We start from the raw sequence: 144,179 nt of genomic DNA on the forward strand, positions 1-144,179 counted from the left end.
TCATGATAAGCCCTAGAATCAAGTTTCAAACTATTTGGAGTAACATGTAATTTTTGGTTTTTTTAATAGTAATTAGATAAAAATTTTGGTTTTTTTAATAGTAAATTTTGGTTTTTTTAATAGTAATTAGATAAAATTTTAAAAAAAGTTGAAATAGTTAATTTTGGAGCTGTGAATGTGAGTTTCTCCTCATTTCTCATCTTGCCAAAGAGAGTGCTAAGAATCTAGATCCATGAAGATCTTTTTAGCAGATTTGGCCCCAAACCTCTCAAGATCAAGCAAGTCATAAAAAATTAAAGCCCCACATTTAAAAAATAGAGAGATGTCATATGTGCCTTCTGGTTCTCACAACAAATCACATGGAAGTTTGAATTATGAATTTCATTTCATATTCATTTTCTAATGGTCAAATTTTCATTTTTCTCCCTTTTGCATTTCTCGCCTTTCCCCTCATTCTCTTGGTTGGAATTTAATTTTGCCATATCTCCTGCTTCTTTACTTCTTTCTGCACCAAAATGTATAGGTGGCTTCATCTCTCTACCATAGCTATCTTATAATAAAGTTTCATCCATTTGGACAAACCTATGTGAGTTTTGACCATTTGCATTTCATCTATGTGGGTAGTCTTTCTATTAGGCTTTCTAAGGGAATATTTTAGAGATAGCTTTCTCTCTACTAGCTTAATCTTCTTGTAGATTTTCATCTCATTTAGATAAAACCCTAATGAGTTCTTGTTGATTAGTCATGGCATCTATGAGTTTTAATGCTTAGTTTAATGATCTTCTATATTCAAAAAAATTTTGTTGCATATTGTGAGGTCTAATGCATTTTTGTTAATTATATTGTAGGTTGTGTTGAATCAAAGCATTCCATTAGTTTAGGGTTGGTAATAGGTACTAATTTTTTAATTTTGTTGTTATGTTGAAATTTATTGTTTGTAGATGCTTTTATTATTATGTTGGTTTTTAATGCATTGTTGTTGATTATGTTATAGGATGTGTTCTCAAAAATATTATTTCATTAGTTTAGGATTAGTAACATGTAATAAATTTTTTGTTGTTATGTTAGAATAGGATTGTACTAGTGTAGGGTTGACAGTTAGGATTGTACTAGTCTAGGATTGACAATTAGGATTATTATTTTGGTTTGAAGTTGTTAGGATTTTTATTTATTAGTCTGATCATATGCTAGTTAGAATAGGATTGTACTAGTGTAGGGTTGACAGTTAGGATTGTACTAGTCTAGGATTGACAATTAGGATTATTATTTTGGTCTGAAGTTGTTAGGACTTTTATTTATTAGTCTGATCATATGCTAGTTTGCTATATGGAGATTAATCTTTGCTTTATGTTTTGTACTTGTAGATGGTTAACGAAAAATAGTAAGTAGTATACATTCCATGGACTTTATCAATATAAGATGGATGATGAAGGGTAGTAAGTAGTATACATTCCATGGAGTCTATCTCTATAACCTTTACGCCCACTGCTATTGGCCAAAATGGTTGTGAGCAAATTATCTACCAAAGTTGTCCGTGCTCCTATAAGTGTCTAACATTATATAAATATACCGTGGATTAGCATCATGTCATCCATCAAATCCATGAAATTGGCTTCAATCAATTGCAATCAAATGGCTCTAATGGGTGGTTGTTGTTTGCAAGATCAGGGTGCCCAATTTTGTCCACTCAGGCACCCTGTAAACAGTAGAAAAAATAGGCATTTGTTTACCTTTAGTGGCTAATCTCTCCTAGTAAATGAAGGAATTTTGTTTCAAGTTCAACATCATATTCAAAGTTAGAAATATAGTTGCATAATTTGATTAAGCATTAGATAGTCAAAAGTTGGAAATATAGTTGCATAATTTGATTAAGCATTAGATAGTCAAAAGTCCTCATTTTCTTAGGTACAAAGTCAATGTATACACCCTATCCCAAATTTGAACTGATTCCATAAAATGCTAATATCTTTTACATATAAACTCATATGAGATTCCCACTTTGCACCTTAGATCCTCACATAATATGGAGCTAAACTTGAATTTTTGAGAAAATTTTAAGATATTTGTCTATTTTCTTTAAATATTTCAAGGTCTTTAAAGTGTTATAATATACACCACTTTTGTACCCACAATAGCTACCACTTCAAATCCTCAATCTTGTAGATCAAAAGAGTGGGTAGATACTGAGACATTAGTAGAATGTGGTGGTTAGTAAAAATTACAAATCCAATGGTTGGATTTTTAATGATCTCTTTTTCCCAGACTATCAGAAGGCCTGCAAATATTAATAATCTAACTAGTAAAATTACATTTTTGATGTGAATCATTTAAAACCTATAGGGACTATTGTACTTGTAATGGTGCATCTATGGAAAAATAAATTGGATCACTCTAAGTATGGAAAGATCATTTGTTTATCATTTCATCATATTTTTGATTAATTTTGATTAATTAGACTAATTTATATTAATTTAAGTTATATTGGGTTAATTTAAGGGCAAGCATATTTTCTATTATTTGCTTGATCTCATTTTAAGTACCTTACCTCCCAAAATTTGCTCTCCAAGCATTGTCCCAGTCCAGCATAAACTGGATAAAACTTGACACCCTAATCTTGCAACAACCCTAATACCTCAATATAGTCACTAGTCAAGAGGTTTATATATGGAAAGCTATAAACAATGCAAAAAATAGCGGGTTTGGGTGGGACATCACACTTGTATGGCGTCCAATGCAGGTGAAACTTTGTGAGTGGGTCCATGGAGCTGCTACCCCTCCAGTGGCAAAGTTTTACCATCGAATGGGCGGGATAGTGTGTTGGCACCTGCTATTTTTTCCATAGTGCCCAAGGAGTCCCCTATGCAAAAAATACTAGGTTTGGGTGTGGGACATCATGCTCGTATGGCATTAGATGCCGGGTGAAACTTTGCGAGCGAGTGGGACCATGGGGCTGCTACTCCTCCACTCACAAAGTTTCACCACCATCAAACGCCAAATGGGCGGGACTATGTGTTGTCATTCGCTATTTTTTGCATAGTGCCCAAGGGGTCCCCTATGCAAAAAATAGTGAGTTTGGGTAAGACATCTTGCTCATATGGCGTCCGATGGGTAAGACATCTTGCTCATATGGCGTCCGATGGGGATGAAACTTTGCAAGTGGATCCATGGGGTTGCCCCCCCCTCCACTCACAAAGTTTCTTCACCATCGAACGTCGAAAGGGTGAAACGATGTGTTGTCACTTGTCCTTCTTCACATATAGAGTACTTTTCATAGGACTATTTTGAAATCCCTATCTAGTCCAATGGGTGTGAATCCCTGATTTCAAGTTCATGTTCACTCAAATAGGCATGAATCTTGTGGTACCAAGCTTTGGGAACTTATTTCAATCCATATAAAGCTTTGGTACCAAGCTCTGGGAGCTTATTTCAATCCATATAAAGCTTTATTAAGCTTGCATAGATTCTGTTCTAGACTAGATTATGCAAATCTAGCTGGTTGACTCACATAAACTTCTTCTTGTTGTGCAAGTCACCATTCAAGAACATTGTTGTGCAAGTCACCATTCAAGAACATTGTTTTAATTTCAAATTGGTGCAATTTCCATCTATGATGGGCTACCAAAGTAATAACAAATCGGATAGTGGTCATATGGGAAGTGGGAGCAAGAGTTTTATCATAATCAATCTCCCTTTTCCACTGGGCATAACCTTTTGCACAAGTTTAGCCTTGAATCAACAAATCCATCTGCCTTTTGAAAACTCAAAAAATTAAAAGTGCTTCTTACCTGTTCTTTGCACACCTTCTAAAGCCCACTTCTCATAGAAATGCACCACCAATGAAATACCCTCTTTTTAGTCCAATGTTGTGGGTAAAAGCCAACAAAGTATTATTCTGAGAGCTTTGCTCTTGGTTTTAGGAAGGAGAAAAGGAAATAAATTGTATAAGAAAATGCCCAAAATTGCACACATACACTCTAAGCTATGCCATGATCTTGATCTTATTCACTCACACTATCATTAAAAGGAGACATTACTACACAAGATTCAAGATAGAGGAGATGCAAAAATAAGAAAGTGGAAGAGAGAGAGAAAAGAAGAAGCACTTCCCTTTTTCATGAGTCGTGCAACTCCTCCAACCACCCAAACCACCTTTTCTTGATTTTTTATTCATATGAAAAAAACTCAAATACATGTATATCGTAAGGTTTCAATTGAGACCTTTATTGTGCCTACAAACTAAAGTTCTTATGCACTACCAAAGTTGGAAGCAAATGTGCTCGACATTTACAAATTATGGATCTGGTGTATATGTCGTTATAAAGTGATAAAAATATATAGCAATAAAATTATTAAAGGCATAAATGCCAACAAAGTTGATAAAAAGATAAATCTTGTCGATGGTGTCATTAACTAGTTCCTTAGAACCACCCATGCCTCTACGACAATAGTCCTATACTACATCACAAAATTAATGACACTTGTGTTGATGATGCATAGAGTATTTGCATTCCTCCTACATCACAAAATTAATGACGACGTACAAAGTATATGCATTTCTCCTCCTCCTCCTCCTCCTCTATGCTACATCACAAAATTAATGGCACTAGTGTTGATGATGCAATAGAATATAGTTATAGTTTTGCTCGAGGAGAGATGCCTTCATAGTGTCCCACTTAGAGTGGATCTAGATAGGTTAGTATCACACTTAAAATGGATCTGGATAGGTTAGTATCACACTTATAAAGTGGATTTAGATAGGTTAGTATCACACGCAAAGTGGATCTAGACAAAGCTTATGTCACAAGATGAACTGGGCCTTTATTAGGGACATGCTTGTGTTTTTTGGTTTTGGCACATATCTCATTATTTGGGTTGGTTATGGTTAGAAACTCTCACTCCTGCATGTTAATGACTGTTGAGTTAAAAGCTACATCTCTCACTCCTGCATGTTAATGACTGTTGAGTTAAAAGCTACATCTCTCCAAAGAAGTGGCAAGGATGCCATCTTTCCACCTTACTATTTGAATAGCCATGAATGCCTTACCTTTAAAAGAAAAGGAACAATGGTTAATTAAATAATCTATGCTCCTGAGTGGTACCCAACAACTTCTTGAATAATTTGCAAATTATATGACCCTAACTCTAGGGCCATTTTGCAAATAATACGACCCTTACACTAGGGTTAGATCAAAACAAATTTCAAGAAGCTTAGAGGTTGGTGGAGGACTTATGTGTTGGTGGAGGACTTATGTGTTGTCTTAGGGTCATTGGTCAAGAAGTAAAAGACAATCATTTGGCCCACAAACATGTAGCTTGGAGGATGGTGAAGGACTTTTGTGTTGTCTCTGGCTCAGTGGGTTAAGAAGTTAAAGACAATCGTTTGGCCCACCAACTTATAGATGGAAGAGATGGGGCTTCAAACAAGTTCATAATAACGAAAACTTTGGAATTATGGATATTCCAAGTAGTTTAGATGTATTTGTGAATGATAGATGGGAATGGATATTCAGATGTGTCCATGAATGATAGATGGGAATGGATTATTTAGAAGGTGATTTAAAAGTGTTCCAAATTGCACATCTCTTTTTTAAGTCTAGTAGCAAAGTGATTGTTCTGAATCAAATCCTCATCTTTAGTGTGGTATATTTTTTCTACTATTGGAGGCCAAGATAAAAATAAATTAGATAGCTTGAGAAGGTTGCTTAGAGATGTTTAATGTCTTATGAGGCAAAGATAACACCACGAGAAAGGCTAGCAAAGTAAATTGGAAAACTTATTATTTACCAAAAAAGGATGGAGTCCTAGGGCTCATCTTTGGCTGACTGGTTAAGTGCCAAATGGATTGTTATAGCCTTGCAAAATCTGGAAGAAGCTCGGGCAAACCTCCTTCTTGACAACATCCAGCTTGTGAGTCATGGACAATGCAAGGCCTGGAAAGGCATGCCTCCTGATTCACAATTTTGTCTAAATTTGGTTCCCATAGCTTAGGCTCTAATCTTTGAAAATCTATCTAGAGGGCTTGGGAAAGACACACACATCTTATTAATTCCTCTTAAGTGGCAAAGCAAAAAAGGGTAGATTTGGAGGTGCTATAGTTGACTCAATCAGGTTCTTTGCCTATAAAATGGGCATGTAGGATAACACAAGAAGGGTGTGCATGTTTGGGGTGTTTTGTGGGAACCTTGGAGGATAATCAAAGAGAGCAATCATAGTTTGGTTTAATAAACCGTCAGACATCTAATGCTCTGGTTGAGTAATGAGGAAATGGCCATCCACTTAGTCCATCGGATTGGTGTAAATAGGTGGAGGCATGGCTATGCCACATCCCTAAAGCCTACTTTTAAAAAAATCCCATGGAAGTGCTTGATAATTCATGGGGAATCCAAAGTCACTAGAAACTATGACAAGCTAGATCTTATGATGTGTGGATCATGATGTTCAACCCCAAGATTAAAGCCTTCACCATAGCAAATCCCAGGATAGACACTTGGCAAATCCCAGGATAGACACTTGGCAAAGGACCACCTATGTTATGTTCCTTATCTCATCTCCCTAGAGACTATGATTGATCTCTTTTGGTCTCATAGAGCTACTAGAAAGTGGTGGAAGTTGAAGTCTATGGGGATGGATTTCCCCCCAAAAGGATGTCCATATGCCTTTTTGGGGAAGGGGGTTCCCAATTTGGCAAACTCTATGAACAAATTGCATGCATTGGCTTCTATGCTTGGTGACTATTTCAAAAATTTATCATGTTTTAATTGTATGCTATGCAAGTATGTGTCTGTTTTATTCAATTGCAAGGAAAATGAAATTGATTATACGGAGGGGCCCAATGTAAAAGTAGAACTAGGATGTTTTATTAATAGAATTAAAGCACACCCAATTATGTTCTAATGGGTTGGTTGGAGTGTGTAGATGTTGATTTTCCTTCATGTGAGGTTCTAGACCAATGGCTCCTATAGAGTTCTTGAGAGGTTTCTTGATTGTGAAGAACTCAATGAAGATCTCACATGCCATACGGGAGGTGACTAGGCAACCCAGGATATACTTTGAAATGTGGGTTATATCATAGACACTCTTACCCATCATTTTTGCCTAGGTAATTGACATTGGCTCACTAGGATGGAGGATCACTATGATAGTCACTTCCACCACCAACATTTGGTCTTCTTAGAATGGGAGTAAGCATGGAGATTCCTCACAAGATGACTCGAAAAGATTGTCATCAAACTATATATCAATCCACTTTATCTCTCTCGTTGCTTCATGATTAGTTTCTTTTACTTTTCTATAATCATAGGCTAAACATTAGAATGCTAAAATGAATATGGTATGCAAAAGCTTTCATGTGAGTCCCCACAAGCAAGTGCTAGATGCAAAGTACAAGCCACTAACATGCCATTGTTATAGTGCATTGGAAAGTTAATATTCCTCCATTTCTTCTTTTCTTTTAGACACACATATTCATTCAACAAAGGCATTAATTAAAAGAAAGTTTCTTTCGTTTTTAGTCTCCTTATGAACTACAACCAACTTAATAACATGTGTGGCTCAAGTTTGAAAGTTGACCTTTGAACAATATATGATAGTAGGTAAAACCAATGATCTACTAGTAAGAGTTGCTAGCAAGAACTTTTGAAAAAGTGCTCATTCATAGGACAATAGCAATATGTGATGTGCATAACATCATTTGTAGAATCTATCCTTCCTTGAAAAAAAAAATGTTTCTCTTGCATCAATCTCATGAGTGGATAGAAACAATTGGTAGAAGCTTTTACCATGCAGCTTTTACAAAAATCCCACTCTTAAAAAGAAAAAGGCAACATTTAAATGAAAACCCTTTTATTTCCCTTTCCAACCATGTGTTTCGCTTGCATCGGTGGTTGCAATTGTACATGGAAGGTTTGGAAGCAAAATTCAAGCAAGAAGATGAGCTTTGAAAGATAAGGTTGAGTTTGAAACACAAACTAATAAAGTGCTACTAGCCACTACCAATACTTTGATTGTGAGACTAGTTAAGAATGGTGACCTTTCTTTTTACCTTCTAGAAGCATCACAATTAATCATATTCTTTTTCTTTTAATGATGTTATAGGTATAGGATAGTAACAAAGATTTAATAAGCAATCTTGCAAGAAGGAAAGCCCACATTAGCAACATGCTAATGAAACAAGCTAACTTTCAAGCTTCTTTTGTGAGTGCTTATCTCACTGCCTAGCCATAAGACAAAGATATTTCTTCACCCAATGATAATAACCCCCTTGCTTTACGTTGAATTTTAAAAACAAACTAATAAAGACAAAGATAAATTTTCACCTAATCATAACAATCCCATGTCGAGTGACATGTCACCTTTTGCAACCATCACCCAACTATTTTCTATTTCTATGTGATGAATTCATAGAATACAAAATGTATTTTTAGAATTCAATGGAGAATTATGGAAAAAAGGATTCATTATCAACTATAAAACACTAGTCTGCTATCATCTTTTCTTCTTCGATCACACTTGGGCCCTACATTTGTTGTTTCTTCCTTCTTGACCTTCTAAAACCTTTTTGTTTTGGCAAAATTGTTGACTACAATATGCTCACAAAGAGTGCCAAAAAGCTTATATAAAGATTATGCCAAAGAAATTGTTAACCATCAACTTACATCATTGAAGGACCAACGAGGTATACCCTTTGCTTCTTCTTCACTAGCCTTCAACTCCTTCCAAGAAGACACACATGTGTAGACTTATTCAATAAGGGTGCTTTTCCTTTTTTATACCATATTATTGTAATGGGGATGTACAATCCATAATCATTGACGAACAATGTTTCCCATTGTTTGGTTCCAATTGTGCAAAGGCCCTTTAAACAAATTGTGGGTAAAGTAGATGGGGACATGGACTTGCTCACTTAGAGAGAGCAACTTATCTAACCAAGGGTAATCTCATGCATAGAGAGTGGAGGCAACCTCCACCTTAGTGAAAGAGGGTGTAGTGAATGTCTTTGTATTTCCTCATGGGAAGCAGGCTGCTTAACCTCCAACCTCATCTGTGTGTGTGTGTGTGTGTGTGTGTGTGTGTGAACTGAGGGAGGTCCCAATTCAAGTTCAATGCCTTGCACTTTGCTAATGTTAGATGGATCATAAATGCCCGTCACCCGATGAGTTGGTTATTATGTAAGAATGGTTGGTTTATCTTTGACAATGTCAAAGATAAACTTTTATTCTAACCAGTGAAAAAAGGATGACCTTCAAGCCCAACCGGTTTTCATTGAAAAAATGCATTGATTAATTGGTTTTATAACTAAGACTTCAAAAATTTGAATCTTTAAATTCAAAGCTAGGCAAAATTATAACCGGTTTTTCTCAATTTGAGTAGTGAAAATTAGAATAAAGGATGGTTTTTAGTAACAAGTGGTTGTGTGGTGAGTGGTCCAAAAGGTCCACACTCAAGACCTAATGAGTGAGATCACTTTGCAAGGGCCCATTTGCACATGTGAAAAAGGGCACGATGAGTGTGCTCTTTGGCCCCCAACTACCACGACGACCAGTTTTCTGTGGTCACCGATGCAACACTAATTCGATACCGACTTCACAAAAAAAAAAAGGCCCGCTATTCGTTAATTTCTCATTTTTGTTATATCGCTTAAAAAGATCTCAACCTTGGGTCCACTGGTTCTGCCAGTCGACCGCATTTCTGCTTGTTTTGCAAACCGGTTCACCTGCTCCTCCTGTGTAGGTTTGTGCTGGTTTGTAATCTGGTTTTACCGGTTGTGCCTGTTAAAGCCCACAAAGAGACGCTTTTTACTGCTTCCGGGCCCTGCAGAAAACTCAGCAGTCGCAGTCAGAGGTTGAAAAAGTTGCCTCGTCTTCTTCGTTGTTCAAGCTTTTTGATAGAAATTGATGCATTATTATGACATTTAAAGTCTGCTGGCTATGAAAGGCTTGATGTTGCTCCCAGAAAGAGAGAGATAGAGACTCACATCAGAGCTCTTTGAAACGCTTAAGCTTTGTATCAGAAGAAGATCAGATCTAGGGTTTCTGAGAACAGCATAATAACACTGCTTGTTTGAGCGTCTGCACAAGAGGCTTCTTCAGGTCTGATCCCGTCAATACAACACATCCAGAGCAAAACTCTTCAACAGGCAAAGCTCAATACAGCAGGTATGTGCAAAGCTTGACTTCAAACTGCAAGCATGTTTTCCGTTTGTTTAACTTTTTGTTCCCTGTTGCCATTGTTTTGGTAGATTACACGTTGCAGCTTAAATTTAGGTTCATGTTATTTTCGGCCTCCATAACCCTGTCGTCATAGAAAATGCATCTTCCATTTTCTATTGGCGCCGAAATAACAATTGAATCTGTATTTCTGGACAGACATATTTCCTCGCAAGAGGCTTGTGTTTAGCTGTAATTAGAAAATGCTTGCAAATTGTATTCACAAAAGCCTTTGGGAAACTCGGGGAAAGATTGCACAGATCTCGAGGGAATCTACCTTCTAGTGTTAGCAACATTTTCACACAATGATACATGCATTTAACAAAGAGGAGGATCTGGAGGTACCCCTGAGGAAAATTCAAAGAGCAAACTTAGTAGCAGAATAGCAGCTAAAAGGCAACCCTAGTGTCTCAGGCAAATTAGTCAGCGGCTTTTATCTCTTTCGTCCATGTTAAGCAGTTTAGGGGTAAAGGTGCAACCAGCTCACCAGGAAGGTGGGAGAAGAGCAATCAGGTGGCATTTTTGACTACGCCATAGGAAGAAAGTGCCATTGAGGCTGGTGGCTGCCCAGGTGGATGCTAACAGGTAGAAGCTAACTAGGACGTGAACTTTCCAGCCTATAAAAGGGGGACCTTGACTTTGTATAGTACTTCTAGAGACTATGAAAAGGGACCTTGACTTTGGATAGTACTTCTAGAGCCTTCAGCATATCTTTATTTAGCCTTTCTTAACCTCTGCTGAGCAGGCAATGCATCAGTTCATATACTATTTCAGCGGTATAGAGTGTGAGCTCTCCAATCTGATGTTGCTTCTTGGCTTATCATCATCTTATTCTCTCTCTCTCTCTCTCTCTCTGCACTTCCTGTTTCTCTTACATCTCAGATATTAGAGCTTTTGCTACAGTATTCAGCTCTGAGCCTCGTTAAGTGTCTGCAGAATGCAGAGGTTTGTGGAAGCTCGTGCTGAGCATATTTTAATTCAGCCTTCCCAGCCTCTACAGGGCATATCTAGCAGGCAAGATGCAGAGGCCATTGATGGCACATCCCCTCCCCCTCCCCGGCAGAGGTGATCTGCTCCATTTGGCTAGACATCTTCCACACTTTGCGAGGACACTGAGAGTGCCTCCCAAGCGACTCAGAGTGGATGCAACGGCGCCAGACCAGCTTCCTTCACATTTGCAGTCTCGGCCCTTTCCTCGCTAGAAAGGGCGAACAGATGTTAATCATGGTATTAAGCTTGAACCAAATGCAAGGTGGTTCAACAAGCCTCCATATAGGCTCTTTAAGGTGTCTTGGCATTACAGCCTCAAGTGTAGCTTTTCCCTCCCCCTGCCCTGATGTAGTCTCCCTCGAAGAGCAGCCAGCCTAAGACGAAGCCCCCTCTTGTTTTTTTCCTTTTTACCTCTTTGGAGGAGGCTCCCCCCTAGCCCTACTAGTTCTGTTCACTTTTCTGTGGACATTTTCTTTTATGATTAATGAAGGAACTTCTTTTGGGAAAAAAAAGAGAGCATGAAATGATGATAAGCCAGTAAGCAACATCAGATTGGAGAGCTCACACACTCCACTCCATACATTTGAAATAGTATATGTACTGATGCACCGCGTGAAGTGATGGTTTACTGCTAATGATCTCCCATCTCTGACTAACTCCAGTCCCTGGGGCCCTCTTTGTAACCTGAACCGCTGAAGCTGGGATGGCCGAAATCTGAGTGGGATTCCCTATCTGGGTGTTCTGACTGGCACAAACTCTGCCCGGCACTGCTCAAGTGTGCGGCGTCGGTGTTTGCACAAACAAATCCAGACGTAGTGAGATCAAATCGAAAGCATAACAGGGAAGCGCAAGGCCAGTGCTTTATGTTTCCTCTTTGGGAAGGCCAAAGGCCACAGGTTTTGTACTATCTTTGTGTACTATAATATACTGAAAGCACAGCTATATCTCTCTCTTCTCTCTGTCGTTGTGTTTTGCATTAGGATGTTCCTATCTGAGTGTTTAGGGCTGAAAGAAGACACAGAGCTTCTGCGTATGTAAACACAAAGTAGCTTCACAGGCATCCCAAAGTCTTCTTCAGCATTCATCAGCCTTCATTCTTGCATCTTCATCAGGAGATCTGGGTGTGTAAAGGCTTCCAAAGTATCTTCTAAGTTGACGTTTCATCTACTTTGTCCTTGCGTTTTTCAATCCTTAGTCGAGAGTCATCAGTAAAATTTTTTGCATTGTAAAGAAGTGTCACGTGCACTCATGTGCCATGGCTAATCTCCAGCATGAACAGCCTAATCCCTGATTAATCCATCAGTTAGACAGCATGTAGGACAACAGTATCATCATCCTTAGCATCAGTAGCATCATCAACAGTAGCAGCATCAACTCATTTACAGCATTGGAGGCTTGGGACCCCTGTCGGCTGCCTGTAGACAACCTGTCGGTAGCCAGCAGGAGCCGTAGCAGCAGGTGGGGCAGCACCCGGTGTGAAGGCCAGTCAAAGTGGGCAGGCAGTACAGTAAGTGCAGCATCTTATGCAATAAAACCAGAATTTACATGTCCAAAACCTGGCTGACAGCACTTCTGCTGGCCGACCAGCATCCTCCACACACATCTAAGCAAAAGGCATCATTTTTCAGAAGTGAATTTTCAATTCAGTCATTCACTCATTCATCATCATAGTAATCAGCGGTTAACCCATTCGGAGCTGACCAAGGACTCAAGCATGTATAGACAATTATGTCACCTTTTTGTACCATATTAAATACAGAAAAATTGTGACACCTATCTCTCTCTTCTTCTCTCTTCTATGTCTTAATCATGATTGAATTAGCATCTTGTTCTTAATCAAGCTTAGGGCTGTGGATCAGTATAGCAAGGCTTCCACTCATGCAACAAGAAGTTTGCCAAAGCAATAAAGCAACTGCTCTCGTGGGCCCTTAAGTGGGTAGATTGGGATCCAATTTGGTGTTGACTCTACATTCTCGGTCACCAGCTTGGACATTTCTAAGTATGAAAGGGGTCTGGTGGACTCCAGGATGTCTAAATATTTGGAAAGTACAAGCTTTGGGAATGGGGGATTATCTTGGGACCACACTCCTAAAATTTAGGAGAGTTGCTATTTTTGGCCCGACTCCGATGGAAATTCTGTTCGCATCATTACATCTGGAATTGAGCAGATACCAGGAGTTGGCAAAGTGCCTATGACAGAATGTCTACTAGTTGGGATATTTTTAGAGAAAGTTTATGGAAGGACCCATCTCTTAGATTGGGACATGTGGCAAGAAAGTGGACCAAAGTGAGACAAGTGGCCTGACACTTGTTAGAAAGTGGATCAAAGTGAGACAAGTGGCCTCACACTTGTCACTTCAGCTATTGTGTGGTTCTCCACTTGTCATTGTAGCCTTCTCTTGCCATTTTAGCTCATGGGAGGCCCAAATCTATAAATTGGAGTCCTCTCTCTTCATTAATAGAGGCTCTTTTGTTGCACACTAGCCTCTACCACCGTTACAGGCTGCCCTAATGATGGATACTCTCTTTCTCTCTCTCTTGATGGCTGCCCATGAAGAATACCGGCTGTTGGGGACTGTTTTGGAAGCTTCCATCGTGAAGAAATAGTGAAGGCAAGGGTATTTAATCATTTATTATGATTTCTAGCCATTGTACTTGTTGTACCAGCCTTTGTACCTGCTGTACCAGCCATTGTATTGGTTGTACCAGTCCTTGTACTTGTTGTACTTATTGTACTATCCATTGTATCAGCTTTTGTACTTGCTGTACCAGCCACTGTACATGCTGTACTAGTCGCTGTACATGCTGTATCAGCATTTGTACTTGCTGTACCAGCCATCGTACCGACTATGCTAGCCACCGTATCGGCTGTGCTAGCCATCGTACTTGTTGTACCAGTCATTGTACTTGTTGTATCGACTGAATGGAGAGTTGTACTTGCTGTACCAGCTCTATTGCATGAAGACCCGTGGTTTTTGGGAAAGAATCAGTACCCACATGGAGGTATATGGATTATACTGTTGGCTCGGCATTTTTACAGCCTATGTTCCGGCTTGGTTGCCTCGTGTTGGGCTGTGTTATGGCATTTGTATATGGATAATCCGGCATCTCCCGTGGGGAGAGTAAGGCCCTCAAAGCTTGTACATGATATTATTCTCCTTGGGTAATAAAATACTCCAAGGGGGGGTCGGCCCATTCCGGCCTCTATGCGGTGTCACACGTGCGAGCTCTATTTTCAGCATTTGTGGATGCTTTGTCCAGCTTTATGTTTTATGCAAAGTGATGATGGATATGTGTTAAGGCTGTGGCCATGTTTAAATGTTTTATTATGCATTGATAGTATCAACAAGTGTGTCAAAGGCTCTAGACCCCCGGGCACCCGCCGCGAGTCACATTGGTATCAGAGCATAGGCTTTCTTGGAAGCGGAGGCTTTCTTTTATCAATAAGGAAGAGAAAAGATCTCAAGTGGGGACCACACTTACCATCATTGTTGTTAAGCATGGCCAGCCACTTCATAGCTTATGAAGCAAGAGCATGAGTAGTAGACAGCTTGTTGATCTAAGGATTTATAAATTCACAAAATTTATCTAGGAAGTATGGAGTAGATTGGAGAGTTCACCCGTATCAAGCTGTAGCTTGAGGAGTACGGGAGCACCATCGACAATCCCATCCATAAACTTCTTGGTAAATTGCCTGCTGCCTTTGATTCTTTTAGGGATAATATTTATTTCCGTGATCCTCTCCTCCCTTTTGAGGAAGTCGTGAGTTATCTCCACGATAAGTGCATGCTTCGTGGAAAGGGCAAGTCGGAGTCTGCTTTTGTTGCCTCTGACAAGGGCAAAGGCAAAGGCGGAAAAGGGAACTCCAACAACAACAACAACAACAACAAAGGCTCGCGACGGAAATTAACGTACAAACTGAAAGGAGATGAAAAATAGAGAGAGAAGGGGGAGATGGAGAGGACACAGTATTGGGTCCCAATTACCCTCTGTAGGGTCCCCACCTCGGATGGTGTATTTGCTTTATTAGAATGATGTAAATCTGAAAACAAATACGGAAAACTTGACCTTTCTTGGCTGGGAAATCCTTGCCCTTTTACATTATCTTCTTGGGTTGGAGGTTTGGCAGAAAAATGACTGTATCTTCATTTCTTAGCAAAAGTATGTGAAGAAGCTGCTCTCACTTTATGGGTTGCCAGATTGTACACCTCTCTTGTCCCATTGATCCTAATGCCAAGTTATCCAAGGAGGATGATACACCCTTGGTGGATTCCACACAGAGTATCGACAGATTCTTGGCTCATTGCTTTACCTGGCCAACGACCGTCCAGACATCTCCTATGCTATGAGTGTCCTCAGCTAGTTCTCTTCGGCCGCTCGAAGGTCTCATTGGCAGGCAGCTTTGAGAGTTCTTCGCTATCTTCGAGGTTCTTCAGATTATGGCATCACCTACTCTTGTGGTGCTGATTTGGTTGGCGTCACAGATTCTGAATGGGCAGGTGCATTGATACTCGGAGGTCTACTTCTGGATATTGCTTCATACTTGGTTTCTTGGAAGTCTCAAAAGCAGAGGACTGTTTCTGCTTCTTCCACTGAGACTGAGTAATAAACCCTACCTTCTCTCCTCCACTGAGGCACTTTGGATTCATCGGATTCTGAAGCATTTGTGCTGTGCTGACACTTCCCCGGTTACTATCTTCTCAGATTCTTGATAGAGTGCTATTGCTCTAGCTTAGAATCCTGTGATACGGGGACGAACCAAGCATATTGAAGTGCATTATCATTTTGTACGCGACTGGATCGAGTTGGGACTTCTTCGGCTGGCCTACTGTTCTACCAAGGACAATGTGGCTGATCTCGTCACCAAAACCACTTCTGAGAGCTACTATGGAGTGTTACTTCAGCGTGTTGGTATTGGACCGCCCCTCTGGCGTTGAATGGGTTATATAACATGCATGTTCCTAAAAGGTGAACTTGGGCATGTTCCTGGATTCATCTAGGTATAAAATTCAGCCGTATTAGCGAACATGCAGATTTCACATTGTGAAGTTTTCGTCCGAGTTGCAGCCAGTTGATATTGTGCTAATTCTTTCTATCTTTAGCGGTGCATTCGCCCTATCAACTACTTATTTATTGTACTAATTCTTTCTATTTGCTACTTCCCTTAGTGCTAGCCTTCATTATGGATGAGTCTGCCCTGCATCTCCAGAGGTTTGACAGAAACTTAGTACGAAGGGCTATGTGTGAATATACTCTTATGTGTGTGTGTGTGTGTGTGTGGAGTGCGTGTGTGAGAGCATATCTTGATACAGTGTTCTACACCCACTATTGGGCACTGATGACGTTAGTGGGGATGTCGTAGTATCTAGTCCACACTATGCATAATGGAGTTGATAGTTATATAGTCATGTGGGTTGACTACCATAGGTATATAACATGCACGTTCCTAAAAGGTGAATTTGGGCATGTTCTTGGATTCAAGGTATATATATATATATATCTCCAAAGGGTCTACTGCATCATTTTCATGCTTGTACTGGCCATTTATGAGGCCTTGCATGTGCATATTTATTTAGGTAATTTTTCCTATTTTTTAATGCCTTTATAGCATTTTTATGCTATTCTGATGCTGTCGGCTTGCTACAGCTGGCCGACCAGCTATCATGGGGAGTATATAAGGGCTGTCCCCCATTTCATCTCATTCTTTTGCATCCCCTTGAGGTCATAAGTAGCTACTTCTGCTTCTTATCATTGTATAGCACCTACGGGCTTCCCTCGTGCTCAGTTTTCAGTGATAAACATCAGTTTCTAGCATTTACAAGTCTTGTGCCAAGGCCTACACCTGTATTTTCTATTTGCTTCACTTCTTACAAGCTGCTAGTTGGCCCAGAGAAGGGTTGTCGGCCAGCAGCACAAGACCAAAAAATCCAATAAAATACCCTTTTAGGGCTGGTTGTCACACATCGTCAGCCTTTGGTATGGAACTCCTTGATTACCCTTCCTTGCGGGCACATGCTTGGCTCCTACCCGCACGTCTCTTGGGTGGGCTTTGAGCAAGGGACTGGCATAGTCTCTTGGAGAGTAGCTCACCTTCACACGGTTCTGACCCGAGGCCCATCGATGCTAGGATTCGAGGCAGAGACATGCTTACCTTCAACATCGACTCTTCCATTCCTCCGGAGTGGCTCATCGCGATCCTCGATCCGCCTCCTCCTAAGTGGGTTGGGGTTTCTACCAGACATGATGTCCGGATTGAGGTCCATAGTGCAGATGGAGGCACCCTCATGACCTGCTCTATTGGACCACAGGGCAGATTGAGCCGCGCCCCCCCCTCTCTCTCGATAGAGGACCTGAGCAGGTGCACTCTAGAGAGAGAGAGAGAGTGATCGGGTTTCATTTCCATGGGTGGCACATTGACCCTCCCCCGGCCAAAGTGGTCAAAGAGAGGTTATGGAGATTATGGTTATGGGAGGGCCCACCATTGATGAGACTACAGTGGGATCTAGGTGATTGATAGTGGCACGATCCCTTCGCCCCAAAGGATTCCCCATGACATCCCCTTTTTTGAGTATACATGTCACGTGCATGCTCGTGCCATGGCTAATGTTTAGCATGAACTGGCTTAATCCCTGATTAGAGCAGTAGCAGCAGAGTCAACATCAACATCTTCATCAGCATTACCATCAGCATCATTAGTAGAACCATCAGTATCAATATCTGAAGCATCTTTATCAGTATCATCATCATTATCATCATCAACAGCATCACATCAGCATGAACATCAACTTTACCATCATGGGAAGGCAAGAGCACCTTGTCGGCAGCTTCCATAGTGCTGTTGGCAGCCTTATGGTGCTGTAGCAGGCGACTGAAACCCTAAAGGTGGCCAGGACAAGGTGGGAACACATCATGTAAAGCGCAAAATTTATGTATTATTTTTGCCCAACAAACTGGCCGATAGTAGGGCAGATGGCCGACGAGCAACTTTCTCACATATATAAGCATCTCAACATTTTCAGCAAATCATAAGTCATTTAGTTCATCATTCATTCATTCATCTCAAGTAGAATCATGTAGAAGGGGCCTAGGTCACCCCTACGGAGCTGACCATAGCCCTACGTCATGTACAAGCATTAAGCAACCTTTTTGTACCATATGAATACAAGAAAAACCCTGACACTAAATACTCTCTCTTCTTCTCTCTCCTCTGTCTTAACCATGATAATTAGCATCAATGTTCTTAATCAGGCTTAGGGCTGTGGATCAGTACAGCAAGGCTTTTGCCCATGCAACATTGGTATCAAAGCATTCAGGCTCGGCCCACCAAGCTATGTCCCAAGGAAGGTGCACAATTCTAGTAGAAAGGATGTAGTAGGGTAGTAGATGGAGTGGTCTGCCAAAACAAGTGAAGTTGGAGGAAGCATCCCCTGAGGGCAGGTACGCATACCTAGTACCTCATTAAGCTCTGAGATCATTTCCAAAGGCCTAGCAACAGGCATGATCAATTCTGGTAGGTGACCCGACGCTGTGTCAAGGGTAAGGGAAAGCAGGCATGGGGACAACAGTGAACAAATGCTCAGTTCTTCATCAAGACTTGGAAGAGGAGATTAGGAGTGCAGGTGTTCAGACAAAAATATCAGTCAAGGTTAGTAAGTAGAAGTCAAAGTGAGTAGCAGTTCAAGGTAAGTAGAAGTCCAGGAAGGAAGGATGACGGAGTGTCCACCCCATCATCAAGTTTAGTAGAAGGGAATGTTAGGTGCACGTCCATGCCATGGCTAATCTTTAGCATGAATTGGCTTAATACCTGATTAGAGTAGTTGCATCAGAGTCAACATCATTATCTTCAACGGCATTACCATGAGCATCATTAGTAGAACCATCAGTATCAGCATTAGAAGCATCATCATTATCATCATCAACAGCACCACATCAGCATGAACATCAACTTTACCATCATGGGAAGGCACGAGTACCCTGTTGGTAGCTTCCACAGTGCTGTTGGCAGCCTTCTAAGTTTTGGTGCTCCTGTAGTAGCAGGCGGCTGAAACCCTAAAGGTGGCAAGGACAAGGTGGGAACACATCATGTAAAGTGCAGTATTTGTGTATTATTTTTGTCCAGCAAACTAGCCGATAGCAGGGTAGATGGCTGACTAGAAGCTTTCTCACATATATAAGCATCTCAGCATTTTCAGCAAATCATAAGTCATTTAGTTCATCATTCATTCATTCATCTCAAGTAGAATCATGTAGAAGGGGCCTAGGTCACCCCTATGGGGCTGACCATAGCCCTACATCATGTACAAGCATTAAACAACCTTTTTGTACCATATTAATACAAGAAAAACCCCGACACTAAATACTCTCTCTGCTTCTCTTTGCTTCTCTCTTTTTCTCTCTCCTCTGTCTTAACCATGATAATTAGAATCAATGTTATTAATCAAGCTTAGGGCTGTCGATGAGTATAGCAAGGCTTCTGCCCATGCGACATTGGTATCAGAGCATTTAGGCTCAGCCCACTAAGCTATGTCCCAAGGAAGGTGCACAATTCCAGTAGAAAGGATGCAGCAGGGTAGTAGATGGAGTGGTCTCCAAATGTGATATGCGGAAGCTTCGGAGAAGGATCGGTACTTCAAAACTCAGAAAACAGCACTCTTTTCGCGACGGAATTAACGCACAAAACTGAAAGACGATGTGCAGAAAATAGAGAGAGAAAGGGGAGATGGAGAAGGACACAGTATTGGGTCCCAATTACCCTCTGTAGGGCCCCCACCACGGATGGTGTATTTGCTTTATTAGAATGATGTGAATCTGAAACAAATACAAGAGTACTTGACCTTTTCTTGGCTGGAAAACCTGCCCTTGACCTTCAGTCCTTCACCCCTTAGCTTTAGCACTGTTCTTGGCTGTCCTGGCCCTTGGTTGCTTGGAGCTCTTGGTGAATTATGAGATGCTATGAATGAAATATGACTTGGGCTTTTATACTTCCCAAATCATGCAGTCGGCTGGCTCTCATGAAGCTCCACGACTGAATTTAATAATAAATTGGGTTCACACTTTTATAAAAGTGTTTTCACACTTGACAAGTACTGTCCAGCCTGCGCATATGATCTGGGACAGCAGCCTGCTGCTGGGCACCATGCGTAGAGGTGTAGGGCTGCCCCCCCACACCTGGCCGCCTACTGTTAGGGGTTCTACCCTCTGTCGGCTGCCTGTCCAGAGGGTCTGGAGCTGGCCGACTGCCCCTCCAGCCCTTGCCTTGGCTGGTGGGCAAAGTCTTGGGCCCTCCTGGCCCCTTGGGGGTGGTTCTATGCCTCCCCCATGCCCATACTAATTATGCCAATGCAAACACCTACACTGGGGTAGCCCTATGGGCTGGCCCCATCTCTTCATGCAACCTACATGCCTACAGAGGCCTGGCATCCAGTTGCAAACCAGATACTCAGCACATCTGACATCATTCCAGAGGGAGACTCACAGCGCGGACTGGCACTGCTTCTTGTGCAGGACATTGCACACCTGACCTTGGACTCATGTGCAGGACAATGCACACCTGACCTCGGACGACTGAGATGGATCCCTGGCTGACTCGTCCCGGACTGGGCTCACATGGGACCAGTTCACCATCCCAGGTCCTGCACCTACTGTACAGAATGTCCACGTGGCATCCAAGTGCGGGATGCACGTGACATCCCCTTCTGCTTAACTTGACGGAAGCTGCATAGCCTCCAAATAATCCGTCAATAAAGCCGGATAATCTTCGAAAAATTCTTTGTCGAGCCATACCGCTTCATGAGTTCCTCGGTCCTGAAACTTCGTGAGGAACTGTCGTAGTCTTCGGCCTGAGCCATGCTTGAAACGGTGCAGAAGGATCTGTTCTGGAACCATTACTTCTGCTTCATCAATGATGTCTGGTTCCGCTTCGTCTTTGACATCTGAAGGGGGTGGACCTGCATATGGTTTTAACCAACTGACATGAAATACATCATGCATAGTCCAACTCGGAGGTAGCTTTAACTGCATAGACACCTCATTAATCTTTTTCCGGATGGGGAATGGTCCGAAGCTCCTGAAAGACAACTTTGGGCATCGCTTGCCCACCTGCTTTAATCTTTGCTTCATAATCCGAAGATATACCCAATCTCCTTCCGAAAACTTCATGTCCCTTCGGTCTTTATTGGCCTGTCGAGTGTAGGTCTCTTGCGCTTTAGCCAACCTGTCTTTGACGGACTCTAGGATCTCCTGGTAAGACTCCGTCACTCTGTTCGCCTCCGGTACTGAAGACGAGGTCCTGGTTAACAACGACTGGAAAGGCCTTCCAAACGCTGCCTCATATGGAGTCCTGCCAATAGCTGAAGAAAAAGAGTCATTCAGAACAGCTTGAACTAACGGCAAAAACGATTCCCACTTACCTTGCTGATCGTGGACCTAACACTTCAGCACATCGAAGGCCAACTGGTTGTATATCTCTGTCTGGCCATCTGTCTGTGGGTGGAATGCACTGGAAAAATTCAACTTAGTACCAAAATTATCAAACAATGCCCTCCAAAAATGACTGGTAAACTTGGCATCTCGGTCTGACACTATGGTTCTAGGAATCCCACCAATCGGGTACCAATGCCGAATGAAAAGCTGGGCAACATCCTCGGCGGTCACATTGGCCCTGCAAGGAATAAGCATCACAAATTTGCTGAACCTGTCAACAATAGTCAAACACTGTGTATTACGCTTACTCGGACTGGGAGGCAGATTTGTGACAAAGTCCATCGAAATGTCTTGGAAAGGACCCTCAGGAATTGGCAAAGGCTGTAACAACCCTATCTTCTTTCCACGAGGAGCTTTCACCTTTTGACAAATGTCACAGCGTTGTACATATGTAAACACATCACGCCTCATCTTTGGCCAAAAGTATTGCCGTTCTAATTTCTCCAGAGTCGAATTCATGCCCCTATGACCACCTGTAATGGCGTCATGGGCATCATGGAGAAGAGCTGCCCGGAATGATTTCATGACACACAGTCGGCCTTTGTAGTAAAGCCAACCCTCGCGTATCAGAAAATGGCATGGTCCTGTGGCATCCAATGCCTGTTCCCACTGTGTACCGAATTCCTCGGAATCCGCGTACGTGTGCTTCATGTCTTCTAGTCCTGTACCAACAAGGTCTAGTCTAGTGGTCTGAATCGCAGCTACTTGTCCCTTCCTGCTCAAAGCATCGGCCACTGGATTGGCCTTTCCTGGAAGGTACTCAATCATACCACCGAACTGCTGGAATATCTGACTCCAGCGGTGCTGTCGATCACTCCACTGTGCACTGGGCATCGTCTGAATCCAGCGCAATGCCTGATGGTCAGTGCGAACCTCGAAGTCACGGCCATACAAGAAATGTTTCCAATGTTTCAAGGCCTGAATGACTGCTAGGAGTTCACGATCGTAGACTGAGTAATTCTTTTCGGCGGGCAGTAACTTACGAGACATGTAAGCTACTGGATGACCATTCTGTTGCAATACACCTCCAATTGCGATGTTACTCGCATCGGTGATCACCTGAAATGGTTCGTCCCATGAGGCAAGGGCTAGACAAGGCGCTTCTGACAAAGCCACCTTGAGGTTCTGGAATGCCTCCAACGCTCGTGGAGTCATTCGAATCTTTTGCCTCCTTGTTTTCACTCCCTTTAGCAGATCGGTGAGGTCTGCCGAGAGATCAGAAAACTTGTCAATGTGGGTGGAATATGCCTGGCATATACCCACAAATGATCTAATGTCATAAGCAGTCTGAGGTACTTCCCAGTTAACAATCTCGGCCACTTTAGCCGGATCAAGTCGAATGCCTTCGGCACTGATTATATATCCCAAGTAATGTACCTGGAACAGATAAAATTCTGACTTCTTTTCATTGATATAGAGCTCGTTGCTTTCCAGCAACCTAAGGACTTTCTCCACATCAATGTCATGCTGCTCAACTGTAGCTGAAAATATGAGTATGTCGTCCAAAAATATGAACACACACACTCCAATCAACTCCCGGAAAATACGCATCATCATGCGGTTAAATGTAGCTGGGGCGTTCGTCAAACCAAATGGCATGACCACAAATTCATAGTGGGCCCGTTCTGTACGGAAAGCTGTCTTGGGGATGTCCCCCTCAACAATCCGAACCTGGTGGTACCCACTCTTTAAATCCAATTTAGAGAACACCTTAGCTCCATTCAGCCTCTCCAGAATATAGTCAATTCGAGGCATCGGGAATCTGCTCTTGATAGTCAGCTTGTTGAGTGCACGATAATCGACACACAACCGAGAAGACCCATCTTTCTTCTTGACAAATAAGATCGGTGCTGCAAACGGCGACACGCTGGGGCGGATGAAGCCAGCTTGCAACAATTCTTGGAGTTGGCGGTCCAACTCCGATTCCATTGCCTTAGAAAGGCGATACGGAAACTTGCTCGGGGGTTCCGAGCCTGGGAGGAGGTCAATCTTGTGATCCTCCGGTCTGGACGGGGGAAGCTGGGGAGGGAGACTGTCCCGAAGAAAAATCTTCTGGAACTTTTCATGGAGAACCGAGTACTTCTCGGAAGCACTGGCCACCGTCTGGGCTGTCTGGATGTAAATCATCGCACACTGTGCGCCTTTCCTGACTGCTCGCTTAGCCTGCAAGTGGCTTATGAGCGGAAAGTTTGGAATACCTGGCTCACACTTAATGGTCACAGGGGTGTTTGACACATTCCGATCAATCTGGAACGTGTGCTTGTCCCACTTGACATCAGGAAGGAACTTGTGAAACCACTGGATACCCAAAATTATGTCTGCTCCTACAAGAGGGGCAACCATAAAATCACGCACAAACTCTATGCCCTGAATGACTAATTTAGCACCTAGAGCTTCATACTTGACGCTCGTAGTCATACCTGTGCTAAATCCCTCAACTTGTTTGTCCACCGGAGTGAGCTCGAAGCGGGCACGCCTAGCGGCCTCTTCCGTGATCACATCCTCCGTGCTGCCGCTGTCAAACAAGACAACGACTCTCTGGCCACCTATGTAGCCAAAGGACTTGAGCAATTCGTTGCGCTCATACTCCTGGTCATGGGCGCCCTTCTGCTTATCTTCGAGCTCCCGGCTAATAATTGCTCCAACTGAAGCACCGGGGGTTGAAGAACTAGGGGTAGCCGCTGGGATCTGTGGCGGAGCTGTGCTCACCACGGAAGCTGTGGAGGCGGCGGCGGCCTTTGGAGGCTTCTTCGGACAATCCCGAGAAGTATGTCCTTTTGTGTGACAAAAGTAACATCTACCCTCCTTCCTGTACTGAGAAAGCTCCTCAGCACTCAACTTGCCACCTGTCTTGCCTGCCTCCGCTTTCTGGTCTGGAGTAAGCTTAGACGCATTGTTCGAGTTCTTGGAGCCAGAGGCTCCTGGGCTCTGTCCTGGGGAAGACCCCGTCTGGTTCTGGCTTTTGCCCCCCGAGGCGTTAGCCTTAGGAGAAGCCGTCTGGGAAGTCTTGGGCTTGCCACCATTGTGTTTCATTTCTGCACTCTGCGCAAGCGAGAGTGCGTCCTCAAAGGTGGCTGGTCTAAACATACGCACCTCCCATTGGATGTGCGTGTCCAGGCCATACAAAAACTGCCCTTTCTTGTCCGCATCAGATAAGCCTAATTGTAGACACAAGGTCGAAATTCTATTGGCAAACTGAAGGACTGGTTGCGCATTCTGACGCGCACCCCTGAACTCGTCTTCGAGTCGCTCAAGGTAGTGGGGCGGTAAAAACCGCTGCTTAAGGTCACGGACGAACTCGTCCCACCCATAAGCTGCCATACCTGATCTGGTGTGGGCATGAGCCCACTGAGTCCACCAAGGAATGGCCTCACCTTCCAAATACCAACTGGCTAAGATCACTTTGTCAATATCTGTTTTCCTAACTGCGGCAAAGTAAGCTTCAAATTGATGTAACCATGAATACAGAGTAGTGGGATCGAGTTTACCATTATACTTACTGAAGTTCATTTTCTCGGGAAAATGATTCGAGGGCGCCGTCGGTGTCAATCTGGCGTCCAAAGCTTGGAGGTAACGCTCGTGTTCCACTCGTCGCATGGCTTCGTCTTCTCGTTGTCGAATCTCCAATGCCCGTATCTGCCTCTCAAGCAAGGAGCTTGACTGCGGCTGTGACCCCTCGAGAGGGTCCCTGTGACGAGGATCTGGTATCTGGGGTACGGAAGGCGAGGGAGGAGGAGATGGAAAACGCGACGCTGGAGAGCGAGAACGCTCCTCCAGAGCCAAAATCCGCGCCTTCTGCTCGTCCAACTTGGTTGTCTGGTCTGCGATTGCTCGCATCATCTGCTGGAACATGTCTTGTACACTCAAGCCGGGTGCCCTAGCTGGGCTGCCTGGCGCACTCTGGTCCCATGGTTCTGGTTCTCTCTCGTCGCCAAAGCTCGCCATAGCGGGAATCTGCAATTCCTTTCCGGAACGCAATCTGACCATCCACTGTCTGTGTGGGAGACTTCCGGAGGCTTCCGGAGGCTAAAAACCAACCGTCCTTCGAGGGACAGGAGTCACTCCGAAAGGGGTAGTCCACCGGCGTCTAAAAACCAACCACACGAGCGAAAAATTTTCTGGTTTTCTTTGCTGAATCTTTGTCCTTGAAGTAGGCTCTGATACCACTGTGATATGCGGAAGCTTCGGAGAAGGATCGGTACTTCAAAACTCAGAAAACAGCACTCTTTTCGCGACGGAATTAACGCACAAAACTGAAAGACGATGTGCAGAAAATAGAGAGAGAAAGGGGAGATGGAGAAGGACACAGTATTGGGTCCCAATTACCCTCTGTAGGGCCCCCACCACGGATGGTGTATTTGCTTTATTAGAATGATGTGAATCTGAAACAAATACAAGAGTACTTGACCTTTTCTTGGCTGGAAAACCTGCCCTTGACCTTCAGTCCTTCACCCCTTAGCTTTAGCACTGTTCTTGGCTGTCCTGGCCCTTGGTTGCTTGGAGCTCTTGGTGAATTATGAGATGCTATGAATGAAATATGACTTGGGCTTTTATACTTCCCAAATCATGCAGTCGGCTGGCTCTCATGAAGCTCCACGACTGAATTTAATAATAAATTGGGTTCACACTTTTATAAAAGTGTTTTCACACTTGACAAGTACTGTCCAGCCTGCGCATATGATCTGGGACAGCAGCCTGCTGCTGGGCACCATGCGTAGAGGTGTAGGGCTGCCCCCCCACACCTGGCCGCCTACTGTTAGGGGTTCTACCCTCTGTCGGCTGCCTGTCCAGAGGGTCTGGAGCTGGCCGACTGCCCCTCCAGCCCTTGCCTTGGCTGGTGGGCAAAGTCTTGGGCCCTCCTGGCCCCTTGGGGGTGGTTCTATGCCTCCCCCATGCCCATACTAATTATGCCAATGCAAACACCTACACTGGGGTAGCCCTATGGGCTGGCCCCATCTCTTCATGCAACCTACATGCCTACAGAGGCCTGGCATCCAGTTGCAAACCAGATACTCAGCACATCTGACATCATTCCAGAGGGAGACTCACAGCGCGGACTGGCACTGCTTCTTGTGCAGGACATTGCACACCTGACCTTGGACTCATGTGCAGGACAATGCACACCTGACCTCGGACGACTGAGATGGATCCCTGGCTGACTCGTCCCGGACTGGGCTCACATGGGACCAGTTCACCATCCCAGGTCCTGCACCTACTGTACAGAATGTCCACGTGGCATCCAAGTGCGGGATGCACGTGACACCAAAAACAAGCGAAGCTAGAGGAAGCATCCTCTAAGGGTAGGTACGCATACCCAATATCTCATTAAGCTCTCAGATCATTTCCAAAGGCCTAGCAATAGGCATGATCAGTTCTAGTAGGTGACCCGACGTTGTGTCAAGGTTAAGGAAAAGCAGACATGGGGACAATAGTGAACAGATCAAGGTAGTTTCAAACGTACGAAACGATATGAGTTTAGTACGTGGTATAGAACGTTGTCGATCTATAAAGTACATAAAAACGTTACGTACTTTTTAATGTTACAATCATATGTGTGTGTGTGTGATTGGTCAAGAAAGCTCAAAGTCTATATTTAATATCCTGTTCTAGACAAGGAGTGATGTATCAACACATATCATATTCTGCATTTTAGCCTATCTAAAAATTTCACGTAACATGTGCAAGTCCAAAAAAATAATTAAAAACGGGTTTGAAATGTTCTGAAATGTTTGCAAGTACAAAACGTCCTAAATAATAAAAAACGGGTTTTAAATGCAACTTTGGAACGAATGCTCAATTCTTCATCAAGACTTGGAAGTGAAGATCAGGAGTGCAGGTGTTCAGATAAAAATATCAGTCAAGGTCAGTAATTAGAAGTCAAAGTAAGTAGCAGTTCAAGGTCAGTAGAAGTCCAGGGAGGAAGGATGACGGAGTGTCCACCTTGTCATCAAGTTTAGCAGAAGGGAATGTCACGTGCACGCCCATGCCATGGCTAATCTTCAGCATGACCTGGCTTAATCCTTGATTAGAGCAGTAGCATTAGTGTCAACAGCAACATCTTCTTCAGCATTACCATTTCACGCGGTTATACACACAGATTGAACCATGATTTATCCACATCTATAACCGCATGTATAACCATGATTTATCCACATGTATGTGAAATTGGATGTCATCGCACACCACCTGCGTCATCGTCTACAACCACTCCCTTAAGTCCTCCCTTAACTCTAGGTACAACCACTCATTTTAATGATGAAGTCCCACCTTATTCCTTTCACCCGTGAAATTGGATGTCATCACACATCGCACCCGTTGTCGTCTACAACCACTCCCTTAACTCTAGGTATAATCACTCCCTTAACTCCACATATAATCACTCCCTTTCTTGATAAATTCATGCCTTATCCCTTTCATGCAATGACTCATCTCTAATCGATCATTAGTTTGATCTTTCCCTCTTGTCTATCACTCTCATTCCACTCTTCCCTCTTTCCCTCCTATATATTCACTTTCATTCCCCTCTTCCCTCTTCTAATCACTCTTATTCACCTCTTTCCCTCATATCTAAATATTATCATTCCCCTCTTCCTTCCACAAGTAAGCAGGCAATCTTCCCTCTTCCTTCCCCTTTTCAATCTTTCTCTCCCCTATCTAAGATATTTTCTTCCTTCCCCTTTTCAATCTTTCTCTCCCCTATCTAAGATATTTTCTTCCTTCCCCTCTTTAATCTTTATCTCTTCTATATAGCCTCCAGCCACTCCTCTCTTCCCTCTTCCTCTCTCCTATCTAATCTCCCTCCACTCTATTATAAGTAAGAAATCAAGATAATCTCCCCTCACTCAAGAAAGTGTAATGTCCTTTTTAGGGCACTCTGCAATATGTTGTGGGCGTTTTCATCATTAGAAACATGCTACAATATGGTACAGCCTTTTCATCATTGGAGATTGCATACTATATTGTTAACATCTCTTTCTCTTTGTTGCACCACGGCCTTAAAAAAATAGGTGTAGTCTATGGTGAACCCTAAGCAAAATACCAATAGGGATTGTATTATTGTTGCTCATATGGGTCTTTGTTATAAGACTCATAGTTGTCGTATTCTTGGGTCTCTCTTTCTATAGGTAGGGTCATCGGGTATTGTTGTATTCGTGTGGTTCTTGGAGGAACCAACTAGGGTGGTACGTACTAGAGGTGGATATGGCAATTGGGGTAGTCTACTAAGGTATAACTGGTGCTTGAGGGGTTCACTAAAAAATATGTAAGTGTATCATGTGAGTTCATATCATTAGTAGAACCATCAGTATTAGCATCAGATGCATCTTCAACAACATCATCATCAGCATCATCACATCAGCATGAACATCAACTTTACCATCATGGGAAGGCAGGAGTACCCTGTCGGCAGCTTCCATAGTGTTGTCGGCAGCCTTCTGGTGCTCTTAGATAGCAGGCGGCTGAAACCCTAAAGGTGGCCAAGACAAGGTGGGAACACATCATATAAAGCGCAGCATTTATACATTATTTTTGTCCAACAAACTGGCCGACAACAGGGTAGATGGCTGATCAACAACCTTTTCACATATATAAGCATCTCAACATTTTCAGCAAATCATAAGTCATTTAGTTCATCATTCATTCATGCATCTCAAGTAGAATCATGTAGAAGGGACCTAGGTCACCCCTATGGGGCTGAACATAGCCCTACATCATGTACAAGCATTAAGCAACCTTTTTGTACCATATTAATACAAGAAAAACCCTAACACTAAATACTCTTTTCTCTCCTCTGTCTTAACCATGATAATTAGCATCAATGTTCTTAATCAAGCTTAAGGCTGTGGCTGTGGATCAGTACAGCAAGGCTTCTGCGCATGCAACAATACAGCCCGTTTGGGCCGCAGGATTCAGATGCCAGAGGTTGATAGCACGCCAGCGGCAACAGATCATTGGTAGATTGAGGTCATGCGTTTCCTCTGGGACTTTTGGAAACGGCTGTGGGATAGCTTCCAACCATGGGGGATTACTCTTTTCTTTTGACATACAGCTCACAGTAGCTTGGGTGGCAGATGGAGGTTGGCTGATGCTTTGCTTTTAGGTGTGGTCATCCGCAGGAGTCTCATCGTCATTGCAGTTGGGATTGTCCCAAGGCGCAGTAGGTATGGTAGAGGATTCTCCGCGTCTTTGCCATGGACCAGGCATCCGCTTGGACCATTACCTAGGGGGCGGTTGCTTGGGCCTCAGAGCTAGCTCCAACCCTTGCATATGAGGAGATGGGACAGTGTCACACCCTTCTCCTCTCTCACGGTAGGATCATGGCAGCCCCGTTTTTAGCAACCCCATAGGGGAGGAGTGTGAGAATCCCGCAACAGTAGCACACTCACCACCCCAGGGTATTGAGCAATGTTGGAAAACCCGGTCGGAGGAGATATCTATGACAAGGTGCCACCACACCCACACCCTATATATGGCTCTTCGACTTCGACTTCCTATGCTCTCGCATATGGGATAATCCACCACAACTTCCAGTCATGTGGCAACCCGAGAGTAGCTACGCGAATTGCCACCTCCAACACCCTCCTTCAACTCGAGCATCTCGATCAATAGAGGTTAGAACCGTCTAGGACCACATGGGCTTGAGCTCTGATACCATGTCAGAGACACTCAGTAATAGCAGCACGCACACCACCCTAGGGCATTGAGTGTTGGGGTAAAGGCATTATGCCCACCCTTATAGTGTGTACAAGCCCATAAGTTATAGTACATAGTACACTTAGTACTTTTAATGTACTAAGTGCACACTGTGTACTAGTGCAATATACATGTGTGATAGGGGAGTCACACACTCATGCCTCATGAGTTGACTTATCCCCACAACTCTCTCTCTCTCTCTCCCTTGCTTCTCTGTGTATGTCTCCCATGAATGAACTCTAACCCTAACTGTTTCTCCCCTTCAACTGGTATCAGAGCCCTGGTTTAGGGTTTGTTCTCGAGTGCTGAATCACTGGCTTGTAGGGGATTCTTCTTCTCCCATTCAATTCAGTGTGCAAGGCAACCAGCAGCTCGACTCTCCAGCAGCTGCTTTGCCACAGTAGCACACAGTCGAGCCAGCAATCTTGAAGGGCGAATCCAAGGGGGCAGGCGTGTCAGGCGCCTACTGCAACCAAGGCGTGTGAGGCGTGTCAGATACGTAAGCCAAGGCGTACAGCCGAATAGAGGCAAGGCGACGTCAAACGTGTAGAAGGCGCACGGCGAAGCAAAGCGAAAGCAGCAAGCACGTCGACTTCAGGCGTGTAGAAGGCGCACGGCGAAGCAAAGCGCGAAGGCAACAACGTGTTGGGCAAGCAGGCGTGTGCTGTCTGTGTGAGCGTTGAACGCTGGGCGTCCATACTCAGGCGAACACACGAGGCGTGGGTCGCAGTGAGTGTTATCGCTGGACGAGCACTACCCGCCACCACCAGGCGGAGGCCATTTTGCGACGACGAGCTGTCTTACTACGACGATGAGGATACTGCCATCGCCATCACCAACGCCATATGTGCGGTCCTTCATGCTGCTGAATTAGTACTACCCGCTCGCCCGCTCTAAAAGCGTAGCTGCTCGTGCTGTTTCCTGCAGAAGGCGTACGAAGCCTGTCATCTTGTCTCAATGCATTGCTGCCCGTCGCCTGTCATTTTGTCTCCACGCCTTCTGCAGCACGCCTGAGGAGAGCTACGCACTTACGCTTTTGTGTATAGAAGCTCCAACCAGCTGCAGTTCATCTGCACACATTTTCAGTAGCATCAGCATCAAGCATCAGCACCAAATTCGCCTGCAAATCAGAGAAAAATCAGAAACTTACAAGGTATTTTCCTCAATTTTTTTTTGGGATTTGCAATTGAGCAAGTACAATCAACAATTGAGCAGGTACAGGTGCCCGATTGCTCAATTTTTGAGCAAAATTGGCAAAATTGGGTGACATTGGTCACAATCAGGATAAATTTGCAGGAAATTGGTCAAATCAGGATCAATTTGCAGGAAATTGGATGTCGAAATTTGGGGCTTTTGATGTAATTGTGCAATTAAGCACTCATACATGCTGGATGATGTGAAAAATCGCACATTTGGGCAAAATTGCAGCAAATTGCAGTGCAAATCAAGGGGCTTTTGTGCCGATTTGGTTGATTTGCATGCAGGCAATCGCGTTTGATGCTATGGATAATGTGCTGATGCCTTACAAGCACTCAATGTGCCTGTAAATCAAGGGGCTTTCATGTATTTGATGTATATGTGGCCAGGGGGAAGCATCGTGAACACTCTGGATGCCTTCATGTGTCTCAATGTACCATGTATGATCAGCAATTGATCTTAAATCAAGGGGCTTTTCAAGTTTGTATGCTTGTTGAGCTTGGCAAAGCAGTAGGCAAGACATTTATGCCTTGAATCCTCAAAAATCAGCTTGCAGTCAAGGGGCTTTTGCCCAATTTCTGTTCGGGACTGTTTTATGCAGTGTACGGGACTGTAAAAGTCTGATTTTTACTCGTTTGGACAGCCAGGAGAGCATTTATTGCTATTGTACCTGCTGGTACAGATTTGGCACAGCTTTGTGCAAGTTTTGGCATGGCTGTACACTGTTTTGAGTGACCAAAAGGTTCAAATTCAGCTGCTGTACTTGCCGGGACAGGTTTGGTACATCATTGGTGAGCACTTGGTACTGCTGTACAGTACTTTGGAAGGGCAAAAGAGCACATTTGAGGTGCTGTCCAAAATCTGCAGCAACCAGATTTTGGTGTTTTCATCACATAAAGTGGGAGAAAAGTTGCATTCTTGCTTCCGCAGTGGGAGATAAAGCTTGGGAGAAAAACTGTGAGCACTTTGTGTGCTTTTGGTGCAGTGTTTGCACATTTGCAGGGAGTCAGGCATTAAAGGTTGCATATTGCTATGGCAACCACAGGTGAGAGCTCTTCATTGCTTCACATCAAGAAGCTTGAAGGCTCGCATAATTATGATATTTGGCAAACCCAGTGCTACAATGTGTTGCTCCAGAAAAAGCAGCACAAGCCTATCAAAGAAAGGGGTGTGATGCCCGCTTCTCTTACTGCTGAAGAGTGGGAAGATATGGATGAGCTGGCAAGATCTACTATCATGTTGTCTGTGTCAGACTCATTACTTTTCAGCATTCGTGAAGAGAAGACAGCTTGGGGAATGTGGCAGAGATTGCAGGACTTGTATGCCCAACAAAGTGCCTCAAGCAAAGTGTATTGGTTGAAGAAACTCATAGGTCTTCAGATGAAGGAAGGGGCGTCTATGACAGCCCATCTAAATGAGTTTAATGGTATTGTCAGCCAGGTCATCAATCAAAAGTTGGCAATGGACGATGAGTTCAAAGCCACTTTTCTGTTATGCACTTTGCCAGAGAGTTGGGACACATTCAGGACAGCCACTAGCAATTCGCATGCTATGCTGTCATATGCAGATGTTGAGGGTGCTCTTCTTCAAGAAGAGATGAACAGGAAAAACAACTCTGTTGGAAAGTCCAATGCAATGAATGCACGTGGGAGATCCCAGCAAAGGGGGAAAAGCCAAGAAAGGGGAAGGAGCAAGTCTCGCTCCAAAAAGAATTTGGAATGCCATTATTGTGGCAAAAAGGGACACATCAAAAAGCAATGCTACAAATGGAAAAATGATCAAAAAGAAAAGGGAAAAGGCAAAGACAAAGAGAAAGATGAAGCCAAAGATGTAAAGCCAAAGGGCAAAAGTGGAGTCAAGATTGAAGAAATCAATGTGTCACATGCAGGTGGCAGTGAGGATGAGGTCCTCTTTACGTCTTCACTTGATGCCCATTCACTTCTTACAGGTGGTCATGGTATGCACTCATGGATCATTGATTCAGGTGCCTCCTTTCATGTCACAGGTTGCAGAGACTTGTTTGTCAGGTACACTGCTGGCAATGAAGGAGTGGTTTATTTGGGTGATAACCATGCATGCAAGATTCTTGGCAGAGGTGATGTGAGGCTTGTATTTTCAGATGGCTCACAGCTTATGCTCCATGATGTCAGGCATGTGCCTGAGATCAAGAAGAATTTGCTTTCTACTGGACAGCTTGATGATGCTGATTATGTTACCACATTTGGTAGTGGAAAGTGGAAAATTAGTAAGGGCTCACTGGTTGTTGCCAGAGGCTCTAAGGTGGACACTCTTTACTTCATGCATGCAGGTGTTTGTCACCATGCTAATGTAAATGCAACCGAGCTGCCGGAAATTTCTATGTGGCATAGCCGGTTGGGACACATGAGTGTCAAGGGAATGGAGCAATTGTCTCGTTTGGGTTACTTGCCTTCTCTAAAGTTTTCAAGTTTTCAGTTTTGTGAGCATTGTATATATGGTAGGCAACTACAGTGCCCCCACAAGAAAGCTCTTGGACAGAAAGATGCTCAGTTAGAGCTTGTGCATACAGATGTATGTGAGATGCCTCAGCTTTCTTTGGGAGGGGCAAAATACTTTGTGTCTTTTATAGATGATGCCACACGCAAGGTGTGGGTTTATTCTCTTCGTTTGAAGAGTGATACATTCTCAGTGTTTCAGAAGTTTGTTGCTCTTGTTGAGAATCAAACTGGCAAAACACTGAAGGCTTTGCGTTCCGACAATGGTGGAGAGTACATGTCCAAACAGTTTCAGGACTTTTGTGATGCTAAAGGCATCAAGAGGGAGCTCTCTACTCCTTATGATCCTCCACAAAACGGGACAGCAGAGAGGATGAACAGGACCATACAGGAGAAGGTCCGTTCTATGTTGTCACATGCTGCATTACCTCATGGTTTTTGGGCTGAAGCTGTTATGACAGCCGTTCACCTTATAAACAGGTCACCTAACACGAGGCTTGGTGGGAAAGTGCCAGAAGAAGTATGGACAGGGAAGCCTCCGTCATACAAGCACTTGAGAGTGTTTGGTTGCGTTGCGTACGTGCACATACGCAGGGAAATGCGCACCAAACTTGATCCTAAGTCTCACAAATGCATATTCCTAGGATATGGTGACAGAGGTGAAATGGGGTATAGACTTTGGGATCCCATGAATAGAAAGATCATACGCAGCAATGATGTCATTTTTGATGAAACATGCATGTATAAGGAGCCTGCAAGGCAACAGGAGCCTGGCAGAGTCATCTTTGATGATGATGGACATCATGGACAACAACAAAGGGCTGTAAATCAGCCATTACACCAGGAAAACCAGCCCTTAAATGGTGCTGAAAATGGGCCAAATGGACAGCCAGACATGGCAGAAGATATCCCTATGGATATACCACAGTTGGAGGAGATACCGGGCATGATTTTTCAGCCTTATGGCATGGAACAGGAGCCACCAATGGGTGATATGCAGGCTGGACAGCAACCTGCAAATGATGGTCATTGGGTACGGAGGTCCACTAGACCCTCCAGAGCCCCTGACAGGTTTGTTCCAAGGGTTGACTACTTGATGCTCACTGACTGTGGGGAGCCCTCATGTTATAAAGAGGCTTTACAGAGGGCAGACAAGGCTCTATGGGAGCGTGCCATGAAGTCAGAGATGGATTCTCTGCATAAAAATGGAACTTGGAAGGTGGTGCATTTGCCTGCAGGCAAGAAGGTTTTGCCATGCAAGTGGGTTTACAGGCTCAAAGTTGCACCAGATGCAAAGCCAAGATACAAAGCCAGGTTAGTGGCTAAGGGCTTCAAGCAAGAATATGGTGTGGACTTTGAGGAGATCTTCTCTCCAGTGGTCAAAATGACCACACTTAGAGCTGTGTTAGCTTTGGTTGCACATGATGATCTGGACTTGATTCAGATGGATGTGAAGACTGCTTTTCTTCACGGTGATCTCCATGAGGAGATATATATGCAGCAGCCCGAGGGTTATGCAGTAAGTGGAAAGGAGAAGCTTGTATGCAAGCTGAAAAAGAGTCTTTATGGGCTCAAACAGGCACCAAGAGAATGGTATCATAAATTTGATACATTCATGAAATCTCAAAAATTCAGGAGAAGTGACATAGATCACTGCTTGTACACCAAGAAAGCTTTGGATGGCAGTCTATTGATCCTCATCTTGTATGTTGATGATATGTTGATTGCCGGGAAATCTCGTAAAGAGATGGATGCCTTGAAGCAGAGGCTGCATCAAACCTTTGATATGAAGGATTTGGGTGATGCAAATCACATCTTGGGTATGCGGATACTTCGGGACAGAAATCAGCATGTGTTGTATTTGTCTCAGAAGGAATACATTGGCAAAGTTTTGCAGAGGTTCAATATGGACGGGGGGAAGAAAGCTAGTACTCCTTTGCCTCCATATGTGAAACTCAGTGCTATGGACAGCCCACAGTCAGATAGAGACAGGGCTGATATGGCCAAGATTCCGTATGCTTCAGCTTGTGGCAGTCTCATGTATGCCATGGTTGCTACTAGGCCGGACATTGCATTTGCAGTGGGAGTGGTTTCTAGATACATGGCCAACCCTGGCAAGAAGCATTGGGAAGCAGTGAAAGGTGTCATGAGATACCTGAAGGGCACACAGGATTTGTGCATTTGCTTTGGCAAACAGGATGCATTAGTGCATGGTTACACGGATTCGGATTATGCCGGTCATCCAGATAACCGGAAGTCTACTACCGGTTATGTATTTACATTCACAGGAGGTGCTGTGTCATGGATATCCAGGATGCAGAAGTGCACTGCCTTATCTACTACAGAGGCCGAGTATATTGCAGCCACAGAGGCTTGCAAGGAGGCATTATGGCTATCTCGGTTAGTGGTTGATTTGGGCTATACAGGGGATATTCCATTGTTGCATTGTGACAGTCAGAGTGCCATCCAGTTGGCAAAGAACCCTGTTTTTCATGCAAAGACGAAGCATGTGGATGTGAAGTATCACTTCATCAGAGAGGTGATAGAGAACAAACAAATTCAGCTTGTTAAGATTCACACGGATGACAACCCGGCTGATCTGTTGACAAAGAGTTTGCCTCCGGAGCGGTTTGCTCATTGCAGACACTTGATGGGCATTGGATGAGGCCAGTTTCAGCCTTGATATGGCCTTGTATATTATCATGTACATGCTGATTTTTTCTTTTCCTTTACTTAAGGGCACTTTGCCTTTAAGTGGGAGGTTGTTGGGGTAAAGGCATTATGCCCACCCTTATAGTGTGTACAAGCCCATAAGTTATAGTACATAGTACACTTAGTACTTTTAATGTACTAAGTGCACTATGTGTACTAGTGCAATATACATGTGTGATAGGGGAGTCACACACTCATGCCTCATGAGTTGACTTATCCCCACAACTCTCTCTCTCTCTCTCCCTTGCTTCTCTGTGTATGTCTCCCATGAATGAACTCTAACCCTAACTGTTTCTCCCCTTCATTGAGCAACGTCAGTGGCTGGGCTCCCATCTCCCAAGCCATCGCTCCTCCCAAAAAACCGGCTGGAGGAGATATCTATAACAAGGTGCCTCTTCAACTTCCCATGCTCTTGCATATGGGATAATCCACCACAACTTCTAGGGATGCCTCTACCCAAGAGTAGCTACGCGAATTGCCAAGGAGTACCACATGCACTTGTCAGAGGTGGGAGATCACTAGTAGCATTGCAGCATGGCACATTTGGCGTGCTTGCTTACGGCGAGGCCATAGAGGGCACCACCATGCCGCCCATTGAGTACATCCAAAGCATATGGATGGATACGCCAATGGGAGAAGCTGCGAGATGGCTCCGAGGGTATGCGGAAACACCGAGAGGCTTTTTTGCAAATTTGGAGCAACGGTCCTTTCCTCAGGGTTAGAGACAATGAGGTCACTTGGCACTACAGGCCACTTGTTTGGTTGTTTCCTCCCACTGTATGAAACAGCCTCCTTTGAGAGGGGTCAACGCGCGAGGAAGAGCCTCTTTGTTCCCATCTGTTCTTCTTGTCTCCTATGATGGAGATTGGGTCATGTACTTAAGCCATTTCAATTGCATTTTGGTAACTAATGGAAGAACCTTTTCTTGGGAAAAAAAACAAGAGAAAGATTACTGGACTCAAATGATGCTCAATGTTATTAGAATGACCCAAGTGCATGCTTTGATAGGCATCAAGCCTGTTCTTTTGACCAAAACTAAATAAGGGGTGTTCAGACCAACTGACTTTGAAATATCCAAATGTTTGCACAACCTTGGTGAATTGCCATGCTTAGAACACCTTACAAGATCCAATATCTTATTGAAGCACCGAGAGACCTTACATGTAATAGGTCCCGACGTCTCATACCACCGGGACATACCCCATGTAAAACCTCCATTAAGGACACAAGTCTAAGGTGGAACAGCTAGTTTCTCCCTAAGACTAGACCTTGATGCAACCAAACCTCCATGTGGATGCCGTGGTCAAACCTCCAGATCAACCGAGCACCAGGCAAGTCCAATCCGTATAATTAGAGACGGGAGATACCACTATGTCCACAACCTCAGTTTCCCATCCAAGCCATAATCTAGCCACCGGTAAACTGTCTAGGTGTAAGGTCACTCAGATATTGCTCGTACGGATGACATATTTAGTGGTGGTTTTCCCCTTTCATACACTGAAAATTAGGGTCATCCTATTCATTTTCAACAATGCCTCATGATGTACCTTTGGATTAGTCCAAAAAGCCTCAAGATTTTGAGGAAGTTGAAAGGGAAGCTATCCAAGGGCCAAATTTGTCCCGATATGGCTGTTGAAAACACCCAAGGATAGCAAGTTGCAAGCTTCTTTAGAAGGGAGAACGAGAGCTGCAACTAGAGCAAGGTGGTGTGCAGGCTTTGCCTTCGTGAGTAGTATCATGGATGTGGAAGAACCATGTATATATGAGCACACCAAATGCAATTTGCATAGGGAAAATGGTATGAAAGGAGCATGCCTCTATCTTGAAAAATAATACATGAGATCTTGTGGATTTTCTATGTAATTGGTTCAAATTGGGTTTACAAAGTTAAACGCAAACCCGATGGTTCGATAGACAAGTACAAAGCTAGACTTGTTGCCAAAGGATATTCCCAAGAGTAAGGGACTGATTTTGATAAGACGTTTGCTTCCACTTCTAAGATGACAACTGTCAGGGCAGTAATTGCTTTAGCAGCCCATCATGGATGGAATATGCATTAGTTGGACATAAAGTTTGCATTTTTGAATGGTGAACTTCAAGGAGAAGTTTATGTGCGGCAACCATGTGGTTTTGAGGTTGTAGGACATGAAAAGCAATGAGTGTGTCTGTTGAGAAAAGCTCTTTATGGGTTGATGCAAGCTCCCAGAGCCTGGTATAAGAATATCATGCATATTTGAGTAGCATGCATTTCTGGAATAGTCCAACTGTGAGCACTCTTTGTATGACATGATTTTGAAAGGGAATATTGAAGAGAGAATTGCAGCGGTTGAGGTTGATTTGGGGGTAGCTATTGAGATGACAGATCTCAGCATGTTGCATTATTATTTGGGCATAGAGTTTGTGCAAAAAGAGCATAGTATTGTTATGTCTCAAATTAAGTATGTCTATGTTACATGCGGAAGCTCTGAGATTCTTCTTTCAGCCCTAAACACCATCTAGAACATGCTGATGCAAAAACACAGACAGAAGGGAGAGTAGAGAGAGAGAGAGAGAGCTGGAAACTCAGTATTTCATATGGTACAAAAAGGTACATAATTCCCTGCAGCCATAGGCTGCCTTCTTGAAAAGATAAACAAACCCTCACCCTAGTCTATGTCTAGACCCAACTCAACAATGGGTCGAATGAGAAAAACGATGAGCAATTGGGCCTTAAATAGGCTGGAAAATCATTGATGGACTGGCCGACTGCTGGTCGGCCAGGTCCAAGTCCCAAAATTCATGTGATGAGCAGCCGACAGGTTCCTTAGTCTTTTCTTATGCTGGCTGACAGCAACACCACCTCTTCCATTAAATAATCTCGTGCCTAAACAGCACCACATGCTCCTAAAATCTGTGTTTCTAGTGAGTCTTTATCATGTTGCCTCAAGGATTAGCTCTGAGATTAGCATGTACATGTGTGTGCACATGACATCCCCCTCTGCTAAACTTGATGACGGGATTCGAGTCTGATTCTTGGATGATTGTCATCATCCCATTCTATTCCCGGAGTCTCTCTGTCATCCTTCCTACTCTGGCAACCTTTTCACTGAATGCCCGGCCCGGTCTCCAAATCCACTCTAACTTTGAATAAGATCTATGCATCTGTTCCATCCAGTCCCCAATCCGTTCCTACCCTGTCTTTGAACACCGTCTTGGTCTTCATTCCTGAGAAATGAGTCTAGCACTCTCACTCCACCCCTTGGAGGATCATCTTCCCTTGGAACTCTTCCCCAAAAGCTTTTCCTGGCCCACAGGACTGCCATCCCCTTTGGGCTTTGTGGAACACCACCAACCAACCTCTTGGGAGTTCTTCCCGATCTTGTGTTCCTTGCCTTGGGCCCCGTACCTGTGCACTTTCCTGTACCTTGGACCTATACACCTTCATATGGGACTGAATCAGGGTTTAGCCTTGCTAAGCCTGATGCTTTGATACCAATGTCACATGTGGAAGCTCTAGGATTCTTCAGCCCTAAACACCATCTAGAACATGCTGATGCAAAAATGCAGACAGAAGGGAGTGTAGAGAGAGAGAGAGAGAGAGAGCTGGAAATTCAGTATTGGACTGGCCGACTGCTGGTCGGCCAGGTCCAAGTCCCAAAATTCATGTGATGAGCAGTCGTCGATAGGTTCCTTAGTCTTTTCTTATGCTGGTCGACAGCAACACCACCTCTTCCATCAAATAATCTCCTGCCTAAACAGCACCACATGCTCCTAAAATCTGTGTTTCTAGTGAGTCTTTATCATGTTGCCTCTAGGATTAGCTCTGAGATTAGCATGTACATGTTTTTGCACATGACAGTCTATGTGATTTTGAAGCAGTTTGATATAGAAAAATGCAAGCCAATTACAACTCATGTTGAGATAGGTGTCAAGGTTAGCAGCTTTCATGCAAGGGATTCTGTGGGTGCCACTCTTTATAGTCAGGCTGTTGGATGCTTGATCCATCTGTGTTAGAATCTGTGCATCTCAGTGCATTTATTGGTTTTTACATATTTTGGGTATTTTACCTTTTTCTCCTATTTTTAGGAAGTCGTGAGCAGTCGGCCAGCTCACTCCCTTCACTATAAAAGGGGTCTCACATATTCACTTGATGTCATCCAATCCCTTGCACATTGTTCAACACTTCTTTTGGCTATTGCCATTGTACAGCTGTTTGCTATTATAAAAGGTGATCTTGTCCACAAGCTCTCTCCACTCTCTTTCTTGTTCAGTTTATGCTGCCACCTATGCATTCTCCAACATGGTATCACTGACTTAGGTTCAGGCTGCTCCATCATACTGCATTCTACTCGCCGTCTTCTTCTGTGCTGGGCATTTTGCTTCCATAGATTCTCCTGGCTGCAGATCAGCATCAACAGTTGCTGCATTTTCTGTGTACCCTGCTGTGTTTTTCTGGTCCAGCCATTTTCTTGCTGTCGGCCAGCCCTCAAGGCTGCGTTTTGTTCTACAGAAGCAAGTTGTGGAGTGGTGGCTGCAAATTCTGCTCCGGCATCGGTTGGTGGTGAGTTTTCTTGCATTTGGTGTTGCCAGACAAGTGGCTCTACATCTTCTTCTTCCTCCACGAGTCCTTGCTCTCTCTCTTGTTCAGTTTATGCTTCCGCCTATGCATTCTCCAACACTATGCAACACCAGATCAGATATATCTTATGGTCTTTAAATTTTTTGTTGTCTCAAACTTCATCTTGCAAGTAACCAATCGTAAGCGTATCCACACACACAACAGCCAAATCACAGCTTTTTATTCTCACAGATAGATAGCAGGTACACACGTACTACAGTTAAGACTGTTCTCTGCAAAGCAGTACAGAACCACCAGCGTCCAGTAACAGGTCTGTGCCTTCTATTGCTGTCCAGCCAATACTTTGTCCATGCTGTCCATATTAGTTTGCTTAGCCCTGCTCATGACACTAGCTTAATGCTGAAACTGAGTAAAAACTATTAGTAACCTTTTTTAATTAGTCTCTCTGTTTCTCCCTTAATATTGAATTGAAAAACAGTTGTTGATAACAGGCCTTGTGAAGATTGTTGTATCTTACCATAAATGAATAAAATTTTTCCGTGTGCCATATGGGGTTAAGGCATAACGTCGGTTTTTCAACAAAAAATTTGATTTAAGTTTACACCCTTACTTCTGCCTGTAACCTGTTGGAGTACGGTTTGTCTAGGCATCCCAACCTCTTGGGTATTTAATAGTTAGAAATAGTGAGCACACAACATTATTTGTTGTTCTCTGTTAAATTTATTGTTCATGAAGAGTTTTCAAGTGTTATTAATATAAAGATGCTATCTTTGAACAGGTCCTGAAAGTGTCTTGAGAAAGAGGTTCTTATAGGACGATGGGATGGGGCTACAATGTGAGACGCCAGATGAAAATTTTCACATTGACAATGACAATTTACTTGGATTACAAAGTAAGACTTGTGTTTTTGCATCGTATTCAATAAATGTTTGTGTGTGCATTATGTTGTTGGCACATGCTACCGAATGAGAAAGAAGGATGTGTAAAAAATGTACTCTCCCGTTCCCTATGAGCTATGGTTTGTCTTTCAACTATCTCTGTATGGTGTTGCTGGCTTTGTTAACTGAATAATTCTGGTAAGGCTAGGTTGTCAAAATGCTCTAAAAGAATATGAGATGTCAAAGAAAACCAAAATTTCTAGGATGACTGGGGATACGTGGTATGGGACGTGCATGCTTTGTGGGCATGTGCGTTTCCCTTGTTTGTTCGTGGATACATTGGTTCGTATGCGGTGGTGCAGTTCTTTGGGTGTGCTTCTCAAGCTACACACCACTTATGCTTTTACAAATAATACCTTCAAACGCTTCAATCTCTCTACAAAGGCTTATACCTTTGTAAAGCCTATATGCCAAGCAACCATAAACCTTTGTTTAAAATCAAAGGTGACCATTATACATAAGCTTTTCAAGCTTTGTTATAAAATCAAGAGCTCAAGTTTTTGCTAAAGAACATCATTGGTGCCTCCGCGCATGAAACCAGAGTGTGTGCATGCAACAAACCTCTTGCCAACCTATAAACCTTGAGATTAAGCTTTCAAAAATCCAAGTAAGTTAAAATATTCATTGAATTTTGCTTCTTTAATTTTTCAAAACCTAAATCCAATACGTTCATTGATAAACCAAATATTTTCTCGCCCATATGTTTTGTAAAACTACATAAATCACTCTTGTGATAGGGGTGAAAGTATGCATTTTTCCTGCATTGTTGGTAGTTTAATCAGTGAACTTTTTGATGGGTTGAGTGATTCAACACGGTCCCTTATTAATATACTTAAATTAAAGTTTTTTGTTATTTTGTGGGATGGTTTGTTGGAATGATCACCTCTAGTCCTGTTTGATCCCTTCTATGCCCCCTTTTATTCAATATATTTATCTGATATTTTCGGGTATTTTTCCCACCTTTTAGTAGACGCTTTTCCTAGTCGTGGACTTTGTCCTCAGTCATGGGTTTTTAGGCTGGTTGGCTGACCAGCCCCTTCACGATGTATATAAGAACATGCTTTTTGCCATTAATTCATTCATCATTTTTGCTCAAGTGTTGGATCATGGCTGGCTACTCCAAGTCTCTCCTCTACTTCCGCTTGTTGCCTTCAACCATTCTCTTATGGTATCAAAGCACCGAGGTTCTTAGGCTCTTGCTTCTATACTCTACAGGAAGACTATCAGCCATTGTTTTTTTTTTCTTTTTTTCCAGCCCTCCCTCCCTCCTTGTTGTTTAACGCAATTTTTCGCAGCATCCCTCAATTTTTGTATTCTCTCCCTACCCTGGACTAGTGGTAGCACCGTGCACTTGCTCCATTAGCCTCTCCCTCCCTTACTTCATCATGCATTGGGTCGGCTCCCGTCTTCCCCCGTGTGCCTTGATCTTCGGAAGGAGTGAAGTTCTACATCTTTCTTTCACCTAACCTATCATCTAGGGAGGAGTGGGCAGCCCCCGGGTACCTACTTGCAGCCTTTCCACTGTAAATTCAAGAGGAGGATTCCATGGCTTCTATATTGACTGTCATCTCTTCATCTATTTCCCAATCCCGAGGAATCCATCCTAGATGGGACCAACTACCTTGATTGTTCTTTGCAGATGAAGACTTTACTCCGGTATCATCGGCTATGGGGTATTGTTATCGGGGCCGAGGCCCAACCAATTGCAACTTCTCCTTGGGTTGAGATTGATGCCTGGCTTGATAAGGATGCTTGATTTATCATCTTCAACATTAAACCATATGTTGCTCGTCAATTTGATGACAATGATGGAGACCACAGAAGAATTGTGGGATACCATTCAAAGGAGGTTATCATAGAGAGAACTCTACTCAGAAGATTGCCTTGGAGAATCAGCTTGCCAACTTGAAGATTTTCTATACTGCCAACATCATGGATTCCATCACGGAGTTTGTTACCATCCAGAAGTAGTTGGTCTCTTTGGGGAGCAAGGCTAATGATGAAGACTTTGTTCATCGGCTCCTTGCCAAATTGCCCGAAACTTTCTCATCTTTCTGTGATACTATTTCACTTCTTCCCTCTACTCCCAATCTGCATACTGTTGTTAGCATGCTTCAGGATAGAGCTACGAGGAAGAAAACAAGTCAATGTGCTTCCGAGACCCTTCTTTAGGTCAAGGGCAAAGGCAAATGGCAGTCTAAAAGTTCCACTAGTAACAAAGTTGACTCTAAACCTGCTAACAATCTTGCTCATAAGAATCTTACTTGCCATTATTGTGGTCACAAAGGTCACATTCAGCTTGATTGTCGCAAGAAGAAGAGAGAAGGTGGTTCTGCAAAGAAGCCCAACAATCAAACCTCTCCGTCTACCAACCAATCCAAGAGTTCCTCTTCTACCAAGGATCTTGATATTGAGAGTGGATTAGCAAATCTAAGGAGGATCAAACATGGTTATAGTCATGGTTAGGTCATGATTAGAAACATGATTAAGAATGGATTAGGAGATACTAATGAGACATGGCTTAGGCATAATCATGGAAACACACGAGTTACTTTCTTCATTAGCAAGAGCCTCTTATATAGGCAAGTAGTACATGACCTCATGACATCACCTATGATGTCTTACAAGCATAAGGTGCCATCTCCCCCATGTGGGTATGCCATCTCCCCCATGTGGGTATGCCATAAATGAGCAAGATTCCCTCTAGGCTATATTTGAAGTAGGCGCCCTTTTGAGGATGTGTCTTGAGTATAGTAATCAAGGTTATATAGCCCCTTTCAACCTTTGAATGGATTTGGGTGATATATCCAACAAACCCTCCTTCAACCAAATCCATGACAATGCTACCTTTATGATGGCAATTCTAGGTTCTAGTTACAACATACAAAAACTAGTTATGATGACCATGCTGGTGCCCGTAGGTCTTATTCCAGTTAGGTTTACAATGCTAGCAATGATGGATGATGCTAGAATACCATAGTAAAGCTTACAATGAGATAGTTATGTTTAGGATGGAGAGGTTTTTAAACATGGTATGGGCTATCCCTTGATTTTACTCAAAAGGCCCATTCTTCTTCGATAAAATTGGCCTCTTCGGAGGCCTCTTCTTGCAGCTCTTCTTTGTCTTGACTTGCGAGAAATGCCTTTTGTGCCTTTTGTTTGAAGAAACAATTTTCTTGAATATGATTGTCCTTGCCGCAGAATCCACAAGTCTTCTTCTTTCCTTTTGTGTCGGTGAAGTTCTTCTTCTTGAAGTGTGACTTGTTGTTGGAGAAGTATGCCCCTTCCATTATCCCTATATTCTCTTGCTTCTTCTTGTACTCCTCAAGGAGTGCAGCTTCAATGGCTTCTAAAGTAGGATCCGGAAGATTCATGAGAGTTGACACTAAGTGCCCATATTCATCATAAGGCATGCTTTTCAATAGAACTGCAATGGCATCTTCCTCATCTATTGGTGCTCCTATTGTTGCAAGTTGTGACATTAGGCTTTTCATATAATTAAGATGAGAAGGTAAAGACTCAGAAGCTTTCTTTTCAAGTTTAAAGAATTGGATTTTCAGCCCTATCTTGGAATGCTTCCCTTTTGCCCCAAATAATTTCTCTAGGATTTCCCATGCTTCAGCTGAGTTGTTTGCATTAGAGATATGATGTATGTAGTTGTCACTTAGACCTAATGCAATTATGGCAAAAGCTTTCTCATCCCTAGGTAACCATCCTTGTTCACCATCTCTAGTGGTAGGTTTTTTCTCCTTTCCACTAGCAACTCCCCACAGACCTTTCTTCATGAGAATAAATCTTACTCTAACTTGCCAGGTATGAAAGCCTATCCCATTAAACTTATCAACATGAAATGAGGATGTAGACATGATGATAAAGCAAGGTCTTACCACTTGAGTATCCCTCAAGGGCAGTGTCTAATGTTTTTACAAGATTAGATACCTTCACCAAATAGATGAAGGTTATTTATGAAAAATTCAGACCAGTCATGCCCTCCTAAAACATTGTTTGCTCTTGAGTTGTAGACATTGTTTCTTACCCGTCTCCTCGGCTTTTTGCTTTTCTTCTTAGGCCTCAAATGTTGAATGTTCGATGATTCAGCATCAGATGGTTCAGCCATTGTGATTCAAAAAATGATGTAAACAATATCATCATCACAATATAGTAATTTCATCAAGTATATGGTGACCAATGTGATAAATGCTTTCAAAACAACTTCCAAAAATTGGGTCACTTGGAGTACTTGAAGGAAGTAGAGGCCTAGGTCAAAGCATCTAATGCTTTAAGTACTTTAAATATCAGTGATTTGAGACTATTTTAAGCACAAAACATTGGTGATTAAGTTGAATAATCACCCATTCATTTACTGTTAAGAACTGAAGCTTCAGAAGCTCTGTCAGTCCTACAGCCACCAAACCACGCAGCCATTTGCAATTCTGACCACATCAGCGTGTTCGCAGCCTACGAGAACCCTTAAGGCTCTGAGGAATTAGAGTATGGTGACGCGATGGCGATGGGGCAGCGTTTTCCCCCAAATAAAAAGGCGCCGGTTTATACTGCAATGCCGTTGGCTCCAGGCGCTTTCTGGCTAATTCCGCCCGTCAGCAGCTTCATGTTTGAGTTGAGAATGGCTGGCTGAGAGCTTGTGGTGAATCTTGAAGTGGGTAATGAGATATTGAAGCTCCATGGACTGCCTATCTTTCAGCCTAGATAATAGGAGAGGATAAGATATGATTAAGTTAATAAAGTGCTAATTAATCCCTAATAAATGAGCTTTGGATGATGTAAAACCTGCTCTGATACCAATTCTTGATATTGAGAGTGGATTAGCAAATCTAAGGAGGATCAAACATGGTTATAGTCATGGTTAGGTCATGATTAGAAACATGATTAAGAATGGATTAGGAGATACTAATGAGACATGGCTTAGGCATAATCATGGAAACACACCAGCTACTTTCTTCATTAGCAAGAGCCTCTTATATAGGCAAGTAGTACATGACCTCATGACATCACCTATGATGTCTTACAAGCATAAGGTGCCATCTCCCCCATGTGGGTATGCCATCTCCCCCATGTGGGTATGCCATAAATGAGCAAGATTCCCTCTAGGCTATATTTGAAGTAGGTGCCCTTTTGAGGATGTGTCTTGAGTAAAGTAATCAAGGTTATATAGCCCCTTTCAACCTTTGAATGGATTTGGGTGATATATCCAACAAAGGAGACTGTCTTTGTCGGCATTGAGGAGCTCCCCGCAGATTCACCTGTTCGTGCCACCTCACGTCTTACGGATTGGGTGGTTGATAGTGGGTGCACTACTCACATGACTCATGATAGGTCCATTCTGCATGATATTCGGCCTAGCTCTTTGAAGGTGTCCATTGGCGATGCTTCCAACCTTGAGGCCTCGTGTGGTTACGTGCGGCTTAACTCTTCTCTTGGCTAGCCTTCTACTATCCCTGGGATGCGCTTTATGTTCCCAAGCTCTCTAGCAATCTGCTCTCAATGTTTTGGATTGTAGAGAAAGGCTTAAGTGTCTACTTTGACAGTTCAGTTCTGGAGATCATTGACACTAGCACCTTGCATGTTGTTGCCAAAGCTGTACACAGGAAGGCGGTATTTACAGGTTGGACTTTGGTGGCTCTTTGAATGAAGCACAATCTCATTTGCTACAACTTCTTCAAAGCTATCATGCCTTGGTAGCTCAAGAGGGTACAACATTATGGCATGCTTGCTTTACGGGCACTTGTACTGTGCTTCTCTTCAGCAGCTGTCTGCTTAGCAGATGGTCGAGGGTCTTTTGCAGCTGAAACCCTCTCATTCCACTTGTTTGGCTTGTTTGCATGGCAAGCAACACAGAGCCTTTTCCTCACGACTCATCGAGCTTCGCACATCCTGGAGCTTATTTGTATGGGCTTGTGCGGTCCCATGTGGAATATTACCCAAGGTGGTGTCAGGTACTCCATGTTTATTATTGATGATTTCTCATGTAAAGTTTGGGTGTATCTCTTGGTAGAAAAATTTCAGGCTTGTGGGTGGCTTTGGTCGAGAATGCGATCACACATAAGGTTCGATAAGTCCGTTCAGACAATGGAGGAGAATTCATCTCCAAAGCCTTCCACAACTTTTGTTCACAGAAAGGTATTGGCTGTCAGTTCTCCACACCTTGCACTCCACAACAGAATGGTGTGGTTGAACGCAAAAACAGGATTGTTGAGGAGATGGCCTACACCATGCTTTCTTCTTCCGATCTTTCTTCCTCTTTTTGGGGAGAAGCTGTGACCATTGCTGTCTGCATCATCAACTGTTCTCTCACAAAGGCAGTTGCTAATATGACACGGGAGGAGGCTTTTACATGACACAAACCTTCAGTTTCACATCTTAGGGTTTTCGGTTGTGATGCCTATGCTCATATCCCTAATTATGCCAGGTCCAAATTTGGTCCCAAATCTAGGAAGTGCAAATTCCTTGATTATAGCTCTCAATCTAAAGCTTATAGATTATGGGATCCTCAAACAAAGTCCTTAGTGATTTCCCGCAATGTTCCCTTGTCCGATGATTCGCGGTCTCACCACGAGCTTACCATAGAGGTTCCTCATCCTCCTGCTTCTTTCCCTTCTTCCCTGGCACCCCAACCCCCTCAGCTTCTCCACCCCCAGCTTCTCCATCCCAAGTTTCTCTGTAGATACACGACATGCCTTTTGTGAGCAGCGGGATTTGACAGTTAACCTTGGGAAAACCAAGGTCATGGTGTTTAACACTTCACGTGTGGGGATCAAAGGCATGAGTTTCCTATATGCTGGGGCCTAGGTGGAGATTGTGAGTTCCTATGTGTATCTTGGGGTCACCTTCACAGGGCCACTTTACAGGATGAGGCGAGCTGTAGATGCTAGACTAACCAGAGGGTATGCAACACTGGCTAGGTTGGAGAGAGTGTGTTTCCAAGCTCATTTCCAGGAACCCACTACGAAGAGCTGGCTCTTTGACACTTTGGTGACTCCAGCAGCGATATATGGTGCAGCCTTTTGGGGACCCGATCTAGGAGGGGATGACTGGAGGAGAGTAGAAAGGCTTCAGGTGATGATGCACTCACGAATGATTAGATGCAAACCATTGGAATTTGGCTCCCCATTACATTGTCCTGGCAGACCCCTAATGGTGGATGCTCTTTTTCAGAGAGTTACCTACATTCAGCGAGTGTACACATTGGTCAGAGATAGGCTCCCAAGGCTAGCACTTGAGTCCTCCCGACGGTTAGCGGGAGACCAGGAATGGAAAATAGATTGATCCCCCCCTCTCCCCTCCGATTATAGTCTTGACTTCCCGTTCCTCCCACTCACCCATCAAGATATTAACCGCCTCATTTGCGCTAATCTCACGAGATTGAAGGTACACAATACATGGGTGGCTCCTTAGCAACTGGGCACCAAAATGCAGTTTAACCGAGATCATTTTCTCCACCTCACAAAGGATGCCTTCATCTAGAAACCCTAGTATGTGCTTAGACATGTTACATGCAATGAGGATATCTATAGGCTAGATTAGGGTTTCCTCACATCGCTTGCGGGTGGAGACAGGGAGAGCTGTTAGGATTGATAGAGAGGAGAGGATCTGTGAATTGTGCTCACTAGAGGTGGAGACAGAGGAGCATTATATTTGCAGAAGCCCCGTATATTATGAGCTTAGAGGGAGATTTCATTACCTTTTCAGAGATGGATGTGGGCCACTCGCGTGGGCCATGGATTACTGTGATCAAAGATGTCTTGGACTGTCAAATTCCCATAGGATCTCCTCGTAGAACGCTCGTGGTACAAGTCTCGAAACCTGCAAACAAACCAAACAAACATGACGGGGGTGCATGCCGAACCTTGACAATTGTGGGCAAGCCCACAAGTCTTGGCTGTCCCCATCGAGCCACGAGCTGAGCTAACTAGATGGACGTACCGACCAATCTCTACCTCATGACGTCCCATACCACCACGAAGCTACCCTTGCGGGCCTTGAGACTGCTGTCGGCCTCGGTTGCATAAAGCAGGTGCATTTTTGCACTAGATCCAAGCTCTTGACCATAGAGCTCTCACAAAGACACGCGAGACTCTATATCACTAATGACTAACCTTGGCCACCCTTTTATAGGCTCTTGGCCGGTCATCGAGCGTCCACACTTGGGCGCCCACTCGTCCAAACTTGGGTGCCCGCCCGTTAGTCTATCCCTAACTTAGCTCGTCAATCAGCCTGCCTAGCTCCAAGCTTGCCCTAACCTCGAAGCTAGTCTCGTGTGTGTGTAGCACACGGTAGATACACACTGTGCACATGACACACTCCCCTTCCTCTAAGAGCTCACTAAAAAGCCAGGGTAATCTCTCTGAAGAGTAGTCAATGTCTCCCATGTAGCGTCCTCCTCAACACGATCCTTCCACTTGATCTTGTATTTCGTGATAAGCGTATTATGCAATCTTCTTTCACGAAATCCAAGAATCTTTTCAGGTTCCTGTGGAACAAATGTCATGTCCTCGACATCTATGATTTCTTGAGGAGTAAATAACTGGTCTGTTCCATCCAGTACTTCCTTAAGTCTACTGACATGAAATACAGGATGAAATTTCACATGAGAAGGCAAATCCAATTCATATGCAATTGAACCAATCCGTCGTGTAATACGAAATGGTCCACAGTATCTAGGGGATAATTTCGGAGATCGACCTGTCCATTAAGTCCCGGAATCTTTCGGAACTCGCAAATACACCATCGTTCCTTCAGAGAAGTCTCTGGGTGAACGATGTCTATTAGAATAAAATCTGTCTCGGTCTTGAGCACTTCTAATAGATTCCTTCGCAACTTGTAACATGTGTGGGAGAAGGAAGAATTAGGGTTAGGTTAATTCATGTGGGAGACATACACAGAGAGAACAAGGGAGAGAGAGAGAGATAGTTGTGGGGATAAGTCAACTCATGAAGATATGAGTGTGTGACTCCCCTATCACACATGTATATTGCACTAGTACACATAGTGCACTTAGTACATTAAAAGTACTAAGTGTACTATGTACTATAACTTATGGGCTTGTACACACTATAAGGGTGGGCATAGTGCCTTTACCCCAACAACCTCCCACTTAAAGGCAAAGTGCCCTTAAATGAAGGAAAAGAAAAAATCAGCATGTACATGATAATATACAAGGCCATATCAAGGCTGAAACTGGCCTCATCCAATGCCCATCAAGTGTCTGCAATGAGCAAACCGCTCCGGAGGCAAACTCTTTGTCAACAGATCAGCCGGGTTGTCATCCGTATGAATCTTAACAACTGAATTTGCTTGTTCTCTATCACCTCTCTGATGAAGTGATACTTCACATCCACATGCTTCGTCTTTGCATGAAAGACAGGGTTCTTTGCCAACTGGATGGCACTCTGACTGTCACAATGCAACAATGGAATATCCCCTGTATAGCCCAAATCAACCACTAACCGAGATAGCCATAATGCCTCCTTGCAAGCCTCTGTGGCTGCAATATACTCGGCCTCTGTAGTAGATAAGGCAGTGCACTTCTGCATCCTGGATATCCATGACACAGCACCTCCTGTGAATGTAAAAACATAACCGGTAGTTGACTTCCGGTTATCTGGATGATCGGCATAATCCGAATCTGTGTAACCATGCACTAATGCATCCTGTTTGCCAAAACAAATGCACATATCCTGTGTGCCCTTCAGGTATCTCATGACACCTTTCACTGCTTCCCAATGCTTCTTGCCAGGGTTGGCCATGTATCTAGAAACCACTCCCACTGCAAATGCAATGTCCGGCCTAGTAGCAACCATGGCATACATGAGACTGCCACGAGCTGAAGCATACGGAATCTTGGCCATATCAGCCATGTCTCTATCTGACTGTGGGCTGTCCATAGCACTGAGTTTCACATATGGAGGCAAAGGAGTACTAGTCTTCTTCCCCCCGTCCATATTGAACCTCTGCAAAACTTTGCCAATGTATTCCTTCTGAGACAAATACAACACATGCTGATTTCTGTCCCGAAGTATCCGCATACCCAAGATGTGATTTGCATCGCCCAAATCCTTCATATCAAAGGTTTGATGCAGCCTCTGCTTCAAGGTATCCATCTCCTTACGAGATTTCCCGGCAATCAACATATCATCAACATACAAGATGAGGATCAATAGACTCCCATCCAAAGCTTTCTTGGTGTACAAGCAGTGATCTATGTCACTTCTCCTGAATTTCTGGGATTTCATGAATGTATCAAATTTATGATACCATTCCCTTGGTGCCTGTTTGAGCCCATAAAGACTCTTTTTCAGCTTGCAAAAAATTTCTCCTTTCCACTCACTGCATAACCCTCTGGCTGCTGCATATATATCTCCTCATGGAGATCACCGTGAAGAAAAGCAGTCTTCACATCCATCTGAATCAAGTCCAGATCATCATGTGCAACCAAAGCTAACACAGCTCTAAGTGTGGTCATTTTGACCACTGGAGAGAAGATCTCATCAAAGTCCACACCATATTCCTGCTTGAAGCCCTTAGCCACTAACCTGGCTTTGTATCTTGGCTTTGCATCTGGTGCAACTTTGAGCCTGTAAACCCACTTGCATGGCAAAACCTTCTTGCCTGCAGGCAAATGCACCAACTTCCATGTTCCATTTTTGTGCAGAGAATCCATCTCTGACTTCATGGCACGCTCCCAAAGAGCTTTGTCTGCCCTCTGTAAAGCCTCCTTATAACATGAGGGCTCCCCACAGTCAGTAAGCATCAAGTAGTCAACCCCTGGAACAAACCTGTCAGGGGCTCTGGAGGGTCTAGTGGACCTCCGTACCCAATGACCATCATTTGCAGGTTGCTGTCCAGCCTGCATATCACCCATTGGTGGCTCCTGTTCCATGCCATAAGGCTGAAATATCATGCCCGGTATTTCTTCTAACTGTGGTATATCCATAGGGATATCTTCTGCCATCTCTGGCTGCCCATTTGGACCATTTTCAGCACCATTTAAGGGCTGGTTTTGCTGCTGTAATGGCTGATTTACAGCCCTTGGTTGTTGTCCATGATATCCATCATCATCAAAGATGACTCTGCTAGGCTCCTGTTGCCTTGCAGGCTCCTTATACATGCATGTTTCATCAAAAATGACATCATTGCTGCGTATGATCTTTCTATTCACGGGATCCCAAAGTCTATACCCCATTTCACCTCTGTCACCATATCCTAGGAATATGCATTTGTGAGACTTAGGATCAAGTTTGGTGCGAATTTCCCTGCGTATGTGCACGTACGCAACGCAACCAAACACTCTCAAGTGCTTGTATGACGGAGGCTTCCCTGTCCATACTTCCTCTGGCACTTTCCCACCAAGCCTCGTGTTAGGTGACCTGTTTATAAGGTGAACGGCTGTCATAACAGCTTCAGCCCAAAAACCATGAGGTAATGCAGCATGTGACAACATAGAACGGACCTTCTCCTGAATGGTCCTGTTCATCCTCTCTGCTGTCCCGTTTTGTGGAGGATCATAAGGAGTAGAGAGCTCCCTCTTGATGCCTTTAGCATCACAAAAGTCCTGAAACTGTTTGGACATATACTCTCCACCATTGTCGGAACGCAAAGCCTTCAGTGTTTTGCCAGTTTGATTCTCAACAAGAGCAACAAACTTCTCAAACACTGAGAATGTATCACTCTTCAAACGAAGAGGATAGACCCACACCTTGCGTGTGGCATCATCAATAAAAGACACAAAGTTTTTTGCCCCTCCCAAAGAAAGCTGAGGCATCTCACATACATCTGTATGCACAAGCTCTAACTGAGCATCTTTCTGTCCAAGAGCTTTCTTGTGGGGGCACTGTAGTTGCCTACCATATATACAATGCTCACAAAACTGAAAACTTGAAAACTTTAGAGAAGGCAAGTAACCCAAACGAGACAATTGCTCCATTCCTTTGACACTCATGTGTCCCAACCGGCTATGCCACATAGAGATTTCTGGCAGCTCGGTTGCATTTACATTAGCATGGTGACAAACACCTGCATGCATGAAGTAAAGAGTGTCCACCTTAGAGCCTCTGGCAACAACCAGTGAGCCCTTACTAATCTTCCACTTTCCACGACCAAATGTGGTAACATAATCAGCATCATCAAGCTGTCCAGTAGAAAGCAGATTCTTCTTGATCTCAGGCGCACAGGCCTGACATCATGGAGCATAAGCTGTGAGCCATCTGAGAACACAAGCCTCACATCACCTCTGCCAAGAATCTTGCATGCATGGTTATCACCCAAATAAACCACTCCTTCATTGCCAGCAGTATACCTGACAAACAAGTCTCTGCAAGCTGTTTCACCTGTGGTTGCCATAGCAATATGCAACCTGTCAATGCGTGACTCCCTGCAAAATGTGCAAACACTGCACCAAAAGCACACAAAGTGCTCACAGTTGTTCTCCCAAGCTTTATCTCCCACTGCGGAAGCACAAATGCAACTTTTCTCCCATTGTATGTGATGAAAACACCAAAATCTGGTTGCTGCAGATTTAGGACAGCACCTTAAATGTGCTCTGTTGCCCTTCCAAAGTACTGTACAACAGTACCAAGTGCTCACCAATGATGTACCAAACCTGTACCGGCAAGTACAGCAGCTGAAATTGAACCTTTTGGTCACTCAAAACAGTGTACAGCCATGCCAAAACTTGCACAAAGCTGTGCCAAATCTGTACCAGCAGGTACAATAGCAATAAATGCTCTCCTGGCTGTCCAAATGAGTGAAAATCAGACTTTTACAGTCCTGTACACTGCATACAACAGTCCCGAACAGAAATTGGGCAAAAGCCCCTTGACTGCAAGCTGATTTTTGAGGATTCAAGGCATAAATGTCTTGCCTGCTGCTTTGCCAAGCTCAACAAGCATACGAACTTGAAAAGCCCCTTGATTTAAGATCAATTTCTGATCATACATGGTACATTGACGCACATGAAGGCATCCAAAGTGTTCACGATGCTTCCCCCTGGCCACATATACATCAAATACATGAAAGCCCCTTCATTTACAGGCACATTGAGTGCTTGTAAGGCATCAACACATTATCCACAGCATCAAATGCATCAAATGCGATTGCCTGCATGCAAATCAACCAAATCGGCACAAAAGCCCCTTGATTTGCACTGCAATTTGCTGCAATTTTGCCCAAATGTGCGATTTTTCACATCACACAGCATGTATGAGTGCTTAATTGCACAATTACATCAAAAACCCCAAATTTCGACATCCAATTTCCTGCAAATTGATCCTGATTGTGACCAATGTCACCCAATTTTGCCAATTTCGCTCAAAATTGAGCAATTCGGCACCTGTACCTGCTCAATTGATAATTGTACCTGCTCAATTGCAAGTCCCAAAAAAAAAATTGAAGCAAAATACCTTGTAATTTTCTGATTTTTTGTTTTTGTTGTAGAAAAAGGGGGGTTTGCTGATGCTGCTCTGCAGAATTAGTGCAGATGAAGGACTCCTTTGCAGCAGCCCGTGCGAATCTCTACAGTTCTCTGATGAGACCCTTTTCTGTGCCAAAGTGTGCTGACGATGACGTCTCCGGCACGACTGCACGTGCGTGTGTCCTTCGTTGATGGAGATGGTGAAGAGGTCGAGAGATAAAGACTATTCTCCTCTCCTCTTCGTCGAACTCGCAGCTGGCCCTGAGATGTTCGCCGAGAACCGCAAGTTGGAGCCCTACTTGACAGGCGAGTTCCGTGCAGGTGGCTCCATTGCCACTGCGTACTGGCGCCAAGTGGTTTCTAGATACATGTTTGTGGCTACGTGAGTGCCGACTGCTGCTGTATGTTTACGTTGCCGCTGTTGTGCTGGGCGCTTATGACTCCATGCTTGGCACCTTCGACGCCGTGTATTCGCCTGCTTACGCTGCCTGGTTATGAATGATTCAACGCCCGCTTGGTTAATAACGATCAACGGCTGCTGCCTTCGCCACCTCCGCCTAGCTGCTGCGACTGCCTGTGGTGTGCTACGCGACACTCCAACGCCTGTTCGCCTAGCTTCGCCTAGCGCCACTCGCCTAGGTGGCCAGCGTTTTTGCACGCCTCACCACGTCCAAAATCAGTAGCGCTACTAGGTGTTGTTGACGGGCACCCGCCTGGGTATACGCCTGAATGCTTGGGTATGCGCCTGATTTGAAGGGCAAACCTCCCTCTAGCGCCACTGGACAGAAGCTCTGATACCAGTTGTGTGGGAGAAGGAAGAATTAGGGTTAGGTTAATTCATGTGGGAGACATACACAGAGAGAACAAGGGAGAGAGAGAGAGAGAGTTGTGGGGATAAGTCAACTCATGAAGATATGAGTGTGTGACTCCCCTATCACACATGTATATTGCACTAGTACACATAGTGCACTTAGTACATTAAAAGTACTAAGTGTACTATGTACTATAACTTATGGGCTTGTACACACTATAAGGGTGGGCATAGTGCCTTTACCCCAACATAACATTTCTTGCATATCTTGCAAAAAATTACGTGCTGCATCATGGTGAAGTCCTGAGAATCCCACTGTAACAGGTGATCTAGGTTGAAAACCATACATAAGCATGAAAGGACTAAAACCTGTACTCGTATGCTTAGTAGTGTTATATGCAAATTCGAGGCGTGCGAGGGTAGCTTCGTGGCGGTATGGGACGCCACGAGGTAGAGATTGGTCGGTATGTCCATCTAGTTAGCTCAGCTCATGGCTCAGTGGGGAGAGCCAAGACTTGTGGGCTTGCCCACGGCTGTCAAGGTTGGGAGGTGAGTCAGGCCTGCACCCCCGTAATGTTTGTTTGGTTTGTTTGCAGGTTTTGAGTCTTGTACCAGGAGCGTTCTACGAGGAGATCCTATGGGGATTTGACAGTGTTGTAACCGCTTGCCTACGCTGTCGCTTGCGCACCTGTGCCTGCCTACGCATAGTGGTGACACCTGCGCCTGGCTGCGTGTACAAGCTACTAGCGCGAACGTACTAGCCTGCCTACACCAACCAGTCCGGCTGCGCATACAAGCTTTTTTACACAAGCTTCACACAAGCTTTTCTCTCTCTCTCTCTCTTTCTCTCTCTCTTACACAGTTGAAGTACACATCCAGGCCTTCGGCTTGCTAAGCAAACAACTCATACAAGACCATAATCCCTAACATGGGATCCAACAATGTAAAGAAACATACTGAAATTGAAAAAACAGTAGTATGCACAGAAAAAACAGCAAGTTTCTCGAACTCATACCTATTCTTTGACCTCATCTTCTCTACCTACCGACTTGCTGGTTCACGAGGCTTGCTCTTATACCACTGTCAAATCCCCATAGGATTTTCTCGTAGAACGCTCCTGGTACAAGACTCAAAACCTGCAAACAAACCAAACAAACATGACGGGGGTGTAGGCCTGACTCACCTCCCAACCTTGACAGCCGTGTGCAAGCCCACAAGTCTTGGCTGTCCCCACCGAGCCACGAGCTGAGCTAACTAGATGGACGTACCGACCAATCTCTACCTCGTGACGTCCCATACCGCCACGAAGCGGACCAAGAGCTCTCACAAAGAAACGCGAGACTCTATATCGCTAATGACAACCTTGGCCACCCTTTTATAGGCTCTTGGCCGGTCATCGGGCGTCCACACTTGGGCGCCTGCCCGTCCATACTTGGGTGCCCGCTCGTTAGTCTATCCCTAACTGAGCTCGTCAATTAGCCTGCCTAGCTCCAAGCTTCCCCTAACCTTGAAGCTAGTTTCGTGTGTGTGTAGCACACGGTAGATACACACTGTTTACATGACATGGACTATACCTCATGGAGCTTCGTCGATTCAGAGACTGCTTGATGCATGCATCATAGAGACATGGACATGATGGTTCCCACACCTCTACCTCCCAGACCTCTATGACAAGCTTCTTTGCCCCTTGTCAAAAGAGTAGTCTTAAAGGATATAGGGAGACCATAGAGGGGGCCTCATCTACCAGACAGGTCAGGAACACCTTCGAGTAGCAGCCCAGCCACCCACACTCAGTTTCCCAGGAGTATCCATCAAGAGAGCATTCTAGATATGGAGGGGGCCTCATCTACTAGAGAGGTTAGGAACACCTTCGAGTAGCAGCCCAGCCGCCCACACTTAGGTTCCCAGGAGTATCCATAAGAGAGTATTCTAGATGCAGAGGGCAAGCCCACTAAGATTGGCGAGACACAGAGCACACTCCCTCATCAGTCTTGGATCCGGGAGATACTCCAGAGGCACCACAATACTTTCCCACGAGAGGTGGATATTGAGGAGCTCTACATATTTGTTGAGGAGGCTGGGTCTCCACTCTCCAGGATGCCACCACCCCCATGAGCCTGAGTATCTCTAGTTACACATGCCATACTTGTTAGCCACTACTTACTTGTATGCAGCTGATGATGCTGTTAGATTTAGGTTCTTTTTCATTATGTTATTTACCAAGATCATTGTAACCCATGGATACTTTATAACATATTTTTGGTCTCATAGACCCTTGTGGTCTTTTGAAGCCGTTAGTATAATTTTCTTTCTTTCTTGCTTTCTCCATTGTGCTCCCTCTCTCCAGATGCGAGGTGCCTGAGAAGAACATGTAGTTGCATATAGGATTTGCATAAGTGTCGGGATTGTACCCAACACTTAGGCTAGCTAGGGCAGCCCATGGGCCATAGCTTTGGTCCATAAAGCCCCTAAGCATGGTGGCCAGCCCTTATAGGGCATAGCCCATGGGCCATAGCGTTGGTCCATAAAGCCCCTAAGCATGGTGGCCAGCCCTTATAGGGCATAGGCCTTGATAGCCAGCCTCTAGGAGGCAGGGGGCCAGCCAGCCAGCCCCTAGTGGGCATGGACTGGCTGTCAGCCAGGCCTAGAAGGCCTGGACAGCCAGTCGGCCAGCCCCAAAAGCCCTACCCGCCAGTTGGCCAGGCCATGGAAGGCCAGTCCAGCAGGCCAGACCAAGCAAGGCCATGGGCAGCCTGGACAGCGAGGCGGCCAGGCCATGGGCAGCAGCCAGAGCAAGGCAGCCAGGCCAGTGTGAAAGGTGCCTATATGTAGGCTGGAAGAACAGGTCATGGGGGTTAAATCAACAGGCCGACAGCCTTCTAGCAACCACCAACCAGCATATAGGAATACTACATAAGCATGCCTTAGTCAAGAGTTAAATCATCTCATAATTCACAAAGTGCTGAAGTGTTCCAATGGCCAGGACAGCCAAAGGGAGCATAACGCAAAGGTGAATTGAAGGTCAAGAACAGATCACCTACAGGCTAAAGGTTTACAACCAATGAAAATTCTACAGATTTGAGTCTTTTTCTCTTCATTCAGTAAAGCAAATACACCATCCTTGGTGGGGGCCTTGTAGAGGGTAGTTGGGACCCAATCGGGTGTACTATCTCTTTATTGTCCCTCTCTCTTGCACTCTTACTTCGGCTACATTGTGCAAATTGTCAAGAACCAAGGTGCTGAATATTCGTCATCCGAAGTATAATCTTGTCTATAAGCTTCCGCATGTTACAATGGTATCAGAGCTTTGCCTTTTGGTAAAGAGATTCAGCCAAGAAAAAGAAGCTTATTTTTTTCTCTTGTATGGTTGGTTTTCAGACACCGGTTGCACTCCCATTCCGGTGTGACTCCTGTCTCTCGAAGGACGGTTGGTTTCTAGCCTTCAGAAGCAACCGGAAACGTCTCCCACACACATAGTGGATGATATTGTTGCCGTCAGGGAAAAACTTGACTGCTCCCACTATTGCGAATTACGACGATGAGAGAGAACACCAGATCCCAATAGAACCTGTTTCTTCGACAACGATTGCTTCCAAAAGCCAGGTTATCAGTGAGGACACGAACGCCATGTTCTGGGATATTATGTGCATCATAGTGCGATAAGGGAACAGATGCAGGCATGTACGGCTTCTATATAGGCCTTGGAGAAATGGATATCTCTTCAGGAAACCTTGACACTCATTCCTTCACCACAATGACACCCCCCCTCCCCCTCTCTTCCTCCGCCAGTCACATCATCGAGATCCCTTCCCAGATCCATGCTTCGGCTATCTCCCTTGAGGAGTTAACACAACATTCCTGTGTGTCATAAGAAATGCCGGTACGGGAGGTAGAGCTTCGAATAGAGGCAGCAACCCGCGTTGTTGCATTAGATGACCAAGGACGACACGTGGACGGTGGAGCACGAGTGATACCTTGCATTACTTGATGTAAGGTCAGCACCCGCGACTTCTTCGACTCATCTTCACGAGAAGGTGAACTTTAGTAAATATAAGGGTAAACTTGATCCTACAACTCTGCATTCTTGGATTCATCAGATTGAAGCCCCTTACATCAAAGGGGAAGCCATCTCATGGTGGACTCATTGGGCCCAAGTCAATTCTAACTATGAAGTTGCTGACTACTATAGGTGGGACCTGTCACGACCCTGTGTTTTTCTCTGGACAGTATGCAGGTGTGCAGAGGGACATGGTGGACAATGTGAATGGCATCAGGTTGGAGTCAAAGAGTAAACCCATGTGTGGACAACCCCAAGTGTGAAGGGGGGCAAAGAGATTTTGATTTAAAAAGGTTTTATAACCTTTGTTGGTCAAAATTTAATGTTGTAAAGGTTTTAAAACCTTGGGAGGCCCCTAAGTAAAATATAGAGGCTACTCCACTTTTGGAGGCCCACGACTCTCTTCTTTCTCTCTCTAGCTTTTTGGGAAGGGTGCTAGTTCTCATGCGTCGAAGAGAGGAGAAGTCGACTGCATATGGGGCTGCTGGTTCTTGGCTGCGCACAGAAGAGCCTGTGCAGATCTGTATGACTTCTGCAGGTACAGTGTACTGATGGGAGATGATTAAGAGTTAGGGTTTCATGTGAGAGACAAACACACAGAGAGAAGGGAGAAAATGAAATGAAATGAAATGTTATATTAACGTCTTCAAAAGGCCATAATGACCTATGAGACCAAAAGTTACATCATGGTGGATCTGATACAATGTCTGGATAAAAAACCCCAGAAAATGAAAAATAAAGATGATACTACTGGCACCTAGAAAATGAAACTGGAACTGAAAGGTACACTATGGAGGTACCTCCATCTCATAATATGTGCCGCATCGGACACTGGCGGATCTCCTCAATATCCTCTGTGGTCAGCACCCTGACTGGGTGTCTCGCATGCCTCGCAAGAATAATCCGAATCTGCCGCTGCAACCTCCGTCTATGCTGGGATGCCCTCCTCCGTAGTCGTGGGCGTCTGGACCACCCGAGCTCAATCGCACGATCAATCAGTGTACCCCTGGTGTGGGCGGTATCCATGTCCTGCTGCTGCTGTGGTCCATCTGGCGCAGTGATGGCGGGACTAAAGAAGTCTGTAATGTGCCTCTGAGTCTGGCTCTCTGTGCGCCTAAGCAGGCTATCTCTATGTCTCCGCAGCTCAAGCAAGAACAATCCCAAACACCTCTGGTCCTGGTACCCCATGACTCTGGAAAGTGGTCCAAAACCCTCTCTGAATAAACAGTGGAAACGACCACGTATCTCATAGTATGCAGTACAATGGCATATATAATGCAGCTCTGTCTCTGGCTCCCCATGGCATACTCGGCATATCCTGGCCTCAGCTGGTATACCTCTATATCGGCCAATCTCAATCTCAAGCTGGTGTGAGGATGTGCGAATCTGACCAATAGCACATCGTACTGCATGAGACAAGTGTACATCCATGTAACTGGGTCTGATCACAAAACCATCTGCTGTGAGCTGAAGAAAATGCTCTCTGTAGAAAGCCATCTTCGTGCCCAGCTCCTCAGTCGGCTGTATCCATGTCCTCCTAATGTCCAGCTGAACTAAATCCTGACGGATGAGTTTGGTAATCTCTGTCCGTGTAAGAGTGAGAGAGGGTGCCTCCAGAGAATACTGGAAGGGAGGCAATCTGTCCATGCTAAAACCATGTGCCTGGAACCAAGATGTCATCTGTCCATACCAACAAGCCGTGTCTCCCTGTAAAGCCAACTGTCGGGAGGACTCCAGGGCGAGGCGTGCATATCTGTCTCGGGGGAGATCCCACAAGCCATGTATGTAGGAGACTGATCTCGTAAGAGCCTCAATCACCAGAGGGGCAGCCGCCAGCTCTGCTCGAATAATCTCATGAGGTACCACAGCCTTGGCTCTAATAAGCCTAGCAATCATAGATACCAAAGGCCTCTCCATACCTCTCCACCCGCCTGCGCTGTGATGGCCCACTGAAGGTCCCCATATCTGCACTCCATAAAGCATAGCTGATGTCACTAGAGTGTCAAAAAGCCAGAGTTTCGTTCGAGGTTCCTGAAACTGAACCTGCGAACACATCCTCTCCAAACCACCCAGGGCTGCATGTGCTCTAGTCAATCTAGTCTCTGCTGCTCTCCTCATCGAAAACACTGGCCCACTGAATACTACCCCAAGATATGTATATGCATCTGTATACTCCACAATCTCCTGCCCATATGTAAATGTGGAAGCTGATCGCCTAACCCACTGTGGCGTGGTGTTAAACACCATAACCTTGGTTTTGCCAAGGTTGACAGACAATCCACTATCATGTGCAAACTCATGTAAAGCATCCAGATGACGCTGCATACCCTCAGGAGAGTCAGAGATCAACACAATATCATCAGCATATAACAATAGTGGGATCCATGTACCTGCTAGCTGGGCTCCTCTGTCCCCCAATCTCTCAATGTAGTCAGAAGCCTCATCCACATACATACCAAACAGTGAAGGAGATAACGGGCAACCTTGCTTCACTCCTATAGTGGAGTGAACCAAAGTAGAGACCCCCTCTGGGGTGCGTACATGTCCTGCAACTGATCTGTATAAAGCCATAATCCCCCATATGAGCTCTGTGGGTACCCCCATCTCCTGTAATCGCCTCATCAATCTGGCTCTGGGCACTGTATCAAATGCTTTGCGGAAGTCCACAAAGCTACAATAAATCCGTCGCCCATGCGACCTGCCCTCCTCAATAATGGCCCGCAGAGTCAAGATGAGAGAGAGAGACATATATGGGGATGAGTCAACTCACCAAGTGTTGAGTGTGTGACTCCCCTATCACACATGTATATTGCACTAGTACACATAGTGCACTTAGTACATTAAAAGTACTAAGTGTACTATGTACTATAAAACACATGGGCTTGTACACACTATAAGGGTGGGCATAATGCCTTTACCCCAACAACCTCCCACTTAAAGGCAAAGTGCCCTTAAGTAAAGGAAAAGAAAAATCAGCATGTACATGATAATATACAAGGCCATATCAAGGCTGAAACTGGCCTCATCTAACGCCCATCATCACCCAAATCCTTCATATCAAAGGTTTGATGCAGCCTCTTTTTCAAGGCATCCATCTCTTTACGAGATTTTCCAGCAATCAACATATCATCAACATACAAGATGAGAATCAATAGACTGCCATCCAAAGCTTTCTTGGTGTATAAGCAGTGATCTATGTCACTCCTCCTGAAGTCCTGGGATTTCATGAATGTATCAAATTTATGATACCATTCCCTTGGTGCCTGTTTGAGCCCATAAAGACTCTTTTTCAGCTTGCATACAAGCTTCTCCTTTCCATTCACTGCATAACCCTCTGGCTGTTGCATATATATCTCCTCATGTGGAGATCACCGTGAAGAAAAGCAGTCTTCACATCCATCTGAATCAAATCCAGATCATCATGTGCAACCAAAGCTAATACAGCTCTAAGTGTGGTCATTTTGACCACTGGAGAGAAGATCTCATCAAAGTCCACACCATACTCCTGCTTGAAGCCCTTAGCCACTAACCTGGCTTTGTATCTTGGCTTTGCATCAGGTGCACCTTTGAGCTTGTAAACCCACTTGCATGGCAAAACTTTCTTGCCTATAGTCAAATGCACCAACTTCCATGTTCCATTTTTGTGCAGAGAATCCATCTCTGACTTCATGGCACGCTCCCAAAGAGCCTTGTCTGCCCTCTGTAAAGCCTCCTTATAACATGAGGGCTCCCCACAGTCAGTGAGCATCAAGTAGTCAACCCCTGGAACAAACCTGTCAGGGGCTCTGGAGGGTCTAGTGGACCTCCGTACCCAATGACCATCATTTGCAGGTTGCTGTCCAGCCTGCATATCACCCATTGGTGGCTCCTGTTCCATGCCATAAGGCTGAAATATCATGCCCGGTATTTCTTCTAACTGTGGTATATCCATAGGGATATCTTCTGCCATCTCTGGCTGTCCATTTGGACCATTTTCAGCACCATTTAAGGGCTGGTTTTGCTGCTGTAATGGCTGATTTACAGCCCTTGGTTGTTGTCCATGATATCCATCATCATCAAAGATGACTCTGCTAGGCTCCTGTTGCCTTGCAGGCTCCTTATACATGCATGTTTCATCAAAAATGACATCATTGCTGCGTATGATCTTTCTATTCACGGGATCCCAAAGTCTATACCCCATTTCACCTCTGTCACCATATCCTAGGAATATGCATTTGTGAGACTTAGGATCAAGTTTGGTGCGAATTTCCCTGCGTATGTGCACGTACGCAACGCAACCAAACACTCTCAAGTGCTTGTATGACGGAGGCTTCCCTGTCCATACTTCCTCTGGCACTTTCCCACCAAGCCTCGTGTTAGGTGACCTGTTTATAAGATGAACGGCTGTCATAACAGCTTCAGCCCAAAAACCATGAGGTAACGCAGCATGTGACAACATAGAACGGACCTTCTCCTGAATGGTCCTGTTCATCCTCTCTGCTGTCCCGTTTTGTGGAGGATCATAAGGAGTAGAGAGCTCCCTCTTGATGCCTTTAGCATCACAAAAGTCCTGAAACTGTTTGGACATATACTCTCCACCATTGTCGGAACGCAAAGCCTTCAGTGTTTTGCCAGTTTGATTCTCAACAAGAGCAACAAACTTCTCAAACACTGAGAATGTATCACTCTTCAAACGAAAAGGATAAACCCACACCTTGCGTGTGGCATCATCAATAAATGACACAAAATATTTTGCCCCTCCCAAAGAAAGCTGAGGCATCTCACATACATCTGTATGCACAAGCTCTAACTGAGCATCTTTCTGTCCAAGAGCTTTCTTGTGGGGGCACTGGAGTTGCCTGCCATATATGCAATGCTCACAAAACTGAAAACTTGAAAACTTTAGAGAAGGCAAGTAACCAAAACGAGACAATTGCTCCATTCCCTTGACACTCATGTGTCCCAACCGGCTATGCCACATAGAGATTTCTGGCAGCTCGGTTGCATTTACATTAACATGGTGACAAACACCAACATGCATGAAGTAAAGAGTTTCCACCTTAGAGCCTCTGGGAACAACCAGTGAGCCCTTACTAATCTTCCACTTTCCACGACCAAATGTGGTAACATAATCAGCATCATCAAGCTGTCCAGTAGAAAGCAGGTTCTTCTTGATCTCAGGCACATGCCTGACATCATGGAGCATAAGCTGTGAGCCATCTGAAAACACAAGCCTCACATCACCTCTGCCAAGAATCTTGCATGCATGGTTGTCACCCAAATAAACTACTCCTTCATTGCTAGCAGTATACCTGACAAACAAGTCTCTGCAACCTGTGACATGAAAGGAGGCACCTGAATCAATGATCCATGAGTGCATACCATGACCATCTCCTGTAAGAAGTGAATGGGCATCAAGTGAAGACGTGAATAGGACCTCATCCTCACTGTCACCTGCATGTGACACATTGACTTCTTCAATCTTGACTCCACTTTTGCCCTTTGGCTTTACATCTTTGGCTTCATCTTTCTTTGTCTTTGCCTTTTCCCTTTTCCTTTTGATCATTTTTCCATTTGTAGCATTGCTTTTTGATATGTCCCTTCTTGCCACAATAATGGCATTCCAAGTCCTTTTTGGAGCGAGACTTGCTCCTTCCCCGTTCTTGGCTTTTACCCCTTTGTTGGGATCTCCCACGTGCATTCATTGCATTGGACTTTCCAACAGAATTGTTCTTCCTGTTCATCTCCTCTTGAAGGAGAGCACCCTCAACATCTGCATATGACAGCATAGCATTCGAATTGCTAGTGGCTGTCCTGAATGTGTCCCAACTCTCTGGCAAAGTGCATAAGAGAAAGGTGGCTTTGAACTCATCGTCCATTGCCAACTTTTGATTTATAACTTGGCTGACAATACCATTAAACTCATTTAGATGGGCTGCCATAGACGCCCCTTCCTTCATCTGAAGACCTATGAGTTTCTTCAACCAATACACTTTGCTTTAGGCACTTTGCTGGGCATACAAGTCCTGCAATCTTTGCCACATTCCCCAAGCTGTCTTCTCTTCACGAATGGTGAAAAGTAAAGTGTCTGACACAGACAACATGATGCTAGATCTTGCTAGCTCATCCATATCTTCCCATTCTTCAGCAGTAAGAGAAGCGGGCTTTACACCCCTTTCTTTGATGGGCTTGTGCTGCTTCTTCTGGAGCAACACATTATAGCACTGGGTTTGCCAAATATCATAGTTATGTGAGCCTTCAAGCTTCTTGATGTGAAGCGATGAAGAGCTCTCACCTGTGGTTGCCATAGCAATATGCAACTTGTCACAGTCAATGCCTGACTCCCTGCAAAATGTGCAAACACTGCACCAAAAGCACACAAAGTGCTCACAGTTGTTCTCCCAAGCTTTATCTCCCACTGTGGAAGCACAAATGCAACTCTACTCCCACTGTATGTGATGAAATCACCAAAATCTGGTTGCTGCAGATTTAGGACAGCACCTTAAATGTGCTCTGTTCCCCTTCCAAAGTACTGTACAGCAGTACTAAGTGCTCACCAATGATGTACCAAATCTGTACCGACAAGTACAGCAGCTGAAAATGAACCTTTTCCTCACTCAAATCAATGTACAGCCATGCCAAAACTTGTACAAAGTTGTACCAAATCTGTACCAGCAAGTACAGCAGCAATAAATGCTCTCCTGGCTGTCCAAATGAGTGAAAATCAGACTTTTACAGTCCCGACCACTATATACAACAGTCCCGAACAGAAATTGGGCAAAAGCCCCTTGACTGCAAGCTGATTTCTGAGGATTCAAGGCATAAAAGTCTTGCCTGCTGCTTTGCCAAGCTCAACAAGCATAAAATCTTGAAAAGCCCCTTGATTTAAGATCAATTTCTGATCATACATGGTACATTGACGCACATGAAGGCATCCAGAGTCTTCATAATGCTTCCCCCTGGCCACATATACATGCAATACATAAAAGCCCCTTGATTTACAGGCACATTGAGTGCTTGACAGGCATCAAGGTGGTTCCAAACGTTATGTACTGTACGGATCCGTACGTACTGTACGTTGTTTGGTACGGAAAAAAATTTTAAGGTACGTAAAAATACGTACCATTGGTAAAAATACATAAAATCTCAGAAATTTCAGCCGCCTACATAAAATTTCAGTCCATGTCCACATTGACATATAAAACTTTCGAAATAGAGACACAACAAGGTCAAAAACCTACTAATTCAAAAGTGAGAAATTAGAATCACAAGTCAATGCATGATTGCTGGACAAATTCAATGCACAATGCCATACAATTTCAATCAGGATTCAGCAATCATGCAATGCACAATATTTAGTGGGTAGCTCAGCTGAGAGAGAGAGAGAGAGAGAGACACTTGAAGGAGAGAGAGGCTGAGAGCTCTATGCACGGTCCACAGAGGGTGGGCTAAGGCTGAGAGAGAGAGAGAGAGAGAGAGAGAGAGAGAGAGAGAGAGAGAGAGAGAGAGAGAGAGAGAGAGAGTTATGTTGCTGCCTTGGGGGCTTGAGCAAGGGTGGGTGGGTGGGTGGGTGGGGAAAAGGGTGCGAGACCAGGCGAACACAAAAGATGAGCAAGGCGCCGGGAAAGAGGCGAAGCGAAAGGCGGCGGCGGCGACGACAGTAGCGACGGCAACAGTAGCGAAGAGAGAGAGAGAGAGAGAGAGAGAGAGAGAGAGAGAGAGAGAGAGAGAGAGAGAGAGTGCGACTGTAGAGGCCCTTACCGGAAGGTGTGCGCCGTACGGAGTCCAGACGCTATCGCAGGCGAAACCCAAAAAAAAAACTGTTTATCGCAGGCAAGCAAAGCAAAAAAAAAAAAAAAGCGTACGGATCGATCCGTACGAAGGGATCCCCGTACGGTATGGATGTACGGTACGGATTGGATCCGTACGTACGTTTTGATCCAACCTTGACAGGCATCAACACATTGCCCAAAGCATCAAATGCGAGTGCCTGCATGCAAATCAATCCAATCGGCACAAAAGCCCTTTGATTTGCATTGCAATTTCCTGCAATTTTGGCCCGAATGTGAGATTGCTCACATCATACAGCATGTATGAATGCCCAATGGCACAATTACATCAAAAGCCCCAAATTTCGACATCCAATTTCCTACAAATTGACTCTGATTGTGACCAATGTCACCCAATTTTACCAATTTTGCTCAAAAATTGAGCAATTTGGCACCTGTACCTGCTCAATTGATGATTGTACCTGCTCAATTGCAAATCCCAAAAAAAATTGAAGCAAATACCTGGTAATTTCTGATTGCAGGAAAAGGGGGGGTCGTGCTGATGATGCTGCTGCTGTGCAGGTGGGCAATAGCTGAGGAGCTCTGGTTGTATTGCTGAAGGCGACCAAGATGCTGCGAGGACGGGAGCTGCTTTGCTGAAGGCGACTAGTTGTTGACGTGCAGGATTGAAGGGTAACAAACGTGCAGTCGTACCAAGCTGCAAGTGGGCGTGAAAGCACCGGATACTCGAATACTCGGCAACAAACACCTGGCGCTCGCCCACGACCTGCGCTTCGCCTAGTGGTGGCGGGTTGTGCTCGCCCAGCCTACCACACTCACTGCGACCCATGCCTCAACGCCACCCAGTCGCTCGAGCACGCTTCACGGGGACACGCTTCACGGGGACACGTAAGCTTTGTTACGCCTTGCAAGTGATGAGCGAAGTGCATAGAACGCGTCCTGCCTTTCGCTCTTCACCATCGCTTCGTCTCCCATATCTGCAACCAAGACTAACTTGTCGACTCTTGAGCAAAGCTTAGCTGGACTTGCTTAGCAGATAGCGTAGGGCAACACGCAGGGTTATCAAAAAACTGCCGAATTTGAATTTCTCAGTTTTAGTGCATTGGTCGTTGCTTGGTGGAGAGGAAATCGTGACCATTAGAGCTTGGAGTGCTCACTGCTTTGCTTTTTTTTTTTTTTGGGCTGTGATACCAGTTGATGGGAGATGATTAAGAGTTAGGGTTTCATGTGAGAGACAAACACGCAGAGAGAAGGGAGAGAGAGAGAGAGAGACATATATGGGGATAAGTCAACTCACCAAGTGTTGAGTGTGTGACTCCCCTATCACACATGTATATTGCACTAGTACACATAGTGCACTTAGTACATTAAAAGTACTAAGTGTACTATGTACTATAAAACACATGGGCTTGTACACACTATAAGGGTGGGCATAATGCCTTTACCCCAACATGTACGGCTGCTGCAGGTACAAGTCGATTGCTGGAGAAGGTTTGGCTGCTGTGAGTTGTTGAAGATCAGGCCGTACAGCCAGGCCGTACAGCACTGTACGGACAGTAGGTACAGTGTACGGTGGCTGTAGGTACAAGTGGCGCTGGTTGAGGTGGCTGCTGCTCTGTTGTTAGCTGGTACAGTCGGGTACATGCAGGCGGACCAAGACAGTTCTGTCCAGCACAGATTAAGGCGGGCCAATTCAGTTCAGTTTGTTGCAGGCGGCGCATCACCAGGGTTTAGGCGTCGCATAAAAAGCTAGGCCATGTGTGTGCTTTTTGGAGGACGCCGTGTTTTTGCAGAAGACAGGGGGCTGGTTTCTCTGGACATAAAGGCGGACAGGGGCTGGTTTTTCATGAACATAGACATCATGTCGATGGCGTTCAACTGATGGAACTTTCAGCTTCTCTTTGCTTTGGGTTCGAGACTGTTTTGAGATCAGCTCGAGGACTGTTTATGGGCTGTTTTTGTTTGGCTGCAAATTCAGCTATGTTTTTGGGTTTCTCCAGGAGGTAGGTCACATGCAGGGAATGGACACATGTTTGGTATAGCCTTGCTACTGATTGGGCATGGGACAAGGAATCCATGAGAGAGATGGATAGTACCCTTGGAAGGTAGAGAGGGTTGGTACAGGTGTGTCGACTGTATGGTATGCTCTGCTGTGATACGAGTTCTCTTTTGAGAGACAGTTTGGGAATCTGTGTTGTGATGCAGAAGCACTGGATGTGTCAGGGTGTGATGCTGTTCATAGTGTGAGAGGCTATGGATGGTTGTGGCAGCCCTGATCATGGGAGAAAGCTTCTGTATGCAGACTCAATGTGAGAGAGTCTTTCGATGTGAACAATGGCTGGACTTGTTTGTGAATGCCGAGTGGACAAGAAGCCATGATGCAGGTTCTTTGCAGGCTTCAGGGGTTCTATTGAGACGGCCGAGTTTCCAGCCTTATTGTAATCAAAGCTCTTAAAATCAATTAAAGAAATACCGCAAGGGACGCCACTGTGTTTTGGGGCCAATCGGTGTCCGTGTACTGTTTGCAGGAGCACTCTAGCTCCCCCTGTTTGTTTTCCTTTTCTAGGTCCTCAATGGCGTTGAAGTGTTTTATGTGCGAGTGTTTGTTTCACCGCCCGTCAGGCCGGTTTCAGGACCAATCTGTCTCACTGACCTCAAGAAGGGGTTTCTACCCCCTCATTATCTTGAGCGACTCAATGACGAGTTTCAGGGATTGCAGTGGAACATGTTACCTGTCCCCTCCAATTTGCAAATAAAGTCACTCACTTGGCTTTAAAATTGTAGAAATCTGATCAGACAAAAGAGGTCAATTCCTATATGGTTTGGACACACAAATCCAGTGGGATGTGCACATGTTTGAACCATAAACTTTTGATCAGGCACTTTTGAAAAAAAGGAGAAGGGTAACTATGACCTGGAGTATGAGGGGAATGAACTGCTTCACAACTTTTGGCTACATAGGTGGCTAGAGAGTCGTTCTCTTGTTTGATAGCGGCAGTACAGTGGACGTGGTCACAGAACAGGCTGCTCGGCGAGTCTGTTTCTCGTTGACCTCGGTAGATAAGAAAGTGGAGGGATTTAGCATGGGCATGACAACAAGTATCAAGTTTGAAGCTCACCGGGCTAAATTAGTCATCCAGAGCACATAATTTGTGCGTGATTTCATGGTTGTCCCTCTTGTAGGTGCAGAAATAATCTTAGGAATCCAGTGATTTCACCCAGACATTGATTGGGACCAACACACGTTTGGATTATCCGAAATGTGTTAAAGGCTCTCATGATCATTTAGTGTGAACCCGGGATACCTAACTTTCCGGTCATTGGCCATTTACAAGATATACGAGAGATTTGGAAAGGTGCATGGTGTGGAGTGATCTACGTTTAGACCACCCAAACAACGACAAGTGCTTTGGAAAAGTACAAGACCGTGCATGACCGGTCCGAGAAGATTGTTCTTTGGGACAACTTGCCTCCTAGACTTCCCCCATTTAGACCAGAGGACCATAAAATTGAGCTCCTCCTAGGTTCCGAACCCCCCCAATAAGTTTCCATATCGCTTGAGCAAGGCCATGGAGACGGAGTTGGATCATCAACTCCAAGAACTGTTGTAGTCCGGTTTCATACACTCTAGCGTGTCTCCATTTGTAGCCCTAATCCGCTTTGTGAAAAAGAAGGATGGATCCTCCTGGCTTTGCATAGATTATCGCACGCTTAACAAGCTGGCGATAAAGAGCAATTTCCCTATGCATCGGATTGGTTACATCTTAAAGAGGTTGAATAGAGCAAGGGTGTTTTTAAAGTTGACCTCAAAAGTGGCTACCATTAGGTAAGAATTTTGAACAGGGACATCCCCAAAACCGCATTCCTAACTAAGCGGGCCCACTAGGAGTTCATGGTCATGCCTTTTGGAGTAACAAACGCCCCAACTACGTTTAACCACATGATGATGCGGGTTTTCAAGGACTTGATAGGAAGGTCTCTCGTCAACTTTTTGGACCATATACTGATTTGCTCAGCTACCGAAGAGCAGCATGACATTGACGTCGAAAAAGTGATGAAGTTGCTGGGAAGCAACAAGCTTTATGTCAATGAGAAGAATCAGAATTTTATTTATATGAGGTTCATGACCTCGGATATATAATCAGTGCCGAAGGCATCTGATTAGACCTAGCAAAAGTGGCGAAGATCCTAAATTGGGAGCTTCTGGAAACAACATATGATGTTAGGTCATTTGTAGGTATTTGCTAGGCATATTCCACCCACATTGACAAGTTTTTCGACGTCTCGGCAACTCTTACCGATTTGGTTAAAGGCATCAGGACTCGGAGGCAAAAGGTTAAGATGACCCCTCGGGGTTTACATGCTTTCAAAGACCTCAAGGTTAAGGCTTCTTGCTCAGTGTCATCCTCCCGGGATGACCCATTTCAGGTGATCACTGATGTAACATCGCTACTGGAGTGGTCTTGCAACAAAACAGGCATCCAGTAACTTACATGTCCCGTAAGTTGATCCTTGCAGAGAAGAACTACTCGATTTATGACCCGGAACTCCTTGCGGTGATATAGGCCGTGAAGCATTGGAAACATTTTCTTTATGGGCACGTCTTTGAGGTTCACACAGATCACTAGGCTTTGCGTTGGCTGCTCGGTGGGTGGCTTACCATTGCGATGGTTTGGAGCCTATGGTTGGGTCCTATACTTGGGTGGCGAGTGCTAGCAAACTGCTATCTGTTTCCCTTGTTTGTTCGTGGTTACATTGGTTCTTATGTGGTGTTACAGTCCTTTGGGTGCGCTTCTTGAGCTATCAAATGTGAAATAACGGTCTTGGGCCAACACACAGGTAGGTGGACACTTACTTGGGGTGTTTCATGGGTCTTTTGGTTTGTAATCTGGTGTACACTGTACAGTGTGCTTACTGTAGCGTTTTTTGTCTTAGAAATCTTTGATCCAATTGCTTGTGAAATTTTAGTGGCCTCAAGTGAGTAATTAGATTTTGTGAGAAACTACTTTTGCAGGCTAGGAGTCAATTAAATAATGTAGCACATTTCGTGGGACTGAACGCTATAAGTAGTGGGGTAAGCATGAGGCTAGTTTAGAGGGTTATGTATCAGCTGCAGTCATATCAATCTCTGAGGACAGAGAAGTGAACCTACAGCCTTAGTCCAGGAGGGCTATCCTTTATGGGAGGCATGCAATGCGTGAAGGGTGTCTACAGGTCAGTTATTACAAATTGCGTAAATTTGGGGTTGAATGTCATTCTTCTGAAAAATCACAGCTGCGTTTGAGCCAAAATTTTGGTGTTTGTGGGTTCTAGTTACCGTAATGTAGAGTTTGGTTGTGATAATCAACATCAATAATGATGGCAGCTGACCTTGGTAACCACATACAAAGAGGGGCCATTCTGGTTTTATCAAGGGACGGAAATGCCTTGATCTTGTGAATTTTTTCATTTTGTCAATTTCTTTTTTGAACTCCAAGAGCATTAATAACATGTTTTTGTCTCACAAGAGCATTAGTCTTATTTAGGTGCTGAAAAAGTGGTCTGTGGTCTTTCAATTCTTTTTCATCATGGTCTTCTGTTCGCAACTCAACTTATATGTATTTGATACAATCAATCATAATGGTAATTCAGGCAGTTCAGCGCAAAGTGAAATGGATGGCCCAAGAGAAAAGGGACAAGCTGTGGCAAAATACACATGAACGCAATGCAAAACGCCTTCTGAAAGCCATTATTGAGCTGGAGGGACTGTGGGTAAAACTGGGCCAGTATTTATCTACTCGGGCAGATGTTCTTCCAGAGGCTTACATTAGCTACCTCAAGCAGCTTCAGGATTCTCTACCTCCACGTCTCCTTCACGAGGTGCCCTGTTCTTTTAGGACTTTGAAAGGCTGAATGTTGTGCTTTATATAAGTGCATGGTTCTAATGCTAAGAGAAACTTCTGAACAATTCCAAAGAGTTTATATTTTCTATTTTTGGTCTTTTGAGTTGTTAGGTGTGCAGCACTATCGAGAGAGAACTAGGCAAAGTGCTGAAGGAGTTGTTCAAGGACTTTGATAATGTACCTCTGGCCACGGCATCTGTAAGTCATCTACTGTGTTGGTTTTCTTGCAGTGTTGGCTGTAAGAAGTACCTGTTGGATTGAAATGCTAAAGGACATGGACTTTTTTCTGCCAAGGACTTTTCTCCTTTTAGCTCAGTTTACCTTCAGAAAGGTGATCAGTTTAATAGTGTTGGTGATGCAGATTTCGCAAGTTCATCGTGCACGAACTGCAGACGGAGCTGATGTTGTAGTCAAGGTCCAGCACAAGGGCATCAAGAATGTCATTTTGCAGGTTTGATTTGATGGAGATGCTATACTTTTGAAAACTCAATGGATCGATCTCTTAAAGTTCGTAATGCTATTGTATTTATTTGCAGGACTTGAAGAATGCAAAACTTATAGTGGATTGGATTGCTTGGGCCGAGCCTCATTTCAATTTTGGGCCTGTCATAAATGAATGGTGCGCGGAGGTGCCAAAGGAGCTTGATTTTAACTTGGAAGCAGGTATTTGACAATTTTTAGCTGAGTAGCTTCAGTTGTTTTAGTACTTTGTTATTTCTCCCTCTTTTCTTGCCACGTATTCAATGAGTCTGTTGTTTGTCTACAGATGATTACTTGGATTATTTATAACTTAATGTTTATTTCTTCTCCTCGTTTCTTTCTTCTTCTTCATTCCACTTTCTTTTCTTAAAACCTCCTTTTTGAGGAGTGTCTTTAGTTTTGTTCCTTTTGTAACTTCCATACTCTTCTTGGGTAGTTTTACAAAGGCTGTTGAGGAGTAGTAGTGTCAGACTACTTCCTATTGGGTTGATTACTTCCTATTACTTGGATTCAGTGGGAACAACATAGTCAGAACGTGTGTGGAGATCTTTTCTTTTAGAGATTGCAGGTCACCTCCAAGTTTTTTCATCCTCACAAAGGATAGAGGTCGTATGCAAGAGAAGGGAGGAAGTTGTTACCTCCAAAATGCTTCAACCTGTCTAAAAAAATAAGGTACTTGCCTAAATGCACGACAGAGGGAGACCTTTTGTACAACAATGGTTCTTTGAACAATGGTTCTTTGGGATGGAAGAACTGGTGCCTTCTATGTGTGTAAGAGGCTCAGAATTTTGATAAATATGGATTCGGTTGATGTGGGAGATGGTGCGGTATTACCTTTCTAAAATATCACCTTAAATAAGCATTACCAGTAACCAAACCCACGCTTGTGGATGGCTTGAGAGATTAGCCTCTCAATGCATTTACTTACATGGACAATGACTGAATATCAAGAACTCAATCAATATTACATATCATTGTAGGAAAGCCAAGTGTGAACTTTGATGACACATCATGAAAAATGCATCTGAATTATTATTATTATTTTTTTCCATGAAAAGATCCTTTCATTAGTTATAAAAAAGCCCAATGGACTACAAACCCTCTCCTGCTCATAAGAAGGCAGAGCAGAGACCAATCAAGGCAGCTAGGGAGACTCTCCCTAGGTGCAAAAAAGTACAAATAAACTGAGAGGCTATATCATACAATAGGAGGGGGGAAAATCCAAACAGGTGGCCTGTAGTGCCAGCAGGGGGTACCCGCGTGTAGAGTATAGAAAGGACCGCTGCGCCAAGTGGTGTGGAAAGCCTGGCGTCGCAAGATCGCTCGATCCGAGTCGCCCGGATGCGGTCATACTGTCCTCACAGGGTGTGAATCAACTCTTGCCAGATAGCCCTAACAGTCTCTGCTGGTGGCTCCAGTCTCCCCTCAAAAGCCCTGAAACAACGGGCTCTCCAGGTGAACCATATGGTGAGGCTGCTGAGGAGCTCCCATCGTAAATCCCTCTCCTGTGTCCAGCCGGCTGTTGAGAAATCCGATGAAGGAACAAGGTGAGGCTGGCCCCCAATGAATCTGATGGCCTGGCTGGCCTGCTCCGTCTCATATCCCATAGCTAGCCCTGACGAAGTCGACCAAGCAGCGGCTCCCCACGTATACATTCCCTCTAGAGAGAGGGGGACCAAAATGCGCAGAATCCTCAGCCAAATCTGCTGCGCCTGTGGATAGTCCCATAGGCAATGTCGCTGTGTCTCCAATGGGTGGCCGCATCGGACGCAGGCCGGCGGAAGGCCATTGTAGACAAGCCAGGTGCCAACTGCAGAGCCCTTGTGGGCAACCAGCCACTGGAAAGCCGAGATCCTGCGTGCCTGTCTGCTAGCCCAGAGCTTGGTCCAAAAATCCTCCAGGAACTCCTGTGAGAGTCCCTGTAGCCGCCAATGCTTCGATGCAGCTGGAGAGACCATCCTCCTCGCAGCCAAAATATGCCTCCCCAACCGAACAGTGTAATGGAAAAAGGTGTTCTCTGTGGCCTTGGGGGACGCATAAGGATCATGCCACTCGTACTCGCCAGGGTCCCACTGGAGCCGGGCCAAGGGGCGCACAGCATATGCCCATATGCGCCAATCAGAGTCCACATCTGCAGGGTCTGGATCAATATGCCACTTCCGAGAAGCGGCGGCCACTACCCGTATCCTCTGAAAGATGCACTTTGCAACCAAAGGCGACTCCGCCTCCAATCTCTGAAGTCTGCCCTCATCCTGTATCTCATAGTAGAGGCATCTACCATCCTCAGTGCAAGCTCTGACAGCAATGAGGATCTCCAACTGTGTAAAGGCTCCCATCCACCGTGGGGCCGCTGGCTCGAAAGGCGTGAACCACTCCTCAGTGAGTGCCTCCTGAATGTCATCCCTCATAATCAGCCCCCCTCTGAAGTGACTCAGCCTCTCCGCTTGGATCTTCTCCGGGAGACTACAAAAGGCCTACCAATCTCCAAAACTGCGTGCTGGGCTTGCCGCCAATGGTCCCCAAGCTAGACGAGGCCGAGAACCCAGCATATGACCCTGCTCTGTGCGTACCGCGGGGCTCCAGATGAGCGGCTGTCTGGCCCGCTCCTCATCACAAGTGGGAGGTCTCTGAGAAAGCCCCGGTCTCAGCAACTCCCAAGCTCGCAAGATGCTCAAGGCAAATCTGTCCTCCCATCCTCTACTGAGGCCTGTCCTCCTCATCTCTATGAAGATCCACCGTATCTCTGGTGCCCAAGTGCCCCCCTGCTGGGGGAGCTCTAGCTTGCAGGAGCAGCTGAAAAAGAAGCTCCTTCCAAGGCTCAGCGCCTGGAAGCAGCCCCCGAACAATAAGCTTCCCCAACAAGGCTCTACTCTGATCAGCTGGATCTATAATGCCCAAGCCCCCCTGGGCCAGCGGAAGAGTAATAACTGCCCAAGCAACCTTTGCTCGGGCCGGCTGACCATCCCGCCCTAACCAAAGAAAGTTCTCGATCAGCCTCTGTACCTGGCTGATGCAAGAGCTCGAGAAAATCCAGCAAGACGTGATATACCACATAGTTGCTAAAAGCACCTGATTTGTCACCACCACCCTCCCAGCCAAGGAAAACTGAGCTGTACTCCAATATAGAAGCTTCTTCCGAATGCTCAGAAGAAGCGGGGTGATCTGCTGCTCAGGTGCCAAATCAAGTCCAATCTGGCATCCCAGATACCGCACTGCTGTGCCAGGAGGAATCCATCTAAAACCCGGGTCTGGGCTCCATGCCAGAGCGGGAGCGCTACTGATCCAAAAAGCCACTGTCTTGCGCCAATTGATCAATGCTTCCGAAGCCACACCAAAAACCTGTAGAGACTGCTCTGCCCTTTGTAGATTGGCCTCCTTGCCATGCAAAAACAAACCCGTGTCATCAGCAAACTCAGAATCAAGCAAGTCCTCACCCCGGACTGGAAGTTGGAGTCCTCTCAAGCCAACCTCCTCTGCTTCTCTCAAGCCAACCTCCTCTGCTGTCAGATACATGCTCATAGCCTCTGCAAAGAAAAGAAAAAGGAACGGAGCGAGAGGGCATCCCTGACGGACTGATCTGGTCAGCTCAAAACTCGACCCCCGTCCTCCTGCCATCAACACCTGGCTACGAGCTGTGGAATATAGAGCCGCCACTCCTCGAATTTAGTCTGGCTCAAAACCCAGGTGAAGCATAGTGCCCTCCAGAAAACCCCAATCGACTCTATCGTATGCCTTCTCAAAATCGAGAAGCATAACGACCAAGTCCTTGCCGAGAAACCTAGCTCGGTCCATCGCCTCCCAGAAGGTGAAGATGTTGTCAAGGATACTGCGCTCCTTGACAAAGCCTGTCTGGGTAGCATGAATCAAATCCCCAAGGAAGGGCTGGGTCCTCAAACTCAAGGCCTTGGCTAGGACCTTGTAAACAGTATTGAGGATCGTAATAGGCCTCCACTGCCGAATATCATCTGACACTCCCTCCCCCTTGGGGATAAGAAAGATCAACTGAAAAACTACGTGGCATCACCCCAGTGTCCAAAACATGCTGACAACCCCTGCGGAGGCCTGGCCCTAGAAGGTCCCAATAGCGCATAAAAAAGGCAGGTGTCAAACTGTCCTCCCCAGGACAACTATGACGCGGGAGGGCCCTCAAAGCCCCAACAAGCTCATCCTTTGAAAGGGGCGCACCCAAAGTTGTGCGCATACGATCTGTGACCCTCCTCTGCACATGGGTCCACACAGTCTGTTTGCAAGCATCACGTGCCTCCGTGGCTGGCTCTGTTGAAAGTAGGTCTCTGTAGAACTCAGTGGCAATAGCTCTAATCTCCTCGGGCTCAGTGGCTAACGATCCGTCTTGCCTCCTAAGCTGGCGTACTCCTGCTCGAGCATGGCGAGGTCCGGTGATCTCAAAAAACTCCCCAGTCACTCTATCACCAAGCTGAGTCCACTGAGAGGCCTGGCGATGATAGTAAAACTCGTGTCTCTGCTCTTTTGCCTCTCGAACCTCTTGACACGTGTTTGGCTCAGCTGGGATGCCACCCACTCACATGTGGGCTGCTGCTCCTGAAGGCGCTGGAGCGAAGCAAGGCTACGTCTCAAGCGACGCTCCCGCTCTCGTGTCTCTCCTAGCCGTGTCAAGGCTGCAGCGTGCAAAAAAGAGCTGAGCTCGATGAGCCCCTGGGCACAGTGCCCTGCCGCATCCAGGTCAGAGCTCTGGCTATCCTGCCATATCCTCTCAATGTCCTCAAAAAGACTGGGGTCTTAAGTTTCCTCTTTGGGATCCTCAACTGCAAGCTGGTCTCCTGTGTCCTCTCCTCAAGAGTCAAAATAACTGGCGCATGGTCTGAGAAAGAGGTGCCAGCGAGAATGCCAACGGAGCCACCACGCTCCCCGACCCTGTCGCCCACATAGAAGCGATCAATCTGTGATAAATTAGTCCCTCCTTGCCGGCGATCCGATCGAGAAAAACTAAGACTGTCCTGAGAACGAGAGAAAGCCTCATGCTGCCATGCATCTGTGATCCGCAGTGCCATACAAAATCGCTCCCAAGCTGCAAGCTCCGTGCCGTGCACTGTAACATGATTGCCTCCCACCCTATCGGCCGGGTCCTCAAGCATGTTGAAGTCTCCCCCAACACACCAATGTGCGGCCTCGGGCAATGCATCTGTAACAAGGGTCCAGAACTCTGCTCTGGCACGAGCATGATTGGGCACATAGACATTGAGCACACCAATGTGCTCATCGTGCATCCTCAGAATAACATATTGCGCTCTACCAGGCACAATGACCCCACGATCCACAATGGCCCGCTGCCATGCATCCGCAATGACCATACATACTCCTCCCTGCCCTCCCAAGGGGCCAAAACTTGCAGACCAAAAATTGTCCCATCTACCAGGCATCACCGAACGATATCTCCGAATCTTGCTCTCACTCAAATGGTGCTCCTGCATCATCAAAATATCAATACTGCCCCCAACCAGGCATCTCTGAAGCTCCTGCCTCAAGCAACCACGATAACGTACATAGTGTGCGCCGCCAAGGCCCTGTACATTCCATGAGATGATCCTCATAGACGACTTGCTGAGGTGGAGGCTGTCTCAGCCATACGACGGGCCTTCGCAAGCGGCTTGGATGGAGAGTAATCCCCATCCGAGCGACTACGAATCTGCCCACCCGGTGTGCTGCAAGAGTCTCGGACCAGGCGCCAGTGGCTATCCCATAGCGGCTGCCTCCCGCTCGGAGAAAGAATCCTCATGTATGCATACATAGCCAGGGTCTCGCGCTAGGTCTGCCACTATGCGAACCACCAAGTGTCGATTCCTAGAGGCATCCGCACTCGCGGTATCAAAGAAATGTGCCAACTCCTAGAGTCGGCCTACCATGTCTGTAATCTCCAAATCGCTCACATGGTGAGAAAACTCAACTGCCTGTGTCTGCAAAATACTAATAGCAAGATCCAGAGTCCACTCCCGGTCGCTAGTGCCGCAAACAGGGAAGGAGAAGGCCACCGCTGAATCAAGTGCCTCCTCCCCTCGGGCTGGAAGTATCACACATGAACTCTGATAGGTGCTGGCTCATGGGGGCCCTCCGCTCCAAATAGGCGTGTAAAGGAGTAGTCGAAAGCCTCCGAGCGCTGTCTAGTGTCGAGACTACTCAACCGACTGCGGATAGAGGATATCTGTGAAGCACGAATCGGCATTGTAGGTCTCCTCTGCGGTACACGAGCAAGGTCGGTGCTCAATGCCCGCCGGACTGCAGGTTGTAGGCATATGCTCACTTATGGTAGTGCTATGTGTGAATAGGGCTAGCAATTTTTCCCATGTGGTTTTTCCCCTTGGACATCAAGTGTGAAAGGACACTCTAACATATAATATTTTGTACTTCTATATTATATGGACGTGGCACACATGCAAGGGTTGACTTGCATTTTGTGGATACCACACTTTTGGCTCTCTCTCTCTCTCTCTCTCTCTCTCTCATTTCTGTGTGTGAGCTTCTCTACCCTGCACCTAACCCTAATGTGCAGGTTTGTGTGTGTGAGTGTGTGAGTCCAACACCCAACATTTGGTATCAGAGCTGGGAGGTAGGAGCTGGTCCTGGAAATCTGCAGCTGGAAGAAATCCTGTGAAATTCCGTCGACAGGCTGCGAATTTCCGTCCGTCAGATTCCGTCGCCTGCGTTTTTCCGTCCGTCGGATTCCGTCATTGCTCCGTCGTCCGGCCGCCAGAGACGGGCGGCACTAGTGGGGAGCCCACCGTCGCCGCCCGCGACCTGCCCGCCCAGGTCGCGGGCGGCTCTTCCATCTCCAGCCGACGCCCGGTTCTGCCGCCGCCCAGGCGCGCCTTCGCTCCATCACAGCAGCCGTCGTCTCGGCTTGCCGTTTCGTTTCGGCCGACCCCATCGGTCGACGCCCCTCCGCTCCGGCCGTCACTCTCTGTTCAGGCCGTCTCGACCGGCACCCGTTGCCGTTCCTGCTCCGGCCGTTGTCCGCCCTCCGCCGTCGACTCCAGGCACCCGCGAACCTGCGCGCTCGCCCTTCGCCTCAGTCCGCTAGTCCTTGTGTGCACCCGTCTGCAGCTCTGCAGATCTCACGACATCTGCAGCTCTGCACGCCTCCGCCAGCTGCCACGTGCATACACCAGTCTGCAGCTCCGTGTCTTCTCCAACTGCAACGACTCCTTGCTGTTCTGCACGACTTGGCCAGGCCGTTACCTCTATTCGACTGTATACTCACCGCCAAGCACCTGCTTCCTCTCAAGTGCTGCCAAAGGTATTTTCTGTACAAATTTTTGGTCAAACACAAATACAAAATTTGCGGCCATTCCAGTGCCGGTCATATGCAGATTTTGTAGACACTTCTGTGCAAGTCAAATTGAAAGGAAAATTGCAGGTACAATTTGGGGGATTTCTCAATTTCAGGACAAATTGATAAAATTGGGCATGTTGCTTTGCCTGCAATTTGGGGGTTTTTTTGAAATTGAGGTCAAAATCATCAAATTGAACCCCTCTCATTTGCAGAAATTTGGGGGTTTTCAAAATTGAGGTCAAAATCGGCAAATTGAGCCTCTTTCATTTGCAGAAATTTGGGGCTTTTGTGGAAATTGGCCAATTAGATGCACATTGAAGCGATTAGAGTGCATAAAAATTGGGGATTTTCAGATTGGAGCATGTAATTGGGCATTACAGCTGCGATTTGTCGCGTATGTATACACATTGTGTGTAATTGGACAATTTGGTGTGCAGGTTTACACTTGCAAGCATACATTTGCATAGGACATTTGGTTGCCTGGCAGTGCACATTGGTGCTTGGTTTGCTTGCAGATATATTTTGTTGACATGGCACAGAATGCTACAGATGTATTTGGTGTGCTCACCCAGGAGGACAAGCTGGATGGATCTAACTACTCCCTCTGGAGTTTCATGATCCGTAATTTGCTGGTCGCCAAAGGGCTTTGGGGCATCGTGTGTGGTGATGACACACGCCCACTTACCATACAGCCAGCCATGCCTCAAAGGGGAGGTGCTCAAAGAGCTCCTGATGTAGATCCTGCTCCCACACAAGAGCAGAAGAGATGGGACTCTAGAGATGCACAGGCCATGTCATTGATAGTCCTTTCAGTGAAAAGGACTATTATTCCGCACATTCGTTCTAGCAAGACATCGAAGCTTGCATGGGACACATTGGAAGCAATGTATCAGGTACGCAACAAGGCAAGAGTTGCCTACTTGAAGAGGCAATTGGATCTTCTTTCTATGGATGAGGGTGACTCTATGGCAGATCATCTCACCAAAGTGAAAGATTTGCAGGAACAATTGCTCAACATTGAGGTTATCCCATACAGACAAATGGTCACCAACACTCTTCATTCTTTACCGCCTTCCTACTTGGGTTTTCACACCTCTCTCAACCTCTCAATGAGAGGAGGTGGTGATCCCGTCACTTTTGAAGAGCTCGTGGGTTTACTCTTGCAGGAAGAGCAAACAAGAGCAAACTTATCGAGCAACCGTGGTGGAGAAAAAGCATTTACAGCCAAGGATAAGGGTAAAGCAAAGAGCTTTAAGCATGGGGGACAACAGTCTAGCAAGGCTGGTCATGGACAGCCCTCTTCTAGTGGTGAAAAGTCTGACAAAGGGGATGCAAACAAGCCCAAAAAGAGGGGCAAATGTCACTACTGCCAGAAGCCTGGACACTACATCAGTGAATGTAGGAAGCGGATTGCAAAAGAGAAAAGGAAAGAAGCAGGCAATGCAGTAGCAGACTCTTCTGATGACAAAGCACAACAATCAGCTAATGTAATCGAGGAAGAGTACACTTTTTTGGTCACATGCACTAGTGACACACCAAATGCTTCAGACACTAATATGTCTTGCATTGCATCTGATAGACAGAATGCATCATGGTATTTTGATAGTGGTGCTTCGAGCCACATCACTTCATGCAAAGAAGTATTTCAGCACTTGGTTTATGCTTCAAATTGCCGCACTGTATCATGTGCAGATCATACCACATATCCAGTAAAGGGAATTGGTAATGTCATACTTATTGCCAATGGTGTCAATATATGTATGAAAAATGTATTGTATGTCTAGGGATAAAGAAAAATCTGCTCTCCGTCTCAGCCATAAACGACCAAGGTTTAAAGGTTGAATTTGAAGATGGGAAGTGTTTGGTAAAAGACCCATCAAAGGGTTATGAAATAGTCACTTCTGGAACACGATACAAAGGCTTGTATAAGTTGGACAGCTATGACAAGCGCACTTACGATGCAAATACAGTGGCTGCCCACACTCCTGCTATGCATGATGCAGAGCTATGGCATGCTCGTTTGGGCATGTAAATTTTCAGAGTTTGATGCTTTTGCAGAAGCATCATATGGTTGATAATATGCCGCCTCTTGAGTCTCCACCAAGACATGTATGTGAGGGGTGTATTTTGGGAAAGATGCAACGAAAACCATTCCCCAAAGATGGAGCTGTTAGAGCTGAAAGTAAATTACAGCTCATACATAGTGATGTATGTGGTCCAATGCGGACACCATCCATAGGGGGGCATCTTTACTTTGTCACATTCATTGATGACTACTCCAGGTTTGCTTGGGCTTACCCTTTGAAAGCAAAAGCAGATGTGTTTACATGCTTTCGACACTTTGTAGCAATGGCTGAAAATATGTGTGCATGTAAAGTCCAAACACTCCGCTCAGATAGAGGTGGAGAATACATGTCAAATGCATTCAAAGATTATATGCTTCAAAAGGGCATCAAACACCAATGTACTGTGCCTTATACACCGCAGCAGAATGGTGTAGCTGAAAGGAAAAATAGATCTCTCATGGAGATGGCAAGATGCATGGTGAAAGCACAAAAGTTGCCTCAAATTTTGGATGGAAGCTATAATGTGTGCAACTCATGTGTTGAACAGGTGTCCAACAAAAGCTTTGAAAACCATAACACCATTTGAGGCTTGGTATAGCCAAAAGCCAACAGTGGATTATATGCGTACATTTGGGTGTTTGGCATATGCACATGTGCCAGAACAACTCCGAACAAAGCTAGATGACAAAGCAATTAAATGCATTTTTGTGGGCTACAGCAATGAAAGCAAAGGATACTGTCTTTATAATCCAACTACACGAAGGATTTTTGTCAGTGGAGATGTGGTATTTGCTGAAAATTCAGAACAGCCCATGTACAGCTTGTATAAAAGCAATGATACAGGCTTACAGGACATGTTTGATGGACTTTTACCCATTGCAGTTAGGGGGGATTCAGATCAGCCAGCCCCTACACAAGAAAATCCACATGTAGAACATGTGGACCAGCCAGCCATTCAGCACCCTTCTATGGAAGAAGTGGAAGATCTTGTCAGGGAAGAGCAAACAGCCATAGACACAGCCAAGTCAGTGCCAAGATGGTTGCTAAAAACTTTGCAAGAAAGCAAACTTGCAGCTCCACTCACAGGTAGAACAAGGGCTAGTTCCAGCCATGCTTTGAATGTACATCGTGGGGAGTCTGCATTCGCAATGGGTATGGGTGGTCTCTTTGATTCAGAAGAGCCTTCTTCTTATGAAGAAGCACATGAGAATGAGCATTGGTTGCAAGCTATGCAAGCTGAAATTTCTTCTATCATGAAGAACAATACATGGGATCTTGTGGAATTGCCTAAAGGCAAGCATGTAATTGGAACAAAGTGGGTGTACAAAGTCAAAAGAAAGTCTGATGGTACTATTGATAGGTACAAAGCAAGACTTGTGGCTAAAGGCTACTCCCAGAAAAAGGGAATAGATTATGAAGAGACTTTTGCTCCTACTTCGAGAATGACCACAATAAGATCAGTGATTGCATTGGCTGCCCATAAAGGATGGAAAGTGCATCAATTGGATATCAAAACTGCTTTCTTAAATGGGGATTTACAGGAGGAAGTATATGTAAATCAGCCCATTGGTTTTGTAGTTCCTGGTGAGGAACATAAAGTATGCAGGTTGCACAAAGCATTGTATGGGTTAAAGCAAGCTCCAAGAGCTTGGTATGATAAGATACATGCTCATCTAACCAGCCAAGGTTATGAGAATAGTCCAGCTGAAAGCACATTGTATGTGAAGAAAACCGATGCCGATATTCTCATAGTCATCTTGTATGTAGATGACATGCTCACAGGTACAAGCAAAGCACAAATTTCAGATTTCAAAGCTGATTTGAAAGCTGAATTTGATATGTCAGATTTGGGGCCTTTACACTACTATCTCGGCATACAGTTTATGCATACAGATGATGGCATTGTTATGCAGCAAACTAAGTACATAAAAAGTTTGCTAAAAAGGTTTCACATGGATGAATGTAAGCCCATTTCTACTCCGGTAGAACCAGGTGTACGGCTTACTATGCATGATATTGGAGAGCCTTTTGAGGCCGGCATTTACAGCCAGGCAGTGGGATGCCTCATTTACTTGTGTAACACGAGGCCAGACATATCTTTTGGAGTGTCTTTGTTGAGCAAATTCATGCACAGCCCAGGCACAAAGCATTGGCAAGCAGTCAAACGCATTTTTCGCTATCTTAAGGGTACCCTGGATCTTGGTTTGTTCTATCCCGCGGGGGGGGGGGGGGTGGGGGGTGGGGAGCAGCTTGCAGCTTTATGCATACAATGATTCAGATTGGGCTGGTGATTATAATACCAGGCAATCCACCAGTGGGAATTGTTTTTTTCTTGGCAGTTCATGCATATCTTGGTTGAGTAAAAAGCAACCCACTGTTGCTACATCTACTTGTGAGGCTGAGTACAGGGCAGTCTTTATAGCTACAGTAGATTGTGTATGGTTGAGGAGACTATTGGCTGATCTTCGTGAGTGTCAGCAGACACCCACCACCATTCTCACTGATAGCCAGAGTGCTATGGCCGTGGCACGAAATCCAGTATTTCATGCACGTACCAAGCACATAGAGATTCATTATCACTATGTCAGAGAGAGGCTACATGCAGGGGAGATCAGTTTATCTTATTGCCCTACACAGGATAATGTTGCAGATCTATTCACAAAGGCTTTACCTCGAGAAAAGTTTGAAGATTTCCGTAAAGCTTTGGGCTTACTCTCATACAGAGAGTGATCTGCTACCTTGTACAGGTTCACACTTTCACTACAGGGGGGATTTGTAGGCATATGCTCACTTATGGTAGTGCTATGTGTGAACAGGGCTTAACCAAGGGCACTTTTTCCCATGTGGTTTTTTCCCTTGGACATCAAGTGTGAAAGCACACTCTAACATATAATATTTTGTACTTCTATATTATATGGATGTGGCATACATGCAAGGGTTGACTTGCATTTTGTGGATACCACACTTTTGGCTCTCTCTCTCTCTCTCTCTCTCTCTCTCATTTCTGTGTGTGAGCTTCTCTACCCTACACCTAACCCTAATGTGCAGGTTTGTGTGTGTGAGTGTGAGTCCAACACCCAACACAGGTGAGCGCCAGGGCACTGCGAGTGCCTCTCGGGGAGCTGAGGCGAGCGGAGGGGGAGGAGGGGGGGGAGAAGGGGGTGGGGAAGGAGATGCTGAAAATGCGGGAGCGGGTATGGGAGGAGGCGAGGGTGGAAGCGAGGCGGGAGGGGGGGACGGGGGAGGGGGGGGGGGTGGAGGTGGGGGGGGGGGGCGTTGGCATCTCCTGATCCTCAGTCTGCGCTGGGGTCTCCTCCTGGAGGGGAGCAAAGCTGTTCCTCACTAAAACCCAGTGATGCTGAGGCTGTGTCTGCCGCTGCGTCGGTCTCGGGGCATGCTGCTGTGGCTGTCTCCCTCTACGGCGCCCCTATCCAGGCTGCCAATCAAAGGTTCTGTGGGCTGAGCAGGTGTTCCGGAGGCTGCTTGCCGAGCCGCATTTGTGGATGGGCCATCGGAGGTCTGCTGCTGTGGTGAAGGTCAGGGTCTCCTGCAAGGGCAGGCTTTGGCCAGGTGGCAGACCTGCCTGCATATAAAACACTAGTTCGGGAGCCCCGAAAACTCCACTCTCTGATCGATTCATCCCCCCCCCCATCCTAGGTAACTGAATGACCTTCGGAAGGGAGGAGATGTCAGGAACCAAAACTCTGACCGAAGGCAGGCCCGTTGCTCTAGCCACCACTGAAGCTGCTGTGGGGCCAGTCTCAAGCACCGAGCCCACCAATGATCCTATCCTGGAGAGAAGCGGAAGGTACTCGCGGCGAAGTCCAGGAAAGCAAACTGTGACATGGAATAGGCGCTCTCCCTGTTCGGCCGCTGCTGCTGGGTCGAAATCATGTTGCCAATGTCTGAGAAGGTGAATAGTAGTGTCACTCTTAATCCTTTCGCTAACTACAACAAAGCAGTTGCAAACAACAATGGCCCAAGATGTTATATTTGACATGCTAATGAAGGGTGATGCACATGGTTACTCAAATATTGGGGATGATGAGTTTGCAAAAATGTTGGAGTATGGTACTCCTTTTGTCCAATAAGAAACGCATTGAGAGGTGTTTGAAATATGCTAAGTAGGATAAAAATATTTTAGCTATTGGTTTTGAGGCGGTACTTGAACTTAAGAACAAGCATTGATATCCTTTTCTTCAAAGTGTGCTCTTTCTTGGCTAGTTAGGGGGGGACAAACGTACATGGGCATCATATAATGACTCAAGTCATGGCACTTAATCCCATGCATCTGAATTTGTATTGTCAAGGGGACTCATGGCTAGGACCTGGGCCACGCTCTGGGCTGTCTCAAACTCAATCTGGTAATGGCCGCGGCCCAGTAACTGATCGTCCAGGATCTTGCCCACATCTGCAAGAAGGCGGGCCTGGAGAAGATCCCGGATCTCCCCTCTGCTGGGGCGGGTGCCAACTATACGGCAGATGGTGGAATGTGCCTGGAGGCGTTCCACCTCTGCGGTTAGGCTCGCTTCCTCTTCTGGCAAAAGAGAAAGCCTGATGGGGGTATCCTAAGGGGCGGGTGAGGGGGCTGCGAAAGAGTCCCTCTGAGGTGGGGCGGGAGGGGCCTCCATCAGAGTATGAAGCTGAGTCGAGGGCGAAGCGGGACGGGGGGGAAGCGCGGAGCGGGGAGGGAGAGACCGAAAGGGGGGGGGGGGGGAAGCGGGAGCGGAAGGGCGCGAGAGGGGGGCGGGAAGGGCGCGAAGGGGGGGGGCGGGGAAAGGGCGAGGGCGGGCGGGCAGACGGGCACGAAAGGGGGGGGCAGGCGGGCACGAAAGGGGCAGGCGGACGCGAGAGGGGGGGCAGGCGGGCAGGGGGCGGGATGTGGACGGGACCGAAAGGGGGGGGGGTGCGGAAGGGGGCGGGGGGCAGGCGGGCGCGAAAGGGGGGGCAGACGGGTGCGAAAGGGGGGCGGGCACGGCAGGAGGGGGGGACGACGGCGCGAGCAGGCGGGACGAAGGCACGAGCAGGGGGGGTTTCAACTATCAGGAATCATGGAGCTTGGTTGCTCGTAGCGTGAAAGTGTATCTTATTTTGAATATGGCTCAATAAAAAGACTGGTTCAGATCAAATATGCTGATTTACAATGTTAATAGTTCTCTTATGATTGGGATTTTGTTCTGTTTTTATTACAGAAAATACACGCAGAGTGGCAAGAAATCTAAATCATGATGGCAAACATGCTGGTGATATGCCAATAAGCCGAGTTGATGTTTTGGTCCCTGAAGTCATTCAGGTTAGTTGTGATACCAGAAATTATACATTGATTCATGCATAAATTGATCTCCCTTGATAGTGAAGGCCCTTTTGTTGACTTCAGTCTACAGAAAAGGTCCTTGTTTTACAATACATGGATGGAGTCCGTCTCAATGATATAGCTGCCCTAGATGATCTTGGTGTTGATAAGCAAGCCTTAGTGGAGACTATAACTCGCTCTTATGCACACCAAATTTATGTTGATGGTTTTTTCAATGGGGATCCACATCCAGGTATACCCTTCATATGATTGATTTATTATCTGCTGTGAAACGTGTCATCTTGATCTATAGGCTTCTGTTCTGCAAAGACTTTGTTTATAAGTTTTGCTGATTAGTTCCTAAACTGTTAGGTAACTTTCTTGTGAGCAAGGAACCACCATTTCAACCTATTCTCTTGGATTTTGGTTTAACCAAGGATTTGTCAACCACAATGAAGCAGGGACTTGCCAAGATGCTTCTAGCAGCTGCCGAGGTAAGTAGCTGGTTTGATTGATGCTAAGATCCAAATTCTGTTGTGTGGATGTTTGTGACTTAAGTTCTTGTTTTGAGACTGTAACTCCAGTCAACGGTTTCAATCACGTCTCGTGTGTTTTCTGTGATGAAGTTGTAGATTAGACTGTAGCTCTCCGGCCTTGGAACTTTGAAAGCCAATGTTTCAAGAAAAATTTGTGTGCATATGTTGTGTTGCAATATTATTTAAGTGCTTAAAAAAAGATCCAACTCCCTGCTTCTCATGCTTTCCTACAACAGCCTCCTATTGAGAGAGAATATTCCAGTTGAATTTTGTCATTTTTAATGTAAAAGCGTACTAGCTGCAGTAAAATCTTTTTTAACAGAAATCAACCAATTAAGTTAGAGATTCATGAACATCCAACGCCATCATTGGGTTTCAATACCACATAGGCCCCTTCCCCCTCCCTGCTTTCTCCTCACAAGAAGAAAATCTGTATTTTCCTTTAGACTCTTTAATTGATTGTAATACAAGACGTTTTTTCTTCCAAGGAAATACTTCTAGGTGGTCCAAATATATGAGACAAATGTTTTGGGATACTGCAGAAGACTTATACTAACAGAGAAATCCTGCAAGATATGTGTAAGTCAAATGGGGCAGGGTCTTGGTCTTACTCCAGATCCATGCTCTAGGATCCCACCTGAACCAATCTTGAGTAGACGAAATAAAGCTCATCTGAACTTCTCATCCAGGACAAATTATGAAAGTATTCAGTACTAACAATATCTACAAATCAATTGCCCTTTTTCCGAGGAATAGCTTGTGTAATGTATCAGAGGTGAAACAAATGCAGCACATGATAATCTACACCACCCATTCCTACCCTTGTTGAGAGTTTCTTGTAGATGTGCTTAGAGGCCCCTTTTAATCTTGCCTCCATGGAAAACAACCTTTTTAAGTGATCCTGGGCTCTGTAGTTTATCTCAAGAATCTCACAGTTCTTTTTGCTGAAAAGCTAAGTTGCGTGGGTATTCATTCATTTCCAAATGGTGGCATTTTATTTAAGTAGTTCCAATGCCCTTGGCGGTAAGAGACCTTTCTTCTAATAGTTTGGAATTCCAAAACGACATCTGGAAAATGAGCACTATAAAGATGAAAAGATTGAGAGATCAGTTGGAAGAAATTGAGAACTTGCAGAAACAGTTCCAAGTATGACAGAAGATTAAAAAAAAAAAAGAGTGAGTATTCTGGGTGCTAAGATATGTGAGTGTTAGCTGATCCTTTTGGGTACTCATTATAAGTGTAATCTTGAGAGGTGGCTGTATGCAAAACAGAAAGGGTTTGACACACTCCAATCTAAAAAATCTTTTTTTACCCCATGCCCGTGGACCAATATTTCAGACCTAGTTTTTGGGCGGTTGTCAACAATAGAGCTGTTTATCTTTGCTATATTGAGGTGATTTTTGAATGGTTTCCTGATTGGTGGATTTCATACCCTGGGTTCATTTGCTATTTTGAAGATCTTGCAATCTTTGCTTGAGATGGGAAAGCATTACAGTATATTATTGATGTGTGCAGGGGGACCATGCGGCTTTGTTATCAGCTTTTTCTGAGATGGGGTTGACATTGCGTTTAGACATGCCGGAGGATGCCATGGAAATCACAAATTACTTCTTTCGCCGTGCCACTCCTGCCAAGGAGTCAGTCGTAAGTTTTCTGTCTGAACATTAACATCTCTTTTCACACACACACACACACACACACACACACACACACACACACACACACATTTACACACACACACACACACAATATATATATATATATATATATATATATATATATATATATTGTGTGTGTGTGTGAGTGTGTAAACGTGAAATCAAGAAGTTTTTTTGGCAATTTTATAGACTTTGGTTTTCGGATATATGGGCAGGAAGATTTCAAGGTGCATTCCAAAGAATCTGAAAAGCGCATGAAGCGTCTCCAAGAGAGAATGAAACAGGAAAACAGCAGCAAGAGCAAAAAAAGTTCACATCGCAATCCTGTATGCGTTCACTATGTTACCACCTTTTTTTTTTTTTGGTATTATCTGAATATGAGTGGTAGAGGTCTCCAGAAGGGCTGTAGGAGTTAAGAAGTGAGAAGGTGCATGTAAAAGGACACACGTGTGGATGTTCTCTTGTTTAACTAGCATTAGAGCTTTTCAGCAATTCCCCATGTTGGGCAGGAATTTCTCATGTTGGGCACATGATGCAAGTTTACTGATGGTGAATGCCACTCTCTTTGGAACCTATGCCATAGTGCGTTAATACTTTTTGCTCTCCCATTACGTTTGGTGAGTACAAGTGCATGGTTCAATTTCATTTATAAGAGGGGGAAGTTACTACACTTCGTCTTTCTCTCCTTTCATGATTTTAGAGCAGTAGATGAATGGTGATGTGGTGGCTCAGGAGTGCTAGGGTGATCGTTTGTGGGGACATTTGATCGGTGCTGTACAGTGACTATCTAGCACATGGGATCACTCTCATAGTTTTAGTCTTACGAGTAGGGGAGAGTCATGAGATTTTCTACCTAATAGCCTGCTGCATGGGACTGCCAGGGCCAGTAAGATTTTCTTCACATGGCCACTTCTTAGTTACTAGTCACTCTTAGGTTAGGTTTTTGAGGTCTTCCACAGATCTGTTCGTTTCTAGCCTTCCGTAGGCTATTTCCTACGTGTGTGTACTTTAGGCAAGGGATCCGGCCCACCATCTATATATTTTCAATATGTATTTTCCAGTTGAAATCCAGCTATAGTTTCAAAACATGGGATGACTCAGGTGTGTGGGCTATCTTTAAATTTTTGTACATAACTGTTTGGGACTGAAAAATTGTAACACACGGAGACACTATGTTAGTGTTTGTGCAAAGTGCATGGGCTCTCTTTAAGTTTTTGTATACAGCTGTTTGCGACTGAAAAGTTGTAACACACGGAGACAATATTTCAGTGTTTGTGCTGCTTGAGGATTTTTGGAAGGCAATAGTGCTGATTTTTGGCATGAAAATGCACTCTTTTCAGGTGGATGCATTCCCGGGCGATGCCATTTTTTTCATGAGAGTGTTGAATCTTTTACGAGGTTTATTCTTCTTACCTTCATACCCCAGTAAAAGTACATATCATTCTCTTCAAACTGACTTCTAGGTGCACTTGTGAAAAGGTGTTAATTTAGTTTTAGACACAAGATGTTTCAATTGCAAGTCCATGAAGACGTTCTTCGTGAATTGTAGTAAGTTGGTTGATTTCCAATGAATACTAAGAAATTCAAGATTACTAAGAGAAGACTGGTTGCTGTAAGGACAACCAAGAAAAACACACTTGCTTTATAGTTTGGGCTGGTCTGTTTCCCCAACTCGCTCTGCTTCTTGCCATTCTCTCCATGCCGAAAGGAGTTTGAGTCTATGGCTGATCAGTGGTCTTCCTAGGAGTGTCAACCTCCGCCTTGAGGAAGTAGCGGGCCCAGGCATATGTTATTATAGTATACTTAAATTTTATTAGAGGTCCAGAGACGTGGGGGGCGAGAATGATGTAATGTGTATCTTATAGTAGACAAGGTACCTGAAAAGGTAGTCGTCCTTTGTTACTGTTTCCCCTAATTCACATGGGTGACAGATGCAGTGGTCAGTGATTGTGGGTCACCATATATGGTTCTGCACCTCTCAGACGATGAAGGGTCCTTTGTGTTCCTAACATTTTAGGCACTTTGAATGCTGCATTGGAATCTATTCACTCGTCCTGCAGATATGCCAAGTTAAGATGTGTTTGTGTTTTTCTGAGTTGCAGGCTTGTCATCAATGCTTGGTGCCCGTGTGGTTTATCTAGATATTATGAGGCCATTTGCAGAGACAGCTTTATGGAGGTAAGCCAGGTCAAGATTGAAATGCTGGTTCTTTATAGGGGACCTTATACTGGAACTAGCATATTGTCTGATGCAATTTCTAGTATCTTTCACTTTTGAATGGGGGTGTCCACAGATTGATCTGCAAGTTCTCATTTCATTCACTAAATTACTTCAAGTTTGCCACAGTGAACATGCCCTTAAACCTGGCTCAGGCTTAGATGCTAGTACCTGGATTCGTAGCGGCCCTGTACACTCTGATGTAGAAAGCAAGTTACAGAAGCTTTTGCTGGAATTGGGACAGCAGAATAAAATTCTTGGCATTCAGGTATGTCCTTAATGTCGGGTACTAGTACATAATACCACAGGCCTGATATCTATACTCCTTGCATCCATGTGTAAGCTATACTGATCCTCACAACTGAAATTTTAGGTTTGTGCTTACCAAAACGATCAAGTCATCATAGATACTGCAGCTGGATACCTTGGGAGGTACGATCCCCGGTTCGTTCAACATGACAGCTTGTTTCCAGTGTTTTCAGCTACAAAAGGTGTCACTGCAGGGCTTGTTCACTGGCTGTTAGACCAAGGGTAAGTAAACAAGGCAAGTTTCCTGATGTTGTTGCCATTGTTAAGCTGTCTCCAGTTTGTAAACGTGGTTCTGACCATAGATCACACTTAGAGTGCAGATACAAGAATCCAGCGGTATCCATGCTGCACACCTGCACACATAGAGAGTACTAGAAAGAAAGAAAGAAACATATATTGAGAGAGAGAAATGAAATGAAATGAAATGAGAGGCCATAATGGCCTATGAGACCAAAACTGAGAGTACATCTGAAGTTGGTGTCTCATCAAGAGAACAACTAAATGAGACTAAAAAGTACAATAAATTGATTGTCTTACAGTTATAAAAACAGAATTGTAAGACTCCGAGATGATACTGAGTAGAAAATACTGGAAAATGTATATCAGGTAGATCCATGTATGCTGATCAGTTGAAGTGTTGCCCTCTCCTTAGATCAGGTATCTCCGCCATGGGGCTGTCTAGAATGGAGAGGTCGTAGAAGCGAGGTAGGCACCTCCGATGCCGAGCAATAATGGCTCTGATCTGGCGATGGTGAGGATGCCGTGGTCGGGATCCTGGTGGGCGTGGCCGACAAGCACGACATAAGATGATTGCTCTATTAGTGGTGACTCCTTGGGAGCGTGGTCGGTGCCCTGATGGCCCAATGGAGAAGGTATCAGGAGGTCTGTGGGCTGGGTTGCTGGTGCTGGTCCTCTGTCTAGGTACATCATGGCTCGGTCTCCTGTCTGCCAAGAGGGTCTCTCTGTGTCTCCTAAGCTCAAGTAGGAACAATCCCAGGCATCTGTGATCCTTAACTCCATGACCCTGCATAACGGCCCAAAACCCTCTTGGAAGAGGCAGTGATATCTCCCTCGGATCTTATAATAGACTATACATCGGCAAATGTAGTGCTCCTCTGTCTCTACCTCCTGGTAGCATAGGTGACAAATGTGGTCATCCAAGATCTGATGCACATATCGCCCTGTCTCAATCCGTAGCTGGTGTGATGAGGTCCAGATCTGTCCAATGGCACAACGTATACCATGTGATAGGTGTACATCCATGTACGTCGGACGGGTGATAAAATCATCTGGTGAGATGTGTAGAAAATGGCTCTTGTAATGAGCCATATTCGTGCCTAAGGGCTCAAGGGGGCTAATCCATGTCCTCTCTGTGTCCACTCTGATGATATCCATCCTAATCACGCGGTTTTACTCTGAGCGGGTGAGATCCAAAAATGGACAATTCAGACTGTACTGAAAGGGTGGTAGTGCCTCTGTCTGCAAACCCTGTAGGTCAAACCATGATCTCATTTGAGTGTACTAGCAATGAGTATCTCCATCCTCTGCCAATTGTATGGATGAGGTCAATGTGAATCGGGAGTACCTCTGTTGAGGGAGCTCCCATAGCCGCTGTAAAAAGGTAACTGCTTGGAATAGGGCCTCGGTCACTATTGGTGCGTCACCCAGCTCAGCCCGAACAATCTCATGTGGTACTGATGATTTGCTCCGAATCATGTGGGCAATCATCATAATCTGTGGTCTCTCCATTTGCCTCCATCCCTCATCCGTCTCTCTCTGAGATCTGTGATGTACGCTGGGCCTCCAAATTGGAGCTCCGTACAGGAGGGTCGGTGTGACAAGCGTATCAAATAGCCACAATTTGGTGAGTGGCTCCTGAAACTGTATGTGTGCACAGTGCCCCTCAAGTGCCCCCAAGGCTGCATGCCCTTGAGCTAATCTAGCTGCTGCTGCCTCCTTCAGGGAGAAACGAGGTCCTGTGAAAGTAACTCCCAAGTAGACATATGACTTGACGTACTCAACCGGCTCCTCTCGGAAAGTGAACTGAGGCTCCAATCTCGTCACCCATGCCTGTGTGGTGTTAAACACCATAACCTTGGTTTTCCCAAGGTTCACTGTCAGATCTCTATCCGCACAGAAAGCCTGTAATGCATCGAGGTGTCTTTGTAATCCCTCCGGAGAGTCTGAGATTAGAACAATATCATCAGCATATAACAAGATGGGTATCAACACCCCTGCCAGGCATGCCCTTGGCCTCCCAATCTGTCTACATAATCAGAGACCGCATCAATGTACAGTCCAAAGAGGGTGGGTGATAGCGGGCATCCCTGCTTCACCCCTATCATGCTGGTCACCATATCGGATAGTCCGCCTGGAGCTCAGACTCTGCCTGTCAACAGACTCATACAAAGCATATATCCCCCACTGCATATCCTCGGGTACCTCAATGTCATGCAATCTGTGCATAAGCCTAGCACGTGGTACGGTATCGAAGGCTTTGCGGAACTCCACAAAGCAGTAGTATATCCTTCTCTTCTGTGCCCTACCCTCTTCAATAAGTGCCCGAAGTGTCAGTATGTGATCTAAGGTAGTAAATCCTCTCCTGAAGCCGGCCTGTCCATGTGCTCAATGACCATGCCTCTCTACCCAGTGGCTCAGCTCCGACCCCAATATAGAGCCATATAGTTTGGCCAAGTAATGACCAATCATGATCGTCCTGTAGTTGCCTGGTACCATGGGATCCCCACTCTTAAAGAGTGTTACAATGATATGCTCTATCCAGCTTGCAGGGAAACCTCACAAATGGCAGGATTAAACACATGTACGATGAGCGGAGCCAAAGTGTCGCGTGCATATGAGAAGGGCTCTCCAACTAGCCCATCATGATCCTGTGCCTTTCCATTTTGTAACCCTTCTATCGCATCTAGCACCATCCGCATAGTAAAAAAGGTGCTGCTAGCCGGTCTAGCTCCCAGTAGAGGGGGGTGGGGGGCTGTCCTGGTGCATCATATAGCTCTCTAGCATAAGTATGCCATGCCTCAGGTGCAGTAATCGGAGTACCAGGCTGTCTCTCCTGAAACATTTGCCATGCCCTCTTGCTGTCCTTCCCCAGGAAGGAAGAGTTGGTAGATCTCCTCCTCTAGCTTAGCTAGATAGGCTCGTTTCTTCCTCCGCACAAGGTGCCGAAAGATCATCCTGGCCTGTCTATGCGTGTGAGTCCCAATGGCAATCTCACGTTGTAGCTGTGCTCGTGTCTCACGACATTCATCATCATACCAACTGTTCTGTGGGGCAATGCTGCAGGGTGGGTGGAAGGGATCATAGTGCAGGGAAACGCATATGAGGCGGATGCATGTAGTACACCTGCCAATCCTCTCGTGATCTCGTCCAGAGGGCTATGCGGGTCTAAAGCGAACAAGCCATTAGATACTGCATCTCGGTAAACCCCAACTGTCTCACGCGTAAACTGATATCTTGGGTATCTAGGTAGATGAGTGGCTGGCCCATCTCTTGGGGATCTACCTACTAGTGTGAAACTCAGGTATGCATGATCGGCTGCTATGCCAATGGGCCGAATGGAAATCGTGAAACCCCGCACATCAGGTATCAATGAAGGAGATCCCATCAAGTAGTCCACTGTGCTCGCTCCCTCTTTAGAGTTCCAGTGTGTGAGAGCATCTGATCCTTGCCATCTCGATAAGCCTTGTATATGACCAACCCATGTGCACTCCCTAGCATAGTTGTTACGAGGTGCGCCTCCAACGGTTAGAGGCGTTCGAGGCGTTCGTGGCGTACGACTGCCTGATTGAGGCGTGAACAAAAAAATAAATAAATAAATTATTATTATTATTATTATTTTTGCTGGTTTGAGTCTTTAGACGGGGGCTTTAAGGGCCCAAGGCAGCCCCTCTCACACACTCTCTCTCTTCATGAAGCTCCTCCCTGAAAAGTATTTCCACTCCTCCAGATTCTCTGGTACCTCCCACTGTGCGTGGCTGAGGGCGGAAAACTGATTCCCATCTATAACCCCGCACGTCAGGAAGCCTCTTGTTTGTGCACTGATGGGTCTCCGTATACATAGCAATATCACTGTGTCTGAAAGTATCCTCAAAGTATCTTGCATCTGTTCTAAGGGCTCCGTTGCAATTCCACACCGTGAATTGCAAGGTCTCATAGGCTGCGCACCGTCAAGCGGGCCTCCTCTCCGTATGATGACTCGGCCATCTCTGTATACCGCCCATTTCCCCTCTTTCCTTGCCTCAAACACACGTGGCATGTGTTCCTTCCGGTGTGCTATCTGTGCTTGTGTAAGGTGCTTATCCAAATAAATCTTTTCCCCCTTAAGGGCCATCCTTTTGGAGAGGAAGGCCTTCTTCTTCTCCAAGTTACCAAACCTGATGATCAATATCTTCGCCCTGGTTTCATCTCTGCCTACTCGCCATGCTCCAGTAATGGGTACATCAGTGGCTCCAATTTTTGTTGCAAGAGCTTTTGCATCCTCTTGGGGATTTCCCTATCTTCCCACCCAACTACGCGTACATGTAAGGCACATGCCCATCTCTTGGCTTCCTCTTCCAATGTAGCATTCATCACCTCTACTTTATTGACTGGTGTATTCTTTTGCTTTTTTACTACTTCAAGAGAGATGATAATTATCAAGAAAGAGAAAGTATTGCATGACCCAATGATGGTTTATTGCAGTTTTATTATTCAATCTTTACCAAGTACAATGCTTTTATAGCTTTACAGGCTTATGTGAATGACATCACTGCTTATGTCAAACCCAAATATTATCTAGATATTTAACCACTCTAAGAGTGGGTTCACACTCACACTCATAGGGAGTGTTCACACACAAAAAAACACACATACATATGAGTTTCGAAATATCCAACAAACCCCCTTTCGGAGCAAAGGTGGAGATGCTTCAGAAGACCTTCAATAACCAATGCGATTTGGGCCCCGAACTGCAACATGTGATATAAAAGATCGGAGTGTGCCAACACCTGAAACTCTCTTGCCAGGATTGATATAAGAGCTTGCCAACATGTGACTGTGCCTACATGAGTTCCCCAAAGCAATCCCCCCCGAACCTAAGTAGGGATATGTTGTAAACAAGGATCCTTTTATAGAAAACACTGCTTACATGAGAAACACACAAGATTATTTATCAGATTTCGGGGGACATAGCGGCGGGCATAGAACCCTTGACTCATGCAAGAATACTTTAGAAAGCCAAGTCGTAATCTTCCTTATCATCGGGTGTCATAGATGTTTGTGCTACATCTTCGTCTTCGTCTTCGTCTTCTACTACGAGAGTTGCACGATCTTAGCTTGTTCCTTGGCCATTTGTTTGAAGCATTTGTCTTCAGAGTATCTTCAGCTTGTTCCTTGGCCATTCGCTTGAAGCATCTGTCTATGGAGTGTGCAAGCTTTTAGTAGTAAGTGCATTTTTTGGTTCTGCTTGGTTTTCCCTTGCCTTTCATCTTTGACATGCAGGTCTTGTCTGCTGCAATTCAGGCGTCCACAAGCTCTCTGAGACGCAATCCTCATTGATGAGGATGGTGTTCATATCTTGATATGACATCTCACGAGCCACCTTGAGAACAATGAGGGTCTCTGCATACTTTGGAATCCCTTCTATATTGGATAGAATAAATGCTTTCATATCGTCCTCATCATGTTTCGCCTTGAGGGCGGCGAGTTGTTGAAGAATTGAGCCTAGATTGCTCAGATGTTCTTGTAGAGTTTGAACATATTTTATTTTCATGTTAAAAAACTTTTGCTTGAGAAAAGCTTTGGAATTATTGATCTTGTTAACAAACAAATTCTTAAGTTTTTCCCATACTTCTTTGGACGGCTTGTTCAGGTCAAGATGATGGATGAGGTTGTCAGCTAGTCCCAAGCCAATGTGTGTGAGCGCCTTGTTGTTCTTGTCTTACCTGCACTTTGCTGGAGTTTCCTCTTCTTCTTTTGGCTTATGTTTTGAGCCTTTGACCACATTCCAAACCCCGTCACTCATCAACAATAGTTTGATCTTGGTTTCCCATGTAGGGAAGTTGACTCCAGAGAACCTCTCAAAAGTGGTGCTACTTCTGAACATATCCATGCTGTTTGCAAGCAGTGTGTTGGGCTTCTAATTTGAAGTTTCTTTCCTAGATTTGGAAAGGCCCCAGATTTTCATGATTGCAAGCACTTCAAATTTTCCTCAATTTCTGAAAATCCCCAAATTTTTAAAATAATAGCATGGAAAGTGCAGGTTGAGATCATGGGGAGATGACGAGAGTAGCGAAGGGCCCTCTTATGGCGTGCCAGCTTTGGTGGTCGGCTACTGTGCAGGTAGCACTTGGTAGAGGTGTAAGCTGCAGCACCATTGGGATGGAGCAGGTGGCGATGATTGTGCAGCCGGTCAACGTAGTGTGGGTGATAAAGAATGGGCCAAGGCAGGAGTGCAGAAGTAGAACAGTCTGTTGGTGGAGCTGGGCCAACAGGTGGGTCCAATCAGTGTCCGTGGCTAGCGCTGCAATAGAGATGGCGGTGTGCCGTCAGCTGGGCACTTAAGTTGCCGCATTGGGTGGGGCGGAGCAGGCGTTGATGGCAGGCTGCACAGTATCGCTGCAAGCTGGGCGGAGTTGTGACAGGTGGTGGAGAAGACTGAGAGAGGGGGCAGGCTGAGATCAGGTTGGTGTTGTGGGAGGTGGGAGTAGCCAGAGAGCCGGGCTCTGATACCATTTGTAGGGCTTAGGGTTGCAGATTCCAAGCTATGGTGGATTGAAGGTATCCATGCCACACACGTATAGAGTGCTAGAGAGAGAGAGAGAGAGAGAGAGATGACAAAGTTCAAGAAAGAGAAAGTATTGCACGACCCAACGATGGTTTATTGCAGATTGTGATGTTATACAACCTTCAGAACAATGCTTTTATAGCCTTAAAGGCTTATGTGATGACACCATTGCCTATGTCAAACCCAAATAATATCTAGATATTTAACCACTCTAAGAGTTCACACACACACACACACGCACGCACGCACGCACGCATAGGGAGTGTTCACACTCAAAAACACACACATAGATATGAGCTTGGAAATACCCAACATACATCACTGTGTATGAACTGTAACTTCCGATCAGCTCTCATTGAACCATCATTCTATGCGTTTTGCCCAAAAGGCAGCCTTTGTCTCCAAGTGGGGCATTCATTCCACCATGTAAAAGCATCAAACTTCCGAAATTTCCACCATACCATTCAGCTGCTTGCATAGCTTAAGTAATTAAGCATGCATGATGTGGTTGTTGTCATAGGTATCCAACCTATACAAACCATTACATAAAGTCCTAGAATTATTTATGTGATATCCTTCAAAAAGATATTTGGGAAGGCATTTCTTGTCCTTGAATTCCACAACAAACTGTGTTTAGCAATAGAAAAAATAGACACCAAACTCTTCTTAATCTTAGAACATATAACACATTTGTCATGCTACTTTCTTTCTAGCACAAATTTTGTGCTTTGGATGACTACTACGGGCCTCAAACTTGATACTTGTGGATATACCTGTGCCAAGTCCCTCTATGTGCTTGTTTATCGAAGTCATGGGAAATGGGCCCGCAGAGCGGCCTGTTTCGTAATCACATCCTTTGTATTGGTGCTATCAAACAAGACAATGACTCTCTGGCCACCTCTGTAGCCAAAGGTCTTGAGTGACTTGTTGCGCTCATACACCGGGTCATGGATGCCCTTTTGCTCATCTTCGAGCTCCCAACTGACAATGGCTCCGACTATGGAACTGGGAGCCGAACACCTAGAGACATCGTGGGGGGTTCTGTGTGGGAGCCTAGCTCACCAATAAAGCTATTGACGTTGGGGTTGAGGTCTGGGGAGGGGGTTTCTTAGGATATGCCCTAGAAGTAAGACCTATTGTATGATAATGACAATAGAAGCATTGCCCCTCTTTTTATACCAGGTTTACTTATCTTGGCTGAGCTTACCACCGGTCTTGTGTGCTGGAGCTTTCGGAGTAAGTTTAGGCACGTTAGTGGAGTTCTTGGAGTGAGAGGCTCCCATGCTCTGTCCTGCGGGTAGACCGTGATTGGTTCTAGTCCTTGCCACTTGTAGTAGTTGCCTTGGGCAATACGGGTTGGGAAGTCTTGGGCTTTCCACAATTGCACTTCATTTCGGCAATTTGTGCAAGCGCGAGTGCTCGTTTGAAGGTCAACAGTTCAAACATATGCACTTTCCATTGGATCTGTGTGTCTTAGGAGCTATCCTCTCTTATCCTTAGATTTTCTCGACTGTAAAGCCAAATGAGTGATTTGTTGGAAAATTGAAGAACTGGTTGCGCGTTCTACCGCAATCCCCTGAACACGTCTTCAAGCCGCTCAAGATAATGAGGCGGTAAAAACCCCTTCTTGAGATCAGTGAGACGAACTGATCCCATACATAGTTGGTAACTCCAAAACGGGAATTGGCCTAAGCCCAAAGAATTCACAAAGAAATGGCCTCACCCTCAATGTAGCAACTAGCTAACACTACCTTGTCCACATCTGGCTTTCTACCAACAGCAAAATAAGCTTCAATTTGATTAATCCAAGTTCATACAAAGCAGTAGGATGGAGTTTACCATTTTACTTACTGAAGTTCACCTTCTCGTGAAGATAAGTTGAGGAAGTCGCCGTTACTGCCCTTGTGTCCAAAGCTCCAAGGAACCACTCGTGTTCCACGTGTCGTCTTTGGGCTTCTTGCTTGGCGGCAAGAACTATTGCTTCATAGTCCGCCTTCATCCGAAGCTCCATCTCCCATATTTGCAACTCAAGTGGAGAATGGGCCTGCTACTCTTTGGAGTTAGTAGAGGTAGGAACTTGGGTAGGGATCTTGGTGAGAACTCATGGAGAAATACTCTTAGTGGGGACCAAATGCAATTGATATTCCAAAATTTCATGTAACTCATGAAGCAACAAGGAGATCAATTGCTTGAGCAGAAAGCTATGATCCAGGCCTTGGAGAAATGATCACCTCTTCCATCCTCTTCTTCTCTCATGATGCCGTTGCTGTAGAAGTGACAGTCTGTTTGTGGATTTGTTGTTCTCTTGGAGACATAGTCACAAGAAACGGCCATTTCAATCCCTAGAAATGCGTTTCTTTGTTTCAAGATCCCATCCGTTTCCATGGCCGTTTCTTGTTTCCCAAGTGATATTGTCACAGGAAACGGTCGTTTCCACCCCTAAAAACTCATTTCCCCGTTTCCATTGCTCGAATGTTTTTGTTCCCGTTTCTCGTTTCTAGTGACTATGCTTGGAGGTCAACTAACGTGGGAGTGGTCAAGGTTCTTCCTGATCGCAAACAAACCATCCACTATGAGTGTGGGAGATGTTTCCGGTCACGTTCTGGAGGGTGAAAACCAACCGTTCTTTTCTTTGAGGGGCATGAGTCACACTAGATTGGGGGAGTTCTTCTGGTGTCTTTAAACATACCACACCAGCGATTTTTTTCCCCTTTTTTCTTGGCTGATTTTTTTTCACCAAAAGGCAAAGCTCTGATACTACTGGAATAAGCGGAAGCTTGCAGACGAGGACTATACTTTGATAAATAATTTTCAGCACCTTTGTTTTTGACGATGTACAGCACAATGTGATGAGAATAAGAGTGTAGACAATTCACAGTGTTGGGTCCCAAATACCTTTTGAAGGGCCCCCACCATGCATGGTGTATTTGCTTTATTGAATGAGTAGAATGACTGATTACTGGCTGTAAATAACCAGGACTGAACTGACTTTGGAGACCTTCACTTGACTGAGGTAACTCTCAGCCTGAAGATGACCCTTGATACTTCACCTTCCACCTTGCCTTTGCCTCCTTCTGGCTGTCTAGGCCCTTGAACCTTGGCACTTGCAGAGAACATGAGATGATTTAGGGACTGGACTGAAGGGCTGTATATATACCCTCCCAATGCTGCAGTTGGCCATTGCAACTGCTGTTGGCCACGTTCCTTGGACAAATAAATGCCAAAACTCCCGTATGCTGATGCTCACGATTGGCTGGACACGCCTCTATGCTGGCCCACTACTAGAATGCATGGCCCTAGGGCTAGGTGTTTAGCCCTTTGCTGGCCCTTAATGGCTCTTGGACAAGCCCCACGTGGCTGCCCATGCCCAAGTCTCTTAAAGCCTGTCTCCTGAACCTAGACTGGTGTCTGTGCATCCGGCTGGAATCCTAATAAATGCCCGGTACACCTCTACATCATTCCAGAGGGTTACATAGACATGTGGGACATGCACTGACTTCATGTGTGGGACATGCACTCCTGACCATGACCATGTACGGGACTTATAGACCTGACCACGCTCTTTCATTGTTTGGCACTTTGTCAAGATATACTGAAAATAAAACTTAAAAAAAGGTTCTGAGATGTTCACCCTAAAATGAGCTTGATGCTCCTGAATGCACGAATCGAGAGAAGGCACTGGTCACCATTTACTGACATGGCGATGCCGATGTGTCTACTCAGTGGTGGTGGGTGGCAGCTCTTCCACTGCGGCACTGGCAGCTCTTCTTTCTCCTGGCAGCCCCTCCCACTCTGTGTCTGGCAGCGCTGCTGTGGGGCTAAAGCTCGCAAGGCAGACAATGGGGCTGCTGGTGGCGCTGAGCAAGCTTGTGTGGGTGGCACAGCACACAAGGTGGCACATAGCTACTGATAGTGGTGCTGCTGTGGACACTTTAGACGGGTGGCAGCTGGGCGCTGCTGAGAGGCGACAGAGGGCAGTGCACATGTGCAGCAGCGACAGGCGCTGCTAGATGGCACAACCGGGCTGAGCGAAGCAGGGCAAGGGTGGCGGCAGGTTTTGCAAGGCGGTAACAGTGCTGATGGGTGGTTACTCAGGTCTATGTGGGACACAAGACAGTTTTCTGGCGAGTCCTCTAGCCTCTCCTGGCAGCTATGATGGTGATGCTAACTGTGATACCACTTGTAAAATTTAGCCCACATAATTACATTACATTAACCATTATCAATGTTTCCTAATACAACCTTTGCACAAGTGCATATAGAAAGTCTCCTAACTTATGCCAAGTGTCACTTATAATATCAGTGTGTGTGTACTAAGTTTTCTAACCCTTAAACTTATTACCATGTGTGTATGTGCACCCCAAGCATTTATTCCTAACCCCCTAACACATGCACCACTACTAAATGTGCATCTCTCACAGGTTAGTTGAGTCCTCACTTGTATATCGAGTTTCAAGGAAAATGCATAAGCCACTGGCTTCACTATAAATGGTAGTCCTTGCGCAAGTGAATTTTCTTGCGTAAAGACCATCTTTAAAACTTTTTTTTTTCCCTTTTGGTTTGCACAGTTTATGAGTGAAATAATTTTAGACTTAACCAACATAACTACTTACTTTTTCCAGAACAGTGAGAGTGCATGACAAGATAGCCAGCATTTGGCCGGAGTTTTCTGTAAATGGGAAAGAAGACTGCACGGTATGTTCTTGGGAGCTTGGATATGCGAGGCCTTTTTCTCCTGTTTTGTACAAAATGGTCCTTTAGTTTTGATTTATTTGTGCAGGTTGCGCATGTGTTGAATCACACCGCTGGGTTACACAATGCTCTATCTGATCAGTTCAAGGAGGATCCTTTCCTAATGTGCAATTGGGATGAGGTCTTGAAACAGCTTGCAGTAGCTGTACCAGATTCGTCACCAGGTGCAAAACAAATATATCATGCTCTTACGTATGGGTGGCTGTGTGGTGGAATCATCGAGGTAGGTGTCCTGAATTGCATCAGTACCACCTGAAAGAGAATTCTACTGTTCTGTGTTTAATTGTATGTTCTTGCTATCAAACAGAACCCTAACCTTTAACTCCTGCCCAGAACAGAGAGCTTCAGGGAAGAAATTCCAAGAGCTGCTGGACGAAGTATTTGTTCACACCCTCGGTGTCGAAGGAGAGTTTTATGTTGGCATCCCTCCTGGTAAGCATGCTCTGGGTGTTATCACTGTCTTGTATTAGATTTCTAGGCTGATACACTTCCTCTACATATCTTGTTCTTTGGTTAGGCACTTAGGTTGCTTGTCTTTACACATCTATCTTGTTGACAGAGATCAAAGAACAAGGTTGCTTCAGCTTTTGCTTATAATGTGGCTAATAGAACACTGATCTACAGGTGTGGAGTCTCGCCTTGCTTCACTAACTCTTGACATGGAGGAATTTGAGCATGCAAAAGGTTTCTTGAAGAATGGTGTTGGTGATGGTGGGCAACCTAGTCATCCAAGATTGGGTGCAATGATGGCTGGAAATGGTTCTATTGAAGATTTTTTCACTGTTATAGCCGCACTGCCTGTCCTCTTCAACATGTTGTTCATCAGGAGAGCGGTGATACCGGCAGCCAATGGCCATTTTTCAGCTCGGGCATTGGCACGCTACTACGCCATGCTCGTTGCAGCTGGTGATGTTCCTCTTCAGACTTCATCCAGTCAGCCTCCATTGGGGAGCCATTCTCAAGTTCCCAGTTTCAAGTCAAAGGATGTGAACAATAAAAGCAGGAGAAGAGGATGGAGACTGAGTGACAAGGAAGAGAGCTTTGAAAGGAAGCTTTCAGGTAGGAATTCTGAAGTTTCATCTGCTCATTACAATGGGGGTTCATGTTCTGTAAAGAGTATATTCAAGAACCCCCAAATCCATCATGCATTTTTGGGTACAGAGGAGTACAATGATTTTTCTCAGAGTGGACCTTTCGGCTTAGGCTTTCGTAGGTATGCTTCAAGAGAAGGCACTGATGAGTCTCCACAGTTTTTTGCATTTGGACATTCTGGGATAGGGGGTTCTACAGCCCTCTGTTATCCAGAGCACAATTTTGCCTTAGCAATTACTGTCAACAAGTTGTCACGAGGGGGAGTAACTGCAAGGATAATCAATTTTCTTTGCTCAGAGCTGAAATTGCCTTGTCCTGAAGAGTATTCGGAACAAGGTGGAATGGGACCGGATATGAGATTGGATATTAAAACATTCGCCTCGGATCCCGTGTCATAGGTGTTGACTGTTTATGCAATGGGCTTTTCTATTCAATTTGGAATGACCCTTTCTCCGACAAAGGTTATAGCTCCAATTCTTTTGGATGCCCACCAAGAGGGCAATCCAGATATATTTGTAAAGCAACCTTTGAACATTGTTACTAGGCAATATCAAAACCTTGTCTTACTAAAAATTAAAAGAGACCTTTCTTGTATATGATATTTTCTGTCTTTGGAAATCATTCATATATGTTCACAGCAATCAATTTTCTGCACTCCCTACTGTCTCTGTTATAGCCCTCTTACTAAGATTTGGGTGCCATGTCTTGCTGCTCAGCAGTGTTCCCGCCTGCGCCCCCCCCCCCCCCCCCCCCCAAAGCCCCCTTTTGAGGGGATGTAGCCGAGCTAGAGGCTACATCACTCACACACAGAAACCTACATGTCAGGGCTTGAATCCACGACCTCTTGGGTAGGATCGGTTGTGATGAGCTGAGCCACTCAGCAGGCAAGTGTGCTGACGCTCATTTTTTAATCAGGGCTTTGATTAGGCTTAAATTTACTCGCATGTTTTTTCAATACAAACCAATGCATTGCATTCTGGGGGTTGATGCAACTTAACTTCAATGCCTGTATGTGATACAGCTGTTAATGATGCATACAAGGCTGTGGATGTGACTTCATGTTTTTGGCTTTCATGTCAGTTCAATTTCTTTGTCATCTCTATTTAGTGCCCTCTTATTAGCACATTCAAAATGTAACGATAAATATATGTTCTTAAATTGGCCACCTAATACAGTTTTTTGAATTCCTCTATAGTTATCCAAAGGTAAGCTTAAGAGTTGTTGCCCTCTACCTGGCCATAAATGTTCTCCTACACATTTAATATACAGATAAATATGTGCTAAGAACTAAGGAATTCCTTGCGACTCGTTGACCTCAAGGTTTCTGACCATAATAATTTTAACAGCATCGCATCGTTGTCTTGACAAGTTAAGCAAAGCTTACCTTCATCCCTTTAATTACGATTTTCACTTAGAAGATCCAACCTTGAGCAAACTTTTCGCTCACAAATAAAAAATCTTCTCGGGCTTGCACAGGAGATAGGTGGGGATGAGGCTATTCCTTTGTACTTCTTGCATTTTTGAGCCAGTGAGATCAATGCTAGATGTATCAAAAATTAATATGGTCATGGATGTTATGTTTCCTTCTTCGGCATATCGAGGCTAGTGATTAGAGACCGATCAAATACAATCTTTATAGCAGTGTGAACTGGTTATTGGATTTGTCAGATGTTATGTTCCGTGCTGCGACATAATGAGGCTATCGATTAGAGATTGGTTGGACACGGTTCTTGTAACAGTGTGAGCTGGTTATTAGATTATATAGTGGGTCATTTGTGCAAGAGTTCATGTGTAGAACTCTACCTTGGGAGAGGGGCCTCTCACGGGACCCAACTTGTGGTTACCCGTACAAGTACAAGTGAATCGTGAGGACTAGGGGTTCATGGTGCCATTGCGTATGGTTTGGAGGCTATGGTTGAGTGTACGGTTGGGTGGTGAGAGTTAGCTGATCCCTTCTATGTTCCTTTGGATGCTCTTGAGTACGCATTTTATGGCTTACCATTGCGTATGGTTTGGGGCTTACAATTGGGGTGGTGAGTGCTAGCCGATCCCTTCTATGTTCCTTTGGATGCTCCTGAGTACTCATTGTATGGCATACGTGATGTAGAATGTTTCAGATGTGCTTCTTGTTACTATGGGGTGTTTCATTTGGTATCAGAGCATTAATTAAGTTTAATTAGTTTTTTGTGTTAGCCCTTTAATTTACTTCATCAAAAGAGAGCATGTTGGTGTGCAGTATTTCAGTGAATAATATGTGCTTTATTTGCTTAAGAATGCTTTTGAAAATAACCGTTTAATGGATCCTTGAATGGTAGAGAAAGAGGGTTAGAGATAGTGGTTAAATATGGTTGCAAAACCTTAGTGTAAATGGGGTCAATGATGGGTATATGGTAGTCTGCACAATCTCAAAAAATTGCAAACTTTTTGGAGAAGATTTTGGTGAGAAAATTGGGTTTAATTTGGCGATTTTACATGGTTATAAACCAAATTTGGTATGTGGATGGAAAACCAAGGATAAAGTGCATAAGAGAGTGCTCTATGGGTAAAAAGGACATACATTTTGGAGTTTGAACTTTTCGGTGGAAGCAAGAATGGAGAGAAGAAAGACGCCTACTTTCATCTAGGGACTTGGAAAATACAATCCTTGGTAATGTAAAAAAAGCAATGCTAATTACCATTGTTATTGTCGACTCGATAATTTCGAGCCTTGTTCTGCATTCTGTTTGTATCCACTGGGTAAAAGACCTCCACTGGAAGTGAAAAAATTTGGGTAGGGAAGGGTGGAGAGTACTTGCTTGGGACGGGGGAGGCATGATTGCCTGTGTGACATGGGTTGAACCCCCATGTGCATAGGACACCTGTACCAACTCTTTTTTGTAAATTGACATGTGTACAATGTTTATTATTATTATTATTATTATTATTATTTTTTGCACAGGGTTTCTCCACACCCCTTTTAGCTACCTAACTACTTGGGATAAGAGTTGAAAAATCAACCCTACCTTTTACACAAGGGCTATTCTCATTTTTTGGCAAATTGGATTTGTTTCTTCCTCTTGGATCCCAAGGGCAATCAACCCGGCAAAATCAAGCTTCCTTCGTCTTTACCCATACCCACATTTTCTTCAAAATTAATACCCAAACCTTACTCTCACAAAGTATCATATCCACTTAAAGGGAAACCACGTGAAATCAAATCTTAAAGCTCTAAGACAAATAATTTTATCCTTTTTTTCAAAAGCAAAACACCAAGGTTTACAAAATCAAGCGCTCGTCTTTGCTCCGCGCATGAAACCAGAGTCGTCCTTTGTTGACTATCCTCTAATTATATGTTTAATTCGAAGAAACGTTTTTAATCCAAGTAAGTGTCCATTTCTTTCTCCTTTTATTATCCAAAAATAATTATTTTAAGACTATAATTAAACCATTGAATAAACCATCCAACTTTTTTCTTTTATTATCCAAAAATAATTACTTTAAGACTATAATTAAACCCATTGAATATCAATTCACACGTGTACTTGATTAAAATCCATATTTTACGCTTGAGATGGGGATAAAAATATATTTTTTTCTCACATAATTTGATTGGATAATTAAGGAATTAATTGATGGCGTTAAGTAGCTTAACATCTCACATTAACACACATTTTATTTTTTTGAGTGATGTGAGGTTTTGTGCATCGAAAGGTGTACAAATTTGTAGTGAAGGTGAATTTGTGTGGTTTTATGTCATGGATTTGGCACATGAAATTTAATCAAAATCTTGAGTTAATTGGGGAAAGGTGAGGGGGAAAACTCTTGCAAATTCTTTTCAATTCCCGATGAGTTTTTTTTGGACATTAATTAAAAAGAAGGGATTAAGCTTTAACCTTTTGGGAATTATTTGGGTTATACTAGACGAATTGAACACTAAAATAAGGGATTAAGCTTAACCTTTTTAAACATTAAGAAGAAGGGATTAAACTTAACCTTTAGAGAAATATTTGGGTTAACGAACCAATACTAAACCAAGTCAATTTTATTTAGAAACCTCTTGGTGGTGGTGGTAAAACCACATGCATATGTACACTTGGTACAATCAGGCATAGTTCCACGCAATCCACTCGCCTAAGTTACGGCCTACAACTTTGCAGACTGCATACTGTGATTCCCGTAACCACATTTCCCACCTCCTCTTGGGTAGTTGTGCGGCGGCAGTTGAAATTTTGTCAGATAGTTGCTAGTATTGCACCTTGTTGTGACTACCACTTTTGAATTCTACAGAGATTTATTTGGGGTATCGATACAGTGAAGTTGCTAGTATTGCACCTTGTTGTGACTACCACTTTTGAATTCTACAGAGATTTATTTGGGGTATCGATACAGTGAAACAGCTTGTTACTTATGCACTTAAAAGATCAGGAAGGGTTGTTGGAAATGATATCCATCTCGATGATAGCACACCAACTCATCCAAGTTCCTTATATCAAATTAGCATTGGTTGTTGAGGACCTTCGTCTGGGACTCAGTTGAGTATCCTATGGATTGAGATGCTAGGGATCTTAGGACTGGACATCTAGTGCTTATTGACAGTATTGATGTCTATTCCAGTAATTGTGAGAATCTCCATCTAAACATGGGGGGTTTCGGTACACATGATTTAATCCACATGTTGGGTGAAGTTATGGGAATCCCTATGCATGTATTGTTTGATGATGAGAGTACTCACAATTTGATGCTTCTTTGTCCAAAAATCACGTATCCTAATGGTGTTGAGTGATCATCGTTATGTGGGCAATCTTGCTCAAGCCATTACCTAATGTTGGCAAAGGATCTTTGGAAACTCTAGAAATGATTTGCAATGATGAATGCAATGTTCTTTATTGTGGCCTTAAGAATGAAATGCAATTTAATGATTGTATTTTTTTTTCTCGAAAAAACAAGATCCTTCTATTCGTTAACAAAAACCAGCCTTAAAAGGCTAAGTAGTACAAACTCGCCTCTATTTACGGAGCAAGGATCAAAGAACAAAAAAGGGGAAGGATGCGCTTCTCCTTCGGTTGGCCGCTCTATGAGAAGAACCATGTCTATAGTGCCAAGTGGACTCACCACCATTATCTGTGTGAAAAGGACCAGGCCACCAAAGCCTCATGAAGGCTTCCCGACACTTTTGCATATGGCCAGAACCACCTTGAACCTTCTCCCACTTCCCTGCGGGGGAGGGTATGAATGATGTTGAGCCAGATGCTCCTGATGGACTCTACAAGTGGGGTGTGGATGGTGCCTTCGATGGCTTTGATGCATCGAGCTCTCAGATGTGCCATGCGGTAGCGCTGGTATAAATCTCCTTGTGGCTCGAATGAGGAGGCCCAGTGAGACTAGTAGATGAGGCTAGGACTGGCACTATCGAAATGCAAAGGTGAGAGACCTGAAGGGCTAGTCCCCCGCCTTCCTCCTAGTGAGCCATGACAACCTCGGACTTAGTGGCCCAAGCAATAGTCCCCCATGTAATAGTATGGGAAGAGGCCCTGTCCATAGTGAAGATGTAGAGAATCTGCTGCCAAACCTAGTGAGCCTTCGAGCAATCCCAAAGACAATATCATTGAGACTCTTGGGGATGGCCACAACTTGGACATGATGCTCGTCTACCTCCAATGGCCAAACTCCTATGTGTCACTAGCGAAGAAAAGAGATCGATGTCAAAAACTGTCCCATAGCCTCTTCCGAAAATCTAAGAGAAAGTGTGGTGAGAGGCCCTGGGATTGCCAATGTCATGCCCTTGACCTTGGGCGGCATCTGGATCCTACGGCGTGCAGTGTGTGCAAAAAATGGGGTACCCATAGTATCATTCTTGTCTACAGGATCAAACCAAGTCCACTCCCTTGGGTCCCACTAGAGTCATGTGCTGGAGTCATGTGATGGGCCGGCTCTCCCAAATCCATAAACGCTAGAGTCTCTCCCCGTCCACCTCGATGGTGGTGGGTCAATGTGTCACTCATGTGCATGGAATCCGATCACACTCACCCTCTTGCAACGTGCATCCCTTGAAGTCCTCCAAGGGGGGGGGGGGGGGGGGGGGGGGGGGGGCTCTGCTCCCACTAATCTGCCATGAGGTCCAATAAAAAAGGTGAGCAAGGCAGAGCTGTCATCCCCACCATGAACTGCCAGAGGAGAATATCATGCTTGGTGAACACTCCTAGTCATTGCGGGGGAATAGGGTCAGGGATCGGGGTTAGCCACTCCGGAGGAACGACAGAGTCAATGTTGAGGCCGAGTTTGTCCATGCCTCAGATCCTAGTCAAGCCCCTCTCTTGGGCCACTGGGGGGAACTGTCTGAATGTAAGCCAATCTCTAAGGGACCTAGTAGGGCCCACCATACGTCATTCTTACATGCTGCTACATCATTTCCAAACATAGCGTTAACCACATGTTGCATAACAAACAACCTCATTATCCTCATTATTTCTGTTAGAGGATGCATAAATGTTTTGTTCCATTTTTCCATTTCGTATGTCACTCTGCTTCTTATAAGCAATCTGCCTGCACATGCCCATGCCACAGTAAAAATAGCCTCGTGTATTATTATGCTACCTTTGCCAATTACCAGGATCTCTTTGGCTCCATGTGCCTCTAAACTGGCCTCTTCCACTTGTATGTTGTTGTTGTGAATCCTAGGACTGTTGCTGTTTTGCTGACCATAATTCTAATTACCTGTTCGGCCACCACCTTGGCCACGTCTATGACCTCTACCTCTTCCTCTACCTGAACTTGTTTAGAAGGCCTGCTGCTCTGAACTATTTTTGTTTTGTGAAGATAATTGATCTTCACCCAAGTTCTTCTCTTCATCAATGATCAGCATTGACACAAAATCTGTGAAGTTGGGAATGTTCTCTCGAGTTTGAAAAGACATCTTGAACACCTTGTATTGTGGCCCAAGACCATGTAGACACACTTCCACCTTATTATCATCATTCACAGAAACACTAATTGATGATGCAAGGGATTCCACAATGCCCTTGATCTTCAAAGCATAATCTTTCACATACATATTCTTCTTCTCCCACAGTATAAAACTCATTCTGAATCTTTTGTGCCTTCGTGTTGGTTTCATAACAGCTCACCAAGGTGCCCCATGCCTCCTTAGGTGACTTGGCATCCTGTATGCAGATAGAAAACCAATACATGACTTTCCTTGCTCCTTGATTCCAATCCTTGAACTCTTTTATATCTGCAGCAGTTGGATTAATCTTGAGTATCTTCGGTGCCTCCTCATGTTCACCTTGAATGTAGTCCTAGTAACCTTTTCCCATCAAGAAATTTGTCAATCTAAACCTCCAACCATGGAAGTTGTTCTTGTCAAGCTTCTCTGCAACAATTTGGTTTATTCCATCATTTGACATCTTTTCTGCAACACAAATTTACCAACAACAGCACTGTTGCTTGACCTGCACCACAAACTGTTGTATTCTCTATAGCGGTACTATACTGCACCCAAAATGTCACAACCAGCGACCTTACTTTGCACACATACACCCAATGGTAACTTTGAGACCACTTTACAGCACACATAGTGTCTGCACAACCAATCACCCTTCATGCAGTTCCAAAAACAGAGTTATGCAGAGAATCGAAACTTACCCGCAGTGCTTGTGAACGCCTACAAATTGAAAAATAGAGGTCCAAACGCGCTTGAAACATATTTTTGGTCCAAAAAAATCCATCCAACAAACAATATAGTTAGGTGACATCGTGGAGGTGGAGCTTGGAGGATTGGAGCTTCTCAAGTGAGTTTGGAGACCTCAAGGGACACAAGTTCGAAGCATTGGTTATGACAGTTGTGTTATATTTCTCTTCCCTAAGGTGAATGCATTGAGTTTCCTCTTGGAGTGTGGTATCCCATAACATTTTTGGCACCGCTACCAGGGAAACAATCTTGTTTCTTCCATCCTCTTTGAGTTTCAGCTCTCCCATACATAAGACTCATAATTGCCTTTGCATTCTGGTAGTGCATTGTGTAGGAAATGAATGGAAAAGATTTAAGTGGAAGTGAAACATTGTGAGAAATTGGTTGGTTTTGTTGTTTATTTTGTGGTGGAGTGGTCTTGGAAGAGGGCTCCACTATTTTTTCTAGCTAATTTTTATGTTTGCATCATCGAAATCGTCAACGTGAACGATCAGGGTGGTGTTCTGGTTTTCTTTCTTTTAAAAAATTTACAAAAATCATAAAAATAAGGAGCCATTGATTGTGCCTTGAACTCGTATTACATTCCTTAGGTGTGGCACAACGGGAATGCTGAAAACACTGATGTAGTGCTCTGCTGAAAACGATGTTGAAATTGCTGGTGAAATGAAGGAGACAGCTCCTCAATCTAGTGAATCTTCTGCTCTCTCCCAAACTTGAGCTGCAGCCTAGGTAACCTGGAGATCTAGCAGTGGTGGGTGTAGTAGCCAACACAAAGGGGAAAGAGTAGATGAATCTCTTACCCTCGTACCGCTTCCTTTGCTTCTTTTTCTTGCTACTTAGCCCTTAGCATGAACCATGCTCTGATACCATGAAAAGATGCACGGGAGAAGAGAGCTTGAGCTCTTGCAAGCACACACACACTCACAGAAACCCTAGAAAAGAACACACAAGGTGAGAGGCTAAAAATTCTTCTTCTTGTTTACACAACAAAAGAGGTCTACAAAGAAGATAAAGTGACTAACACACATAATAGAGTATATACAAGCAGTCCATAATGTGAACATGCTAAGAGGAGTGGGTAGATGTGGACTAGTCAGTGTCGTTCAGCTGTCGAATCTCTTGCAAAGATATGTCGGTGGTGTCACAACTACCAAACTCGCCAGTGATATAAATGTCAAACAATCATGCAGGTGCCTTGTGAGTGTTAGCTCATGTTGATCTTGACATCTCAACAATATAATGGCAAATAACAATGGAGCCAAAGGCCACCCTTACCTTACTAGCCTATTTATGTCAAATCCCCCTACCAATCTTCCATTTATCTCAACAACTTAGATTGCCCTTGCAGTCAGAGCATAGATGATTATGGTCGTTCGTCTTCCAAACCCCAACTTCTCCATAGTATTGTCTAGGAAGGACCAATGCAACCTATCATCATAGGTAGTATCAAACACTTTTTCCATGACCTTTGAGCCACTTCTTTGCCTAGCATTGGACTCCGGTGCACTATGATAGATGCACCTCACAACAAGGGCAACCATTGGCCTTACCAACCCCACCAGTCCTTGGGGGATGCACTACTAAGAAACCTTATATATCACGTGCGTTCAAGGGGTATTTAAAATACCCTTTACTTGTGATTTGTTTATGAATAAAATGACCCCTTTTTCTATATAGACGTACGGGGTTTTTTCCAAATTTGATTAAAAAAGCCGCTTCTATAAATGTATTTTTTATAAATTTACCTTAAAATTTTGAATTAAAAACCTTTAGGTGCTCCTATTAGCATAATGTAATTTTAGGTGCTCACATTAGCATGATGTGTTTGTAGGCGCAGCACGACGTGGAAATAGGTCATTGTCTTCATCATCAAATGAGGAGACGAGGCTACCTGAGGGAAGTTGAGAATGGTTACATCGAAAGATCTCATGTCCATGTGCTTGATGCAAAGGTGTGATTGTGTGCATCAAATTAAAATAAGGCATGCAAATAAATACAAAGTGCTTAGGCATCATGATTAATTGGTGTGGGTAGGCAGATAAATGCCATGACACTTGCATCAAAAATCATATGCTTATCCATTAATGATTTTACTTTGTGTTATATTACCACATGAGGACAAGGAAGAGACCCATCTTATGATTATCCATTAATTCTTTTACTTTGTGCTATATTAGCATGAGGACAAGGAAGACACCCATCATAGAATCTTACATTAGATATACTAGTCAATTACGTGAGGTGATCCATTTAGAGAATTTTCCAAGCTATATACTCACTAGTCAATTACGTGAGGTGGTCCATTTAAGATAACTTTCCAAGGTGTAAACTCACTAGTCCATTACATGAGGTGGTCCATTTAAGATAACTTTCCAAGCTATATACTCACTCGTGAATTACATGAGGTGGTCCATTTCGGAGAACTTTCCAAGGTCTATGCTCATTAGTCAATTACATGAGGTGGTCCATTTATTGGATGCGGTGGAAATATGTGGTGTTGTTCAATGGGTGTTCTTCCTTGATCATATCACATGAAGACCTTAAGGGATTTTGTTAGGAAAAAAGCAAGGACAAAAGGAAACATGGTAGAGGATTTGTTGGGCAGAGTGGATTCCACCATGCCTTGCCATGCGTTAATTGTTGAGAGGAATGAGGATGATGGATAGGGCAATGCAACACAAGGTGAATATATTTTGTATTCTAAATAGTGAAGTGGGTTGAAAGGTATGAAGAGGGAAAAAGGGAAAGAAAGGAGGAGAGAAGGGCCGCCATAAAGATGCCTGTCATATCTAGAAAACCTAGATCGCTTCTTCCAAAAGATTATGATATCGAATGGCTACATTAGGCAATGGATTAAGTAGAAAAAATGGAGAAATGAGAATGGATGAGGAATGGGAATACACAAGAGTATGTTACCCTCATGTAAGTGCATATGTTTCTTGTCGACAAATAATTTACTTTACATTGATGTTTGACTTTGTAGTGCATGGTCCATGCTAACGTGATTCAATTTGATCAATAACTATTTTTTATTATTGAATTGATACCTCACACTAACTTCCTTTTTCTCCCTTATCATGCACATGGGTGTATCATAAACAAAAAGGATGATCTTCACAAGAATCTTTTTTAAATTTCAATAGCAAAAACATGAAGGATGATCTTCACAAGAATCTTTTTGATTTTCTAGAGCACTTTACATTACTTATTTCTATAAGAGGTGTACTTGTACTTTATCATAGTTAGAGAACTAAGGGAATAAAAAGCATCTGCACTTACACCCCTTTTCTTAACTATTAATAGAGTCTCTCTATCCCTTATCATTTCTGGGGGTGATCGATCATGTTGACCCATGGAGGTGTAAATAGCATTATATACGTGTCATCTAAAAATTCTCCATCATTTTTTTCCTCTATTGCTAGTTAACTGCATACAAGAAGCCACGACATGTCTATGACTAGACACGCCCATGCATGTCTATGGCCTGCCATGTTTATGTATAAAAATAACTCTGCCTCATGTTTTGCCTCTATTGATAATTTAACTGCATACAAGAAGCAACAACATGACTATGATTAGCCACTCATGTGAGGCTAAGTATTTTTTGCCTAGTGAGAAATCACATAATCACATTGTCATAATCGAGTCTAATTCTTCTTATTCTCTTGCGGTGATAGCTTGGCTTGTGTGTTTGTTTTCTTTCACTTCAATGCTTATATGCTTGTGGATTATGTACCCCCATGCCACCCGAAGAGGTCTACTCATGACAGATGTGCTTATACTAGAAATGGAAATAGGGAGGGGAAAAACTATTGGGATAGCACCAATATCAGCACTAAGATAATTTAACAAAATAAAGCCAATCTACATATTAAAACTAGTGTTTAAATTTGACTCTATTAACCTAGACCAAGGCTCCAAAATCCATAGTTGGTACCAACTTAAGGAAACATAGGAGGGTGGGCTCCGGTGCACTATTATAGATGCTCCTCACAGCCAACCTCCCACCAGATACTTGTTGTACAAATATCATAGAAGTTGAATAAAACTATTGCACACAAAAATTTATTGTTCTCCTTTTCAATCTTGCCCTTCCCTATCTAATATTTCCTCTTCCTTGCCCTCTTTAATCTTTCTCTCTCCTGTCTAATCTCCACCCACCCTCTCTCCTATCTAATCTCCGTCCACTCTATTAAGTAAGTAATCAAGATAAACTCCCCCAACTCAAGGAAATTCAAGGTCTTCTTCAGGGCACTCTGGAATATGGTGTGGGCCTTTGCATCGACAGAAACACACTACAATATGATGTGGGCCTTTGCACATCGGTGTGGAGACTACATACTATATTGTAAACATCTCTTGCTCTTTGTTACACCATGGCCTTGAACAAAGAGGTGTAGTCTATGGTGAACCCTAGTGAAGATACCCGTAGGGATCATATTATTGTTGCTCATATGGGTCTTGTTGGTCATAAGACTCATAGCTGTTTTATTCTTGGGTCTCCATTTCCACAGGCAAGGTCACCGAGTATTGTTGTACACCAGTGCAATTCTAGGAGGAACTGCAGGTGGAAGCTCACGGTAGACCCACCATATAAATAAACTTGGAGGAATACTCAAAACTCAAATAAGATGAAAGCTTATGCAGCACGTGAACAAGAATGGGTTAAATCTCCCCCACCATGAGAGTGGCTCACGTCCTCTTCATGGTGTATTTAAATATAATTCCTTGTACAAAAAGCAAGAGCCAAAAATACATGTTGCCAAAAATATGGATCTCCACTTTGGGCTTGCATAAGCCTAAATACGAAAGTGTGAACACTCTAAGGTTCACTTATGAAATGGAACTAATGTATATCAAAATGTTGCACACTAATGTGTACATGAAATATCATTACCATTGCCGATCATAAATAATCGCCACGTGCCATGCATTAATAAATTTCTATCGATGCAAGCCCAATGAATCCATGCACATCTTGCACACTAACCCTACCACTGATCTGCACTGACATTCACAATATAAGCTCAAAATATGTGACAAGTTAGAGGTGATCATAAAATAAATAAAATAAATAGAGCTTGCACATAAAATAAATATCCATCAAATAAATCCATAAATGCTAAATAATTCGAATAACTCCAACATTCCTCCCTGGTGAAAAGTAACTGTCCTCAGTTGGTAAACATGCAATACCTCAAAGTCGGTACCTTTGCATATTTAAACAACTAAGTGCAATACCTCAATCCGGTGACCTTTGCACAAAAGAAAATATCAAGTTCAAAATATCCATCACAAAAAATCTGATTCCACAATATCAAAACCTCGTGCAATATCTCAATTCCATGACCTTTGCGGAGAAAAGAACCATATGTGATACCTCATGTCGGTGACCTTCACACATACCAATGCTAAATACCAAAATAAAGTGCCAATCGTGTGATACCTCAAATCGGTGATCTCTTCACACATATGAATATCAAATACCAAAATAAAGTGCCAATCGTGTGATACCTCAAATCGGTGATCTTCACACATATGAATATCAAATACCAAAATAAACTGCCAATCCTGTATGATACCTCAAATCGGTGATCTTCACACATATGAATATCAAATACCAAAATAAACTGCCAATCGTGTGTGATACCTCAAATTGGTGACCTTCACACCCGACTACACTGATCTCAATACCAAGTGTAAAATTCACAGCAATTGTCTATGAAAGGAGTCGATCAGGGCGGCAGAGTGTAACAAGGGCATGGTCTGGAATCCACTGAGATTCTTCTTGTACGTAACCAAATATCTGACATAAAAATTGCCATTGCGAGTTGTAGTTTACTCACGATCAAGAATTGCTTCAGGAACTAAAATTTCTGTATCAGCCTCTAGGAGAGGTGGGCCATCATAAATGGGGGTAGAAGGTGGTGTACCTTTGAAGGGTCAAAGTAGATTAATGTGAAAGGAATTATGAATATTCCAACGGTTAGGAAGGGACAAACGATAAGCATTATCATTGATCTTAGTAGTAATTCTAAAAGGCCCGTAAAATGGCTAGATATTTCTCAATAGACTTTAATCTATGCTTTTCTACGCAAAGCCAAACTAAATCATTTTCTTCAAAAGTCTTTGGTCTTCTACGCTTGTTAGCATGTCTAGTATAAGCTTGTTGAGAGCCTTAAGAATAGACTTACGAGCTTTGTCCAGAATACGGTTATCAGTCTCATGACAAAATCATCGACCCTGGAACTTCATGAGAAAGTCTAGTAATTGGAGTTGGAAGCTTCTTACCATAGACAATCTCAAAAAGATCTTTGCCAGTGGTTGTATGAGGTGTGTAATTATATGCAAATTGCAAAAGATGTAAATACTGATCCCAATTTGTAGGAGATGAGATAGTGTAAGACCTTAAAAGATCTAAAACAGTGTTGTTTGTGGCCTCACTTTGTCCATTACTTTCTGGATGATATGCAGAACTAGAATCAATCTTAGTGCCTAAGTTTAAAAATAATGCCATAAAAAAATGAGTACGAAAACGAGAATCGTGATCTAAAATAATGATTTTAGGTAAACCATGATTTGTGAAGACAACTTTGATAAACAATTGTGCAGCATGTGAAGCATTCAATGTTTTACGGCATGCAATGAAATAAGATTGCTTACTAAACCTATCAACAATTGTCCATATCATATCATTTTGAGAAGATGTGGTAGGTAAACCAGTTATAAAGTCCATAGAAATTTCTTCCCATGGTGCTACTGGAGGCATGAGTAGGCCATACTATTTTCCTTGGCATCTTTTAACTCATTGACAAGTCACACATTTCGATATAAAAGAAGTAACATCATGTTTTAATTGTGGCCAATAAAAATATTCTTCTATGATGCGAAGAGTGGTGAGAATGCCACGATGACCAACATATGGGGGACGATGCATCTCTTCAAGAATAAAAGATCTATAAAGGAAGTGTAATGCATAAACGTTTTTGAAAGAAAAGGAAACCATCATTATATGTATAATCATGAAGAGGCAACCAATTATTGTTTTCTAACTTGTGCCAAACATAAGAAAAATCAGAATCTGTAACATATGAGTCATGTATATCATGCAAAGAATGAATGTCAAGCACTGAAATGTTAGAAATAGAAGGTCGTCAACTAAGTACATTAGCCACTACATTCTCTTTACCAGGTTGATATTGGATAAGAGGATGAAAAATATGAATAATACATGCCCATTTAATGTGGCAGTCTGAGATAAGAGGTTGATTAAGAAGATATCTAATACTTTGTTGGTCGGTCTTAATCATAAACCCATAACCCAGAAGATAATGTTTCCACATGCGTAAGACATGGACAATAGTTAATAACTCCTTGCTTAAAATAGATGAAAGCTTATGCACGCGATACAAGAATGGGTTAAATCTCCCCCACCATGAGAGTGGCTCATGTCCTCTTCATGGTGTATTTAAATATATTTCCTTGTACAAAAAGCAAGAGCCAAAAATACATGTTGCCAAAAATATAGATCTCCACTTTGGGCTTGCATAAGCCTAAATACAAAAGTGTGAACACTCTAAGGTTCACTCATGAAATAGAACTAATGTATATCAGAATGTTGCACACTAATGTGCATATAAAATATCATTGCCATTGCTGATCATAAATAATCGCCATGCGCCATGCATCAATAAATTTTCGTCCCAGTGGGTCCATGCACATTCCGCACACCAACCCTGCACTGATTTGCACTGACATTCACAATATAAGCTCAAAATATGTGACAAGTTAGAGGTGATCAGTCTCGCTTGCACATAAAATAAATATCCATCAAATAAATCCATAAATGCCAAATAATTCGAATAATTCCAACTAGTGTGGTAAGAACCAGAGGTGGATATGGAAATTGGCATAGTCTATTGAGGAGTGGCATGCATATAAATTTCACATATTATTAGTAATGAAGTATTCAAAATCATAAAAAAATTTATTAGATAGGGGAGAGCAAGTTTGAAAAGGGGAAGGAAGAGGGAAGATTGCTTTCTTACTTGTGGAAGGAAAGGGGAATTAGAGTGATTTTAGAAGAGGGAAGAGGGGAATGAGAGTTGATTAGATAGGAGGGGAAGAGGGAAGAGGGGAAGAGAGTGATTAGATAGGATGAAAATAGGGAAGAGGGAAATGAGAGTGATAGACATGAAGGAAAGATGAAATTAATATGACTGATTAGGGACGAGTCATTGCATGAAAAGAATAAGGCAGGACTTCCTCAAGAAAGGGAGTGATTATACCTAGTGTTAAAGAGGGGAAGGAAGAGGACATATTAGATAGGGGAGAGCAAGATTGAAAAGGGGAAGGAAGAGGGAAGATTGCTTTCTTACTTATGGAAGGAAAGGGGAATAAGAGTGATTTTAGAAGAGGGAAGAGGGGAATGAGAGTTGATTAGATAGGAGGGAAAGAGGGGAAGAGAGTGTTAGATAGGAGGGAAATAGGGAAGAGGGGAATGAGTAACTAGAAGAGGGAAGAGAGGAGTGAGAGTACTATAGATGAGGGAAAGAGGAAATTAATGATTGATTAGGGATGAGTAATTGCATGAAAAGAATAAGGTGTGACTTCATCAACAAAGGGAGTGGTTATACCAAGAGTTAAGGGGGTGGTTATACCTAAAGTTAAGGGAGTGGTTATAGATGACAACACGTGCTATGTGACGACATCTAATTTCACAGTGAAAGGAATAAGGTGGGACTTCATCATTAAAAGAAGTGGTTGTACCTAGAGTTAAGCAAGGAGTTAAGGGAGTGGTTGTAGATGATGATGCATGCTGTGTGTGACAACATCCAATTTTGTGCACGATGCAAAGGTGTGATTATGCACCAACATCGAATTAAAATAAGACATGTGGATAAATACGGACCGCTTAGGCATTGTGATTCTTTGGTGGTAGGCAGATAAATGCCATGACACTTGCATCGTGATTCTTTGGTGGGTAGGCAAATAAATGCCATGACACTTGCATATAAAAAATCATATGCTTATCCATTAATGATTTTACTTTATGTTATATTAGCATGAGGACAAGGAAGAGACCCATTGTATGCTTATCCATTAATGCTTTTACTTTGTGCTATATTAGCATGAGGACAAGGAAGAGACCTATCATATGCCATTAATGCTTATACTTTATGCTATATTAGCATGAGGAGAAGGAAAAGACCCATCGTAGAATCTTACATTCTATATGCTACTCAATTACAAGAGGTTGTCCATTTAGGAGAACTCTCCAAGGTGTATACTCAATAGTTAATTACATGAGGTGGTCCATTTAGGAGAACTTTTCAAGGTATATACTCACTAGTCAATTACATGAGGTGGAACTCTCCAAGGTGTATACTCACTAGTCAATTACATGAGGTGGTCCATTTAGGAGAACTTTTGAAGGTCTATGCTCATTAGTCAATTACATGAGGTGGTCCATTTATTGGATGAGGTGGCAATATGTGATGTTGTTCAATGGATATTCTCCTTGAGCATGGTGCAAGAATTTGTTAGGAGAAAGGCAAGACCAAAAGGAAGCATGGTAGAGGATTTGTTGGTGTAAGAATATCTAGCTTACATCTTAGATTGGATTCCACCATGCCTCAATTGTGGATTGGTAAAGATGATGGATAGGGAAATGCAACACAAAGGGAATATATTTTGCATTCTCAATAGTAAAGTTATGACAAAGTGGGTGGAAAGGTATGAAGAGGCAAAAAGGGCAAGAATTGAGGAGACAAGGGCCACCACAAAGACGCTTTCCAAATTGAGAATGCCTAGCTTGAGTCTTCCAAAAGATTGTGATATCGAATGGTACATTAGGCAATGGATCAAGCAGAAAGAAATGGAAGAAACGAGAATGGATGAGGAATGGGAATATGTAAGAGGCTATAACCCTCGTGTAAGTGCATATGTTTCCTCCCTACAAATGATATGCTTTACATTGATGTTTAACTTTGTATATATATTACGTACGTTCTTTTAATGGTATGGTAATACAATTTCTTCAATGCGATGTGGTATAAGGGAAACCATTTTTGCATGAAGCATGTGGATTCAAAGCGAATAACCCTAGATTTTAGAATTATGGTAAGTTTTGAGAAAGAGAGTCCAGGAAGTGTGTGAGAAAGTGTGCAAGGTAACAATATTATCATCAGCAAGCTTGATAACTATAGAACAATTCAAAACATCTTGGGGGTTCAATTAACAACTTCAAAAATGTAGATGTTGGTGGATGTCAAGTGGTTCAAGGTGGTATGTTGAAGTCCTCAAGGAATCCAAGTGGGTTTATGGGAATCGACTCTACCAAGATTTGGCAAGATAAAAGACACATTTGTGCTACCTCAACATTATGAAAGGAACATGTAATCATCAAACAACTTGGTGAAGGCTCTAATAAACATTCTTTATGTTTATGTAATTAATTCTCTTCATGTTCCTCTAACTAGGTTGTGTTTCAACCAGACCTAAATGATGCCAAGTGGGTGGTATGTGATACAAATTTCTCCTCGATCAAGAATGATATTTAAAAAATGAGGAGGTTAAGGAGCTCATGGACAAACTAGTGGAAGTAGATCAAGATGGAGATGATAAAGTAGGAGAACACCAATAACTAGCCAAGTGGTGGTATATGTGATACAAATTTCTCCTTGATCAAGAATGATATTTCAAATGGGGAGGTTAAGGAGCTCATGGACAAGCTAGTGGAAGTAGATATAAACATATCTACATATAAAAAACTATTAATAAAATCTAGCATCAATCCTCCAAGAGTGGCTTGTGACATATTTTTAAAGTTTACTTTCATATAAACATATATGCATATAGGTAATTGACCATATATGCATATAAGTAATTGACCATATTTAGAAGTTTACAATCAAGATACTCCACTATTTCACCATATAATCATTGTTGTAACATCCAAATAGGCTACCAGTACCTTTTCTTAATGGAATTAATTAATAATGTTTGTTAAATTTTTGTTTTATCATGTGAGAAATTTTATGAATTTCAAAGCCTTTGACCTAGGATTAATATAAATATTTTCTTTACTTCTTTCTCAATCATCCTCCTTCAACATGTTTGACAAATACCTGCGTATGCATGGCTCTCTCTCTCTCTCTCTCTCTCTCTCTCTCTCTCTCTCTCTCTCTCTCTCTCTCTCTCTCTCTCTCTCTCTCTCTCTCGGAGGGGCAGCATGGTGGAAGAGTACATCGGGGAGGGGTGTCAACTCAAGGAGGGTGGGTGAGCTAGAGGAGCCAATTTGGGCAAGGAGTTGTGGTGGAGAAGCACCTACGGGTGTGCATTTTGACCTAAGGTATACCTCATTAATTAAATGGGACACATTAAGTGACCTATTTAATTAATAGGCCCATGATACGATGAAACTTGTGAATTTGATAGCCATTTAATTCATACAAAATATATTTTGACTCAACCTATCATTCCACGTTAGCATTAATGAAATTTCTAAATTTTATGCCCATTTAATTGTTAGAAAACATATTTTGACTCAATCTATCATTCCACCTTAGCATTAAGGTGATCATCACCTTAGCGAGCACGTCATATGCCATCACCCCTCACTTATCCTTGGTTTTCTTATTAGGCTTTTTCTCTACAAAATCCCACCATGGTTGTATATCCTTCCTTACCCTTTAATGTTCTTACTTGATCTAGTAGAAAGCTCCCCCCTTGAGCACTTCGTAAAGAGAGAGAGAGAGAGAGAGAGAGAGAGAGAGAGACCTCTCATATCTCTTGAGAGGGAGACATTGTCTATCTCCTTAGGAGGAGAACTCTCCAAGGTGTATACTCACTAGTCAATTACATGAGGTGGTCCATTAAGGAGAACTCTCCAAGGTGTATACTCACTAGTCAATTACATGAGGTGGTCCATTTAGGAGAACTTTCCAAGGTGTATACTCACTAGTCCATTACATGAGGTGGTCCATTTAGGAGAACTTTCCAAGGTGTATACTCACTGGTCCATTACATGAGGTGGTCCATTTCAGAGAACTTTCCAAGGTGTATACTCACTAGTCAATTACATGAGGTGATATGTTTTGGAGAACTTTCCAAGGTCTATAGTCATTAGTCAATTACATGAGGTGGTCCATTTATTGGATGAGGTGGCAATATGTGATGTTGTTATGGATGTTATTCCTCGAGCTTATTACATGAAGACCCTAGGGGATTTTGTTAGGAAAAAGGCAAGGCCAAAAGGAAACATGGCAAAGGATTTGTTGGTCAGAGTGGATTCCACCATGCCTTTCTATGCCTCAATTGTGGAGTAATAAGGATGATCGGTATGGCAATGCAACATTTTTGCATGAAGCATGTGGATTCAAAGTAAATAACCCAAGACGTTAGAATCATGGTGAGTTTTGAGGAAGAGAGTTCAGCAAGTGTGTGGAAGTGTGTGAGCAAGTGTGCAAGATACCAATGTAATCATCAACAAGCTTGGAATGACTCAAAACATCTTGGAGGTTCAATTAACAAATTAAAAAATGTATACGTTGGTGGATGTCAAGTGGTTCAAGGTTGTACCTATGTGAAGACATGGCCCCAATATTAACACTAGTGGAACCGTCATCATCCACATCACTACCATCTTTTGATGTGTTTGCTTCATCATCTTGGATGTGGGAACCATCTACTTGGTTGATTATTGGTGGTCTCCTACTTTATCCTCTCCATCTTGATCTAGTTCCACTAGCTTTGCCCATGAGCTCCTTAACCTCCTCATTTTGAAATATCATTCTTCGTTCGAGGAGAAATTTGTATAACATACCACCACTTGGCATCATCATTTAGGTCTAGTTTAAACACAACCTAGTTAGAGGAACATGAAGAGCATTCATTATGTATACATAAAGAATTTTTATTAGAACCTTCACTAGAAATTTGTTTGATGGTTACATATTCCTTCACAATTTTGAGGTGCTCAAATGTGTCTTTCATCTTGCCAAATCTTGGTAGAGCCGATTGCCATAAAGCCACTTGGATTCCTTAAGGACCTCAACATTCTCACTCTCTCCTCTCCTCCTTCTGTCTCTTAATTACGGAGTTACATTTCGTGGTTAGACCCCCTATTCCCTTGTAGTGTCATATGTAATAAGGAAGAGCGTGTTCCCATACTACTTCGCAAAATGTTCGAGAGAAAGCATGAAAACTTTTTGTAGTAGTAAATGCTTTTAATTATGGTATGAGAAGCACTTGGACATGTGATCCTAGTGCATGGTCCTTGTTAACATGATACAATTCGATCAAAAACTATTTTCAATTATTGAATCGATACCTCACACTAGCTTCCTTTTATTTCCCTTATCATGCATGTGTGTATAAGAAATAAGAAGGAAGATCTTCACAAGAATCTTTTTTATTTTCAATAGCAGAAACAAGAAGGATGATCTTCACAAGAATCTTTTTGATTTTCTATAGCACTTTACATTACTTATTTCTATAGGAGGTGTACTTATACTTTATCATAGTTAGAGAACTAAGGGAATAAAAAGAATCTGCACCACCTGAACCATTTTTCTTAATTATTAATAGAGTATTTTGTTAATGAAATGCATGGAATTATTAGGAGGGCATGGAAGTTGAGAGAAGGGGACAAGAGGCAGGGAGGAGGCAGGAAAGGAGGGAGCTAGGAGAGTTGATGGAGCACCTGCAGCAGCAGTGGAAGAGGCAAAGGGGGGGTTTGTCTGGTGCTAAAGTTAATAAATATGCTTGGTGCCAAGCTCAATTGGGGGAAAGACGATGCTAGGATGGCTAGAGAAGGGAAAAGGGGGGATAGATAGAGAGATTTCAATTACAAGAGAAACCAAATACCTATTTACTAATGGGGCATATTAGGGACTTGAGGCAGATAGAGAGATTAACTAATGAGAAAGGGGGAAGGAGGAAATGGGGTAGATTAGGGACAAGAGGGGACAAGAGATTGTGGATATTAAAGAAATAGCTCAAAAGTGGGTGAGATTTCTAGGGGGCTGCTCTAAGTCTAAAAAATACAGTTCTCATTAGAGAAGGTTTGAGGTAGAGGGGATCATGTGGAGAATGATTAATAAGGGGGTGGAGTCTGATAGGGCTAACTGGATGGAGAGAGACCTAGAGTTAGAGGAATGTTGGATAGCCTTATTGAATATGGGCAAGGAGAAATCTCTAGGGTGGGATGGATTGAATGTGGAGTTTTTCATAGTTTTTTGGCCATCACTTAAAGATTTGGTGTGGGTTACATGCAAGGAGGCATTTGTGACAGGGATGATGGACAAGGAATTGAAAGAGGGGATTGTGAAGCTAATACACAAACAAGCAGCTTGTCACCATAGGTATAGTCACACTAGAGACTTATTACTTTACACATTTATTTATAAAATCTTGGCCAAGGTCATAACTTTGAGAATTGGCCCAATTTTTCAAGAGGTGATATCCAAAAGGTAATATGGGTCTATAAAAGGGAAGTCTATTTTATGATAACATCTATGTTGCTATGATGGGCAAAGAAGTGGCCAAGGCAGAAGTGTGTTGCTACAAGTGGATCTAGAAAAAACCTATGATAAGGTGCATTGGCCCTTCCTAGCCAGAACTATGGAGAAATCGGGGTTTGGAAGAAGAATGACCACAATCATCTATGGTTTGACTACAAGGGTTCAATCTATGTTGTTGATAAATGGAAGACTAGCAGGGGGATTTGAGATAAATAGGTTAGTAAGGCAAGGGTGTCCTTTGGCTCCATTGCTATTTGCCATTGTATCTCATCTACAAAGTAAGGAATGAGTTTGGGATACATCAGAGAGACCTGGGGGTGGCAAGACAAGCTTTGGAGGAGGTGGGGAGGGGCTAGAATTCTACAGCCTTTAGTGAGGCATGCTGGTTGAGGGATTGGGCATGGATAAATGGGGCCAAGTTACAGAGGGTGACTACCAAATGTTTGTATGAGGATATGATAAAGAGTGAGTTGAACGTGGCCTACTTCAATAGAATTTGGAGGAGGGTAAGGTGGACCATGGGTACTTGGAAGAAGAGGTGGAAATTTCTATGGGGTCTACGAATATATTTGAAAGCTCAAACCTTTTTGTGGAAGGTATATATGTGGGCTCTCCCTCTCGGCTATTGGTGCACAAGAAATTTACATCAAGGGTTTGTCCTAGGTGTGGATTAGAAGTAGAGGATGGTAAACATGCTTTTTTGGGGATGTCCTACCATTAAGGGTCAGTGGAGTAACACAATTGGGTGTGTTCTAACATAGGTTTAAGTGGCTCTTGAGGGGATTAGTTAATGGGAAAATTGAATGGATCAAAGGGGCAGTTGATGTGGTTCTTAGCCTAGTTATACTTGTCTATGGGAAATTCAGATTTCTAGGAACTGTTTGGTATTTTATAAGGATTTAAGGTAGAAATTAGATGTTGTTGAGTTGATGCATAGTTGTGTACACTGCTACTGGTTTGTATACTACATGTATATATAGACCAATAGAGGTAGGGCCAACCCCAAGGGCAACCTCAAACAAGACACCCACATGTATTCCCATGAAGAGATATGGCTTAATGTATAATTTTATGCCAAAATCATATAAGTATAGAGTGTCCAATGATGAGATCATTGGCAGTGCCACTCAAACCATGACACAACTCATAGTTGGTAACAACTTAAGGAAACATAAGACCGTATTAGGTAAAGTGGGAAAAATCCCATTCCCACATTGAAAAATTGTATGCATTTAATCTAGAATCTACCTTCTTCAACCTAGTATAAAAAATTTAAAAATGGTTTGCTTTATCAAGTGATGCTAGATCGAACCTAGTAGCTTGATCTTAGAAATAGAAAGGTTTCAAGATTTTTTAGATCCACCACTTGAAGGTATCCTTATATACACAACCACTACAAATTAACATTATTAAGGATAGAAAGAGTCTCCTTGGAGTAGGATGCACTTTGTGAACATTACGATTATAAATTTTCATTTTGATGAAGCTAATTCTACTAAAGAAATAATAAAACTTTTGCATTAACAACCAAAAGATAGCTGGATAAAAGGAGTCCCCTTAAAGTAGGATGCACATTGTGGATGCATAAGAGGAGTCTCCTTAGACTAGGATGCACTCCATCTATGAATTTATTTATTGTGTTAAAAATTGTTCAATGCATTGCAAAGATACACAATTGAACAGTCTGCTCCCAAAGCTTGCCAAATTACAAAGATCCTCTATATTTTGTTATAATAGAGACCATATTCAAAGACCATTTACATTCAATTATAAAATGAAGTAACAAAATGTGCTAGTATCATGGGGGTGTAATTTTGATTTTAAGGGGTTCTAGCTCCACCACATGGTAGAGCTAGAATTTTGAGCTAGCTCTACCATGTGGAGCTACAACACATTGAGGAGGATTTAAAGATTTTTAGATCCACCACTTGGCCATTCTACAGTCCATAAGAAACCAAGATATAACATTTGATTGATCTAGACCTCCAATTACAAACATTGATACAAGAGATTGTATATTGAGAGTCCCCTTAGAGTAGGATGCACTCTCCAATTTTAAAGCTTCATTGTAATGAACAAGATTTTATAAATTGAGGTGGTGAAGGTATTATACTTATATATACAATCGTTGCAGATTAACATTATTAAAGATAGAAAGAGTCTCCTTGAGTAGGATGCACTTTGTCAAAATTACGGTTAAAAGATTTCATTTTGATGAAGCTTATTCTACTAAAGAGTCCCCTTAAAGTATGATGCACTTTGTCAATAGATAAAAGGAGACTCCTTAGAGTAGGATGCACTCCATCTATGACTCCATTATAATAAAACATTGTAAATGAAAATGAATTTATTTTTTTATGTTAAAATATGTTCAATGCCTTACAAAAGGCACACAATTGAACAGCACGCTCGCGAAGATGGCCAGATTACAAAGACCCTTTATATTTTATTATAATAGAGACCATTTACAAAGACCATTTACATTCAATTACAAAAGGGAGTAACAAAATGTACTAGTGTCATGGGGGTGTATTGGTTGAATGAGGTATTGAGCTTCTTTTTAAGCATGTTCATTTTGTGTACTCACAAGATTACACACTTAGATTATTCTCTCAATTATTATCTTGATTATCATCTTCATTGTTAAACACATTGTAGTAGCTATCATCGAGTTTCAATCTATTCTTGTTGTTGTACAAAACATGGAGACCCCAAAAGAAATGAACTTTTTTGAAGAAAACCCGTGTAGTTATTTATCTGAAATGGACAATGTAGCGAGATATTTGCCTTGTTGCTCATATTGAGGTGTCTAGCTAGCATGGCTAGCAGTCCAATGTCAAACACTTTATCTCTTCACTTTACATCTAGCACTTGTCTATTATAGAGCTGAAAAGGATTTCTTGATCCATGACTTATCCATTCTAGATCTTGTTCTACCACTTGGACATTAAAGAGCTAGACTTCAGTGGATGCAAGCTCCACCAAACGGTAGATGTAGACTCAAAATTCTAGTCGTATTTTATGACTTCCAAAGGTTTAGGTCTACCACACATGGATACTAGCTCCACCATGTGGTAAGGCCAAAATTCCATGAAGAGACCATGGCTGCTACCTCCACCACATGGTGGAGCTAGAGCTCAATAAGATACCACATGGTGGAGCTAGCTAGCTCCATGAAATTATACAGCTAGACTTCAATGGATGGTGGATCCACCACATGGTAGATATAGATATAGAATGCTAGCTCTACCACGTGGAGCAAGAACGCATTGAAAGAACCAAGATCTACCATTTGTTCAATCTAGACCCCCAGGTAAAAACATTGATACAAGAGATTGTATATTGAGGGTCCCCTTAGACTAGGATGCACTCTCCAATTTTAAGACTGCATTGTAATGAACAAAGACTAAATAATTTGAAACAAGAATTTATAATTTGACATGGTGAAAGTTTCCTTATATACACAACTACTACAAATTAACATTACTAAAGATAGAAAGAGTCTCCTTGCAGTAGGATGACCTTTGTCAAAAATGATAGTTAAAAATCTTCACCTACTCTTACTAAAAAAAATAATAATTTGCAAAGTTTGACCAAAAGATAAAAGGATAAAAGGAGTCCCCTTAGAGAAGGATGCACTCCATTTATGACTCAATTATAATAAGACATTATAAATGAACATGAATTTATTGCTTGTGCTAGAATTTGTTCAATGCTTTGCAAAGGCAAACATTTGAACAGTATGCTCCATAAGAGGCCTGATTACAATATCATATTTCAATATATGACTTTTTATTACATTAAAAAAAGGCCAAAATACTTGCATCCTCTACATTTGGTTATATTATGGACAAACAAAATGAGCTTCATGGTGGTGTATTACTTTCATGATGCCTCCTCTTGTTGCTTTGCTTGATTTTCACTCTCTGCTTGCCTCTCTGCCTCAGCTTCAGCCTCCTCTCTTTGCTTTCTTTGAATTTCAAGTTGTTCCAGCCTCTCTGCCTCAGCATCAGCCTCCTGCTGTTGCTTCCACACCTCTGCCTTTTTCCTATTCTCTACTTCAAGCCATTTCTTCATCACATCATCTGAGAATTGGTTAGGTTTTTCTTCAAAGGCATTATCCCATGTATACTCTTGCCGATCTTCATTCTGTAGCCATAAAAACAACCAATTTCTTAAATCTTCTTTCAAAAAACTATACCTTTCCTTGGAAGGTTGTTGGTATAATTCTCGGACTATTAACCAGGTTCCTCGTTCATTCTTAAACACCTTATAGTAGCTATCATCAATTATCAATGTATTTTTCTTGTTGTACAAAGGATGGAGACCCCAAAAGGTCTCAAGCTTTTTAAAGAAAACTTGTCTATTCTGCACAACCCATGTGGATTTTGAACAATGCTCTTGTGAGAGAACACCTGCAAACTTGGGCTTTTGTTGTGGAAATACTGTGTCAATTATTCCAGAGAGCTTAGTTCTCCTACATGCGCTCCAAATAAAAACATAAAAGAATTGAATACACCAATCTAAGAACTCATGTGCATCCTTGTGACATATAGGACATAACGATATTGGTTAATTGGGTATTTTACCAACTCGTTGCTGTAAGGAGGATCCTTCTCCTCATATTGGGTTTCGACAACATGGCACAACAAACCATTAAGGTTTAGAATAATAGCCCTCCTATCATCCTCTTTGCGTAGGGGCACGCATATTGGGTCTGACGAATACCATGTCAGTATGATAACCCCCTCAGAGGGATGCACAAAGCGCAACCTTGCATCAATTTCCCGTAGACGGTCAAGGCGGCGCTGAACCAACTGTCTTCGTACACTCTGGATTTTCTTGGACATGTGATGTACTAATGCTCTGTGACGAAGAAGTCGCCTCTGCCAATTAGAATCAATCACATGACCTGGAAAAAAATGAGCATGCTTAATAATAAAGGTGGGCATGTGGGGGAAGGCATGTTACAACTACTTTTATGCAAAGATAGATTTTAAACAAATACCAGAATGTGGTGAAATTAGAATGCATTAATCTAGATCAACCACGTGGTAGAGCTAGAATACACTGTTCTAGCTCAACCATGTGGTAGGGCTAGAATATTTTGTTCTACCATGTGATAGAGCTATATCAAAGTATTCTAGCTCGATCCCATGGCAAAATTAGAAATAATATTTGAAGTCCAGCTCTAGCACGTGGTAGAGCTATATCAAAATATTTTAGATAAACCCCATGGTAGAACTAGAATGGTTTGAAGTCCAACTCAACCATGTGTGGTGATTTGGAAGAGCTAGAATGCATTGATCTAGCTCTACCATATGGTAGAGCTAGAACGCTTTCAAGTCTAGATCTACCATTTCGTGGAGGTAGAATGCTTTGAAGTCTAGCTCTACCATGAGGTGGAGCTAGAAGGCATTGATCTAGCTCTACCATAGTCCATATATGTAGGAATTAAAATCATAAGACAAAGATCAAGCTTCCATACATTTTCAAATTAGGAGGCCCCTTATAGTAGAGTGCACTCCAACATTTATAAAATTATTTGAAGAGTAATACATTTGCCACTACTTTAAAAATAAGACAAAATTTCTTGTCAATTCATGATTACAAAAAGATAAAATTCCTCCAAAAAAATACAATCCTTGGTGACAAATGGCTTCTTTAAGTGAATACTCCTTGGAACAATATCCTTGAAATAAATCTGCAAGAAACCATCATAAATTAAGTTTCTTCATTGTGAATACACAATTGTTGTATAAAATCATGTATTTAGTTATAATTATTATTTATGTTGGGTAGTACCTTAGTTATTTCTATCTCGTTGGAGAAGATTGTACTCATTTAACACCTTGTTTATGAAAGCCCTTGCATTGGCTGCCTTCAACTGCGTTGTGGTAGAACCCAATTTTCTAGCTAGAGAAATCAATTGTGATCCCCTCATGCTAGCAATACTGACTCGTTCTTTTGCCATAATTTCTATTATCTCTTCTCTTTTGTTTTCATATTGTCTTGCTAATACCTCTTGATTGTCAACATACTTTTGTATAATCTCTGATAGTGGTAGCCTATCAGTGTAGATTGTCTTCTGTGACCAATTTAAATTGCGCTTTCTCCAAAAATCTACCACACCTCTGTATTCATTTTCATTGGATACTGGAGGTTGTCGGTAGCGATTAGAGCCAATGATCTCACGCACATCTTCACTCTCATCAAGCTGCAACAATAGGTAAGGGAGCAGCTCATCAATGAGAATATTGTCGACCATCTTTTCTTCATCAAACTTTGCAGGATATATACAATTATTATCAGGAGAAGCACATTCCTTGTATGGAGAGTCATCAATAAGAACCGTTCTACGAGCATCACAATCAAAACATGAAGAAATTTTTGACAATGGCTTGAACACTGAACTGTTGGATTATCAGGTCTAGCTATTTTACCACTTTTATCCTTCTCGCAAGCCTCTTGAGCCCAAACTACAAAAAAAGGCAATATCTCTCCTGCTCTGTCTTGTAATATTCTCAATATTTGAAGAACATTACTCTCTGTCTCGCTGTTGACCAGATCCCAACATTAATATTTTTTAATAAAATCTTCAAGAATTGGATACATCCTGGCCTTAGTACAATATATCGTTTTGAATCCATTTGAATAGTTTCATGTATTGAAGATGGTTGTTGTTGACAACGTTTCAGTAGTAGACCATTCAGGTCCAACACAATTGTCAACACTGATTTCTTGGAGAGAGCAGTGTCGGTACTTCTTGGTACTTCTTCTTCGGGCTGGAAACTCTCGCCCATTGCTTCATTTGTTGGAGATTTAGGTACCCCAATTTCATTGTCAGCATTTGTCTTTAAACCTTCTGGATGGACATCACTGAATGTGTGGGAGAAGCTCTCATCCACAGTTTGATTGTGGCATTCCGTAGCTACTTCACTTGGTGCTACTATCTCAATTTCGGGATCTAAAAGAAAAAAAAGTAACATTGACTCAACAATCTTTCAAACTAAAAGAATTTACAATTGTAACACTCACTCTTAACACATGTTTATTGGTGCAATCTAAAAGGAAATCATGTTTGGATACCAATTATCAATTCTAGTTACTCACTCTAGAATTGGAGGGTTTAAAATGGATTTCCAAATACACCCATTATTCTAGCTCTACCGTTTGGTAGAGCCAGTTTGCAAGGGAGCTCTTGTTGGAAGTAGGCCTTGAGATCCACTCTTGAGCTCCAAGAGTAGGTGGAGGTGAGAAACACAAAACCACTCAACTATATGGTAAAGCTAAAATTGTAGATATTGTAGATTTTCCATATGGTAGAGCTAAAATTTATAAGTCTTGCTTTACCACGTGGTTGAGTTGGGGATCAAGATAGCTTCTTTATGGGTGGAGCCAGTAGACTTCCATAGGTTCTAGGTCTAGACTTCAATGGGTTCTAGCTCCTCGCATGTGACAAGAACCAAGGAGCTAGAATTGCATTTGAACTAGCTCTACCATGTGGTGGAGCTAGAAATGCATTGGCCTAGCTCTACCATATGGTAGATCTAGACTTAAATGGATGCTCTGCAAAAACTATCTTTGGGGGGTGCATTGGCCTAGCTCCACCACTTTGAAGAGGTAGCTAGACTTTAATGGGTTCTTGGTCCACCACTTTGAAGAGGTAGCTAGCTCCACCAAATTGTAGACCTATTGAAATCTACATTAGGAAGTGAATGGGGTCTTCTTGGGCCCTTTAATTTGCCCAAGCCTAATCAAGGTGATTAAGGAATAGCCAAATGGGGGGTTGCCATGTGGACTGAAATGTTGGGTTTTTAAGAGAGGTGTAAGAGTGGTCAAAGGGTGCACTTTTTCCCCCAAAAGGGGGAGGGGGCAATTTTACAATTTTTGGACCTCCATAACTTCTACATACAAGCTCCGATTTGAGCGGAGATTACAGATCCGTGATCTACGCATCAAGAGCTTTCCATAGATATGTTACATGATATGGTTTTATTCGCTAGATTTTAAATTCCATTTTTCCCCCAAAATTCAAATTCGAATAAAGTAGCCGTTTTGAAGCTTCTAATTAGAAAACGTTTCTTCTTAAGAGAAAAGTTTTGACTCCCTTAAACTGCCAAATAAAAGGGCCCAAGAAGCCTTCCATTGAGGTCCTAATGAGATCTACCACAGGGTAGGATTGAAGTAAATGAGAGGATCTCTAGCTCTATCATCTTAGATTTATAAGCAAGGTTTTCAGATTCACCAACTGGCCATTGTGCGACCACTAAGTAGGCTTTCCAAATTCACCAATTGGTTATGTAAAAAGTGAATTTGTCAATGAACATGTTAGGATCCATAACTTGGTGATTCTAGATTCCAAATCCCAATTTGGAGAGAGCTATAAAAATACTACTAAAAAATGAATCAAGGATATAACAAGTCAAAACATCACAAAATCAAAGTATTGAAGATACAAGGAAAGCCCATTAAGAAGTTACATACTGTCTTCAAAATCCAAAAAATCTCGAGCTGAACGAACTTCACCATGGCTCGATCTTTCCGTGGTATTCCTTGGATTGTTAGTAATAGGCGGTACTGGTTGCTCATTTCTTGACTTTGCAAAGTCAAGAAGCCTTGTTCCCATCTTTCTTTGATCTTCAATACTCTCCACTAGGCAAATCACTTCCTTATTTAGTGCTAGCCCTAGCTCGATGATGTAGCCATTACTGAAAAGATCAACAAGCTTGCAGCCTTCTCTGCAATACTTTCGAATACATTGCTTGATCAAAAGACTCTTCTTGATTCTTAGAAACTCAATGTCTGGGATAGTTTTAACATCTTCATTATCTATATCAAGAAGTCCAGTATCCAATATTGTCGCTTGTGTACCTGTATCAGGAACATCTGCTAGTCCTTGAAAGGCATCTCCCTTGCTGAAAAACACTAAGGATGTGAAGAACTCTATTGCACCAATGCATCGATTGTCACGTCGAAAATGCAATGCCCCATTATACTGTTCCTTTGCTATGCCACTTAAATTTTTTAAAGCATTTTGCAAGTGAATAAAATCTGTAATATTTAGAAAGGTAAGCAACACATATTGGGATGGCAAAGATCTACCAGCTGCTGTAATGATCATAATGCCGTTCAAAAGATTGCAAAATGATTCCACATCCCAATGCATATTTCTTCCCAAATCTTCAGTGTTATCCAGAACACATAACCCAATGGAAATAGGTGGCGCTTCAAGTAGTAACTCCCGTCGAATGGAAGACTCACAGCATAAATACACCAAGGAAGATCCAAGGACAAGGTTGAGCTTTCTTTGCTAAGGCTGATATTCCACTCCACATATTGCCTTGCTTCTACTGGAAAATCAATCTTCTTTGATCCAACCTGTAGCTTTGACTTTATATACACATCACATAACTTCAAAAGAACTGAGTATACAACCTCATTGATGCTATAGGTGATAGTCAATTCTGACCAATCTTGACATTGTTTGTCCTTGTTCAGAGTGTTGAACTCTACAAGCAATGCATCTTGAATAATTTTATCTTGCTTGAGCTGCTTGATACGCTCTAGCATGTCAATCACATCTACATCCTTAGTACCCTTTGAAAGAACAATTTTTCCAGACCTGATTTCTGATTGTATTTGTTTGACTTCTTGTTCATCTAGCCCAGCAAGACATCTGAAAACTGTGGCAGTTGGTTTCTTGTTTTGCTTCTCCATGATTTCAAGCCAGCCTTTGAAAACTTCATCAGAGTAAATGACCATGTGAGACTGCTTTGAAATGAAGGATGCTCCCACCGTAATTCTAGCCATTCGTAAAAATTTCTGCAAAGAAATAAAAGAAAAAAGATCAAAATCAAGTATTTTTTTCAAAACATATAATTATAAGAGAGCAAGGGATATGGACATACATCCCAGTCTACACGAGATGATGAGCCCTTTGTTACTCCAGATGCTGGCCTTGACAGAGAATTATTGAAGATCCACTGACTCCTCAAGTGCTGCAAGATATCATAGTATGGTTGTTTGACATATAATGATTGGGCCTCTTCATTAGCTATAGCAGATATGGCCGTCGCAACTTGTGGCTCTGGATCTACAACAATTCGAGCCTTCCTTTTTTCATACACTTGTATCAGTCTTGAGCACGACCATCTTTCTCCATTTCTTGATACCGTAAGAATTTTGCAGCATAGATGGAATGTTGGCCATCAATAATCCAATATGAATATTCAGTGAGTTTCTCCTCTGTTATCTCACTTAGTTTCATTGGAATTCCTTTCTTCTTGCCAGCATTCTTTACAGGCATTAAGTATGCACACGCTCCTGGCCTGTTTGCACTTGCACCAAAAAATAACACGCATTCATCCACACGGTGAGGTTCTATTTGACGGGAGTTATAGTGATCAGGAGGAGCTAGCCAGCATTGATCTACAGGGATCTCATACTCGTTGTACTTGAATGGAAAATACTTAGAGTATTTTTCCATACCCCCTGTATCACTCTTTTGTGCCTTTTGCACCTCATTTTCCAAAACTTTGGGATCCACAAATCTTATTTTTGTTGAATTTTCCAAGCCTGTTTTCTCTACTGTAGATTTAAGAACTGCTTCATCTACATCCATAATACTTGTACTGCTTTTTGCCTTTTTTTGAACTGGATTTTTAGAGGGCGTTTTCTCTTTTTTTTGTTTGCCTTTCACACAATAAGCAATGGAAGCTTGCAACTCTTCAAGAGTTATTTCTTGACTTGCACAATCTAACTTCCACCCTCGAGAGAACATAGTATCTTGTTTATCTCTTATTAATTGTTCAATAATGAATGCCTTGGGATCTAGTTGATACTCATGGATCCCAGGTACCCCAATATTTATGCATTCAATATCAGGATGAGAATCAACTATAGAAATATAAGATAGAGTCATTGGTCCTAGATCCTCAAAAGTATCCACGCCCACATCATTAGCAACAAATAGATGAATTTTGTTAAATTGTGAACCCTGAAGACCCCAAATATCTAAGTACCACTGTTGTCGTTGATCAGCAAAGTTAACACTGTCCGGAACTTCCACCACTTTTCTTTTCTGAGACATCTTTCACCTACAACAAAAACCATTGTCAATTGTTAATTATAGTTATTGTATTCTTACACTTAAAAAAAACTTAAAATATCATATTCAAAAATCACAATATATATCCATGAAAACAATATGAAGGAGATGAAGAGTATTTTCATCTTGGAGATCTCAATACATTTGTTAGTCTTGCTCTACCACATGGTAGAGCTAGATAAATGCATTCTAGCTGGACTTCAAAGTATTCTAGTGCTGGTTTTTCAATGGATATTATCTCTACCGGGTGGCAGAGCAAGATTAATAAATGTATTGACCAGAATGCTTTGAAATGTAGCTCTACCATGTGGTGGAGCTACAATGCATTCTTCTAGCTCTATCATGTGGTAGAGCTAGAATTCAATGAATGTAACCGGTTGAGCTTGAATGTAACTGTGGTAGAGCTGCATTCTACCTAAACCTTACTGTAGAGATAAATGCTTTGAGGTCCAGCTCTATCATGTGGTGGTTCTAGAATTGCATTTGAGGTCTAGCTCTACCATATGGAGGAGCTAGAATCGTAGAGGTAGAAAGCTTTGAGGGCTAGATCTACCATGTGGTAGAGCAAGAATGCATCGATCTAGCTGTCTTCCATACACATCAACAAAACCAATTACTCCAAGAAGAGACCTACTTCTCATGACAAGAATCAAGGAGCTAGTAATGCATTTGATCTAGCTCTACCACATGGTAGAGCTGTATTTTGCCTAGACCACATCGTAGAGCTAGAATGCTTGAGGTCCAGCTCCACCATGTGGTGGAGCTAGAATGCATTCTTCTAGCTCTACCATGTGGTAGAGCTAGACTTCAATGAATGTACCGGCTGAGGTTGAATGTAACTGTGGTAGAGCTGTATTCTACCTAAACCACATTATAGAGATAGAATGCTTTGAGGTCTAGCTCTACCGTGTGGTGGAGCTATTATTGCATTTGAGGTCTATCTCTACCATGTGGTGGAGCTAGAATCGTAGATGTAGAAAGCTTTGAGGTCTAGCTCTACCATGTGGTGGAGCTAGAATCGTAGAGGTAGAAAGCTTTGAGGTCTAGCTCAACCTTGTGGTAGAGCTGTATTCTATCTAGACTACATCGTAGAGCTAGAATGCTTTGAGGTCCAGCTCTACCATGTGGTGGAGCTAGAATGCATTCTTCTAGCTCTACCATGTGGTAGATCTAGACTTCAATGAATGTAATCGGCTGAGGTTGAATGTAACTGTGGTATAGCTAGACCTCAAAGCTTTCTACCTGTACGATTCTAGCTCCACCACATGGTAGAGCTAGACCTCAAATGCAATTCTAGCTCCACCACATGGTAGAGCTAGACCTCAAGGAATTCTATCTTAATTACTCCATCTTGGAGCTCTGAATTATACATCTATTAGTCTTGCTCTACCACATGGTAGAGCTAGATAAATGCATTCTAGCTGGACTTCATAGTATTCTAGTGCTGTTTTTCAATGGATATTATCTCTACCAGGTGGCAGAGCAAGATTAATAAATGTATTGACCAGAATGCTTTGAAATCTAGCTCTACCATGTGGTGGAGCTAGAATGCATTCTTATAGCTCTACCATGTGGTAGAGCTAGACTTCAATGAATGTAACCAGCTGAGGTTGAATGTAACTGTGGTAGAGCTGTATTCTACCTAAACCACATTGTAGAGATAGAATGCTTTGAGGTCTAGCTCTACCCGGTGGTGGAGGTAGAATTGCATTTGAGGTCTAGCTTTACCATGTGGTGGAGCTAGAGTCATAGAGGTAGAAAGCTTTGAGGTCTAGCTCTACCATGTGGTAGAACAAGAATGCATCGATCTAGCTGTGTTCCATACACATCAACAAAACCAATTACTCCAAGAAGAGACCTACTTCACATGACAATAACCAAGGAGCTAGAACTACATTTGATCTAGGTCTACCACGTCGTATTGCTGTATTCTACCTAGACCACATTGCAGGGTTAGAATGCTTTGAGGTCCAGCTCTACCATGTGGTGGAGCTAGAATTGCATTCTTCTAGCTCTATCATGTGGTAGAGCTAAGCTTCAACGAATGTAACCGGCTGAGGTTGAATGTAACTGTGGTAGAGCTATATTCTACCTAAACCACATTGTAGAGATAGAATGCTTTGAGGTCTAGCTCTACCATGTGGTGGAGCTAGAATTGCATTTGAGGTCTAGCTCTACCAGGTGGTGGAGCTAAAGTTGTAGAGGTAGAAAGCTTTAAGGTCTAGCTCTACCATGTGGTAGAGCAGAATGCATCAATCTACGTGTGTTCCATACACATACACAAAACCAATTACTCCAAGAAGAGACCTACTTCACATGACAAGATCCAAGGAGCTAGAATTGCATTTGATCTAGCTCTACCATGAGGTAGAGCTGTATTCTACCTAGGCCACATTGTAGAGCTAGAATGCTTTAAGGTCCAGCTCTACCATGTGGTGGAGCTAGAATTGCATTTGAGGTCCAGCTCTACCATGTGGTAGAGCTAGACTTCAACGAATGTAACCGGCTAGGGTTGAATGTAACTCTAGTAGAGCTGTATTCTACCTAAACCACATTGTAGAGATAGAATGCTTTGAGGTCTAGCTCTACAATGTGGTGGAGTTAGAATTGCATTTGAGGTCTAGCTCTACCATGTGGTGGAGCTAGAATCGTAGAGGTAGAAAGCTTTGAGGTCTAGCTCTACCATGTGGTAGAGCAAGAATGCATTGATCTAGCTGTATTCCATACACATCAACAAAACCAATTACTCCAAGAAGAGACCTACTTCACACAACAAGAACCAAGGAGCTAGAATTGCATTTGATCTAGCTCTACCACGTGGTAGAAATGTATTCTACCTAGACCACATCAAAGAGCTAGAATGCTTTGAGGTCAAGCTCCACCATGTGGTGGAGCTAGAATGCATTCTTCTAGCTCTACAATGTGGTAGAGCTAGACTTCAATGAATGTAACCGGATGAGGTTGAATGTAACTTGATAGAGCTGTATTCTATCTAAACCACATTGTAGAGATAGAATGCTTTGAGGTCTAGCTCTACCATGTAGTGAAGCTAGAATTGCATTTGAGGTCGAGCTCTACCATGTGGTGGAGCTAGAATTTCATTTAAGGTATAAAGCTTTAAGGTCTAGCTCTACCATGTGGTAGAGCAAGAATGCATCGATCTAGCTGTGTTCTATACACATCAACAAAACCAATTACTCCAAAGAGACCTACTTCACATGACAAGAACCAAGGAGCTAGAATTGCATTTGATCTAGCTCTACCACGTGGTAGAGCTGTATTCTACCTAGACCACATCGTAGAGCTAGAATGCTTTGAGGTCCAGCTCCACCATGTGGTGGAGCTAGAATGCATTCTTCTACCTCTACCATGTGGTAGAGCTAGACTTTAATGAATGTAACCGGCTGAGGTTGAATGTGACATTGGTAGAGCTGTATACTATCTAAACCACATTGTAGAGATAGTGTTTTTTGAGATCTAGCTCTACCATGTGGTAGAGCTAGAATTGCAATTGAGGTCTAGCTCTACCATGTGGTGGAGCTAGAATCGGTGAGGTAGAAAGCTTCGAGGTCTAGCTCTACCATGTGGTAGAGCAAGAATGCATCGATCTAGCTGTGTTCCATACACATCAACAAAACCAATTACTCCAAGAAGAGACCTACTTCGCACAACAAGAACCAAGGAGCTAGATTTGCATTTGATCTAGCTCTACCACGTGGTATTGCTATATTCTACCTAGACCACATCGTAGGGTTAGAATGCTTTGAGGTATAGCTCTACCATGTGGTGGAGCTAGAATTGCATTCTTCTAGCTCTACCATGTGGTAGAGCTAAGCTTCAACGAATGTAACCAGCTGAGGTTGAATGTAGCTGTGGTAGAGCTGTATTCTACCTAAACCACATTGTAGAGATAGAATGCTTTCAGGTCTAGCTCTACCATGTGGTGGAGCTAGAATTACATTTGAGGTCTAGCTCTACCAGGTGGTGGAGCTAAAGTCGTAGAGGTAGAAAGCTTTGAGGTATAGCTCTACCATGTGGTAGAGCAGAATGCATCAATCTACGTGTGTTCCATACACATACACAAAACCAATTACTCCAAGAAGAGATCTACTTCACATGACAAGATCCAAGGAGCTAGAATTGCATTTGATCTAGCTCTACCATGAGGTAGAGCTGTATTCTACCTAGGCCAC

General features: G+C 43.5%; 1 protein-coding gene across 2 annotated transcripts; it reads left to right on the forward strand.

Moving 5' to 3' along the window:
• Positions 1–9,683: 9,683 nt before the first annotated feature.
• Positions 9,684–107,279, forward strand: LOC147632450 (ABC1 family protein). 2 transcript variants are annotated; one of them, XM_086807281.1, is made up of 19 exons: positions 9,684–10,154; positions 42,088–42,201; positions 73,942–74,169; positions 74,304–74,390; positions 74,554–74,643; positions 74,729–74,855; positions 89,237–89,337; positions 89,422–89,590; positions 89,710–89,831; positions 91,389–91,517; positions 91,747–91,857; positions 92,872–92,929; positions 93,634–93,709; positions 93,878–94,016; positions 94,122–94,279; positions 105,464–105,536; positions 105,622–105,816; positions 105,927–106,025; positions 106,218–107,279. In XM_086807281.1, the coding sequence occupies exons 2-19, from the start codon at positions 42,127–42,129 to the stop codon at positions 106,242–106,244; spliced, it is 2,064 nt and encodes a 687-aa protein (XP_086663407.1). In that variant the 5' UTR covers positions 9,684–10,154; positions 42,088–42,126; the 3' UTR covers positions 106,245–107,279. The 2 variants fall into 2 exon arrangements, with proteins under 2 accessions (XP_086663407.1, XP_086663406.1); XM_086807280.1 differs by having other exon boundaries at positions 105,932–106,025.
• The last annotated feature ends 36,900 nt before the right edge of the window (positions 107,280–144,179 follow it).

Source organism: Cibotium barometz, chromosome 13, assembly GCF_041138505.1.
Source record: "Cibotium barometz isolate CiBa-2024 chromosome 13, ASM4113850v1, whole genome shotgun sequence".
NCBI lineage: Eukaryota > Viridiplantae > Streptophyta > Polypodiopsida > Cyatheales > Cibotiaceae > Cibotium > Cibotium barometz.

Excerpts from the sequence above, each read along its gene's own strand:
- LOC147632450 (XM_086807280.1), top strand. The coding sequence starts at position 42,127 with ATGGGATGGGGCTACAATGTGAGACGCCAGATGAAAATTTTCACATTG. Across the intron at positions 74,391-74,553 it reads TACCTCTGGCCACGGCATCT|ATTTCGCAAGTTCATCGTGC; the intron begins GTAAGTCATCTA and ends TTGGTGATGCAG. Across the intron at positions 106,026-106,217 it reads TTATGTTGGCATCCCTCCTG|GTGTGGAGTCTCGCCTTGCT; the intron begins GTAAGCATGCTC and ends ACTGATCTACAG.